This window comes from Dromaius novaehollandiae, chromosome 4 (assembly GCF_036370855.1).
Source record: "Dromaius novaehollandiae isolate bDroNov1 chromosome 4, bDroNov1.hap1, whole genome shotgun sequence".
NCBI classification, from domain to species: domain Eukaryota; kingdom Metazoa; phylum Chordata; class Aves; order Casuariiformes; family Dromaiidae; genus Dromaius; species Dromaius novaehollandiae.
In genome coordinates this window covers 60,396,595-60,540,773 of record NC_088101.1, presented here as the reverse complement: position 1 = coordinate 60,540,773, position 144,179 = coordinate 60,396,595, and the positions used below count along the sequence as shown (strand labels likewise).

Genomic DNA, 144,179 nt, shown 5'->3' with positions numbered 1-144,179 from the left:
CAAAAGAGGGCATATGATTAACATTGCAGTGCTTTTGGAGTATGTGTAAATGAACTAATAAGTATTTTTAATTATAAGTACTCTCATAAAATGTTAAGGAAGTTAACCGGTGTTGATACCAACACGAAAACATCTGTAAGGTCAGACTATGATAATAATACATACAGTCATGCTAATTCCGCTAATAGTATTGAAGTGATGTAAATGTACTACTTAACTAAGAGAATGCAGTTCCCTAATTATATTATGAGCTACGCAAACATACTCAGCTCACAAATGAATACAGAAATTGGATGATTTTCAGGAATAAAGGGCAAGTTGGAGGATTTTGTTGAGAGAGTTGTTTTCCCCAAAGAAAATCTTTGATGCTTGTCATTCATCTTGTTCCTACAAAGCCAAAATAGTCTTAAGCATAATGAAAACATGCTGGAGCTTTTGCTTTGTTAGACTTTTATGACATTTTATCAGTAAGGAATGTCCAGGCTACATTTTCCTTGTTCTACTTGTCTGAGCAATGCAATACTTTTATTTGGAAAAAAAAAGTCTTTAAAAGCAATCAGCTGTTAATTTAGCAGAATGTACTTCATGAGGGATAAGTGTTTAACTGGCCTGTCTTTATATGATGTTCAACAAAATAAATAAGGAGGTTGGACAGCAGTGCGAGAAGGTGATAACAGACATATAATTATGTACAGCCAGCCATAATGTCTGGGTAAGCAAGGGGACTCCACTCCCATCTGTTCTTGATATCTTTTATTATTTCATCTTTAATACTGCTTGGTTCTTATTTGCAGCTCATCTGAGGATGCATTTCTGTCTCTCAGCTTTCTATAGCTGGTGGCTTCTAGTTATATCCTCTGAAGAGCCCCCTGCTTTCATTGCTTCCATTGCTTTTCATTAAAGGTTGCTTCCATTTTCTCTCTCTCATACTCCTTTTTTTCTCACTTCCCCATTCTCTGATAGTCTTTTTCCAGCTTTCTTACTCTCTTCCTCCTCATCAAGAATCCAGCTGTTTCCATCTAGAATAGTGGAATCAAGCAAAAAGATTCTGGGGCTTGATGAGATATCAAAGGGTAATTCTCCTTCATTTCTACAGTACAAATTTCCATTGATAAACTGTTGCCTTAACATACATCTATTGCTAAACCTTCAAGCTACTGTAGCCAGAGAATTATTTTTAAAGCACAAAGTGGCTGGCTGTCTTAGCCTAGGGTTGTATTATTATTTTATTGAGCTCATGTAGGAAAGATAAGCAGAAACTGACCTTCCATATTCACCGTAATGTGGCTTTATATCTTAAATGAGATTCTTTTTCTCAAATAGATCTTTTCTGCTGTTTTTGTGAATTATTCAATCACTTCATCCCCTAAGCACAAATGCCTAAGAGGCCATTTCATATGAAGCCAGTTACCTTCTTCTCCAGGTTCATAGAGCAGCCATTAGTAGCAGCAGCTATTTGTTTTATTTTATCTCCTCTGTATTGCAACCATTCTACTCAGTGAATTTAAAAAATAAACATATTTTATCCCCTTGATCAATCCACAATATGCAGCTGAACTGAATAATATGCTGTTGGTAACATGTTATACATGTGCCATTTTAAATTTTCAGGAAGAAAAAAAGCTCAGGGACATCTAGGGTTAGATGTCCATGTATCTTGCAATGAGATATAATGAGATTTATTTTTGGTTCTGAATCATTGTAAGAAAAAGATGTGCAGTTACCAGTGAGCATGCTTGCTTCTAGAATACTGCATTTCTACATGCTCAGAATAATTTTATATTCATTTTGATTAGAGCAAACCACTTACTCTCCAGAGGTTGACAAACGTTAAAGATTTCCACTTTAGTGGTTTACAATGACATCAAAGTAGCCTTACATCTTTGCAAAGATCTGTTTCCTTGGTAACATGAAGCAAGCTGTTCATTTCAGAGGTGTCTGTAGAGAGCAAGTGAGATTTTATTTTCATGTTTAATATCAGAACTTAATGTGGATAATGACATTGTACAAAATATACTACTGAGTTTAAAAGATGTTAAGTCTTCAAGTAAACCATGCAGATAGTCACTCTGGAATATCAATAACTTCTAATTACAATATAGATAATATTATTTGTTTGAAACCCAAGTATAAGATGCTATTATGCCTATGAAACGTAGTTTAACTGAATGTAATTAAATAAAAATCAGGGTTTTTTTTAAATCAGAATAACACCTGATAAATAAAAAAAGGCCTAATCTGATAAAATATTTCATGGAAAAATATTCCCCAAGAACTAAATTTTAAAGAGTTTGAAAGTACTGTTTAGCTAACGATGAATGATATGACTGTCAGGAGCATCTTTTTCTGCTAGACACAAGCTTTATGCATGCTGTACCACAATGAAAAATAGCTTAAATTTTGTACAATCAATAAATGATTAAAACTCCTCATCTTTGCTCCATTTATTTATCACACACTTTTGTTACATCTTAATTAAGGCCTTGAACTGGAAAAATGTCTAAGCATGAGTTTAGCTATAAAGTGGCAAACATGCTCACAGAAGTCAGTTGAGCTTTGGGAAGATTTGGGGAACACACACAAAACCTATGAATTCTCATGAAGTTGTTATAGCTGAAATTACTGTGTCATGCATGTCTATATGTAAATGCAGCATCATTTTTTGACAAAGCATCTTAACATCTGTCCATCAGAACATCTCTGCAAGTTAAATTTAACACCCAATTATGACCAAAAATCACTGGGCTAAGGGGCTCATTAGACATGGGAGAATAATCTTCCTGTTTCTTCTTTCCTGAGGGCAGGGGGAGGCAGGGAGAAACATGAGGAGTGGAAAAATCTTTGGATGGGAGACGGAGAGGGAGACAGGGAGCCAGAGAGGGAGATGTGACAAAGTTGTTCAACAGGACCCAGATGGAGAAACATAATGGAGGGACACAGGGAGAAGACAGGGATGTGCTTCCATAATCAGTGAGGTGGTAGATTATGAAGGCAGAATGCAAGTTACGGCTGCTGAATAAAAATCCTGCAAAAGATTCAGCCTCCACCACCTTATTATACACCCCTCCCCCAAATTATTGTAAGAAATAGTTGTGTTATTTAACAACTGAACATCTCTCACAGTACCTGTGATTATCTTAACAAGTCCATTTGTAATGGCCATGTAATGCCAGCTTTCATTTAGCATTCCCCACAAGTCAAGCTGTAAGTGCACACAACAGCCTCATGCCTCAGTTTTCATTTTCCATTATTATAGGAGCTAGTACAATACTCTTCTACAAGCTGACAGGCACAAGGGGGATAGAAAACATTATTTCCAGTTGGGCATTAGAGAACAATCACTTCCCCCACCACCACTGTCTACTAGTTTCCATGACAGTATTTTAGATAAAGTTAAGGAGTTTTTTGAGAACCGAAGCTCTTCTCTGTGGAGTATTGTGCTGGGAGTAGATGTTGTTTGAAAATGCAATATAAAGTTTCCTCAATTTTCCTTAAAACAGGAACTTCCAGATTTACTAAAAGGCAAAGAATCTTGTTTTGATCTTTTTGAAAGAAAGATTTCCAAAGATCTGACGTATGATCACATATGCTTCAGAACAGAGCCATCCAAGTTCATCCCTTATTTTAGATGCAGACTTGCATCATCTTTTGAGGACATTTTTTGCTTGAGATGAAAGTTGTGCAAATAGATTTATTTTCCTTGATGATTCATGTTAACACACACATACATAACAAAAAGAAATAAGAGGCTCAGCCTGGATTTACATTATTTTCACTCATGTTATTGGCAGCTTCTAATTGGGATCCACCTTAACCCTGAGTGATAATATTTGCCTTTCTATACTTCAGATGAAAGATATATAAACGAGTAATGAATGCTGTCCATTCTGGCCCCATAGTTATAAAATAGAGAGAGCTATTTAAGCTGCTAGCAGTTCCCATTCTAAGGTCTCGTTTGCAACTGATTCATTTTGCCAGACTTTATTTGGTTTTGAGGGGGTAAGTTAATTTAGTAACACATTTATCATCTGGCCAAAATAGCTACCAGCCTCCTCTTTTCTCAGCTTTTAACCCTAAAAACTATAGCAGCAGAAACTATAATTAAGCACTGCAGCCATGAACAACAATCATCAGCACCAAAAGACAAAATGTTATTTAACATCCCAAAAAGTATGGAGCATGAATACAATGAACATAGTACGTCCCTAACAATCAAACAGAAAGAACTAACACTTTTAGAGAAGAGTTACCTCACAGAACAGGTGATGCATGCTGCCAAGAGAAATCATCAAGACATAATTTCACATGCTAGGGACAGCATGGACGTAAGGACAACTACCTAGTCTCATAGCTATTTCTGAGATAATGGCTCTGAAATGCATTAAATGTAACATAATACCAGCCTCAGGCCTAGAAGACCAGTGGGAAAACCTGCACTAGAAAGTATTTGTGTTTCATCACGACTCTTCACCTGGCAGAAGGCATTTGAGGTAGTGAAGTAAGGCTGCTTTTAACAAATATTTGCATTTGTTACCATTTTCTCTTTCTTGAGTTCTGAAAAAAACAGCATGTGACTAGCTGCAAGCTACAAAGACTCTTGGCAATTTTGCCCGCTTCAGAAACCTCAGTGAGGAACAATCAAGATAAGTTATTTACATGTGGTACCAACGTTATCAGCTTGTTTAGCTATAGTAGAGGGGCGAAGATCCCAGAAACTTCTGTGGCGTGAAACTTGGCACATCACATGGGCTTCACACAACTGCTCAGGCATTGCAATTCAAACATTTCTTTCCATGAGGTTTTTGTCTAGCAAGTGACAAATTAATATTATTTTCCTGCTAGTATGATAGGTAATTCAGCAGCCAAAACTGTAATAATGCCTGTATAATGCTTCCAGACTACTAGGGAGAGAAAGGGGAAAATTTCAGGCTCTAAGCTTGAATGAGTTGAGTCAAGAGGAGAGACTTTCCCAACGAGCTGAACAAAGACAGCGCAAACCCTGTGCAGTGGCACGAGTAGTTTACTGACAGCATTTGGGAACATGACCTGATTTAGCAGTGGTCTCTATCACTGCAAAATAAAGTGTCTCCGGCAGAGACCTTGCTTGCCAGGCACAATAAGAAAAATGAACTTGCCATCTTGAGAACTTACAGTTTTGAGCATCCAGCAGAAAAGGAATATTTTATAGGGCATGACTATAGTAATGATGATCAAAATGAAAACACCACCCATAAAAAGTAGAAAGTTAATGTTCCAGAATTGTGCCTTTCAAATATGTTTTCATTCCAAGTAGCCCGAATATCAGCAAGATGCTGCAATACGTTTTCCTCTCTGTAAGTAAACACAGCTTTTGGTGAATGGCTTTTTAGTGTGAGATAAACAGGAAAATGAGAGCAAGATGAAGAAATTTTAAGGAATGAGTTTGGAGGAGTGCTAGATTTTGCAAACTTTTAACAAATGATTACAGTAAGTATAGACAAAAATTGCAAAACTAGGGTTTAAAGTTCATCGGTGTAGTCCAAATTAAAAAAAGCTTTAAGATCTTGTATGCATTGAATAACAGTTAAATGCAGAAAACTTTAAAAAAAATCCATGATTAATGCAGATATATTTTTTACTGATCAGTGAAGGAAAAATAATTTAGTCCAAAAGAGGTAACAGAATTAAATAATAATGAAATGTAATAGAGCATTAAAAGACAGAACTATTCAATTATGGAGGAACAGATGGGTATTCACAAACCCTCCATAAACAGAATAATGTGTTTAAGAACCTTGACTCATGTTAATTCTTCTATTTGTTTTTGGTTTCTTTCTTTTTTTTTCTTCTTTTTTAACTGGCAATCATAGCTGAATAGAATTCAAGGGAAAGGTTTAATTGTATGATTTCTGCAAGTTCTTTCATTCTGTTACACCAGCTTATATTCACTTCAAGTACTTTAATTTTACTAATGAGTACATTTACTCTAGTTTTAAAGTTTCCTTTTACTCCTGTATGATCTGTCCCTTACTTTTATGTAATATAGGTTTATTAAAGAAAAATAAATTAGAAAAAAATGCATATCTAAAATAAATGCCTCATGTAGTTATTTTTGCCCTTCAAACACCACTAAGAAACCTGCCATCTGACAGCAGAAAAGACACAGCAAGTAGTGATGGAATGATTTACTAGAAGTAAAATCCATAAGATGTGACTATGAGGCCTTTGAGCCTTAAATCTTTAGTGGCATGCAGTCAATTCACATTCAGCCACCTACCTGCTCATGCAAGTTTATTTTATTCTACTTTGGCTCTTGCTGCAGTTGCAATATATTTCATTTTATTATTGAGAAACATAATAATACAACTCAACATTAATCTCGAGACATATATATTATTTTCTGAGTAGCCTATAACACATGTATCTATGTTCGCATGATATTGTCAACAGGAAGTTTTAGAGCTTTCACAGTAACCCCAGATCAATTCTGGGTCATACGACTGTCTGCTAACTAGGCTATTGTCCAGCTTTAATTTTTTTCCGTGAGGAAAATATTAGTTCCCTTGTAGGGATGCTATGAAAATAAAAATGTATATGCTTTGAAAACCATATGAGTGTTTTACAAATGCCTCATTCCTACTTGCCATTTTGTCTTTTCCTTTTAGTATATAAGGCTGTTCTTCACAGCTAGTCATTTGAACCTATGCAGCACTTTTTGAAAGTGTAACATGAGGAATACAGTACCTCTTTGCAGACATATATTTCAATGGCAGAAGAGAAGTACTGCCACCAACCCCCAAATCCTTCTTTTTTTCTAGATATTGCCTCTGATTTATCTTTGCTCTACTAGTGTTAAAATACTTTTGATCCTTCATCTTTTAATAAAAAGTCAGCAAGTTGTTTTCTTGCTTTGGTACAATTGCCTGCTCTCACTGCTAATTTGATGGCATTTGTGCTGAAATGTTAAATCTAGTGACATTTCCTCTCACCTGAACTTACTCTACTTGTTTCCTCAGCGCCTCTTCTCCTATTCCCCTGAGTGGTGTCAGATATAAATTGCTGCTGCCAAATTCCAGAAAGCTTTGTAGAAGTTTGACCACGTCACTGCCTCTCAAACAGCAATTTCCAGCCCGCCTCCACTCTTAGGTGGGTTCAAAACCCGCCAGACAATTCAGGAACTGGAAACCTGCTTTTACTCTCCTTCTTGCTCTTCCTGCTTTTGTGCCCTCTCTACATCTCCTTGCTACAATATAACCACCATCTCTCTGGCAGTTCCTGACTTCTCTTACAAGCCTGCACAGCTCCATGAGTGCATCATAGAGAAGTGTCTGTATTTGCAGTGCAAAAGATCTTTTTTGAGTCAGCAGGCTTGTCCAGGTTTACTGAAGAACATTCAACAAGTCACAATTTCATTCATCTCCAGTTCCCATCTACTAATTCAAGAAAAACCCCTTTCTCCTCATCAATGGGATTCTTGTGCATTAAAGGTCTAAGTTCCTAGTGGTAAAAACAGTTACCTTAAACTATGACACTGCATGCATATATAAACAGTCTTATATAGACACAAACACTCAGAAAGATGCAAACAAAAACTAATAGAGTTTCCAATTTCAGTTTCCGAATATAACCAAACAAAATTGAGTAAAAACATCTAGACAAAGCACACATTTATCTTCTTCAGACTTTCAATTTATCTAGGCATGTAATGTTTTAACACTATAATGGTAAAACTCAGCATTATACAATATTCCTAATGCAATTTATATAGAAGATGCTCTACATATTGAATGCATACATTGCTGCTGATAAAGCAATACCCTGGAGTTACTAATGAAAACCTAATTAATCCTTAGATAAACAGATTATGGTTATGATGTGTGACGAAGAGCAGTGATGAAGAAAATTAAGCAGCCTCCTACCTCCAGAAACTGTATCAAAACTTCTTATTTTCAAGGGGAAAAAAGTAATCCTGGCTCTGTGAATGTCACGGCTGCGTACAGAATTAGTCCCTTACCAACAAATCAAGAAAAGTGAAAAGTGTATGTCTGCATCTTAAGTTATGATATTTTACCACTCGGCTTACTAAATGATTTATAACAGGGTACAAATTAATTATATGAATTTAGAAAAAGATTTCCATGATGTAAAATAATTAAGATCTTTCAACAAATATGGATATTTTCGAAGAAAAAAATCATTATACCAATAAGTAAATCAGACAAATTATAATATGATGTTGTAGTAGTAGAGCAAGAAGAATCACTTCCCTCTAAGATTGCAAGTTCAAAAAAAAGAAGAAAAAGAAGAAACTGATTGTGAAACCTGTAGAGAGAAAAGACCTCTGTTTTCAGGAGTCAGGGACACCGACAGCTAGTTTTCAGCCGAGGCGGTACAGACCCGTGCCTCTCCAAGGCCAAAGCAGCGGTGAGGGGAGACCGGCCGGCAGGAGGCTGCCTCCGGGAGCTGCTGCTCACCCACCGCGGGAGCCAGATCTCTCCTCGCCGCGTCCGATCCCATCTTGACCACGAACAGCGCAGCAAGGAGAGCTTCTCTAGCCTGTGAAGACAACAAATACCAAGGTCTTATTCGTCCGTTTTCCAGAAGGTCACAATTTAATCTTTGAACACAGAAGATAACCAGAATAGAGTAAGTCGGATGACCACAGCTCAACAGCCCCGCTAGGATGCGCCGCCACCACTAGGAGGAAGAGTATCTTTTCATCCTCTCCTTGAACACAACTTCCCCTTCCTCAGGATCCTATCCCAGCATGTCACAATCTTAAACCTTTCCAGGCTGTCGTTTTACCACAAATTAAAGTGGAAAAGAAAATAGTAAAATGAAATACACAGTATTTAATAGCAAATAAGACAATACTAAATAGAAAATAGTTTGGACACACATAACAAGGCAGATTGGACAAAGGGACAGTGCATCTCTCAGTGGACTAAAAAGATTAATAATATGTATTTCTTTTTCTGTAGCAAAATTAGTCACTAAAGAAACCACAGAGGCAGAGGGTGTGATAGCACAGAAAGCTACAAAATCTGAAGATGCTTCCGCCTGCACAGGGAAACAAAAGCAGTAAGATAAAAATAATTCTTGAAGTTTTTTTAATTGAAGCATCAGATAAAGATGTAAGTCAACACTCATTTAAAACAGAGCACCGTTAATTTAAAGCAACAATCAACATTGATTTAAAACTGCGCCGTTTCGTATTAATTGTTAAATCATTTTTTAAGTCTATGCTGCCTTGACAATTCACTGGATAAACTTTAAGCCATATGTTTTTTTTTTTAAAAAAAAAAGCCACAATCGTGCATTTAATCCTTGTCATATTATCTAGAATTTGATATACAATATTGAAGGGTTTAGGATTGTATTTCCAATCCTACGCATACAAACATGTCCTAATGAGAAAAGATAGCAGCAAACTTCGCTGAAGAGAGACCTCTAAGCAGTAGGGCAGGATTTCATGATTTGGGATCTGCTTCCTCGGGGCAGGACAAGGACAGGGAAAACTCAACCACAGTCTGAAATTACTCCTGTCCTGGCTAGCTGTAATTTACAACAGGCAGTGAAGAGAACATCTATTCCATTGAAAGCTCCCTTGAAGACCATTTCTTATTTTCTAGTGAGAATTTCTGTTTTGAACTAATCCTTAATGCAGTTGCAGTTCTCTTTCCTGATTTAGGTTTGGAAACTCTTTAAACTTAGTGGAGAACTCCCAGATAAAGATGTAGGATCCTTGGGCAAGATCCTTGCTCCCAGGCAGAGACCTTTTTTCATTCCTCCCAAACTCCAGGTATCTCTTATTTAAAACTTTTTCTGTAAAATTCTTAATATTCTTTTCAGAAGCACAGTAACAGTAAAAATCCACTCCACAGAAAAGCATATTCCAGACACATAATAAAACTCTGTAGTTAGAACTATGAGCACATGACATTATAATGTAATTTAAATGAAGTTGATCAGAGATGCTATTTTCTCTTATTGAAAGGGGACAGAAAGCTCAATCCCACTCATCCCAGTCTTCTGGCCAGAGGACTCGCACACTTGCAGGTTTCAACGGATGAGACAGTTTGTGGTAAAAATGTCTGCTTCTAAGGGCAGACTTCAAAATCAGACAGTTAAGCATCCAGGCAAGACAATTAGGCATTCCTAAATGACATGCGCTGCATATATGCAAATCTACAACGGCTAGAAGTGCTCTGGCTGTCCAAAGGTCACAGACAGGCAGGAGTTTTCAAATGTTGGCATTATATCCAGCAAAGTACAGAGACATCTTGGTATCTTTCCCATCCATGGCAACGCTCTTCTTTCCTCTTCAGAAAAGAGTTTTGATATAGAAAGACACTACAGAAAAGAAGGCCACAGGCGAGCCCATGGAAGAGATGTAGGAGCAGACTGTGGTCTGAGCCCAGACCCCCCTGTATAAGTGGAATGAAGGTCTGAGACTTTACTTCTGTACCTCTTTGAGCTATTAGCAAGAATGGCACAAAGAAATTAAAGACCTTTTAAAGTAGAAGGAAATTCTCAGCATTAATAACCTCAAGCCTGTTGTTACTCTGAAGAGGTTGCCTACCATCATGTCTGTTTTTAATTAAAAGCCATTAATGAGCTACATCCATTCACCCACTTAGATTTTCATGTCAAGTATTTTTGTTAAAATACAGGTTACTACAAAATGTAACAGAAAAGACACTTTACACTGAAAGATTTATCTTGTGTTATCAGGAAAGGGGACTTATCCATCCTGAGACAGAAGGCTGTTAAAAAAGAATTTAAAAAGTTTCACGGAGAAAGGTTGAACTTACCTGAACAGATTTCCAAAATGAGGATTTGGGGGGTTTTTTCTTTGTTTGTTTTTTAAACAAGAGCTGGTATGCTTCAGGGATGTCATTTAACAGATGCTGACCAAGACCTGAAGCCTGCAGAAAGACAGAATTCCTGATCAAATAGGTGTCAGAAAAGTCTTTAGGAAGTCATGTGCATAAAGGAGTGAAAATTTTCTGGTGTAACCTTAGAAGTGGATTAAGCTGAGGTTTTGCTTTCATTTCATCACCTATGACTTTTATAAACACTTGTAGCAAGTCGGTCTATTCAGCTATTGTGAGCAAGTGCTTTTTAGATGCATTTTACCTCAAATCAGCTTGAGTTAAGAGTGATATCAAGATAACTGAATAATGGCAAGGCATTCCCCTCTTGCGGAGGTGGGGGAGGAGGGAAAGATGACAAATCGATACGTTAGTACACTAGAAAAATCTTAAAAAAAGAAAAAAATCCCAAACACAGTTTGTAAAGAGCCCAAAAGAAAACGGAGTGTGCACTCCAAGCACTGAATGGCCAGCTGACAGCCACACATTTCCAAAAGGAAGGGAGGTATTTTACACATCTACTGGTAACTGGGAAAGCTTTCTCTATTCCAGAGAGATACTGGGAAAAGCACAGTTAAAATCAGCTGTCACAGGTCACCAGAATATCCAGTCCTGAAGGATTAGGGCCACTGAAGAGGAATGGGATACAAATCCTACCTGCTGCCAGGGCATCCCCTTCCCTGGGATCAACAGCTCCTGCAGCTGCAGAAAGAAAAGACATTATATTAGCCAGGAAATCCAGGCTCTTGACTCACTTGCAGCCTGTTCCCTGGGTCAGGCAGAGAGACACTGCTGAAGAGAAGCCGGTGCACAGCCTATATCAGGCTTGGTACCACTACAGTTGCCGGCCATCTCCGCTCTTAGAGCTTCAGTGCTCAATCCCAGTGAGCCGTTCCTGCTGCTCAGCCCTTGTTTTCATTCATCTTATGCCACTGATGACGAGCAAATCCAAATTGCTAATCAATAGAAATCATGGAAAACTAGGCAAAACCTTAACTGTGAGCATCACATTTTTTTCCGTGTTAACATTGCATCTAATAGATACACCAGACTTCTCAAACAAGCATGATTCATTATCAGTGTGTGCTCCAGGGAAATTTGTGTTTGTAAAAATTTTCAGAAGGTCTTAGTTTCACCACAGACTGGGAAAAGTTTTGAAGTATCAAACATTTTCAGTAGTTGGTGAAAAACACCTTTCTCTTCACGGAATTTGAAGTCCAAATTGAAAATAGCCAATACATTGGTAAATTTTTGCTAGGCAAAAAGTCAGAGAGTTGCTCTAAGTATCTAATATTACATATTAAAAAAGAAAAAGGCTAAAACAGCTGAAGCATGAGCAACTTTTTTCATATATATATTGCTGATACAGTAATAAAAGATAGTTGTGGTTTTCCAGTTAATGGATAATGTTGCAACTGATGTTCTTAAGAGTGCAGTTGAAAGGGGAGGGATAGGATAATTTAACACCAGGTAAAAATATTTGTCTTGGAGTATTTTGGCTGAGGTACATGATGCTGCCTATAACTCCACTGGGTTCCAGTAACGTCTGGACTGGCTCCAGCCTGCTTTTGTTCAGGCCTCTATGAGCAATGAAAATGTTGAATGATAAATTACTGCTGTACTAATCAAATTATAGAACTTAATATGAATGCAAACAAACCTTGTCATATGTTCCAATAATTAGTTAATGGAATATCAAGGAGCAAATGAAAGAGACATAGCTGCAACACCCTTAAGAGCAGATTAGCCAACTCATTATGACTCAGACAGCTTCACCCCTTCCTCTCCATTCTTTAGAGACGGAAATATTAGGCGCTGTTTATATGTGTTCAAAAACACATATAGAAGATAAAAGATAGAGGTGGCAAAAGCTACCAAAGCCCTAGATTATCCACCCCTACTCAGCTGCTGCCTAATTCTAGAAATAGCTATACTATACTGCTCCTGAGTGAGGGGTGGGGAGCCAGGTCCAGCCACAAGCCCAGATCATCAGGCACCTCCATGGTGATGAGACAGGTCCAAGGTCAGCCCGGGAAGTTGGTCCACAGGTCTGGTTCAGCGGGACTCGTGGCCAGGCAGAGGCACAGCTGTAGCCAAGCTGGAGACCAGCACTTCTACGTCATGGCTCAGGCCCAGGCTGAGCTGAAATGGGCGCCTGGGCCTGGGCAGGGGCCAGAGGGAGGCCCCAGATGAGGCCAGTCAGGGCCATTAAGGCCTGTTAGCACACTCAATGCCCTGATATCTAGAGAGGAAAGCAATGTTGCTACCTGTCTTTCATAACAGTAGCTTAGCACTGAGACTATTCACATAAGAAACGGGAGATCTAGGTTCAGCATCCTCCTCATCCAAGAGAGTTCAAATCCATAATTCTGTATGAACATATTCTGTTGAAATCCATAATTCAGACTTTGCTGGATTTGGCTGCAGAGATTTTTCCAGCGCTCTGTGAAAATCATGCTACTGAATAGCAGAGAGTGCATGAGGCACAGGGTGAGGCGGAAAGCCTGAAGAAGGCAGTCATCTCTGTAACCGATCCATCAGAGCTCTCACCTGGGCAAGGCAAAGGAGCCTTGGATTGCAATGCCTCCTGACACAGCTCTCTGTGTTTTACATTCAAAAACTATTGACTAAAATGCCAAAACTTAAAATAGATATCCCAGGGTTAATCTCTTCCAGCTGTGTGCCTAATCTTGGTTTCATGGCATTGATTGCTATTGTTCTTCTGGCTGTATTTGGAAGCAAAGTAGAGCTGCCTGCTCCGTTCTTTCAAATAGCTGGCGGAGGGTCTCTGTGTAAGGATTTGCTGGCTTTGGTCCTGAATCCCCATCTGTAACTCGGAATACAGCACCTAAAAATTGACACGGATGAGGTCGCTTATGGACTAGCTCAGCCTGAAGTCTGTTTTCTGCCCTATTTATTTTATAGGAACTTAAATCTTTTCTCCAATGCAACTCTAAAACTACTTAACCTGTTTTAGAGTGGTTCACTCTCCAGACAGCATAGTCTGGCACATCTGTATCTAACAAAGGTTGGGAAACAGACCTTCCCTCTCTTTTCCCTCTTCACTCCCTCCTCAGCCATACATGCAAAATACAAAACATCTAGCAATTAACATTTTCTGTCCTCAGCACATCTATTATCTTAATCCAAGGGCTTGTCTGCACAGAGAAATGAGCATGCCCCGAGCTATAGTGTAAAATTACGATAGGCTTGCCACTCTGAACTACGTTCCTTTGTGGATACTTCTAGTACATACTGAAGTTGTATTTGCATGGTGCAAGTCAACACCACACAGTTACCTGAGCCAGAGAAAGTGCTGTGTGGAATAAGGCAATAGCGCAGCTATAATGTTTTCTATTTCAGAAATGTCTCACTGAAATCCATCTCGGATACGCCTGCACAGTATTCCTCTGTGCAGTGCATGCGTGCCCTTAGTGTGCATAGGCAGCATCCATGGAGAGTATCACGCTCAGATGTTTTTTCTGCTGTGAGTTGCTGAGGTAGCTAGGCAAGCTGCCAAGAGAAACTCAGTTCCGTGGAGAATATTTCCTTGCATGCCGGCTCTTAACGATTATAAAATACCAAGCAGTCCAAAACTGAACTCATTCTAACTGGCTAACTGTTCTAGGTACATAGTTATTAATGGGGTTTAACCTAATTCTGGCTTTGGAAAAACTACTTTGTAGAAAAGAAAGATAAAAGCTAACTAAGAAAAAGGCAAAAATAACTCTGTGCAGAGGCAAGGACTGAATGCAAAGCCATTATGAATAGATATAATAATATAACTATTAAATATATAATGATGCTGGAGGAATAGACACAATTTGTTTTTTATTTTGGAATGGAATGATACATCAGAAGCTTTACCTGTTAAACTGAAAAATTCTTTCCTGATATTTTTTCTAAAAAGGAAACTATGTAAAAGACTGTATACAATTGTAATGATTTTAATCTGAGAGACCTTTTATATGTTCCTGATCAATCTGCCATCAGGATGAAAAAGGACTTTCATATTAAGGGTATAATGTATTTTAATCAATGGAATGGATCCCAACAGATTTAGAATTGTTTTCCCCAGATTTCATAAGAGTTTCACTAATATATGATTATATTAGTGAATATAATCTTATAAAGATACATATGAGTTCCTGATGTTTGAGTTCCATTTGGACTTCATATTTCTTTCAGACATTTTTTGGATATTGTCTTGCAGACAAATCATTTAGCATATGATTTGGCATAGCACCATATTTGTCCAGCAAATTAATCCCCAGAGGCACTGAGTCTTTCCTGAGTATCCAGGACTTGCAGAGGGACATTCACAGGCTTACTACCTCGAAGCACTGATCATAATGGAAGTTTGCCAGTGCAGTGCTTGGACCTGAATTTTAAGCAAAGTTTGGTTAATTGAGCTGTGTGAAACATTGTGTCATAAATCCACTGAGAACACAACTCCTTGTGACACTTCCAATCAAGTGAAAAAGTGTTGAAGTACTTTCTTAAAGTTCCTGCATGTGATCTCACATGAAATTAAGAGTAGAATCTCGCAAAGATCGATACTTTAAAAGTTAAGATTTTTAAGCAGATTTTGATTGTGTTTTGTTGGGAAAATGAAGGCAAGAGTCAATGGGCAGGAAAGGCATGGACAGCAATCTTTTTTTATTTTTTTTTAATCTGCATTTTAACTTAGATTCCCCAATAAGCTGCTCTTGTTGTCTTGGATCTTTCCAAAGATTTTAATGTTTGAATATCATTGATTGCAAGTCATATCTACTTTAATGAGGGCAGGAGTTGAAAGATAAGAAGTACCAGCAAATGCTGCATGTATCCTCCTGCATGTAGACTCTGGAGTCTAATTTATGGCGTGTAACAAAGGGATTCAGTAAATACACTTGTAAATTCAGGTTCCAGAAAGCTATCAACAACTACAGTGTTAGTGGAATTAAGGAAAATGCTGAATGTACTTCAAGAGCCTACCCTAATATTTAAGAGCCTAATATTTAAAAGAGAGCACAGATGTGGTGTGAATTCTTTGCCCCCTTTCCCCGGTCTCAAATTGGCCATTTAGCTCTGATAATTTATATGAAACAAATCAATTAGCCAACAGGAATTATCTTCAAGGTATTTAATGATCTGAGCCCACAAAATCTAAAAGATGACTCAAGGATCCAGGATTACTTAAAGCTCTGGGGTTGCTTATCTCAGCAAAGCTATGAGGTTTCAAAAAATATCCATCTATAACTACGGGGACTTTCTCTTGTGTGAGACTTTCCAAGATTGTAGAACAAGCTCCCACATGAAATGGACCACAGCTTTTCCATTTTTCATTCAAAGACTGAAGCACACTGTTTTGACCTTGCCTCTAGTAATGAAGACACAAGAAACAGAAAACAGATAATTAAGAATAACAGTAAAAATCAACCCCCCAAGAAACAATCCTCTGCACACATTATTTCCTCTCTTCTAGAGAAGATGAGCAAAATGAAGAAAAAATGCTATGAGACAGATATTAGTCATGGGGAGAAATACACCACTGGAAAAATTATTAATTCTTTAAGTGATGTAAAGAATTTATTGAACAGAATAATCTTCTGGGAAAAGCAAATGTGCTCCAGAAAATTGCTTTGAAAAATATTTAGGTTCTGCAATGAATCGTAGTCCAGTTTCCATAGGAGATATGGCAACAGTGTCCATGAGTCAAATGACAATGTCATGGGGCCTGTTAAAAAAGATGGACCCAGTTCTGGCCTGAGGCCAGAAGTCTGAGGGGAAACTAGTCAAGATTCTCTCCTGCACCGCTAAAAATGTACTGCTCTGGGGAGTCTTGGTCTTCTGCACACCAATTTCGTGAAGTAATTAAAGTGAGATGGTGCTCAAAATACTTTCAGTATTGAGCAAAAGTCCAAATATCACTAGTAACTGATGAATGAGAGCCACAATACAACTTTTAACCAGCAAAAACGTACTGATGGCAAGAGTGATTCAAAGTCTCTTCCATCCTCCTCCTCATTAACAGAAGAGTTCCTTCAGGAACTGCTGTCCTCCAGCAAAAACCACCAGTGTGCTTAGCTGGAAACTTTTTATTAATACAAAATCTTTCCAAAAAGTGTATCTCTGGTTAAGTTAGAGATGGATGATTGCTAGTGAAGACACTAAAAATAGTAAAATGTCAACAAAAAAGGGAAGTATCTGCATGGATAAAGTGACTTGTGTATCTACTGAAAAATTAGGGTTTAATTGGACAATACTGAGATCCTCAAAAATCTGCTTACTGTGGGCTTGGCTATCTAACTATGTTTTGCACAAAAGGTAGCTGAATATAATAATCATTTGTGTGTGTGTGTGTGCACGCGCAACATTGTGTTAAACAAGTAGGACACTCCCTTGCAGAGGAAAGTCGTTTGTGAACATTCATTTTGAACTGTAGCCTGAGCATAAACTTGCTTCCCAAGAGAGTATAACTACTCCCACTTTTCAGTGAGCATGAGTGTTTCTTCCTATTGAAACCATTTCTCTTGGTATAAACAAATACATACTAACTGGAGCAGGGACTCTGCCTGACCATCTGTCATGTGAGGGGAGGCCCCTAACCAATGAAAAGTACAATCAGTTTATTCACCTATAATATCTCCTCCAAACAGTATTTGTACCTGGCAGATTTGGGGGATGAAATCTTACTGTACGGTCTCATCTGAAATATTACTCTGTGTAGTTTAAATTAATGAGGAATACACACTGTCTGAGAATCAACAGCCCTAGAAACACCACGTTCTCTACATCCTTAAAATATTAGCAGACACTCACCAATACTTTTTCCTACATTTTAACAAAAAATCTATGCATAGTATTTCTGAGCAATTCCAAGAAGAAGCTTGAAAAGAAAGATTTAACTAACTCCAGGCTCCACCTGCCCAACAAGGAGTATCATTAATAACATGTTTAGCAGCTATGAACCAGCTCTTCCAGGCTTTCAAATCCAGTTGGAAAGCTGATCAGAAATATTTCAGCTGACAGTCTTTCCAGTAAAAATGTTCACGGAATTTGACATCTTTGATTGGAAAATTACAATTTCAGTGAAAATCCTACCAGAAACTAGGCCTGTTGCATGAATATTGAGCCTTTTCTGATATAATTCAGTGGGATGTCACAGAACACACAAAACCAGAGCTGCTGTGCTACTGGCAGTTTGGCTCCTGCTTGGTATAGGACACAGGATCAGATTTTTTTTTTTTTTCTCCTCAACATCTGAAAATACCTATATTTTGGCTATATATTTTGAAACTGTCCTTCCAGAAAGGAATGTTGGGTGTCTGGCATACTGATACAGATTTATGTTTCAGAATGTCAAATCTTCTACAGAAAAGATTTTTTTTCTCCCCCTAAACTTTTACGTAGAAGTTATTCCAAACTTGAATGCAATCACGTCATCTCTGCTCAGGACAATAAAATATCTGCATTCCTAAAACTACTCCGGATCCTTATGACAGGCCAAGAGAATCCACTGACCTCCACTGAAATAATAACGTTTCTAAAGAGTCATTCAGGCTATTAAACCAATTCAGCATTCCTATGTGCCTATAAACTGCATCAGAACCAAGGAAGTATTATAAAACTTGCTCACTTTTACTTCCAGCATTTAGTAGAAGTTGTAATTCTAAAACAACCTGGTTTATGCAAAAACAGGAGTGCTTGATGAGCACTTCACTTCAGTAGGGTTTTAGAATCACACTCCTTTACAGTCCCTAATGAATCTTGAGTCCTTTCGTGCAGAGTTGCACAGCTTAAGCAGGAAAGATAGGAAATGAGCCCACTTTGACCAAACTGTAGCCTAGCAATTCAGGGTCTCTGTGAGTAGCTAGCTGACATGAATTTGAACACCTTCAAGTAGAAGAAAAAGCTGTATCAGCACTGTTGACAAGTGTTCTAACCACTATAATACACAAACGGGTCCTTCTCACCCCGTATTTTTAAAGCAGTCATCTTTTATTGTTTTAATCATATTTTAATCTTACTGATGACCTAGAGCAGCTATTCCAAATTTATTTTATACGGCCATTCCACACTTCATTCACTCACCGTTAAGTAACAGAACTTTTCACCAAGTTTTACCATTGGCATAGATTTCAGCTTGAAAAATTGGGCTTCATTCAGGGTAAGATTTGGAAACGTGGTCACAGCCCAAATCATTATGGGAAGGCTTGAAAGTTATGGACAGAGCTCACTGAAAATGCTCAGTGAGAATCAGCAGTGTATAAACAGCAGAGGATTGCTTAAGTGGCCCCGTAGTGCTGTGCTACCAATACCCTGAGAGAACTGTACACCTCATATATTTATCACCAGTTCAGTGCTGGATGCACAGGACAGTACTGAGGGTCTGCTGCTCTAAGTATAGAAAGAGAAGAATAGAGAAAGCAAAAGCCAACTGGTAGTTTAACTATTGCTTGGATTGCAATTGCGACAACAAAGGCAATCAGTCAAGAAGTAAAGAAACATCTCCTTTCTTCAGTGAGAGGAGAAATGATTTTGCATAGGTTCAGTAAAGACAGAAATCATTGCCACAACAATTGAGCTTATCAACATATAAAATTGAGCAGATTACAAAAGCAAACCTAGACAAGCTTTACAGAACAAAATTCCTGAACTCTTTTTTGTTGTTGTTCATATAAAACATGTGCATACAGAAAAGGCTCAGATGGCTGTTGCAGAAGAAACAACAAGTTACCCCAGGATTATCTGTAGTCATTCGTGCACACCATTTGATAGTGACTGCAAATTAAATGCTGTTTTCTAAAATATCTTCTAAAATATTACAATATACCAAGACAAAGTTTCATTTATTCCTTTGAGTATAGTAGCTTCCTTCTCATTTGGGAAAACAATTAAAAATAAGTTAGAAAATGCATTTCTTGTGGTTGTTGTCTTAAGCCACAAAGAATTAAAATATTTCCAAGGTATGTTATTGAAAATACAATTGAAAGAACAATAATGTGCTGCCTGCTTGATTATGTTAAAAACAGCAACATAACAGTCATATTAATAAAATGAAAATGCATATTAAAAACAAATGGCTTGAACTTTGACAAAGTGTCATTGGTTGCAAATGAGGCGGACATGCCCTTCTATCTATGAATCAATGCCAAAGGAGGATGAATTTGTTGCTAATTGTCAAACTAATGATCTGCTTAAGACAGCAGAGTGTATTGTACATAAGTTTTCATTTGACCTTGAAGATTGAATCTTTTGTTACCCAATCACTTTTTCTCACTCATCCAGAGACTTTCAAAATTCCAGGAAATATTTCTTTTTTGCCAACATGGAATGGACAGTCTGGCTTGCTAACACTTTGTAATTAAAGGATATTAAAATGTTTTACAGGTATCAGAAATCACTTTGAACATCAAGTGAGTCCACTTAGAATCTTGTAAATTTTTTAGGAAAGATGAGTCTGAGAGAGAGGGACTTTCAGTTTCTGAAAGCAAGTATTTTTTACGATGCAGTCTCGTAATTATGACAATCTGATCTTGTTCATTATGAAATTTAGGACAAGAATGCATTCATAAAATGGCAAATTACAGCTTGGAAATGAAAGGACATTCTCTGGCCATATCATCTTAAAATGAATTGTGATAAAGTAGAAAAAAATCAAAAGGGATTTCTTTCAGTGATGTATATTAGCTCTCAAGTACCTGACTTAATATTTTGATTTCAGGAAACAAAATTACTTTCACCAGATTCAGCCATGAACTTTGACAAGAAAATTCACTTTTCAAGAAATTTTAAGTCTTATAACTTGACAAAAGGCTGAATATGGATTCTTTTATATGAGGAATATTGTACACCCAGAGTTTTACTAAAATGTTGGTACATGCTCAAAGAATTCTATATTAGTGGTCTAATATTATCTTAAGACTTGGGTTTCTCAAATGTCTTAAAACATCTGGAATATATTAGGTCCAAAACTACCTCAAATGCAGTATCATAAAGAATATTTCTTTGTTTAAACAGCAGTAGAAAGATTGCTAAATACTGATTCTGCTAAGGCAAAGCTTTTTTTACAATGTATGAGTGATGTATTTACTTTTTAAAAACTAAAAGGCTTTAAAGCTAATAAGAAATAACATTTTAAATGATAAACTGAAACTTAAGATAATTGAATTCAGTATTTGAGGCAAATCTATACTTGAAAGAAAACTAAATGATCTGCTAAGCACTTACTTAAACTGAGGTTCAGAAAGAACTCGCTGTCAATTATCTTCATGCTGTTTTCCCTTTTTCCCAGCAGACAGAAATGGTCACTTATTTCTCAGAGAAAGCCAAGAGGATGAAAGCCAGTCCTCTGTCAAAATTGAGGACTGCTGGGAATACACAGAAGAACTCTCAGGCATCAAGGTAAAGCCTGCACAGGTAAAGGGCATGGAAAGGCACTTCTGGGGTTTCCTGGCAGGTGCCTGAGGCTTCAGGATTGTACTGTGGATGAAATCACAAAAACTCAGTCTAAGTTTCCTATTAAGCACCTAATCCCTGTTGATAGAACTACTGCTTTTAATTATGATGGACTGTAAAAGCCAACATTGGCTTTTAATTAATTTTTGTATGTATGTTCAAATGACTCAAATGATTCATAGGCAGCTGGAGATTAGTTTAAATGCATCTTATATAGCCATATAAGCAAAACTACCAGAATTGCTCCTGCCTGGCTATAGGAATCTTTATTTGGTCCAGAGAAAGACTCTCTTACCTTACTGATTAAAAAAAAAGAAAAAAAAATCAACCTTTATATTTCTGCCACAGTTGTTTGTTTGAATGATATGTTTATTAATTCAATTAAAGTTAACTAGGTCCATGGTGTCCTGGGGTAAGGTCACAAAGAACTCACTGAAATAAAAGTATTATCTTAGCAATACTACCACATCAAACACACTAATGAAAATCATAAATCAATGTATGATTCTAAAGCAACTACACAGTCCTCCAGGATTAAAGAAATTCAGAGGAAATTTCTCTAACAGGATTAAAGAAATTCAGAAGTTCAGATAGCGAGTATAAGCTGGATTCTAACATCAGTTGCACAAATCTTCCTCTAATTTAATACCATGAAGTGCAATTCTTGTTTGCCTCAGCCAGAGTGAGATCAGAACCGAGCTCCATACCAAGCTAAGGAAGTCGCTGACTGTCTCGCGTAAGTGAAGGAAAGCAGTTCAGAGAGAAATGCAGAGAAAGACATGCAATGAACAGCAGACACAGAAAACACATTTATATGCGTGCTTCCTTCTAAAATAAAAAGAATTTTTCAAAGGAGACATGTCTCAGAAACAGAGATGAAGAGGAAAGAAGTGGGGAGCACTCCCTGTGCCAGGAAAAAAACATACTTTTTAGGTTTGATAGTTTGAGTTTGGTTTTTTACCCTTTCTAAGTGGAAAGATAATCTAAAAGATAACTATGTGAAGGCTGATAAAATAAGCATTAAACAAACCCCCAAACCAACAAGAATTTCTGAATTTGTCTAGATCTGTCTTCCCTTCCTTTCTAACTTTAACTTCAATCAGTCCTGCATTTGCTGATCCCTGGACTTACCAAACACTCTGCTCCCTCCTTCTCCTCCCACTCTAGCTTTCCCAAGCTGAAAAAGAAAAGAATTAGCTGAACGGAAGGGCAGCAAAGAAGGAAGGAGAGCAGTTACATGTCAGAATCCATCTTTTTCAGTGCTTACACAGACAGACATGCCAGCATAGCAAAAACTGTGCTTTTCCTCTACTGAAGCCCTCCAAGACCACTACAGTAAACCAGTCCATCTCACATTAGTGAGCAAGAGCATTTAAGAAGCAGCTTGGAGCTTGGTAGCAATAGTTCAGTCATTGATTACATTGATCACAGATTCCTCCCACCTAAAAGGCTTTACCCCATCTCTTCCGTCTCGCTAAAAAGGAAATCCTGACTAATTAGTGGAGGTTGGTGGGGGGGGGGGGGGGGTGCATTACTCAATGAGGGTTTTTTTTCCCTGGTAGAGAAATTCAAGAGGAAATCATTGTGAGGAACAGTAAATGCATGGAGACAGGGAGCAAAACCTACTGCAGATCCTGGTAGAGAAAGCATTTATGTCAAACCTACCAGGGATTCAAACGAAACAGAAGAGGGATAATGGGAGACATTAGAAGAAGGAAGATGATCAGAGAGCTGTTGAAAAAAACAGATTTAGAGTTCAGGGGAAGTAGCTTAAGAAGGAAGAGAGCAGCAGCCTTTGAAGCTCATGAAAAGGACAAGGGTGTGTTGGGGACAGCCTCAGGACAGAGAGGGAGCGAAGGACTTGTATGACACAGGTGCCACAGGGCCCATCTCTCTCTAAACCTGGTCTTACAAGAAAGCAAGTGTGATTAGCACAGGCTTACTAATGGAAAACAGAGCCTCTTTTCTTTAGGTCATTAGGTACAAAATAAGCCCAACTAGCAGGATGGAAGAGCACTTGTATCTGACAGTAGTGGGATGGCTCTTATGAAGCTGGGGACATTACTATGGAAGTATGGCCATGGGAGCTTTTGTTGGCAGGGTCAGTGAAAAGATGGACAGGGTGGAAGAGGAAAGCATGGCTCAGAGAGTTAGGTCAGCAGGGAAAGGGAAAGACTGGCCATGAGAACACAAACACCTCAAAAATAAATTCTTGAACTTTCTTGCCTGCTATGAATGGTCCACATTCTTTAAAACATGAGGCTTATCACTTAATGTATCAACTAAAACATCAGTGCCACACACTACTGAGAGAGCACATCTGATGACTGAGAGATGTGTACCTGACAGCTGTTGAGAAGTATTCCTTAAAAGCAAGGCAGGAGTGCATAACCTGAAGGTATTCTACAGGGATTGATACTGTGTTTGAAGGCTGTTCAACACTTCAGTGAATGAACTGAACAGTTAATACAGCTAAACTGTGTAGGTAACACAAAGGGTAGTAGCGAAGTCAGTGTCAATAGAGACAATGCAAAAGACTGGGTAATACTGCTACGAACAGGGCTCATTCACACAGAACGCTTTTTTTTTAGCTACAGACAAAACTACACATATGCAATGTGAAATATGGGGGTTTTTGAAATAATTTAAAATGTTTTTGAAAGCAGAAATAAAATGGGATTACTGAGTAAAAACAGGGAAGTGATTTTCACTTCTCCTATGGCATGATGAGATGGACACAAGCATAATGAGTAGCAATAGGAGCCCATGTTACACAAAAACGTAACTGAGAAATCACAAAGGGTGCAGAAAAATATTCAAAGGCTGGAGAAAATGCCTTCATGTGAGAGATTTAAAAAATTCAATCACTAGCATTTATGCAAAAGAAAGTTAATGACAGTGGCTTCACACTCCTAGGGAGAAAATTTCTGTTATTAAAGCAGTTGGTGAGCTTTAAGAGAAAAGAAAAGCAAAAACCAATGTCTGGAAGCTGAAGCCAGACAAAGCCAATATGAAAAGGCACAAAGTTTTAATAGTGATTAATGAGTGGAAAAACAATTATCAAAGGAAGTGATAGATTTTCTTTCTCTCTTGATTTCTTCCTATCAAGATTTGGGTGGCTTTCTTCAAGTTAAGCTTTAGCTAAACTCAGTTAATGGCTCAAAAAAGGGATAACTGGAGATTGGCTGCATAATCACTTACTGATCCTTTCCAGACTCAGACATCCTAAGTCCCCGAATACATCTCTAATTTGGGAGATTAGCAAAGCACTCTTAGAGGCCCTTCACAAGTCCTTGCATCACTGCCCTTTTTTCCTTCTGGGGTTTAACTGGCCCCACGAACTGGCAAGGGATCTTCCCTAATGAACTGCTGCTGCCCAACAGTGTATTTCAAATGGCAGCAAGCTATAATGCTCTTATGCTTGACAGGCAGAAGATAACATCCAGACTGAAAATACTGTCAATTTGGGGAAAGCTATTGTATTTACCTAGATGATCAGTGTTTTAGATGCAGAGGTCACCACTTGACTTGACAGAGGTCACCACTTGACTGTGGAGGGAGAAGCCTGTTTCTTGCAGACCTGAACCTTATATGGCTGTAACAGAAGCAGAAACTGGCCCTGCGTATCTTTCTTCTAGAGTTAGCGCAGACCAAAATGTCCTTTAGTCTGAACAAGGGTTTATGTGGCCATGGAACATCTGCACTATAAAATGTGTATATATTTTGGGGGTAATGTATCTCTCCAGCATGAGCCATCTCCAGGTCCTTCTCCCTCAAGAAATCTAGCACGTAGGTAGCCAAAGGATAATTAAGGACAAAAGTTGCTTTAACTTTGAAAGCCTTTGCTTTATCCGTCTTAGAAAAACAGTTCTAACATGCTGTCAAATATTTGTTAGGAAGTCTCTCTCAGTGTCAATTCTTAGTGGACACTTGCTGTTAGAACCTCTAATCACTTAGCGGTAGCTTTTTCATTCAGGAGGCAGATAGCAATATTTTGTATCTCTGGTTACATACCTGGATTACCAGAGTGATAACTGCCATATAGGTTGGGCTTACCTGGGATACAAGCTGCTGTAGGCCTGTTTCTCAGGATGACCTTCTTTTTAGAAGAAGAGGTAAGTGACTGGTGAGTTTGCCACCATTTTTCTTCACATTATCTATAAATGTAGCTGCAGCCATTTATACTGTCAGAAGGAGCAGAATACACAGAAGGATCATAATACATTGTTTTCTAATCATGCAACTTATTGTGCACTACAGAACTGTATTGACTGACAATTTCAAAGGAAGAAAAAAGAAACTCTCATTGGAGAATTGATCATAGAAGGCATCTGCCCTTATAACGGGCTTCGTTGGTTTGAAAAGTTAATTTTTAACAATCTATTTAACCCCAAAACATAAAAATGAAGCCTTTTAACAGCTGCTGTATATTTTATTACTGATTTAATTGACTATGTTATTTGAGATATGAATGATATTTTAGCTGACGAAGTTCACAATAATTTCAGCTGCTGGCAATATAATTATCCCCAGTCATTGATTCGTCTGTATGTTTCCAGGTGGCAAGGAGATTTCTGTGTTTGTACAGATGTGATAGCTACCTGTGTCTCTTATTTACAGGATGGTAGCTATTCTTTTCATCTGTTTATTCATTTTATTTCAGGTAATGTACTGTGTGATGATTGAACTTGACATGATAGGAAGAGACTTTCTAGGAAGGTCTTTCTAGAATCAAAGATGCAGTACTAAAGAGTGGAAACTGGACCAAACAGCTCTTTAAAATAATGCAGTGATATCCAAGGAGCAAAGAAGAAAACTGAGTATTATCTGACAGAGTTTCTCAACAAAAAAAGAGAGAGAGAAATCTATGGCATAATAATGAAAAATATATCAATTCCAATTTGAAGAGATAGACTTAAATACAAATTTGCATTTTTGAGTGAAAAGATAACACAGGCTCATAAATGCTTGTGTGCCTGGAATAGTTAGTGCAGAGTAATTACACTGCAGTGATTTCTTCACACCAGCTCCCTGCCTGGATAATCTCACTGTATGCTAAGGGATCCTGCTCTGAACCGCTCTCTAGAGAAGAAAGGTACCTCCTTTCTGTGAGTATAGGGGAGCCTTGGGAGATTAACCCTACTGGGTTAAAGATAGTTTTTGTGATTTTAATCTACAGCTGTTTGTGTGCTATAATTTAGCCACCGTCCAGGAAGAAAGCAGTGCCACAAATGAATTCCCTCATTTACTCTGCATTAACTGGTCTGTGCACACAAACCTTAAGTCACTTGAGTACCTTCGAAATTTATGCTCCCACCTTTTAGTTTCACAGAACAACTGCTTTATCATCATACTCACACATAACTGTCAAAGACTTGACCTTGACCAGGGCCTAGGAAGCAGCAGTTGCTCAAAATCAATCAAAGGCAGAAAATCAGGTGTTGGAGAGCACAGCTTAGCTTTCTGGAAACCTCTGTAGCTTCCTGGCTGATTTTCAGTGCTGGCTACAGAGGCAGTAATTGCAAAAAGATACCAGATAGATAGGATATTGTTACAATGCTAGACAATACTACATTATACCAGACTTTTTTACTATCCAGCTAAATTTAATGTGGATAAGCAAGGTTCCTGGGTTTAAATATGTGTACATAAATTGTTTCTGTTCTGATATATATGAGCAAAGAGGACTTTACAGGACACTGTTTAATAGGGAAAATGGGCATCTAATAGATACTTCATGCAGCTGATATTGATTCTCAGGACATCCTTTGACTAAAGAAAATAAAAGAACTATATCTTTTTCTATTTTCTATTTTCATTTTGTGCCTTCCCCTGGTATAGGTAAATAGTTCTACTTCCTTTCATTGAAAGCATTGCCAGGTGAAGATTTCATCTTCAATTTTTTTTCCCCTAAAAATGTGCAGAGTGTTTTACAAATTCTATTAGAACTTTATCGAAGAAAAAGATATTAGATAATAATGGATTTTGTAAATAAACATGCTTCCTTCTATAGAATAAGAAAATTGTAAGTTTTATTATCTCTTGGAACTAACACATACTACAGATTATTATCAAGCTAAGAATTTCATACAGCATATGGTTTCCCTCTAGGAATGTTAAGGTACCAAAATTTTTTGTTATGAGTTTTGAATCTTAGCCTCCAGATTTTTACAACTTATTTAAATTATTACTAATTTTTAGAAATTTTTATAAACAAGAAATTGTATGTGTAATAAGGTATGTTACCAAAAATCAGTAAACTCCAGCATTTTATTTTTAATATTGTTTCAGGGTTGCTTTCCAGGCTAAGGCAAAAGTGAATGTAATTCTAATATTTTGTACGTAATGCTTCTGGTCTAAGTACAGACTCTTCATAGAGAAGGGCAGAGATACTTTATTTGAATTACATAGCTGGTATTCAGTGTACACAGATTACAGATTTGTTATGTGATAATTGTATGTGCACTGGCCCTATAAAACCTTTCCATGAAATCTGATGATTGGTAGTGGGGTAGAAGAGGGAGAAGGCAGAAGAATATAAGATGGCTCACCATCAGGCGTAGTATGTGGCAGGTAGTTTAATTTTTTCAAACTCACAGTTCCAGGTCTGATGCTTAGAAAACTTCATAAGCCTAGAGACATCCCCACTGAAATGTGAATTAGTGTGTGTAAGATAAAAGGAAATGCAATTATTAAACCATTACCATAGCAACATTATTAATGTTACGTTAGTTAAGACTTCAGCAATGTTTCTGTTTTACAAAACAACAGTGCTTCCTCCTCTTTAGTAATTTATATAAAATGGAAAGAATACAGAAATATTTACTTCACGTCTGTTTCTCAATGACAGATTATTAACCCAGATGGGTAATGTTCCAGCACCCCTGAAATGATGTAAAATCTTTGGTGATTGATGCATTGTATTAAAAATTTAGCATCCTAGTATAATAGATCTAAATATTTAATTTAAAAGTGATTCACAGTCAATACTGAAAATTCCAACAAATGTCCTTATTTGGAGAGTAAAGCCAATATAGCTTCTACCCATTGCAGCAGCCTCTATATCTGTACATACCTTCATGTACATATGCACACTGAATAAGCTAGGCAGAATTTTCGCTACTATTTGCCACAAATTACTTCAGCTCATAATTTAGGTACATCAGTATCTGCTGCCTTTCCCAGCAACAGGACTCACGTGACAGCATTCTTCAGTTAATACTTGCATTTGCTCAGAAGTAACCAATGTAATCCTATTTCTCTGTATGCTATCTGTAGCAAGCAGGACACTTACATTTGTTCTTTATTTTAGTTTACCAGAATCTTTTTGCAATTTGCTTAGATGCCCCTGAATAATTGATTACTATTTCCTTTCCTTGGTGATTCTACCCTAAATATAAATGTATATTTTTGTAAATATGAAAAGAGCAAGAGATGGAAAATATTATTCAGGAGATTGCTGGGGGAAAAAAAGATTTACACAGTCTTCTGAACTCTTCTCCCTTTCAAGATTATGTCACCATTTTAACGGGTGAAAAATTAATTACCTTAGAATAATATGCTAAAGGATAGTTAAAAAGCTATTTCTTAGTGGAAATGCACACAAAGCTCACAGTGAACTAGAATCACATTTCTCTCTGATACTCTCATTTCCACTGTGCCTGCATAATTTTCTGCTGCTATTTGAGGTACCTGCCATGAAGACAACAGTGGGAGAAGTAAGTTCCATAAAGCTGCTGTGTCAGCCAGAATGACTGGCGCATCCTGCGCTCTGCCGTTCCTCTTGCACGTGCCTACTTCATCCCGGAATGTAGGGTGGGCTGCAAGAGGGTGGGAAACAAGGTATCACTCAAAATCAGCCAAGGATCCCAGGAGTGATCAGTTTTTGCCTTCAGGCAGCTTTAAACTCCTTTTGTTTTATGGGGGTTTTTTTGTTTGCTTGTTTTTTGCTGCTGTGTGTCTTCAGGAGCATCAGCCCAGTCTTTACAAAAAATAAATGTGAAGGAAAAATTAAAAAAAAGAAAAAGAAATATAAAGGAAAGCAGCTTCTATTCCCAACAGTAATAATAAATAATAAATTTCCATCCTGAACCGATTTGTTGTAGTCAGCCTGAAATGAATAGCTTTCTCTTACTGCCAAAATCTTCATTTCTGAAATGGGGTCCACATTCTCAAGAAGAGATCTTTTTAACTATAGGGAGGTGCTGATCTGCACACTATTATTTGAAATGACACTACCTCTAGATGGGTCCAAATTTTCAGAATTTGGAAAAATACCCAAAGTGAATTTTGTTCTTGTTGTTCTAAGCTAACCAGATGTCAGCTTGATAGAAGGGCACTAGTCCAGAAAAATAGGTATCTGTGAAGGGAAAACACCAGCAGGGAGGAGTGATGAACTGTAGCAAGGGTAAAACTCATCATTAGCAACGGACTAGTTGAAATTTGCAAAGAGAAGAATGAATTAGGCTCTAAGTCCCAGAATGCTGTGAAGCTTTCAAAGGAAAAAACTTCTTTCAGAATATTATTCAGGCTGCTCAAGCCACCTAGCAGGCCACCTCTGAGTCGGAGAGCATTCGGTACGCACTGACCTTCTGAAAAGGAAATTTGTCCTTTAAACTCTCAATGGCTGTATTTGGAAGAGGTGCAAGAAAAGTGTCTGGCAGCTACATGACATGGAGGTTTTGGTTCTTTGACAATAATGAAAAGATGACTTTCATCACCAGTACTTTTTTCCAGTGATGTTCCTAAGTTGACATCTCAGAGAGCAATGCTGTATTTTTAGTCTTACACATTTGATTAAAACGTGTTCCTCACTACCAAAAAGCCACCAGAAATTGTGTGACACTGTGACTCAATTGACAGTCCTATAATTTACCTGAAGCAGTAAATTATCAATAATTGTTCCTCTATTGTAGTTAGGAATATAAGAGAGCTGTTGGATTACTATTTCTAGTCAGCTGGCCTATTCTCTCTTTCCTTTCACAAGTGCAAATGTCTCTGTCAGTAGCCAATGAAGCATGGAATAACTTGGCATCCTTGCAGGGATACTGAGGCAATATTCCCAAGAGTCCTGTTATCCTGAATTTTTTAATTTTCTTTTCTCAAAAGTTGTCTCACAATGGGAATAACCTCTTTACAGAAGAATGGCTGTCCTCGGTCAGAACAAAAGTCTCTTTACTTAAATTGTCTTGTCATCAGTGGTGGTTAAGAGCAGATGCTGAGGGAAGAGTATCAGGTCAGGACAAACACATGGCAACCCTTTCCCAGAATACTCTCCCAGCCTCTAGTATTTTACAGCTCAAGGATTTCTTCTGCCAAAAGCAATATGCTTATATTTAATAGTCCTTGTGGATTTATCTTCCACTGATTTGCTTAATTGCTTTTTGAACCCATGTAAACTTTTAGCAACCACACGTCCTGGTATGGAGTGCCACAGCTCAACGTTGCGTATCATGAGAAGTCATACTTCCTCTCGTTTCTTTTGCATAGGCCTCTTGATAGCAGCATCTGGCCCTTTGTTCTTGCACTGGAAGAAACAGTGAACCAGCCTCTGCATCACTGATCAGCATGGTTGCCCTTCTCTGAACTTTTTCTAGCTTTACCATAGTCTTTTGGAGAAAGTAGGAGGGGGAGGGGAGGGAGGGGCTCAGAACTACGCACATCACCCACATGCATATCAGTCTGTATAGGAATACCCTGGATTTAAATGGCAGCATAAGGTATTCTCTGTCTTGTTCCTTTCCAAATTATTCTTAACACTGTTTGCTTTCTTGAGCACTGTTGCGAGCTGAACAATATTTTCCTTGAAAGCCTAAGATTTCATTTCAGAGTACTTGTAGCCAGTTTAGAGCCCAGTAGGTTTTAAACTTGCAGCTCATTACCTTGCCAGCAATGAAATTTAAATTCTGTTTGCTTACTCCAGTGGAGCACTATGGCAATCAAGTCCTCCCACGTGCTTCTGGAATCCTATCTGAAGAGAATAAAATCAGTATCTTTTGCTGCCTTTAGTAATATTTCCCTGAGGTTTGTGCCACCTACCGCTCAGTCAAGATGAAAGAATAACTGTTCCAGATGTTCACAAGTCAATGTTATCAGTGGTGTAATGGCACTGAAACCAAGTGATACGATAAGTTGCATTTAAAGGAAATGCTGGTTTCTCATGGGGAAAATGAAGCTTCTGCTCAGAATTTAAAGACTTTCAGATTATTTCAGCTTTATTTCATTTTGTAAAGTGTACAAGGCCCCTGATTATTAGCAGCATTTTCTGCTTAATTTAACTTGCTTTTATCACACAGTGCTATTGGTTTTAAAAATTCCAAGTTCTGAACTGACATACCCCTAACAACGAAATGTTTGTTTGTAGTTATTTTGGTGCAACAAATTTTAATGATGATAAATCATGGTTTCTGGGAGATTTTACATTTCTGCCTTAAATCTTAAGCTGCCAGTAGCCGGAGCTTATATACTGATTCACTGTCATTCCTAATGATATTCTAGGTCTACAAATTATCCTTTTCCTCGGATCAGCCAACAGGCACACATAAGCTCAATGAGAGCTGTTAAGCTTAACAAATAACCTTTCCTTTCTCTCCAAGAGATGTTCAAAAATCAAACCTGGATGAGACTGTAGCCCAAAACTACTTGTAGCTTTAACCACAGAAGCAGCACACAGTTCTTCTATTATCTTATCAAACTAGCTACTTCAAATTGTTTCCTGAGGTGATTGATAGCGTTCACAGTCTGTTTGTCATAGTATGCTGAGGACAACTTTGTTTTTTTTAATTGAATGTGAATGCAACAAGTTCAAAATGGCTTTCAAAATGACATTCTGCTGTTCCATATTCATCATCTCTCAATGCCTTCCAGCTTAATTTCTTCAATTGCAATGTAGACATAATTTCCCTTGACTAGAAGTCCTGTAAACACATGCAAAGATATGTGAGTCACTGCATAGCCAGGTACTTGGAAACACTGGTGGTAGAACTGAGCAGGACCAGTGGTAACCCTTTTGAACTGCCTTCATATCTTTAAAGAACTTTATGATTACTTATCCCTTTATTAAAATTAAATTGAGTCCCTTACTTTGAATAATAATATGTCATTTTCAACAGTGTGACATACTGGAAGGAGACATTTTGAATAAAAATACCTTTTCTCTTAGTTTAAATTATAATTTGAAAATACTTCTGTAGAGAACCCCAAAGCTGAACACTGGTACCTTACTGCACAATTTATGTCTTTTGGCCTAAGATTTTGGTTGGGGTCAGAAGCAATTAAAATGCTACAGAAGAAAAGACATTTTAAGAATAAATACTGTAACTCTGGGCAATAAGTTTCCATTAGGTTCAGTAAGTTAAGGAAACTTCTTTTCACCTTGCAGACTGCTATAAGTCAACAATACTCAAACCGTGAGGCAGCCTCTGCTGTGGAATTGAAAAGGAGAAGCCCCTGGCCACAAGCATTTCCATGGGGAGAGCTATTGTGTAATTTTCATCCAAAACATTTTTTTCCCATATAATCTACCAAATGAGCCTAAAGTAAAGTAAACTAATAGAGAATAAGCCATAAAATCACCTGGTTTATTCCAAAAGAGCCACGATGGGAGAGAAGATTAGCTAGCTGAATGTGTCAGAGAAGTGACAGAGCTTTTACACCTCCTACCATTTTCCTCTTTCAGACTCAAAGATGTACAGAAATGGAATAATGTTCGTGAGCAGAACAAAGAAAAGATGATAAAAGTAAAATCAGTAATGCTACTGAATTGTAAGAGTGTTCATTAGCACCTTTAATATCCTTTAGAGATTTACTAATGCCAGAGATTACACAATAAGATTATATACCTTTTCAACTCAGTTGACAGGCAACACATTAATAAATGAACATTCAAGTCCAGTGGTTTGTCCATCAAAGAGTAAAATTATGCGATATTTCATGTAGTGTGCAAAAATACAGATGCATTATGAGAAAAGGGCTGTGAAGTGACCCTCCTAAAATGCTTCAGCTGCCAAAATGGTGACTGTGCAATTTGCCTGAAGCTGAATTCATTCTGAGTTCATCCTTCAGCTGTCTAATAGAAGAGATAATGCATTGTACTATGGCTTAATCTGCCTAATATATAGCTTTCTTTACCGTCTCTAAGCCTTGAGAACAAATGATGAAGGTCAATGTATATCTGTTATAAGATTTATTTTTTTCCGAGAAACAAGACTAAAAAATCTTAATTGATGAGAATAAAGACTTAAAAAAATCTTGCTCCATTATGGACATTCTTTGAGAATTAGATAAAGTATTCATCATAGAAAGATAAGCAGAAAGCCCTTTCATAATAGTATGAGATACAGACCTCTTAGGTGAACAGAAGTTGAGAAGTCCTAACATTTAGCCTGCCATTTAGGCTAGAAATAACCATACTCTTCCCTTTAGAGAGGCACTTATTCTCAGGATCTCAGGATCCTGGCAAACTCTCAATTGTGAAGCCTGAGGCTGTGGAGAGGGAAGGCTGTGAGGAAGGAGCAACAAGGAAAGGGGTAGTTTTTGCACTGTACAGGACTCAGCCAAGTTAGACAAGGGTTGTTATTCCATGATATCAGGAAGTCTAAGTCTCATACACTGCAAACTGGCAAAACTGAGCACCTGTTTGAAACCTATTTGATTCTAATGAAATAGTAGGTAGGAAACAAGAATCTGTTTGTGTAGATCAGATACAGTAAATGAGCTTAAATTTGGATGTGCCAGTTCTGAGTAGATGGTAAAGCAGCAGCCACATTTTTGCTGATTTACCACAGATTAGTTCTAATTAATCAATGCTTGCTGATTCTGCTCCTAGAATGTTGGTGTTAGACATTGTGAATTAGTCCTTTGTTATTTAAAGGAAGTATCAGATTCCTTCTGGATTTCAATTACTCTCTTGATAAGCAAGCTTTTTCCTAATTTACCTCTTCATTCCTCTAATCTACTTTAACAACCAAAATGATCACTCAGATAGTCAGGAAAGAGATACAACTTTCATAAAATGATTAAAATTACCCACATCATGGCCTTTTCAGCTTTTATGAAAGGTGTTTTATTATATAAATTATGGGTTCATGCCTGCCTGCCTTGAATGAAAGAGGAGGAAAGCAAAATAGAGCCTGAAGTCACTAAGGGGAATTGACAATTATTCTACCAGTGGAAAGTAGATGTTGTGGTTTGCCCTAAGAAAGAGAGTAATTTATTCTTCTTGAAAGAAGACAAGTCTTTAAGAACTAGCCTCCACTTTCCCTGGACCATTTCCAAGTGTTGCTCACTGACATACATGCTTTGTTTTTTGTTTTTTTAATAGTGGGAAACAATACTGTTACTGAGGTAAAAGTAAGCTACTAATTTTTTCTAAGATATTAATATTGTGTCTATTATAGTGAACAGTCCAGAGAATGGTTTTCCCAGCATACCACATACTGATGAACAAGCATGATATTCAACTCCCAGTAGATTAAATTTCTGTTTCTGCAGTAAATATCAGTCAGGAGCAAACCATGTTTGCATGTCAGACAGCACACTGGAGGACAGTATATCACCTCTTCCTTATCTTTCAGTGGAACAGAAGTTTTGGTCACTCATAACCTTACTTAAGAGCAAGCAGATGAATAATCCTGCCAGTGCTGACAACCATTTCTTATCATTCCACATGCCCCCCTACCCTCCACCCCCCCCCCCAAAAAAAAAAGTTAAGTGTACGAAGCAATTATGGAGTCAGCATCGGATTCAGTTCTTCACATTAAAAGGTGCAAGAAGCTATTATGCCTACTACATTGCATGATTTTCAGTGCTGAACATTGTACAGAAGCCTATCCACCAGCTGAGGAAGTTTCAGAAGAATGACTTTGCATTCTCTTCTAAGAAAAGATATTTTATGACAAAATAACAAATAATGAGTTCTTGCAGCATGCTGAATGCATAGGTGTCATCACATTAACAATGGGACTGCCATGAGCTGGACAGAGGGATTGGAGCAATGCTGTATAAGTGTAGAAATTTATCCTATTTGGTGAACTTGAATGTGGAAGAAGAAAGCATGGTTGCTCAAGAAAACAGTTTAAGGGCATGCTAGAGAAGCACATAAATGCAACTTAAGAGTAAATCTTTTGACATCTTCCTCATTGGCAGCAAAGAAACTCTAAGGACAGGAGACTGGGAAAAGAAACAGACATCACTCCCCTGGTGTTAAGCAACACTGATAACTGGATACGGTCTTTAAATATTCAGTCCCTCCTCCTTCCTTTTCAAATAGAAAAGTCAAGCTCCATGTATGGAGAAAGCATAGGACACACCCAGTCTGTTAAAAGAGGCCCCGAATAGGAGAAGTGCGCAAGGCAAAGAACGTGGCAGCTCCCACAGACCGGATAGTGCATGAGGCAGTACTGTGTGCTTTGCGATAGTGATGCTCACGCCAAAAAAGTCAGTAGAGCTGTCTGCACAGCAACCAGACAGGGTTTCCTTCCTCTTCCCACCAAAATGATTGAGGATGACAGCACCATAAGAGACTTCTGACATGGAAGTATCCTAGCAACAATTCAGTACAATGCTATGTTTTATCTCCATTCAGTGTATTCAATTTTAGGATGTTATATCAACCTTGTCTATACAGCCTCAAAACAACAATGCTTTGGAGTGAACAGTTAGCCTGTGCACCAGACCCACTTCAGTATCAAGAAAAGACTTCAGACATACCTCTGCACATCGGTTGTGACCATCACAGAGCAATGGAAGCAGCACATTTCTCACTGCTGGAAAGGCAGTCACTTTTGCTACTAAAGATGTAAGGTTGGTGCTAGAGCTGGCAGCTACAGCATCTTGGCAAGGTGTGTAAGAGAGACACCACCTCCCAGCAAATGCTGATTTCCTGAACATTCAAAATAGAGCAAATAGAGCAAAATAGGCTACACCCAACATCTTGCCACTTTGAGGCAAAGCAGCCCTAATTCCTGCAGTGTTTCCAGCAGCACATTTTGGGAAAGGAGTTGTCTCATGCTGTATTACCTTTGCTGAGTTCTCCACAGAGAGACCGACAAGTACAAACTGAACAGACAACATTCAAAATTGGTGGGAAGGGGAGGTTTTTTTGTTCACAAAGATCACTGACATTCTTTCAGAGGTGATTGAAGACCAAGTTTTAAGGACAAATTGTAACAGAAGGAATCTAAAAATAATGAGATATCAAGACTCCTGACAGGAATTTAAAGTCCACTGGAAGAAATGTGAAGGAGTGTAGGTGAGTAGGTTTAAAAAAAAAAAAAAAAAAAAAAGAGAGAGAGAGAGAGAGAGAGAGAGAGAGAGAGAGAGAGAGAGAGAGAGAAAGGACAAGCAAAGCAGTCTCACTCCAGCAACAGAAAAGTGAGGTAGTGATAAAGTACTTACTGTTAGTCCAGGAAAGCTTGATAGATCAGATTAACTGTAACTGTGAAAGACTGCAAAGTGAGATTCCTCATCTAATTCCTCTTTGACAGTGAAACAAAATATCATAAAATTTGGACTATGCTGATCTTCAGCAGTTGTAAATACTTGTTAAAGCTTTGCATATACAGCCTGTGTTGTGTTCTGAAATGTTCATAAAGAACCAAACTAATTCATTTTAAATTTGTAAAAAGTTTTAGAATTCAATGCAAGCAAATGTTAATATAGTAGTGGAGTAGAATCTATTCAACACTAATTTCATAGCTCAGGAATTTAACCTAGTGCATGACAATAAATCTGAACTACCATTTTCCAAAGCATTACAGAAAGTAAAAAAAAAGAAAAAAAAGAAGAGCTGAAGAGCTGAAATAATGTCTTTCCCACAAGTCTGAGAAGACTTTTATCATTAAAATAAGATTTTCATCAAGAATTCTTTTGTTTTCCTGGTTCCCATTTGTCTTTTCAGAAGAGATGAAATTCAAGAACTCCTACAAGAGTGTTTTAAATGATGGAAAAAAACCTCAACGATTCTTAAAAGGCCAACAAAAGACATAAGGCAATTTAAAATAAGATAAATTGAAAGATATTTTTATAATATTTTTCCAGGTCCTGGTTACAAAGAAGTTTTAAAGACAATATAGACTCTCATGAAAAGATACTTAGAGTGAAAGACCTGATGAAGGAACTCTTCAAAAAGGAAACTTCTATGTCTTTTAAAAGAAAAGTTTTAAGAAAAATTTTATCAGCATGCCATGCCGTGACCTGTAAGAACTCAGAACAGTCCAAGCGCGTGTCAAATCTGCACAAAGTTCAAGAGCTCAGGCAGCAGCAAAGCTTCCAGCTGATGTTTCTGTATTTCCACATATTATGTTGTATGCATCGATGAGATTCTACTGCATCAAATGTGCCAATATGGCAGCCCTTGGCCATATTTATGTGCAACAGGAGCATCTCCTACATTGTCTAGCACTGACTTCTTAACTCCAGAGTGTATGTGTAGCCCTGGATTCTGAGGAGGGGATTACGCAGAAGGTACTTAGCAACTAACATCCGAGACAGGAAGACGACAAGCATTGATCACGTCTCACTGAATGTCAGACTCCCTGGCTGAAAGGCTTCCTCTTCACAATCTATGTTTGAGCTAACAGGAGGCACTCTGCATTAGCAAAAGCAGTTTTAAAGTTATGCAAATAGCAAAGTGTCATTTCACAGACTGTAGACTACTCCTGAAATTCCCGCGGTACTATCAGAGTATTTCTAAATCGGTTAGATAGTAAAACTGCTGCAGCAAAAGCACACTGCTCTGAGCCTCGCTGTGGAATCTTTATTTTTTCATAGGATTCAAAGAAAAAATTTGGTTTTGGGGGTGAGGGGGCAAGGTGGCAGGAAAAGTCTTACTTTGACTGAGACAATGAAGGGTGAATAATTCAAGCTTACCTGGTGAAATTTCAAGTGCAAATATCTGAGGGAATCATACACTGACCCCTCCACAGAAGTCTATGTAAAAGTATACCCTCTAATGTAGATGTAAAATTCTTATTTGTCTCTAGTTCACCACAGACACTAAGCTTAGTATGCTTCATTATTCATTTCAGAATTTCATTCTGCACATTATTGGAATGAAAAATGCAATAGAAGCCCCAACTTATGAAATTAGAAGATAAATTCCATATTTATTTAATTACCCAGAAATGTAGAGTTTCAAATTAGTACTCAGTCAGGGTATTTGAATGACAATTTCATACCTAGAGGTCAAAAATAGGACCATGGAAATTTTCATTTTTCTTCTCTGACTTCATTTCAAGACTTTGTCTGTTTGTGCTTATAAATGCAGTGTAACAGAGCTTCAGACAGTTTGAACAAATACATGTCTTCACTGAAGTCAGTCAGCTCTGTCCACGTATACTAGCTGCAGATCTGGCCCATGATTCACTGTATCACTGAAATGTTCTATACAAGGACATGAGTAAATAAAATTTATACTTTTGTATTTACAACACACGCTTTGGACAACAAGCAAGAATAGAATCCACGTCAAGCCATCTGCAGATCACAGAAATGCAGTTCAGACCCTGCACATCTGCTCTTCCAGAATATGAACTGGAATATTTGCCACTGTGTCTCTTAAGCTTCTACATAACTAATACAGAATGTACAAAAATTAAGCTTGCACTCAAACACAGGAGTAATGCACCCAGTAGAGACTAATCGGCGCAGTCTACCTTATTGTTAGAACAATAAATATAGACTTAAGATTAACTGTCAGCCTTTTTCCCAAGACAGTTGTTGCTTGATTTTCTCCATTTTGACAGGTGACAGTGGGAAAAAGTTTGTCCAGGCATTAATTAGGTGAAGGAAAATCCAACCTGTGGACATTAAAAAAAGCCCTTTTCTCATCAGTATTTCTAGTCTTCAAAGGGAAACATAAAAACAAATGCATTAATTTCCCCATATCTTCCTTTGTTACCTACTTTTTCTCCCTAATTTTAGCTAAAACATTAGATTTGGATGTTATTTATACCAATGAAGTAAGTGTAATATGTTTAAACTTTCAGACCTATAAAGAAAAACAGACATGGTTTAAGAGTGCACAACGCAGTGAATTTTTCACAAACAAGGAGAAGCACGCCAGCAGGCTTAGTCCTTGTGTCCTGCTGGGGATACGATGAAGAGCAGGTTTTTTGTGCTGTCTGTTGTAGAAGGGCGATTTTTTCCAGATGGAAACAGGACAAGATCACTCTTCGTGGCTTGGGTTGGCTTCTGCCTTCTCCTCGGTCTTGCTGTTCTCACTGGTGTCAGTGGATCCCACATCACCTGGCTTTTGGGAGGTGTCAGAAAATGACTGCAGGAGGAGCCGTATGACATCATTCAGCTGCAAGTTCTGGACTGTCGGTTCGTTTTCATTGTTGTATGACATTAAGATGCAGCTGCCATTCAGCTGTTTACAAGTGAAAACATAACTTTGCTCATCTGGACTGATGTCTTCCAGGGAATCATCTCCAGTATCCCATGCATTGCCACTAGGATCCACTTTCAGTGAGATGCCAGTGAATATCTGGTTTTTCCGAGAGATCTTCATGTACTTTATAAATGAAAACCAGTGAGCTTAAGTTAATAAAGTCTATGGTCTTAATGAAAAACAGGTTGGCCTTAGGTAATAGTATTCTTGTAATGATCCAGGAGAAGAGCATTTACATGTGCTAGCGAAATTCAATATTCACTTACACCATATAGTCACATTTACAGTTCTAATCAAAAGGAAATATTAGTAACAAATCCTGGACAATTGCCTGATAACTACTTGTAATAGTATTTATATTCCTCATTACAAATAATTTCACCTAAAGAATGTCAGGCTGATCACTAGTTCATATAGCTCCTATTGACTGCAATTATTACTGTGCTAGAACTTCAAAATCCAGTTCACAATTAGACTTTTATCATATCTGGTTTTGCACACACAAACAACATAAAGGCCAGAAAGAGCTCTTGCAGGCTCTGCAGAGTTCTCAGCCTAAGATTTAGAAGGTTGTAGTGGGTAAACAAAAACACTTCATGACCTACTCCTACTTCATTCTACCATGCCAGGTTATTTTCCCCTTTTTCCTTTTATCTGCTCAGTCCTCTGCAATAGAAGCAACAAGGAAAAGTCAGATTACTTTGCAAATTTTCCACCTAGTTTTGCAGATTTTTTCTCTCCTATTCATTTTCCTAATATACTGAGCAGCTTTAAATGGGCCAGAAGCAGTATTTCTATTATTTATCTGAGAGACTTGTATCACCGCTAATGGTTCTAAAAGTGGAGACAGTTAACTTCATCATTATCTTTTAAAATGAATTATTATAGAAATCATCAACACCTACAAATGATAGCTATTCAAAGTTTGCACACTGCAAGACCTTTGAGGTAAGACAGTGTTGTTACGCATGCAGAGTGCAACTACCGTCTCTGGAACCCAGTATGAAATAGGGGCTTCTGTGTGATAAGCAAAAACAGTTAGCACATCCTCAATCAGTAGATAGATGCTAAAAAAAAGAAAAAAAAAAAAAAAAAAAGAAAAGAAAGAAATACAAATGGAAACATGCAGATACATTCAATGGACAAAATCTGATTTTACAGGTTTCCCAGTGGAAGAAATAGTCTATTACTTTCTCCTTTTGGTAAAAGAGAATCAGCTTTATTGACAGTTACTGTAATATGAGCAAGCTTTGTGAGAAACACTCTGTGCTTGGGTTTGCTCATTGTATTTGTTTTGAGTTGAATGCTTTGGCATCATTAGATTAAAAAGATTATCTGTTAACTCGTTCTCTTGTACTCAGCCTTACTAAGGTTTTAGTAACTATTAGATACATTAGACAGAGCCATTTGTTTCATCTTACAGATGCTAATTAAGAAACCGTACAAACTTGTTCTAAATTTTCTGAAACTCTCTCAAGATGAGTTGTGTCCTTGTTATTGAGTTTTACCAGCCAAACTACACTACCAAAAGAGATTAAAAATAAAAGTTAAAATTAGTCTTTATATGTATACATATTTGCATTCTTTCCCAATCTGAAACTCTAAGCAAGGAAGACTCAGATGATCAGATGAATTAAAATGACTTAACTGTAGGCCAGATGGATCAAGTCAAACTAAATTTATACTACACAAGAGCTGGAGGCCTCCTTTTATCTTTTCCATAAACATAAATAAAAGTGTTGACAATACATTTTTTTCAGAAACTAGCAACATATAGAGAACAACAAAAATAAAAGGAAGAAAACTACAGCAGACTTGTAGAAGGATGATTAGATGAAGCAGAAAAACATCTTTTTTTGTAAGAACTGAAATAGAGCAAATATTTCTATAGTCAAATTGAAGAGGGCAGACGAGCCTATCATCTAAAAAAGCTCTATTCCAAGACATATATACACATATACATACGCACATACAGATACATATATAAATAACAAGATTAGCATATAGTAATTTTAGCCATTAAAAGTACATTGTACCTTTAACTATAGAAACTGACTCTGCTTTTTCAGGGCCTCCTCCATATTCAGACATAGAAATACCAAGTTTAAATTCAAATTCCACAGTTCCAAGAATCCTCTGCAATGTGCAGGGGAGCCCTCAGCTTCTCTTGATTGCAGTAGGAGTAACAGGAACTCACTCACAGCTCACAAACAAAACAATGTTGTCTTGTTTGCAGAGAGAAATCTTTTCTAAACTTCAGCAAAGGCAGAAATACTGATAATGAAATGAGCCATTCCTATGAAGCTGTGTAGTTTTCAACTCAGCAAATGCCTGCAGAATACCTCTGACCTCCTATTTTATTTCTATTTATAGAGTCATAAAATATTCTGTTGATTTAAAAAATACTTTACACCACTCTGATAACACAATATTCTTGTTTTACCACCCTTAACACTGCCGGGTTTCCATAAAACAGCTTTTATATAATGTACAACTGAGCTGACTAATGTCCTGTTCAGATAACTGAAACCTTTGGATTCTCTTTCCTTAAAGTCAGTGAACTAGTTGCATTTGCTCGATCTTTAATCAATATTTGATATTTTAAACACTTCTAGACCTCAGCTTATAATTGTTACAAACCTCTCATATTAAGTAATATTCTGAATTTCCATTGCATTCAGCAGAGCTACCCCATTGTCGTACCTATCAAGATGTATTAAAAAGGAGTTAAATTCCATTTTAAGTTGACTATGAAATAACAACAACAATAATAATAATGATAAAAATAATAAGAAGAAGAACAATAATTTTCTGGTACCCACCACACTGTAATTAGGAGCAATCTCCTTGGCCATCTTGGCTAGTAAATCAGCTTTATCAAATTCAATGTCTACCTGAGCCGCATGTGGCTTGGTGACCGGATTATAGATATAATATTCAGTCACCATCCCTGCTCTATCGAACATGGTGACCATCTTGGTTTCACCAAGAGTAAGAGTAAGCCTGGTGCTGAAGAGCAGGATGCAGAAGAGTACAATCAAGCCAAAAATGAGAATCATTCCCGCCAACAGGGCAAACAGCAAAGACAGGAGAGTGTTTATGATGTTCATGATTTCAGGTGTCCTGATGTGGTAAGAGCAGAATTATGCCCTTCGGAGAGCAGTGCTTCTCAGCGCTGTCATTTTAGTGGCCCTTCTGTGAGCCAGAGGCGGCTGCCCCTGCCTCAGCACGCGAGAAATTCGGCTGCATCACAATCAGTGATATCCGAGCCGCCCCGCGCAAAGGGGCCTGCAGCCCCATCAGCCTCCTTGGAGCTTTTCGCATTTATAGCATGCTTTTACAGCCTTCCTCTTAACCAACACGAGACTTTCCACTTTTCACATAAACGTGCTCTTATCGTTGTCACAGTACCAGACTTTCTCAGAAAATGACAGTGCCTCCCAGTAGTTACCAGGGGAAATAACAACATTACCTGAAGTGTATTTGATACCTCTCTGTAGCTGTTACCTATCCATCATATACCTAGTCATGCACAGGAAAGCAAAGATTACATAAGTCTTACAGTTTCCACATCATACAAAGCAACCAAGCCAGGTTAGCTAGCTTGATGGAACCTAGTGTAAATTGGAAATGCACCCAATTTAGCTTTCTTCAGAGGAAATGCCGAGTTCATCAAAACAATGTTAAGCCTAACTTTTAACACATTTAGTAGTCTTGGTTTTAATTTTGTCCATGGAAAACAATAAAAAGAGTACATACTAATATTGCTATTTATATTGCAATACCACACCAAGATTTCACATAAATATTTATGAACTTCTTATTTGGTATTTCTTGAGAATATTTTAGCAACTTATTAACTGGTAACAAGGAAAGTATATCACTTCTGTAGATACAATACTATACATCTGTGGACTAGTGCTTGAAATGGGTGAATATCGCTCATTAACATACCTTTGATTAAGTCCACTTGACAAGACAGCCTTTGTGAAAAAAGAAAGTTCAAAAAAGTTTCCAAGTAGAAAGTTGAGTTTATATATAACCACTTTCATACTCTGGGTAACAGAAAGTGCATATTTCTAATTTGGTTTGTTTTTTTGTTTGTTTGCTTTTAATTGCTAGTTGACCATTCCGGGTATAGATGAGGCCTCTGGAGGCACCACAGTAAATGAGACTGGCACTGACTCAAGTGTGCTGAGCCCAAGTTTTATATTAAATTTGGAAAGACCCAGCTCTTTCCAAAAAAATCTGAATCTGAAGACTTTCATTTATTAAATGTCTTTGTTCATAATCCCACACCAAAAAACAGCTTTTGGCATTGGCCTGAGGCTTTAAGAAAACATCCCATTTTGCCTAGAGCCAAGCAGAAAATTCAGGAAAACATATATATATTTGTAGATACATATATTTGTAAATATATATAATAGGAGAAAAGATATGCAAACTAAATTCAGCCTTAGAAATGAAGAGGCCTGTCTCTTATCCGTAGAAGAGCTTTGTGAGCTTTATAATGTTCTGAGAGTTCAGAGGCCTAAGCATATCTAAGTTTACATTTTAGTGAACTGGAAGCTAATGAAGCTCTGCTACAGATTTTAACTTAAAGGCCACATCTGCATATAGTAAAAATGCTCTGGGGGTTGATCAATCCTTTTTTCTTTGTATCATAGCAGGAGGAGATCTCTTCATGCATTACTCGTTGGTGTGCATATATGTGGCCATACCTTACAGCCATATGGTGGTCAGTATCCATTACTATCAGTGCTATGTTTTAGTATCCATATTAAAAATGCCAGCTGAACAAAGTGAGGCATTGCAAGATGACCCCACAATACAGTCATACCCGCAATACCTATTGCTTTTGTTATTTTGCTGTGTATATAAAGCGTGAAAACTTGACCCACTGACTTTATGAGGTCCGGGAGAGATGCCATGCAGAAAATATGCTGAAAGAAGGTAAATTCTCAGATACAGTCTTATGTGTTGAACAGCCATAGCATCTATTCTGAAAGATATTAGTATCATAACCAGAGTGTAGGATTCATTCACATCCTTTTCTCTGGGCCCTTAGACCCTAATTAGATCCACAGGGATAGACAAAGCCCTGAACAACTACATACTGAAATTAAATAAATAAAACTAAAGATAGTCAAAGTTCAAGATAATTCTTTTGTAGCATAGTTCATTTCTTCAGCTTATTTTATGTTCTTGGCAGTTACCCAATAAAGTCACCTTTGCTAATGAAGAAAAAATCAGCCTTAAACTTTCTTGGGCTTTCTTTGTCTTTTCAGACCTTCTCATAAAATCATAAGAGAATTAGCAGCTTCTTCTGGTAAATTAACAGCTATGTGTCCCAATTTATAGCATCAGCAGACAGATCCAGCCAGCATACTCTGCAAACTGAAACAGAGGGTGTATCTATATTAGCATTTTAGTGACGATCAGGACCGCACTTCTGAAGCAAACCTCCTACTCATCACCACTCCCTGTACTTCTGTTGGCATTGCGGACTGGTCTGAAAGTGCCAAAACTGCTTTTGTATGAAGCTAAACTGGGAGATGCAGGCCGAGAGCACACCAGACTAGAGCTATTCCACAGTGAAACATCTAAAATGATTATAATATGGCTGTCAGGTCCCCAGGGCCAACTGTTTCTCTCTACAGACCACTTCTATTAGGCTGCACCACCTGCTAATGGAGACATAACCTTATAGAACCTTTTTCCCTATACACATTCTTTTATCGCAGGCAGAGAACTCTTACTATCATCGCTTCTTTGAAGTGAATTGTCACCTGTCCTGCCTGATATTAAGATCTACAGCAGCTATTAAAGTACTTGTCAGATCTTAGTTAACAGTGTCTCTGATACTACAATAGCCTGTAAAAACCTGAAGACAAAAATTGCATTGACATGGATGCTTGCTTAGCTGGCTTTGCAACTGTTTCTTCATTTTACCAATAATTACAAATTTAGGTAAAGATGCATCTAAAATTTTTGCAAGTTGAATTCTAGTCATTAGCTACCAGGTACAAAACTATTCTATTCCATTGTCCTGTCTCTTCTCAAAGAGTAGCACAACCTCAAAACTAATTTTGAAACTTCATATCAAAAGAGTAAAATGGGAATATCTATCTTAATCACAGAATATGCTTTCACACAGCAAAAATTTAAAAAATATTAAAGGAAAAAATACTGATGCATTTTCTTTGAATTCACAACTGAAAACAATTTTCTTTCTTTCTTTCTGTCATTTTCTTTCCTGCACTGTTTCTTTAAATGAATAGGTATATAGACACGCATATTTAAAAAAAATCACATTGACTATCCATTGTATTTTTACAGTCTTCTGGACAAAACAACATCAAAACTCTAATGAAATTCAGATAAATGGATCTATCATAATAAAATGGTGCAATTAATTATTGTACACCAGCATGGATGTTCTAACAGTATTATAAGCTGACATTTAAAATGTATAGCTGCTTTTTGATTATAAATAGTCTAAATAACATATGCATAGACCTAAATGTAGGCTTCCATATCAGTACCACACAGGGTAGTCATAAAGATGCTCAGCTACACTGACAGCAATAATCAGCAATTACCAGGTGACCAACCAGTTTTCAAATACTTTAAAAAACAGCATTGTTCCCTTCCTACCAGAATGATTGATGATTTTTCTTTATTTCGTTTTTCAGGCCTTCCTCCTCTTGGTGCCATCTTGAATCCTGGATCCCAATGAATTATTCCTGCTGAGAGAAGAGTATATAGCCACTGTAACATCAGGGTACCTGAGAAATGAACTGGACCAAGCTTTCTGGGGACAGCTGCTTTCTGGCAAATTAGGTAATCAATATTACTATGGGAGGGAACAAGGAATATGGCATGTTTTTCCCTTCATAATGAACAAAACGAGATAACATGTATGTTTACCTAGAATAGCCCATATTTTAGTTGCTTTTAAGCAAAATACTGATTGTTTGGGAAAGACCTACATTTCTAGAGTGAAATAAGTGGAAACTATTAAGTAGCTGCTATAATTTTTCTTCAAGGGAAAGTGTACAGCTTCTACCTCACAAGTGAAAAGTAAACTATGGCTCTATGAAGATTAGCTCTAACATGAAGAATCTGAATGAATCAGTCTTATCTTAGGTTTCAAATCCCCATTGCAGAAGTTCATAAAGAAAAGGTCATTTTGTATTCACAGGCCTCATATCTTTCAACAAGAGAAGAACATTCTCCAGTATTGTGAAGAAAAATTTGCATTCCCTTTTACAAAGAGGTTTTGCTTTATCTGTGATTTCCATTCTTTTCAAGACAACATCTATTGAAAATATCCTGTGAATGCATAATGTTTAAGCATATATATTTGTGAAGGGAGAGGATAAGAATGAAAAAGTACTTCATATTTTGTATATAATGACAATACATGCTCTCACTAGGATAAACTGAACAATACAGTTCAGCCTCTCTGCAGGTACCAAACAGTAAGAATTGAGAAGTTCTTGGTTTCTCCCTATGGTGGGATCAAAAGAGGTCTGAATTTATTAACTGGATGTCTCCCATCCTTTACAAGCCTTGAAGAGAGAGCAGCAGGAAACAACTCCTCCAATATTTTGAAAAGACACATATAGCTATCCAGACCAAAATTAAGAATGGTTTAAAGCTGCACTCAGTCCATCTTATCACAGGCTGTGAAGTACTCTCTGGCACAGACACACTTTAAGCACTTATGGCCATTTTTTCCTGGATCAATATAATGAAATAGTTTAAATCTACCTAGTTTAATTATCCCTGCTTGCATTACACAACTGTTAGTGTGTAATCAATGGGAAATGCTGACTTAACCAAGGCAAATTATCTCACTTGAAATTCTTCTTGCCATATAAGGCTAAACTACACCTCTGGACAGTCTGTGACCCATACTTAGGAGGATAATATTAAAGATTAAAACAATACATATTTTTAAATGGCTTTTTATCCTTGAAAAATACAGAAAAATAAGAACTGTCCTCAATTTATCACTTAGAGTAACCTTAATGAAATGTTTACACTCAAGAGGTCTATTCGTCTGGGTGTGATGTGCACTGACTGATGCTGGCTTCTCATGCAGATTCAGTGAGATCAACATCGCCTCGTGGGCATTTAAAGGATCACAGCTAGGATGAGTAAAATCAACTGCCTAAAGTGTTCCAGTGACCTCTGTTATTAGATGTATCCAAGCACCCAGAAGTACCTGAATCAGTATCAGTCCTCACCAGAGCACTAAGTGTTCATACCAATATTGCTAGAAGGAGGAATGCAGACAGAAAAAGACAAATTGAATGTGCTCTATCCAAAATCTACATAGGAAAACAATAACAAAGTGGGTAAGCTGAAGGTAAACATCAAATTTTCAAGCTAATAACCCATCCACTGGACTAGTCTAATCTCACATACAAAATGAATTTTAAAAGGTGCACATTCTCATTTAATTTAAGACTGTGATGAACAAGGGAGGATGCAACTTATAAGGTAGCCATGCAACCTCAAAAGGCATTAGAGAAATGCTGAAGAAATGATCTCTAGTGTACAATCCAGTCAACTGGATTATTCCACCTTCAGAAAAGCTGCCCACTCCCAGAGTCTGTTACAACAGAAGTCTGATTTCACTTTTACTGGGTCATTCCTGACCTTTTCATAGCTAAGACACCAATCATATTTACATTTATGTTGATTATAATAATTGCTAGTGTAGTTGAAAGCTAATTGCCAATAGCTTTCATGTCAGCCAAAACATGAAAAGTCGTCATATTCACAATAATAAAAAATGGAATTCCTAAATTATAGGGAAACACAGGAGAATTAACAAGCATGAAGAAAGCCAGAGATTATGCAGCACTACCTAAAAGTACTGTATTTGAGGGATTTAAAATTTACTTTTTCCCTCCGAATTCATGGCATACAGAATGGCTTAACGCAACCTGAGTCAGAGACAAATGTGTTGCAGCACCCTCCTAGGCCTTACATAGGTCTTGGCATGCCTCTGCCTATGTGGCTGCTAGCAAGCTGACTTCAATCAGGCTAATATTTCTTTACTACTTTAATTAGGCATTTCATGCAATGGGCAGCATGTAATTGGCATGAATATACCATCTGCTGAGCAGCCTGATTAGTCATAAATAAGCAGTGCAGTAGTACTGCTGAGGGTAATAGACGAATACTGTGTTTTACTGGTACCAAGGCTTATTGACTTGAATTGATCGTGATGGTAACATTGTTTTAATGAACTGGATCTGCCAAGGCAAAGTAGAGGACAGCATATACCACAAAGCTATACAGCCAGTATTTTTGATAACAAGCACAGATTAATTGAAGATGACAGAAAACACCTGACTGCAACAAGTCATTTGCAATTGGGCAAATAGATGTATATATATACACTTGTGTTGGGCTAACTAGAGCTCAACACTTACCAGTTTGCAGAATAATCACAGTCACACCCAGATCCGATTCGCCACACTGTCCCAAGGGAAGGCTATTCCACTGTATTGCCAAACTGACTGTATAGTTTATAGTGTCATCTGACAGGCAAAAAATTGGAAGTCAAATGTTTCTCACTCCATGGGAGTATGGTTTGCTCAATATGAAGAACTATATAATAAAGAGTTTGAGTTTAATAAGCATTTGTTGTAAAGGGTTGAAGCCATAGCTTCTTTGTTTCATAATTACATATATACATATACATTTACACAGATGAGTATGAAGCTATTATATATATATATATAAAAGTATATATTAATAGTATAATAATTATGTAACTACATGTGTGTGTAGTAACACACGTAGTTACATTATAGTAGCCCATACTTTCAATATTCCACAATACATTTTTAATTCTTGAGAACTTTTGAACATTAGGTTACAAACTTTTATATAATAAAGGCAACAGTTACAATCTTTAAGCTTCTTTAGAACTCTGACTCAAATCTTGCTATGACACACTGGTTCGATCTGAAAAAGGCTATGGGAGAACTAGAGTGGAAAACAGGGAATTCTAGATAGAAAACGATACCACTTATAGCTAATACGAAAATTTTAATGAAAAAGAGATTCAAATAATTAACAAGTGTATGTAGGATTCAACAGTAAGCAAGGTTGGGAGTACCACTTGTAGTCACTTTAACGCAGTTGGCTGCTAACGAACTATCACTATCAACAACTAATATGATTAAAATCTTTGTTATAGATGTAACAGAAAGGAAAAAAAACAGATTAAGTTGAACATTACTTTTACCTTTATCTGTAGCGTTTTCTCTTCAAAACTCTTGTCCTAGGAATGACTAGAGCACATTTTGAGCTTTTTCTGGTGGAGTCTAATCCTCTTTTCCTGAAGATGAAACAAGACAAAAATACCCAAGAGGGGACAGAAAAGAACAGCAGAGGCAAAAAAAAATCCAGTGTCTGTTTCTGGTGTGCAGTCTTTTTAACAACCTCTCTGCTGGATAACGAGGTATTGGACATGTGGATATTCTTATGCAATCCAGAGGACTATTGGAAAGCATTATTTTCAGTTTTCTTTAACTGTGGACAAGGAAAAGAAGGCTTGCTGTATTGTTTTTCTCCTTAGTTTCTGAAAAAGTAGTTTCTGTCATCTTGCTATTGCTGGTTTGTTCATTTTTCTAAACTTCAGAGAATTACTTCTTCTAATTTTATGAACTTCCATGTTTAAGTGACATTTTAGAAAAAGTAGTTGTAAAGATTATTCACACCAAAAATGTGGATTCTTAATGAATATTGGCAGACTATAAACTGAATGAGATTTGCCCATTTGCAACTTTGTTTTGATCACAAAACTTATCCTGGATTCAAAATTTTGTATTTTCATGCTCTCTGCATTTGTCCACTCCTTTCTAAAGAGCCTTCCAGTAGAGGAATGCTCCTTTTTCCTCTGTTCCACCACTTCTAAGAAGTGTCTGTCTCCTTGCAAAGAAACTAGATTTGACATTGGTCTTTGCAACTGAGAAAAAGCCTTGCACAGAGAAGCACAGGAAGTATTATAGAAAAATAGCCTAGGTCTTTGATTTCTGAGAATATTCATGACAGTGTTCTGTACTAGAGTTTTGTGAGCAGACAAGGCTTCAGTTATGGCTCAATGCCATAGTCTAACCAGTAGGAGTCAAATGTGTAAAGGATTTCTTTCCTGGTAAGCTGAAAGAAAATTGATCATTCCTCAAGTATTTGCTTTGGGAAAGCTTAGCACTGATGAAGAGTCCAAAGAAAAACACAGAACTAGGGTGTGGATTCATAATAGATTCAAGTTCACCTGGGTTTAGCTCTAGCCAGCTATCGTTCACCCATGCTCTAAGGAATTTTACTAGTAAATGTGGAGCACATGACACATGGTGAAGGCTAAGAGTTACAGCGTGCCACCTGGAGATGACTGGCTTCTCGAAGGGTGCAGTCTGCCCTTCTCAGGCAGTGGCGATATAAGAACTTTTAAAAGGACCAGAGAGAACAGATACTGATTCCGCAGCTGGGAGACTGTGCACCAGAAGTACAGTATCTGACCACTGCTCTTCGTTCACCTTTCTCCAAGAAGGACTTCAACAATAGACCTGCCCCTCCCTGATCCACAGCACTTCAGGCAATGCATCAGTAATTTCATGGGCAGTAGTATTTTGGAATGACCTTGACAACAAACGTTTAGTTGGTATAAGCCACTGATGCAGACTTAAGTAATCAAAAGCAACAGAGTTGAGTGTGCAGGGAGCAAATTAAAATGTGTGACAGGAATTTTAAAAACCCTTCCTTTTATCAGCTATTTGACTTTTTCCCCCACTATTTCAAAATGTGAATATACTCACTGTAAAAGAACATTGTGCAGTGACCATAATTATTTTGGAAAGAACATGAAATTTTCCTCTTGAACCTCCCTGTTGAATTTCAACTCCTGAAAGGGATTACCTTTGCTCTGTAGGGCTGATGAGCCTGCCCTACAAACTCATCAGCGTAACCACACTGTTCCCAATATTTGCATACTTACACCAGTTGTCACCCATGACACCAGTTTACCAGTGCAGAAGGAGAGCATTTTCCATCCAATAGTCCACTTCATGAGTTGCTGTAAGAACATTTTAAGACATCTTTTAGTTTCACTGATCTTTCAGTAAAATGTATAGAGCTTAAATGCATCCTATACAGTGGTATTTCTGAAGGATGTAGTTTTACTTTACTGCTCACTCAGCTGCCAAATAACCACTGTTTATGGTTTATGGAACACGCATGGAATGACAGATATTAGCCTGTGCTACTGCATTTCTCCTCATAATCTTGCTAAGTATCTGAATTTCAAGTAGGATGATGTAGGAGAATAAGACCTGATTTAATTTCACAATATAATACCACAGCACAATACTTGCCACATACCAAATGCATCTTGATCATTCCTTTTTTTCAACTATTTCTTCAGTAGGATGTTATAAAAATACTAAAAAGCTTTCCTAGCACGATAGTGTTACTAGGTTTATTAACGTAGAGGTGTTAAATCATGTAATTTCAACTATCATAAATTATTAGAGCTTATTACTAAGTCTACCATCTGCTCTTTGCAAATGTCATGGGGGGAAAAAAAAAGTACTGAACCTAGGGAACATTTGCAGGCAAAGTCCACTTTACTAGAAAGCAAAATCCCTATTCTCATTTTAAAGTAAATTCACCTTACCAGAAAGCAAAATCCCTGTTCTCATTTTAAAGTAAATTTTAAAGGCATCTTTATATACCAACTAGTAGTTAATAAAAGTCCCAAATTCATCTTCCTACAAGTTTATTTCTTCATTCTACAGAAACCAGTGAGGTGTACACAATTTTACACCTGTTTGTTTTTTCTTCAAGGCCCCCTTTTTTCTCAGGTTATTCATGTACAAAGTACAGAGGAGGAGATCTAAATAAGTAGCAATATAGAAGCACTTATTAGAAAGAAGTCAAAGCTGTAGTGTCAAAGTCAAAGTCCAGACCTCTCTGAGGAAGATGTTCCAAAAGGAACTGCTGACATTCACATGGAACAATGATAAATCTCATTATTCACTATGGGACAGAGTCAACTGGGCAAATCCCTGCTCAGTTTTGAACATAGTCTGGTTCCACGTTATCGGACAGAGTGAACAGGCAACATTTACCACCTAGTCACTGATTCTAACCTCATCATTTCGTTAAGGGTCTGAAATTATGGCCCTATTGGTGAAAATTTGCTTTCACTTATGACACAGTTTGCTTAGAGAATGAGTTTCTCTGCAGGAAATGCAAGTCTATTTTAAAAAGTTCAATTTATTTCCTTTAATCTGAACTTTAATACAGGATTTACATTTTTTCTCTATTGCTCTTCCAAATTTTTGAATTCTTAGAGAGTTTAAATGTTTTAATTAGCACTTTACCATTTTCTAATTCTATTTTGAACTGCTGGCACTAGTTTGCCAGATTATTTGAAATCAAGGTCCAACTTTTGACTGCAGTTTCTTATTTTAATGACAAGTAATTCTTTTCTACTGTGATTTACCAAGTTAACTTTCTCATTGCTCCTTGACTCATACGTTATTTCCTGTGGGCTAACAGTGTCTAAGAAGGAATTATTTTATTTGTATCATGTTGTTGAATATTCTTCTTTTCCATTTCTTCAGGGTACCTAATCAGCATGAGAGGGACTTTACTGCCATAAAATCACTGATAGTATTATTTATCAATATCATTGTTATTCCAGCAATTATCGTATTCTAATTATTATTTATAATCATTAAAAGCAGACAGACAAATAGAAATGTGCCTTTAAATGGTGCCTGTTTTCTTTTTTCTAAAAAAATCTGTCTTTATCTGTATGCTGGTACATAGAAGCTTATAAATGAGTTTGTGTGGAAGCAATTGGTCTTTGACTAGTTTTGCTCAGATACAGCAAAGATAGGCTTGTATAATAAGAGAGAGAGAAAATGCTTTTGTGCTCCTAAACTTGGGACAGGCAAAGCAAATTCACATCTGAGAGAAGCTAAATACAGTTCTTATTGGCTCAGTCAGAAATACTCTCATCTAAATTGCCTGACTGAGCTTCTACAATTGATCTGAATGTCCTCTCCTCAGACCAGTAAGTCTCAGGTGACTTTAGCCCAGAATAAAAGCTCAGTTATTCCAGCTGCATATTGAAGACTTGCTATTCAATCCCCCAGTCAGCAACACAGTAGCCACTATAGGGATGACAGAAATAATTGGAGCAAAAAAATCCAAGAAAAATAGCCCAGGCTTCAAGCCCAGTATGCTGACCTCAATCAGGGCATTTCAATGGGCTGAGGAGAACACTTTCATCACTATTTTTCAGAGTCCTTGCTCTATTCTTGCTCTCTTTAATCCCTAAAACTCTCAGACCAGCATAAATAATACCTCCTGAGAGAGAGGGGTACTTTAGGGAGTCTACAGTATTGCCAAGCCTCCTCTAGCACCCATTTATTCAATAGCAGTGGCGTATATTATCCAGTGGCATCTCACAGACTGGTCAGATCAACACTATCAGAGGTGAAAAACAGAAATGACACCTTTCTACTGTGCTGAAATACTGTGGTCTTCTGCTATTATGGTTTTTGAAACCATATCTAGGAACAAGATTTGTGGAGATACATATGTACATCATCAGTCCAAGAACTGATTTTGTACTGAGAAAAATTAAGCCTCGGTGATTTCATGCAGTTTGAAGATTAAGGAACTATAATTTGGGATCGTAGTTTTGGATTTCAGCACCAGGTGTCTGCATGAGTCCAGCTTCAGGAATCTTAACTCTTTACAAGGTCTGGCCTATGATCCCGTTAGCCTTGCCAAAACTTGGCAAAGTTGTACTGGTGTAGGGCTGAGACAGTTCTTTTAGCCACCTTTTTAATCCGAAAAATCAAAGCAATTTTTGCTAAAGAAAGTCCATCTTAGTCTGCCAACCAGATAGTCAGCAAAATGTAAATGGAGACAAAAATAGAAAATAAATATGGCCAGAAAATGAAAAGGAGATACAAGAAGGGAACAGGGAAAGAAGGAATCCATGTTGCACGTTTGAACATAATGTTGCTAAAGCCAACAGCTGAAATTCCTCTCTTTGACTTATGTTTGCCAGGACATCTCTCAGAATGAGGCTGATGAAGGTCTAGAGGTGCTGCGATGATCAGAGATGGTGGGAGTGGCAGCTATCAAGGCATAACTCACTCTTTCAGTTCACCCATCCCTGTAGCACCCCCAACAAACAAAGGACTACAAAAGCTAGAAAGCTTATTATTTTGTTCATCAGTTTGCCACAAAACTTCTGATACATTTATTTCCAGTACTTCCTCTTGCATGTCTGACATAATCCTCAATACAGTTTGTCCAAATGGACAAACTTAGCCCATCTTTAAATGGCTTCTGAATTTTAACTTCACTCTGTCAAGATGAGCTGTATTTTTGTTACCTAGCACGACACACTGAGCATCCAAGCATGTTTCTACCACTGAGTAACATGAGCTGCCACACAGCATTACACTGGATTCCACATAGCTCATGACAGAGCTTCTTAAAGATCTTTCCAAGAGTGAACAGAGGGACGAATCAACAAGGTGACCTGTCCCATTAGAAAGACAGCTGGAAAGTGACACGTATCCTTAGACAGAAAAGAACAAGACACTGGAGGAAAAAATAGATTTTCATCTTCCAGTATATTGTCGAGAATAAAGGAAAGCAGAATAGCGAAGTCTGGACAGTGGCTCAGCTGAGAGCATTGTGGGTGGTATTTTTGTTTTAGACCAGTTTTATGGCTGAGAAAAAGCCATAAATGTAACAAACTATAAAAACAGGTGGTGATTCATTTAAGACTCTTTCTTAGAACTGCAGTGACAGGGTGTTTTATGAAATGGCCATTTTGCATGCATGCAAAAAGCTCTCAGGCAGATTTAATCAACTTAAGCACATCAGGAAGTAGCTTTAGGCCCTGGTTACATTGATGAGATCACTTACCTTTCTGAAATGGTGTATTTCAGTCTTTATAGACTGAATTCTCTTCATCTTTCCTGCAGCAGCTGTGCTAAATCTCAAAGGCCTTTTCTAAGCCATGTCTCTCACTTGGAGTTCCTATTTTAAACTGCCTTGTCTACCTAGATAGCTTCATTTTCCTCCAAATCATAACACTGCTTAAGGTAATGTGATGTGATTTAAATGTCAGCTTGAATCACTGCTAAAAACAAATGACACTTTTTGGGGTAGCCTAGGAATTAGAAATGGTAAACAATATTCTGTCAGCATGTCTGTGCATCAGGCTGATCAACAGTGTGGCCTTTCCCTTCTAGTATATTCTGAATTGCAGCAACTTTGCCTTCATGTTTTAATAATACTAGCAAACATTATCAAGGGGGGTTGAGATTTTGAAATGGTGAATAATCAGCCTCATGAAAGACGTTATCCTCAGATGAAAAGAGGACAACTACCAGGCATCTGCAAGGACAAATCAAAATAATGCTGTCTGAAAAATTACTTGGCAGTATAAACAGTATTCTTCCGGGGGGGGGGGGGGGGGGCGAGAGGGAAGAGGTAATAATTCAACTCTATTGCAATGTTTTGTCAGCAGTAGCTTTACTTTATGATGGCCATTCTTAACCTGACTCAAGCAGTTAGCATAATTTAATACTATGAATAACAGATAAATTGACCAGAGGGATATAGCTGACTGTCAGAAACCGATTCTAAACTTTGAGGTTTACTTGCAGAATCCGTATTTCATTGCTGATTGAGGCTCAGTGAAGATGAATTGTATTGTGATCAATTGACTTGTGGGACAGCTCACTTGAGAAAAATCTGCACAACCAAGTTTTTAGACTGCAACTCTTGTTCATGAAGATGAATGACTGAATTTAAACCTCCTGTCAAAAGCAATGGATGTCTCTTGCACCCAAAAGATCTGTCTTGTGTCCTGGAGTACTTAAAGATGGAGGAATGTTTGCTTTGGAAGATGTTCCTCCCAGTACAATCATGCCATATTATATCCCTCCCACTACTGTTTCATATTACAAGATGAAATAGTCAAAGTTTCAAAATGCTTTCACACATTTCTCAAAGTCAGTTTCAGTCATAGCTTGAAATTCATGCAGACTGCACACTTCCCCTGGAAAAAGCACAACGGGTCTGCTGAGTTCTACCAATACATTCACAGGGCAAGATCTTTCATTGTTTAGACAGCAAAAAAATAATAGTAAGAAAAAAACTGTATGCAAAGAATATAAATTAATATTTGCTTCAAAAGAAAGAAGTAAGTTTATGGCAATAGATGCTTGAAATGTGAGACACAACCATTTTGCAGAGGCAACAGAAACAGATGTGGGCATTGCCCCTCCATCGAAGAAATAACCAGCTACTTCACTACAGCAAAAGAAAAACACTTCAAAAAGATTTACTTACTAGCATTTCCACAACCCCTGTCCAGAAATATCATGTCAAGAAGTCTGTTCTGAAGATCAATAACAGAGCCTGGCCATGCTGCAGTGATAAGACATTCTAAATGAATATATTCACAGCTTGATTCACTTGTGTAAATGTCACCAACCAGGCCTAAATTTTTGTGTTTTGTTTTGTTTCCTTGCTTCAGTCTCACAAAAAAATCCTGACTGAGACGTGGGAACAGCCTGAGACCTCATAGCATTACAGCAGTTCTCTGAAGTTCCAGTCTCCAGATGTACAGAATGTTCTTCTTTCTACCTCATAAGGAGCAAGATGGTTGCTCTAGCACAGCACAAAGAACAGGGTACCTCTGGATAGCACTCTGGTTTAGAAATATCTCTTGCTGACCACAGAGTGATTCAGTAAAATTGTAACACAGCTGTCCTGGTTACTGAGTAGAAGTAGTCCAACCTAGCTGTAATTTGCTTCATCTCAGACAAGTAGATCTTCTTCTGTTAGAATTAAAAAATCATTTGTTAAGAAGCTGCCTCAGTAGGACTTCTTAAAACTGTCTTGCTAAAGAATAGCCTCAGCAGTGGCTGACAGCCTTTCCCTGCGGTAGTCTGTCTTTAATGAAATTCTTTATTTTCCCTAAGGTTTAAACACTCACTTCATAAAAACATCTATAATTTGATTAAGATTCAGCTCAAACCGCTTGGTAATATCCAGCAAAGCTGTGTACAAGATTATCCAAATCCCATGGTTTCAATTGTAAAGCAAGGATCACTTGTTTAATATTTCCATTTTTGTCCTTAATCTGGGAAATGCATAATTTCAAAAACTCATTTAGCGCCTTCAAAGAGGCTGTGATTCAATTGAAGTTCAGAGTAAAGTCTGTAAGATCTGAACCAGTTATCCCTGATTATTTATCATCTTCCATTCAAGACAAAGGCATGACCTAGCTGATGTTTTAATTCAGGTCCAAAACAATGACTCTTGGCTTCTAATTAGTTCTGCAGATGTTCCTGTATCAGTATTAGGCTAAATTAGTGCCTGAAACCACAGTTCCAAACATGATCTGGCAACTCCAAGCAAGCTAAGCTCTCCACAGAGGCACAGGCATTTCTGAATTTACTTTCCCAAAGCTCAAACTGACAAAGCTGACTCAGCTCAAACCACTTGGTAATATCTGTGTAGAAGATGGCAGGGCTTTGGTGTTTGGAGATGAGATATGGGGGATAATAGGTTGTCATTTTAAAGCTGATTGAACTAAATCACCTCCAGCTCATCCCTGGTGTAAATTTTACAACAGGATCCATGGGGACTGCTCCCTGGACTCACTGCAGTTCCCTGAAAAGTCTGTGAAAATCTGTGTGAAAAGCCTATATTCCGTTTCTCAGTACAGAACCGTAACTAACGGATGTTACCTATTAGCTGTTAGCTACCTATGCAGCAGGAAGATGTTTTCAGGCCTCAGTAACTTCCTGCTAAGGAGAAATTTCCTATAAGTTTGTGATTTGTCCCTTTCTCATCTACCCCTAGAAGGGAGATCCACACACACAACAATGCAAGAAGAGCTGTGTTTCAGGGTCGAGCATCAGTATTCATCTCCAGCCAGTAGTTCTGTCTGAAAAATGGATTATAAGCAAAGACAAATCACTGGCAACCTTGTCCAGCTATTCACCACAGATGTTCCTACAAATCAAAACAAGAAATGCAGCATTATGTCAAAGATAAAAAGTCGTATGCTGAGAAAAAGTGCTTTCTGGACTATGGGCAGAACCATCGATAACCTCTTTCACAGAATAAAGTGAGTTTATAAGTTACTACAAGTTATAAAAAAATTGAAATGTGATCAGTCCTTTTTAGATGGCAAATTCCCCATTCACATCAAGGAAATATTGACCACTGAGATGCAAAGTTAAAAATAAGAGATCATTAAAACTATGGCTCAGAGCAGGACAATTGTTAGGGTCCAACAGAACAGTATGGAAAACAATTCAAGACGGACAGCTGTAAGAGACACAAAAAAGTAAGTGGGAGCTCCAGGTAGCCTCCTGTCAGAAAGTCTTCTTTCTTTCAAAAGCTTTCAGTGCTAAAAAGAAGAAAAAAAGGATGTGTTTAATGGTTGTTGGGTTACTGAAAAGCCTTAGACATTCTGCAGAAAATCCTAGTGGGTTACTGAAAAGCCTTAGACATTCTGCAGAAAATCCTAGTGGAGTCAAAGCATTTTCATTCTCCCTTGAGGCTGACCACAGAAACAGATACAGTGTTCCCTTCACAGGAAAATATATGCCACAGTATTTCCACCAGACTTTAAGAATAGAAAAAATATATATATATAAAAACACAATGGAAACAGTGACAAGACAGTCACTCTGCATTGCATGGATATATAGATAAGTTTCACATACACATATACTCACTGTATTTGTCAATTATATTTCATTTTTCTCTTGTGTATCTAGGTAACTTTGAACTTTCTAGATCTAAAGTTCTTCCCTTCATCATTAATCCCTCCCATTTCTGTCTCGTCTTTAGCAATTACACAATCAGCTTCAGAAGTGTCTGTTTGTGTGTGATGAACCAGTGAAGGAAACTGCATGGGAACAATCTGTGCATTGTGTTTTTAAATTAGTTGTTCCTTCGGCATTCTATTCTGCCATATGAATCTGCTCCCTAACATATGTCCAGTGTTTGAGCATTGGCTCCTTCTTATACACATGCAAATTCTCCTCCTTGGTGATGGTTTCACTGTGTCTAAGGAATAAAGTTGTTCTGGAAGAAAACATCTTTAGCAGAAAGCCCATGTAGAACTTAAAATCTGAGAATGGCATCCAGTAGTGGAAAGAGAATTCCAGGAAATTAACACTGGCATCAAGATGATAGACATTGTTTCCAATATTTGCTAAGTAAACTGGTTTTTTCTCATATCACAGCTTTTTCCAAACCATGTGGTTTCATTCCTGTGTATTATTGCCATGCAAAAATAATTCTAACTTCAAATTCTTCTAAAATTCTCTGCTGCTTTTTTCAATAAAACAAGAAAAAATTGTTGGAATATCAAGGATTTCTTTGGAAAGTTGGCAAGAGTGGAAAATCTCCCTCTGGGCTTCAGCTAGTCTGTAGTTTTCCTCACAAAAACCAACTCTGTGCTACACTCCTCATTCTGCAATTCAAACGACCAACACAACAAATGAGAAAGATGAAACATAGAATTCAAAATAATCTATCCTCAGGGGAAAACCACAACTGCTATTGGACTTACAAGAGTACATAAGGGAGCTGGATGCCCACTGTTCACTGCTCTGAGGAAGTGTTTGTAGGCACGTTGAAGGATGTGCAATTAATAAGCATTCTGGTATCACAAACCAAAGTAGACTGCCCCTTGGCAACATCCCTAGAAAAGGAGTGTTTTCTTGCCCAGTTCCAAGTTTTGGTAGTGCTCAAGTGCAACTTAAGAAATCTGAAGATGAAAGTGTAACACAAACAGGATTTTTAAAAGGATTCAGAGGCAACTGAGAAAGAAACAATTGGACCCATGTGAATATACAAGTTTTGTTAAAATACTGGAACTAGACTTTTTCTTTCACATACACCACTGGTTAAGCTAATAAAAGAGTATTGTGCTCACCCTAAGCATTGAAGAGTTCTCAGAGATCAAGAAGAGCTCCAAATACATTAAATGCCTAAATAAAGCTGTCTCTGAAAAGGCAAGTATTCTTTAGTTTATCAAAAAGAGGATTGGATTATGTAATGGAGTAATGTATTAAGTTCCCTCCCGGGTAGAACATATTGGTTACGCACAGGTTCATTAATTCTTTAGACACAAACATAACAATTACACTTTGTACTTTGTACTGTATGCATTCACATGAAATAATGAAAAAGAAATAATGGCAATTGACCACTTGACTACATTATCAAGGTAAATGGTAGCATCCCTATTTTTCTGAGTTTTCAAATCAACAACAAACAATTTTTTTCAAAATCCGATGAAGGCAGACTTATGTTTTTTACTTTCATTTAGTTATCTTTATGAACTATATGAAATGTACCACTTTACGATATACAGTAGATTACATCAGACAATCTATTGGATTCTCCTCAGTATCTGCAGACTGCAATAAGAGCAACATCTGTATGTTCTGGAAAAATACACCTAAAACAATATCAGCCTTTTAGGTGTTATTTCAGTCTCAAATGAAACTCCTCACCACTTGCCCATGGTTATACGCTGATTATGGATTTTCTCTCCTCAGTGCATCCTTCTTAAGCAAGTTCCTTCTTCATTAGTGAAAGTGATTTGTCCATCTGTCCTCGACACAGTCAGTATAGCTTTAAGGCACTGCTACCAAAAAAAAAAAAAAAAAGTTCTTTGTAAAAAGAAAAATAGAGGATGCAGACTGTCTTTGGACAGTTAAGCAGTCCATTTCACAAACAAGTTACGGAATTAGTCTTTTCTTCCAAATGGAATCAGCAGAAATAAATGTACAAACCCCTTCGCACCACAGCTTAAATCTCTCTCTGCTTCAGGTCAGGCCAGAATTAATTTGTACAAGACTCTTCAGAGCTTTGAGCTAGCATATACCCAATATGGCTCCTGATTTCTGAGGCCTGAGTTTGTGTTATTTGACAGTCATTTAACTCCATTACTTTCAGAAAGAGACTACTATGAAGTTTCTTGATAAATAGGACTTTGTGGGCCATAAAAATATATACATCTTTTGAATAGAAGAAAATCTAATAACTTTTTAAACAAAATGTATGAGATGATAGTTCATATTCTAGTGTATTTCTTCTTTATTAAGAAAACTGGTATCAATTTTACACTCTAATTACAGGCCCTGAACACACATACACACAAACACAGCAGTTTGTCTGTATTTAGAGGCTGTTGCCTATTCTCCTATGTATACCATAAAACACTGTTCTTTTAAACTATCATGAAACTTCAGTCTCTCAGCCCAAAATAAGAGAATTCAGCCTGTATCATGACCGATGCTTGGTCAATGGTCACTGCCAGCTCCTACCCCTTCATTAATAAAGGACTGATTCCTCAGTTTATGTCTCAGATAGGAAAATTTTCCCACTAGCCCAAGATACTGTAACTGGTATTTTCAAGTAAGTTCAGTTCTTGGCCCTGTGTCACTTTGTTCAGTTGAACCTTTTCAGGGGACTCTCTGTGTCTTCACACAGTGCACCAGGTTATAGGAGTAGGGATCCCTCGGCCGACTTTGCGTAAGCTGGTACCGCTTCCCTAGGCAGAGCAAAGTGAAAAGCTGTGGTCCCAGGAACATCACAATCACATTGCTACAGTGCTACGCACAATATAATTAGCTCTAATGCAGAGCAACCTACCTCTGGTTTTGGTGTTTGCTGTGTCAGCCGTAGGCTGGAGATCCTTGTGGTGTGTAGACATACTAGCACCACCTATAACTGAAGTTAGTCAGATTCTTATTAAACACTGAGATCAAAACTGGCCAACGAAAAGTCCTTTTTGACAGTGTTTTCTGACTTCATATGAAATTTCTAAACAAAATTGAAAGCCAGAACTATTTTCAAAACATCAAGACTTCATCAGCAATGAAATTTTTAAGTCTATTAAATTTTTTAATCAGTTCTGAAGATAATTTGACTTCTTCCTTCCTTTTCCTTCCCTAATAGTTGAAAGCAAATATTTGAAATTTTTCCCATTAAAGTTTTTCTCTACAAAACGCTTCACTTCTCCCCGAAGAAAATCTGAACAATTCATCTGTCAGGCTTAGATTATACCCTGTATTGCTCATCTGACAATTCAAAGCAACTACTCAGTCACTTATGGTATAGCAAACCTCTTCTGTTAGTCCCAACATTTGGATCCTGAAATAATACTCATTCTCTCCTCCTCTGACCTATTCTTCATTTCACTCTCAACATATTTCTCTATACTCTGCTCCTCAGCATAGTCTCAGAAAACCTTGGCCATACAGATCACTAAGGGGTCAACATAAAAATCTAAGCGCAATGTTCAGAACACAGTTTTCTGATAACAAAGTTTCCACGATAGAGATATTTCAGCATTTCATATGATTTGGGTTTCATCCTAACCCAAAACAAGAAAAGGGTCATCAATTGTAACTCCTTTTTCATATTTAATATTGTCAAGATGTAGTTTACCCCAGACATGTTGAATGGGCTTCAACCAGTAATTCCCTCGATCCTATTGCCCTTTGACATTAGTCCCTTTTTTGACAGACTCCCCACCAGCTGATCATATTGCTCTCAAAGTCTTTTCCCTTGAGGAGCCAAACATCTTGCAATGCACTGAAAGCTATAGTGTCTACCACTGACATTTCAAGATTTCATGCAACTCCTTCACTGCTTGGCTCTTTCTGCTTTCCATCACTTCCTCTTTCTACAGAAATCCTCCTGTAGAGATTATTCTTTGAAGGCTTTATCCGGGCATTGAAAGGAGCAATGAGACTTCCTCTGTCTCCATTTCTCAGTGAGGCTGTCTCCAGGTAAAACGTTGCCCTCATACGGCCCTCCCCAAGGGGATAATGGCTAGCAGCCTTGGTATACTGCACACAGAAAGCTGTCATTTCCCAGACTGACAATGAATCATAAAATAGTGCTTTAGTTTCAGTCTAAATTATCAGCTAATAATTATTTCTCAGGCATGCAATAATCCTTTTCATGAGACAGGGCGTTCAAAATGGAATATTTTTAACTGAGAGCACAGAGAGATTAGAAATAGAAAACAAAGAAAGGTTAATCTTGGCTTGATGCAAGCCTTCTCCCTTCTCTAAGTAGTCCAGAGACTCAGGTGGTTGGAAAGGCGTCAGATAAAGAGATTTTCATTTATCATTCTTCCATAATCCATTTAAAATGTACAGTTGTAAACCTGACTGATTTGTATTTAAAGTGGGGAAATCTGAAAGTGAAATGATGACATGCAAGACAAAGCAGAAAGACAGAGAAACAGCAGTGCCAGCAGAACTGAGGTAAAGTCCTGGGCAAGAACAGAGCTTGCCCAGACAAACAAAGGACAGTAAAATACAAAATTTGGGTGCAGCTGATAGCATTAGTCAGGCAATATTCTGCAGAACTAATTCTAAAAATAAAGTAAGGGTAGTATTTTTCACCAAGTAAAGCAGCTATCCATATTCTCTCAGATACTTATTTTCAGTTTCACTCTAAAGTACAGCACGAACTTGCCCTGGAAAAATATGCATATGGACTGCTGGGTTTGTGTGCAGGAAGAAAGAGAGGGCAGTTTCCCTCCTTTCCCCTGAGCCAGTAGAGGCTCTGTGCGGAGGCACCTTTGCCTTTCTTGCAGCAGTGACTGCAGTAATGCCAGGAAGCCAGGCTGTTGCATTTTGAAGCTTCTCGTTTCCCTGTTGTTAAGCAAAGAAGCTAAAAAAAATAAATGATAGGTAAGAGGCGTTGATCGCTAAGGCTACGACCCTAATGCCGGGCAGATGAGTCCGTAGCACACCACCAAGCTCTGGACACTGACACTCCTGGGTGTCCTTCCCACAGGAGTCACAGCACGAGAAAAGGGGTTATTTGCATCCCTTCTCTTGCCTGCCCAGTCCCACCACTGAGGCAGGCTGCAATTACACCCTGCTCTGGGAAAGAGAAAGTATTAACACAGCGATACCAGCCACTGCTGAGCACAGGAGAGCAGAGTCTCAGCAGAGGACGGCATAGCATCTTTACCATGGCCAGGGGTCCTCAGAAACACAAATCAGTTTCTCTCTCCGCTCCCATATTTTCTTTTAAACTCAACCTTCCTGTCCTTCATTGTCACGCTATGCCAAGCAACGTTCACAGCAAATTGTGCAACTGTCTTTTCAGCCTGTTACACAACAAGTAGTCCAGGATTTTAATTTGATTTTAGTGGTAGGTCATAACTTCTCATTCCAGTTCATTCTGTTCTTCTACCTTTGAACTTTATTTTTATGCCTGAAGTGTTAAGCTGTTCATCTGCTTGACTGATAACTCAAATACCACGCAAGCATCACTTTGTAGTTTGATGGCTTTTGGGAATATTAGCTCAACTGAAGCAGCTGATTTTCCTGAGAGGGTAGGAGGAGGGGAGACAAGAAAACACAAACTCATAAAAATCTCTAATGGAAGTGAGATGGGAAACTATGGTGTCATCAGATGCTAGACCTCGATGGCATAAGGATACAAAGGGAATGTTGAGATGTGAGAAAAACATTTACAAAATACAAACTATGGAAAAAACATTCAAAAGAATTTTAAAACATTACGAGATTTTCCTCAGTTTTAAATGAAGATTAGAAATCAGCTGAATTGCAACAGATGCCATTAATCTCTGAGGTGTTGTGTTTTAGCCATACAGGCGAGTCTACAATAGTTGCAATTTTTGTTCATTTCCATCTTTTTAAAACTAATTATTGCATGGCTTCTCGTTGTTTAAAATAGTACTCCCTAGCTGACATCAAAGCTTGTTTGTAAAAAGGTTGTTGTTTCAGAGGATAAAGACAATCCATGCTAGTTCTTCACAATGGCATATGCCATATGCCTCCAGTGCACAGTTCATTGCCAAGTATGTATTCAGCATTACCAAACCTGTCTTGAAATCTAAGGGACATAGCTAAGGATATTTTTGTTGTGTGCAGTTAGATTGACAAAATTTCCAATCTTAGTGGAATTTATAGTGATGCTTTTGATGAAGTTCTGAGAATAGTGTCTGGCAAAATGGTTCCTGCCCTCTTTCCTAAGGCGGGTATTGTGAGCCATAGCACTGTACTGATTCTGTGCTAACAGAGATATTAAAAGGTCTAATCCTGGAGAGACAACTGAGATACTTCAGGACACAAAGGCAGCAGAGTGTACAGAATGCTGATAGATTTTAGAGGCAATCATACACTGAGGAATTAATAATTCGCACTGATTGAATCAAGTAATAGATGGTCAACATAGTCAAATACTTCTAAAAACCATTTATTTCTACATATCTTCACATCATCATCAACGTTCCTGCAAGTTCCTGAGTGCTAGCTATGTCACAGGATGCTCTGCCTGGTAGCAAGTGCACCATTAATGGTTCTGCACACTCCTGAATCTGCTGCCCAGTTATTAACCACTAATCCCAGGTAGTCTGGAGGACAAATCAGTTTTGATTTATAACTTCGCTTAATGTTTTTTGGAATTCCATATCGATAACACATACACATTTATCTTCATTGTTGCTGCTGGGAAATGTGAAGGTTGTCTGTAACAAGATTTTCCCATTTACTTGAATAATCAGATTAGGATTTAAAAGTAGTCTGTCATCAGAAGGCAGCAACAAATCTCTAACCCAACAAATGGTATGTGAATGAAGAACGTACTTTAGCAAATTAACATTTCAAAGCCCTTCTACTGCACATAGCTGTATATTTCCATAGAGAATCAAGCCCAGTTCTCAGATGACTCTTCTGTTAAATCACAAACATACTGAATGGAACTGGTTGCACAGATTAAGTACCAGCCACTGATGAGATGAGTGCTGAACATTAATTGACTGTCTGAAAGATGACTGTGCTACTTCACAACTGGTTTACTATATGCTGAGGAAGCTCTAACTCCAACCCCCCTATCTCTTTTGATGAAAAACACTTGTGCTACTTCTCACCCATGTCAGAACGTACAGCTCTTAGTGATAAAATTATTTTGGCCTTGCAGCTGCAGCTATAGATCAGCGTAATTCTATTGATTTCAGTGGAGCAATACTGACTTATACTGAGATTCTGGCCCTGTCAACTTTTAAAAAAAAATTAGATCAGTAATTGGGATTTCTCATTTCATAGACTAAACTTTGCTAATAAGTTTATTTATTCTCTGACATGGTTTTTTTAGATCATTCTGACGTTAGCAGTGCTGAGCTGCATTTGTGACTACAATTCAAGCGACTAACTATGAAAGTCTTAGAATCTTCCAATACTGCCTGCAGGACAAACTACAAATAAAGCCCGTATTAAGATAGAGTGCTTTGGTATCAGTAACAGACCTGAAAGAGGCAACAGATAAGCAGGATAAAATTGTTTCTATGTATTATCATTAACAAGAGCAAAAAATATATAACTTTACCTGGTTTCACACCTTTTTCCAGACAGCTTTCACATTCTGAGGATATTGGCCAGGTAATTCTGCTCCTGTTTCTTGAGGTGAGTCCAGATTGCTAAGCTATTCTGAGGATCTAACTTCATTAAAGACTGTTTTATTTACCTTTTTATACTTATGTTAAAAATATTCCTCTCAATAGGGAAGAATCAACCTCCTGCAGCTTCAGGCACCTATCACCATCTCCTTAATGAATCACTATAGTTTCCGCTAAAGACTTGCATACACTTTCCTTTTCAGAATTGAAGGACCATGACATCAACTGTTCTAGCCATCTATAAGCCCTTTGATAACCATAAAATCTGAATCTTTGTGTTCATTAATTCAGTGTTAATTTGAATATCTCCATGAGACAAAGTAGCATTATTCACATCTTATGGATAATAACTGAGGCACAGAGAAACTACTCATCTCATCTAAAATGGAGAAAACATTGAATCATATGGATTCAGTGGTAGAATAGGAAGGAGAACCTTAAATGCCCAAGTCTTAGGCTCATATCTGATCACTGATTCATCATCTGAGCATAATCCCCAGCATCAGGCTTAAGATAAGGCTTCTAGTAGTGGATAATATTTGGGAGCAGAGAAATACAGTCAGTACTAGAGATATCAGTGTCTCTGCTTGTTTATCAGTTGCTGGTAGGAAGCTCGGTAAAGCATCTGATTATCCATCTTAACATACCTTTCTAATGTGGAAAGATAAATTCAGCAACGCAGCCAGCCTGGAGTAATCTACTACTGAGAGTTTGCTAATTTCAGCAGCGCTGCCATGTAAGAAGATCCCCAATAAAAATCATTCTCAAGAACATTTTGTCCCTTCTGTCTTATGAAGTCTTTAAGAAAGTGCTAGGAAAGAGCTGCCGCTTTTTTACCATTTCTTATCAGATGTCTTCACACCAGACTGAAGTCTCCAGCAGGATACTTCAGAGAGCAGGAGGGTGACATACAGCATATTCAGACTTCTGGTGGTATGTGGGGAGGAAAGGTCCTTTTTCTCACATCTGCTTCGCTTTCATACCTGTGTCCCTCATCTTCCATAACTCTTTTTTGTAAATGGGTGAGTTAACACAAAACTGAACAGAAAATGAGAAAACAAAGGTGCAGAAGCTGGAAAATAGATGGACAATACAGTGGAGGTTGAGGAAGGCAGGCTGATTTCTAGTGCAAGGAAGAGAAGTTGCAGAGAGAGTCAGATTTGCAGAGGGAAGTATATGATAGGTAGACTCAAGAAGATGGTAGATGATAGGTCTAAACAAGAAAAACAGATTAAAAAAAAAAAAACCTAAGGTAGCATGTCTTGCAGAAGAAAGCAAAAGAGCTGCAGCTGACCTGACCCTGTGTTCCAGGGACTGTTAATGCATTATGCAAACTCTCAATTACTAATAGCTATTTAATGTTAGCTAGTCAGATCTGAAAGCTGTTACGATATGCTGGCTGCTCACTGGCCTGCATGAAATGAGTTCAGTTTTCACGGTCCCATTCCCAACAGAGAGGTGACAACATCCCAAAAAAATCACCCTTACCAAAGCTAACTCAGTGGTAGTCCCAGCTACTGCTCAGGGCCTGCAGACTGAGTCACTCTCTCACAACAAGCAATACTGCATGTCCTTAAGAGCAAGAGAGGAAGCACAGAGACAGTATTACCTGGTAGCCTGGAAAGTAGCTGCTGCTTATTTTTATCTATCCACAAGTATCATTTGGGTATATATTGTTCCAAATCCACAGCATTTTAAGAGCTCTTTAATAGTATAACAATCTCTACTGTAGATATCATTCAAAGAAAATAATCTTAGGTCAAATATTGGATATTAAAAACAAATATTTATTACTTATTTGTATTACTACTAATTACTTGTGATTTTAATTATTTATTACTTTCTATACTATACTTTCTATACTATAATATAATAATAATATATATTACTAAAAGAAAGTAGTTGGGAAGGAACTCTCTTAAATATTTACTGTCTCATTTTGATTATGCACTGACATTTAGTAACTTAAGTCAGCAAGGCTGGTTGCCACCCGAAGTTTTAGCAGCTTCAATTTGTAGAAAATAATATACTTCAGCCTGTCAACGAGAAGTGAATTCATTTTAGCCCCTTCTAGGCACCTATTGTTGAAATTCACCCTACTGACAGTAATAATAAAAAATGTTTACCTTAAAAATGTAGACGGCAGAATTTACTTTAAAGTTGGTACATAAGGGCTTTGTCTAATTACCTCATTCATCAGCTACTTCAATACTGTGAAAGCGAGAGATTTGATTCTTTTGAGCTAAAAAGCCATTCAAAACACAGTGCTATTATACCTTAAGTAACCTTAATAATTTAAGTAACACCTTGCAAGACATAATACTGTGGGTACTTCCTGGAGAAAGAGAACACAGGATGTTAAAGGGAATTTAGGTTTTGCTGGACTGATGGATTGCCCTGTCCTTAATCCAAGAAGGATGTAGAAGGGGCTGCAGAAATCTGTGATGTCTTCCAGAACTCAGAGACCACAGTAGCTTAAAACATCCTTTGACTCCTTTCCCAGAGTTTTTGTTTACCTCTCTCTCATCACCTTTCCATACTCTATTTAGAACGAGTTAAAAATTTTCCCTGGACTGACCACAAGAGGAAGATAGTGTTTATAGTCAGCTGGGCCATCAAGATTTGAAAAGAGCAAAAATTATTTGAGGAAAATAACGAGGAGCAATTCTTCCCAGACACTCCCTTTCAGTGCAACTGTTGCTCCTTGCCCCCACATTACGATCTTTTCTAAAATACAAAGCAAGCCAAAGAAGAGGGAGCCACACATCATGGCCATGAGGGATCTTGGGGAACAAGAGAAGAATTAGCCAAGCACCAGTGCTGGCAGAAGTGCAGGGGTGTGAAGGGGAGAGCAGGACCACTCCTCTTTGCAATAAGTAGAAGGAGATTTGCTCATTACTTCTGAATTGCAAAGACATAGCCAAACAAAACGTTTGATAAGGGTGGATTCTGGGGCTCCAGAGCTTTGTTTCTGCCAGATGACCAACAAATGTTGATTTCAGGAAGGAGAAAAAGAAAAAAAAATCTCAAGGAAACTTTCTTGCTTTTTGTTTTTTAATTACTGCTGGTTAGTTAACCATTATAGACCACAGTCCTCATCTCAGAGCAAATTTTGATCCTTATGTGGGAAATCAATCAGAGCTGCAGAAATTTTCCAGCACCCAGGCTCAGAGACAAAAGAGCCAGAACGCAAACCAGAGGCTAGTTCTGAGGGATATCCAAGAACGCACTGCTCAGGACACTGAGCACAACACTTCCTGGACATTATATGAAATAACACTTCATCACAAACCCAGAACATCTCCATCCTGTCACTGAGCTGTACAAGCAAATGGCTCAGTGAAGGATTCCAGCCTTGCCTTACTCTTCCTACAGCTGTATGAAGCAGCTTCAAATTAAGTTTAATGTACTTGTAAGCATGTAAAGGCTACTTTTCTCTCTCCTATCCTTTTTTTTTCTTCTTCTTGGTCAGAGCAGTGTGAGTGTACGAGACCATTTTCACCAGGATGATATGCTCTGTATTCAGTTCTGAAAAGAAGAGAATGCATGCCATGCAGAAAATAAAAAACATCAGAAAGTATACAGCCAGGCACTATTTAATTTTTCACAGTGTAACCAATGAACTTCACAGCACATACAGTAAAAACAGAATGCATTACAACTGCTTTACAAAGTTCAGTGCTTGATTCTTATCAGTTTAAGAGACATCAGAGCACAAACAACTAATCTGTTCAGTTTGCACAGAAGACATGTTATTCAATTTTTTTTTTTTTTTATACTATGGCTTTCAAAGTTTTTACATTTAGGAGATTACAGGCTACATCTCAGACATCGGTACAAACCAGGCACCAGGGTGCAAGCACATTTCCATTTGATTCACAAGGACCAGTGCAACATTTATATGAAAATTCAATAGACATTAACATTCACAGTACAGTCATGAGCTGTAAAATCTACTCTTCAAAATATTATCAGTCTGCTCTTGGCAAGAGATTTCTGAGATTATTGTTCTTCTAGAAGTAGGAGTCCTTATAACCCAGCTTTCTCCTACAAACTTTGGCAATTCTGTTTTCAAAGCCTTGAGCGGCAAAGCACCCTCCCATAATGAGAGCCACAAGCACCTCCATTCTGAGCTTGTTAATATTATTTTCGTCATAAGTCTCAACGGAGCATTCGACTAAAATCAGCTTTTAGGACATGCTGTACTACTCTACATGAGGTATACTGTTGTCAGAAAACACAGGGTGAAATCCCTCCATTTGCCTTTATCTCTCCCCAGATCTAAAAAAAAAAAAGAAAAAAAGAAAAAAAAAAGGCAAGAAAGAGAAAGAACGCTAGAAAAGTCTAGTCTTGAACCTTATTTGAACTTCCCACAATATTCTACAGTAGTCTAAACTTTCTACTTATTTAAAGCGTTATCAGTGACACCTAGTTAGTTTGTTTGGTTTTGGTGTACTTTAAATGCAGAAAGCTTAAGGGATGCTTTTCAGAAAGGGTTAAACACTCACCTTCTGAAAAACAGGTCTTTCTCAGATGTCTTAAACTGAACACTAACAAATGAAGCACCCCAAAAATAATGGTATGCTTAAAAATTTAAACCTCTGAGTCAATCTTTTACCATGGTAGCAATAGAGTTGTGACAATAAAGAATGTATCCACTCTGTGAAAGCAATCACAGCAATTTCCTCAGCACTGAGGAAATTCACTCCTATTTATATATTAACTTTTCACGAAAGAGCAAATTTTCATGTTTACCTTCAGTAATATCAATGCTTATCTTCAACCAGACCATTTGTGTTCTCTCTTTTTTCTTTAATAAAAAGGAAACGAAATTGAAAACGTATCCACAAAACCCATCAATGAAGCCATAACTATTTCAAAGCTTCTGAACCACTTCTGCATTCTAACAGTGCAAATGTTAGTCCTGTTTTCCTAGACCTTTCTTGTCACATAGAGAACTTAGATTTTCTGGAAAAAATATTCTAGCACACAGTGAAGTAAGAAAGAACATTCTAAAGCATATTAAAATGACAATCAGATTGACGTATATGTAACAATTTTAAGATCTTGCTGTCTGGTCTACATATGGAAATCTATATGCATGTCCTTGCTATCACCAATTTCCCTTCTACCACACTCCCAAAGTTTCAGGTGTCTGGGGTTTAGCTTAGAGCATCACCAGTTTACCAGCTCTGAAGTCTTCTAGCTCAGCCATGTTCATTATTAATGCTGTCAAATATTAAAATGGAATGATATCAGTGTTTCACTCTAACCTGGCAGACATACTCTATCAAAATGGAGAATCAAATCATATTCAATTTGATACCTGCAAATGCTGTAGTTTTGGCATTGTATACAAGAGATTATGATTTTTTGAGAGGCTGAAGAAGTCATGGCTTAATCATATTAAAAGCTTGCTAGGATACCTTGACATTTCCATGTAATCGAATGTAATAATGGATGAGTGCATACCAAGGCTATTGGAAAAGTACCAAATAACTGAGTAGAACTGTAAATATCAGCACACTTATAACAAGATTAGCCTAACTAAGGAGGCTTCTGGGAGGAAAACTAATAAAGGAAAAATAAATTTGCATTGCTTGTGTATTTTATATGTTAAAAAATGACAAATCAACATATATCTTGTATAACAAGGTAAATTTTCAGCAGGTATAAAAAGTACCACTCCAGTGATACAGAAGAGATCTCCCTAGCAGGTACTATAGGTCAAAACAGAATTCACATCTGTTCCCAAAATTTCCACTGTCCAAAGCTGCTATGTTTACATCTAACCCTGTATTATTCTATTGTCTAATATGTTTAGACAATAAAAGTATCCATCCATAAAGGATGAGGAAACCTTTTTGTGAGCCCACTGAACTGATGGTGATAAAAATAAAATTACTGAATTTTATTTTCTCTGTACAGTGCAGAGGGTTTGTTTTTTTATTATTATTTAAAAATGTTAAATTTGTTGCAACACACATAGTAATGTAACATCTTACCATTTTCTTCGAACTACATATGAACACTTCTTAGAAGCAACTCTGAAAATTACACAATCTACTGAATATCCTGTATTTTTTTTATTACTAATTAGTTATCCAAAAGGGCTTTCATGTAATCTGTTAAAAGGAAGAATGATGCTCAATGTTGCAACATTATCCACTGGTGCCAAAACACTATCAAATTAAAGGCACTATAAGAATGTTTGCTTAAGTAGTTAGCAAATACAGCATTTTTAAAAACAGAATGAAAAGAAAAAAGGATGCATTGGTAAGGGACAAATACAGTAAGTGTATCAGTGAAACAATATGTGAAACATAGATGCTGAGACAAACTTTCATTAAGCGTACATGTGCATTTGAAGCAGCTAGAATAATGAAACCTCAATACAATAAATATTGAGACCTAAAATATAATAAATTAACAAGTACTATCTTTGAAGGAATTTTGTGTAAATGTAGTCATTAGACCATAACCTGTAATTGTTTATAAAACTTCAGGAATGAGGAATACAGACTATAGCATTATTATTTATTTGGAAACAGCAATTATAGGATAAGTAGATACTAGAATTTTTTCAAAGTAGGAATCACAATCTACCTATGCCAGATTCTAATGTCTTAGTTTCATTTAAGGAAATATTTACATTTTATAATAATTTAATCCATAATTACAGGTATCATAACACAGCCTTCACGTTCACACAAAAATTCTAAGCATTCATGGTGGGCAGTGTGGCAAAACAGATGATGCTGTGAAGACAAACACACGTGCAAACCATTATGATTTTGCCAGTGACTAATGTGTGAACAGAGATTGTGTTTTTACACTGGACTTATGAATATGCAAACATCTGCATTTACCTAACTTGGAAAATCTGACCCATGGCACCAGTCCCTTCATTACTGCTGCTCCTATACAGTCAGCAGGGCAGAGGGACAAACACGACCTTACCTGGTTAAAACGACTGTGACCTGCTTTCTGTAGGTTTCACAAATGAAAGACTACCTTCTTCCTAAGGAGAAAAACCTGCTCAAGGGGAAATATATTTCCTCAGTGAAATGACAACTCAATCTTCACTTCCCACATCTAATACACTCACAGCAGCTGTTTTTGATTTTTGTTTTTAAATAGTGAATTGACAGTGATACGCTCTCTAAAGTGGCAGCAGGATTGATCACTGCTTTAACAGCCCTTAACCTTCTCAAGTCCAAATCACAAAGCAATCTTAATGCTACCTAATGGAGCCAGTCTGCCTCCTCCACTCGATCAACTAAAAATCACTTTTTCAAAGTTTGGTGGCAAGACATGGCGCACATGCAAGGCCTGGCCAGGCAAACTAGAAGAGGTTTGAATTCAGTAATGCTCAAAGCATGATGACAAAGATCATTCTGAGAAGCCAGAAATACAGGCGAATTACCTCCAACCTGAATTATCTCACAGTTTCAGGTAGGCATGCAGAAATGAATAGAAAAGCAACTACTAGGAGCTGGAAAAGGAATTACAAAGGAGAAGCCTTATTACTGAAAGCAGACTTCTGTCTCTATCAATCCTATCAGTTAGTGGGATCTGAGCCCTGTTGTCAGGTAGGAAAATTGTGCTCATTTTCACATGCCACACACCTTTTATAGTTCTGAAACTCTTGACTAAGAAAAGGGAGGGAGAGAAAAAACAATCTGGAACAGTCTATAGGTCTCCTGTCTTACATCCCTTGTGGGGCTATTACAAAACACAAGTTATCTTGGTCTACCATAGCAGAGATTCGCTGGGTGAAGCAATATTTGTCACTGTGAAGGGGAATGAGATTGTTTGGGGAATTTTATGGATTTTTTTTTCTTAAAATGCCATATAAGTTTAGGTTTTTTAGAAACAAGATACTGCTGACTTTCTGCCTGGCACCAAGACTTGAGGCCTGCATCCTTCAGTCTATCAGTTTTAGCTCATCTTCTGCCTCAACTAGCTATCTGAAATTTCCTCTAAAGCCTTTGTAGTGCTCTGGTTTTCTCTCTGAGATTTACTAGTAAATCCCCTGGAAAGTTCAGTACTCACTGCCTTTCAACATACTACTAACTTTTCACTAACATCATATCAGATCTGAATCAGGACTTTGAATCCACAACACTGAGCACTGGGTTTTGCTCAGGCACCTTGCCCAAGAGTGCAATCAAAACTCTCCCACTATCTCATATGGGGAATACTTAGGTGCCTCACAGGAGGACAGCCAAGTCCATGAACCTGCATCTACACATAGATAAGCATTCAAGAGAGGGATGATTTTCCCTTCATGTAGAAGTCTCAGCTCAGTCTTCTGAAGGAAAGCAGGGACACTGTTTCAAATCAATCCAGCAGGCAGAAAACACCCTTCCTTTTAACCAGCAACTGTTACCAACATCCTTGGAGGATGTCGGACACCCAAGTTCATGCCCGAAATGGTCATATCCACCTTCCCCACTCCCTTAATGATTGCCCTAGTCATTAGCATTAGGTTTTCTGAACTGGGCACAACCCACACAAGACACATCTGGGTGAAGACGGGAGGGAGTCAGTGAAAGAATGCAGAATGGGCCAGATTCCATTCCCAAATGTTGTAGCACTCATGGGGTGCTACAGACATGCAGAGACCTGGGTACTAGCTCTTTCTCAGTGTCTATTTTACTCGTTTATACGCTTAGATAATTTTTTAAAGTTTTATCATTAATAATTAAAGTAAAAAAAAAGAGAACTTTTTCTGATTTAATTTTGATTTAAACCCTTGGTAGCAGTAAGGATTTTCCTCCTTGAAGAAGGAAATTTCACCAGAATAATGACCTTTCAAGATAATGGCCTGTTGCTCATTCAGTCTGTAATTAATAGGAAATGCCTGGTATTTTATTTCTTTTTTTCTTTTTCTTTCTAAGACTAATTCAATTATGTTGCAGGGAAATCAAAAGAATTATCACAAATGCCATTGAGAAACCCAGTGACTAAGTAAAAGTCATTCAAATCAGTGTAATCATATGCTGGGATCAGTTCCCCAGGTGATTTTTCTTCCCCCATCTTTCCCCCTCCCTCATACTAGCTTTAGGTGCAGATTCTCAGCTGAATGAAGTATGTTCATCAGAAGCCAGCCTTCTGGCTCCAGCTGCAAGCTCCCATCACATATCTTGGACCAGAACCAATGGTCATACTGCTGCATGGCCAATCAGATTAGCCGACCCATTTGGCTGAAACCTTAGCTTACAAAACATAATAATAAATGATAAATTTTCAGGGTTTGATTCAGCTGGCCACATGGCCTCAAAACTGCTATAGCTGGCACAAATGAAGCAGTAGCAAGGGATCACTGAAAAGGGAAGGACAGAACCATACCTTCCTTCCTAGACTAAACAACTTTTGTAACAAGTCTATAATGTGGACCAGCACAGAGGCCTTTTCTATAGCCTGGAGAATCTTCCACCTCTCCCCACAAGTCAATCTCCCCTGTGATATACTCACTGGGACATGTGGACATCGAGGTTTTTCAGAAATAGAAGCAAAGCAGTCCTTTCTAATTTCTGGTTTTGTATTCTAGTAAACTGTAGTTTAGCTGTAGACTTCTATTTTAACTTTACTGTATCAATTATAATCACTACAAATTACAGTTTTAAAGGGTATTTCAAAAACAAAAGATTGCATTTAGTGTATAACTAAGCTGAGGAGAATTACAATGAATTGAAAGAATAGTTAAAAGAATTAAATTAACAATGATTTTAGAAATGTAAATTAGACTTATTTGCATGAATTCTCAGGTTTGTGGAAACAAAGTAAACTGAGATGATGACTGATACAGTTAAACTGAATTTATCTTACTTTATGCAGATATATACATTTAAACCCAGACTCCTTCTGTTGGGCTTTTCAACTAAAACAGCAAAGGCGCTCACAAATTACAAAACACATTTCCTATACCAGGTGCAAACAAATATTTTACTATCATATCAAATAAGCAACAGATAATTATAAAAACCCTGTTGGAGGTGATTCTCCTTCAAAATCTTACACAGTCCTATGTCTCTGAATGTCAGAAAGCTGGATAAGGTTAAAGCCTTTGAAGCACATCAACACACGTATAAAAAACACATTACTTAGAATTCATGCTATGGATTCTGCCACTACACGAAACAGATGTGGAAGATATGCACTGAAGCTTAGTAAGGTACAATCACAGACAAAACCTTACTGAAAAAAATAGCACACTGAGCTGTACTCACTACTAAAACAGACAAATGGTCACCACAAACACAAAAATATCTAGGAAAAGGTGTCTGTTTTGGAAAATACATTTCAGGAGACCCCCAAGATAGGTAGTTCAAAGCAATTTTTCCAGACCTGTTTCTCACCTCCCCACCTCTATGGCAACTTCTCATCCTATGTGCCTTTCTTTCAATGCAAAAACTTTTTACTGAATAGGCTTTGGCTCACATCCTTAGTGCTCAATAATTTGAGCTACTGAACACTCATTATTGAAATTAGTGCAAATTAAGCATGAGTTAATGGCACCAATTCAGCATAGCATCACTCTTTATGACAGTACATAAGCACATGCTTTCCTGAATTCTGGCCTAATTACAGTACTGATTAGGAATAGGTTTAAGCATGTGCTTAAGCACTAATGGCCAGAATAATATGACTCCAAATACCGTGATCCCAGCTATCAGTAAATGAAATCTTCTATCAACATACATTTGAAAAATAATTGCAGCATTTAAGCCTAGGTAACCAGAGTATCTGTTTCTTGCCTTTTTTTTTTTTTTTTTTCCCATGAATATCACTAAGATTTCTTGGAATCAAGTGTCTACATGCAGATTAGGAAGAAAACACATAGGGCTAAAATAATACATTTATTACATGCCAAGTTACAGTTTGCTGCATTCTCATTTGTATTTGCACTTACAGTACTATGGGAAACTGAAATGATTCCATCAAAAACAAATGACATACACAGAAAAGTTTGTCAACAGACAGAAGCAAGCATATTCGTAAGCCAAAGAGCCATAAAATTCAATAGCTTTAATATTCCATTACATTGTTTCATAGAAATCAGAGATGAAAGACTTCTTATCCATCCCTTGCCAATTCAGGATGTTTTCTGTTCTTCAGTTCAGTCACTGGAGGCTGATTGGCAGCTGACAACCAAATGAATAGAAAAGGCTAACTAGATGTGCCAGAGGAGAGCAGGCTGTGAAATCTGTGTTTCCCCTTGTGAAGTGCCAAGTTCTTTCAAGTTCCATTTGCTTAAAGGTGAGCTAATGAAGCTCAGGAGCTCATACAATTGGGCCTTGCATCATAGAGCAAGTAGACTTGCTCTTCAAAAACACACCCAACATACTACTGAAGACACTTTCATGCCTCCTACTGAGAAATGTGTTTAGTGCGCTGTCAAAAAGCATCGAACTACACTATGGAATTAAAACTGACACATTTCTATGGTACGGAATATTTTCTGAAAATGAGACTCTAAAGAAACAATAAAGTATAGTACAGCAGTGCTGTTAGGGATGCCTTCCTTTTACCCTCAGTCTAACAATCAGAAGTTGTAGCTCAGAAAGGTCACACAACAGATACCGTCTGCCAGCCTCAACAGCAGATTTTCAAATTCTCTCGACCACTTTCATATTTTATCAGCTAAATACTGAAATAAAGTTTGCATTAAAATGGGATCTTCTTCATCACACTGTCTTCCAGAATCACTGCATATAGTCTTGCATACTTTATTAAACTGTGGGGCTGAATGCTGTAGTAGAAATTCACCTGAAATTTGTATTGCATATCAAATCTAATTGTGTCTGGTACCAACTAGCATATGAAGATACATTAATCTTTTCTGAGACAAATTCAGAGGAGAGAGTACATGCAGCAGAAACACTGCAGGAGGGAAGGGTCTTTCACATATCATTTTCTGTTATTAGCCATTAATCATGTCTTTATCTCCAGTACTGAGCATCCTCACCTAGAGCCAAATGCTAATCCCATTAATCCCCTTTAAAGATCTGTAAGGTCTTCTCTGTAGTTCTGACTTTTACTTAATGCATATCTTAATTTTACAGTGATTTTTGCAAGCTCACTTGAGACCAGTTTCTTTCTGAGAAAGGAGGAGTGACTGCACTTTCCCATAATGAAGACAATGGATTTAAAAATAGAAATGAGATACTAAATACTGCCAGCCAGCAACAGTCAACACATAGAGAAGTCAATCGAGAAAGACTACTACTGAAGAATAGCTACCAAAATGAACAGAAGCTCTGACTATACAGAGGCTGGAGAACTGGTCCTATGGATTTTTGGGACTACATCCCATTTTGGATAATGATCTGCAATACATAATGATTTTTTTTCCTCTGTAACAGGGATTTGCTATTAAAAACAAACAAATATGAAGGAATTATTACAAATCAATCCATAACACAGGTTCAGTAAATTCATACCACTTGGATTTGGCTAAGTGGCATACGCAGAAACAAGCAGAATCTGCAAAAATCATACTGTATGCAAAGCGGAGCAGGCCATACACTTTTTACCCTGAAGGTTGGAGATCCAACCTGCTGGGTTTGAATATAATGATTATAACATTGTCAGAGTTTTTCCAAACTCCAGTGACACAAATTCTACTGAACAAAATGTTTTCTATGACCCTGAGTATGAATCAGACTAAGGAGAGGAGAACGGGGAGGAGGTGAAAAAGCATTGTGCTCAACCTCAGTTAGCCAACATCAGTCTGGTTTCCATGAAATTAGCAGAGCTGTGCCAGGCCACAGCAGCTAGTTAGGAGCTTGGAAGGTTGTAGCCCTATTGGAGAACTTTGGTGAACTCACAACAGTGAAGTAATTGCAGATGGCGCACAGACATAAATGTAATCTAAGGCTGAAAGCCAAAAGCCTACATAAATGGTCAGGATAAGACAAGCTCAGAATTGCCCGTGTGTTTTTGTGATATACCCATTTCTTGCTGCTCTCATCTCATGACTTTGTATAAATCTGAATGGGATTAACTGTGACTTAATCACGCTTTAACATACTGCAGAGGACAAATGGCTAGCTGAAAAATAGAAACATTTCATTTTGACTTTTTAATATCAGGAATTCATAAAAATCGTCACCTTATAGAAGAAACGGATGAGAATAACTAATCCCATTTTACTAAGGCTTTCTTTGTTAAGGTGTAAGAGATGCTACAAAATTTATCTGCTTTATCATTTAGGAATAAAATTGAAAGGTTATGTGGAACTGTCCATTTCAAAAATGTAGCCTCTTGTCTCTGCATTTTGTTAGAACTGGACGAAAATGGGTGTCTGTTCAGATAAGTTGAATCTTACAGGCATTTATTTTAAAATTTTCTCTTCAAAACTAAAAAGATCAGTTCTATAATTGATAACAAGAGGGATCACCATATTTCCCCCCTTTGTTTCAAATTTTTAATGCATCCAGACAATTTTAGTGACTTGGGACCAGCTCTATCGTTGACTGTTCAATAAGTTGTAAGAATCGATGATGAGTTAGCCTTTTTCTGAGTTTGTCAAACCTCTGAAATTTATAGATAAAGATAGCCAATCCAATAAACAAGATTGAACAATGCAAAGGCAGTTGGAAAGAAGATTCGAGAATAGGAGTCAATTTTTGCAATACGGATGTGTATCCTTCCTTCTCTCCAAGATCCTGTGCGGCAGTCTTCAAAACAACAGAAGAAGCTAGCACAGTCTTTCCCTTCTAGGCACTCATATCCATAATCATCATCACGTTCAGGTAGATGATTAATGTTATTAATTGGAATTAGTGTTGATCCGGGTCGAACAGCAATTGCAGGTGGTTTCTTAAAAGAAAAAAAAAAGGAAAGAAAAAGAAAGAAAAGTATAGGTTTTCTCTTTCCCCTCAGACTACAAACATTGCATGGACTTCCCACAGGAAAGGCCAGTATAAATACATTCAGTTCAATATACAGAATTTCAAATTTTAAAGAAAACAGTCTGGGGAGCACTGTGAATTATGAACTGCTGTATATAATCAGCTCAGGCAGGCAACAGTTCATGAATGCTTTTCACCTGCCACAGTAAAATCTGGGTTGTGCTGGGATTTGGGAATACTGGATAATTAGTTACACAGACAGGGTTAGCTGATCTCATCTACACAACACAAAAGAACATTCTGAAGTCAGTCACAGCTTGGCAACTGTGTCACAAACAAGTCCACAAGCAGGGTTAAGTATCACCACCACGGGAATGCTTGTTTCCCATCATTTGCAGTCTTTAGAAGACGACTGGATACGTTTCTGGAAGCTACATTTTAGCCAAAACAAGCTAGTGGGATGAGTACAACATCACTGGTGGAGTTTAAGAGACTGTGACGCACACATGGCCAGACTAAGTCATCTAATATCCCTCTGATGTTGTATCCCTAAACAATACACCCAGCGCCTAGAAACTAAGACATAGGCTCCTGTGGAGAATGCCATTCCAATCAATAAACTAATTAATGTAGCTATTAACTCTTACTTCTACCTTCAGATAGCATAACTCAACCCTCTTGCAGTTTGGTAATAATTCAGCGTAAAAGCTGTTAAGATTCATAAATAATTTTAATAGAAAAAATCTGAGTGCTTTATTGCCTTATACATAGAATATTTGCTGTTCCCTTCCTTGTGATTTTTGTTCTTTTTACCTTTCTTTCACTTGCACTACTATAATCCATCGTTCCTCCTCTATTATTTTTCCACACAGTTCTTCATTTTTTTCCTTCTTTTTCCAAATATTTTAAAACAATCTCCCTTTCCCCATCTGTTCTTGTTCCTTTTCCTAAATCTCATAGCCTTTCTAGACTACTCCATAGTCCTCTTGTTCACTCTTTCTTCTTTCAACCCCCCCAGTATTGCACCGCTTCTAAAATTTTCAGACTGAAGATAACTCTTAACATTTACATTAATATTGCTTTTATATTTTCTTCTATTTCTTTTACTATCTCCATATTTTTTAACATAAGGAATAAAAACGATAGGAAAGGATGTAGTCAGAGGAACTAAGGAAGTGAGTTTACAATGAAGTAATTAACATCTTTGGACTTCAAAGCATACAGAGGAACCTCTCTAAGCAATTTCACGATAGGCAATGATAATATATAGAAAGCAGGAAGCCGCATCATTTAGATTCGTGTGTTTTTGACTCCAGTTGTCCAAATTCCAGAGAATTACGGGGTCAGCACACAGATCTCTATACTCTTTTAAGGGGCACCTGGTAGCATAACGTCTCTTCAGCAATAAAGTTCCAAGGGGATAACGCTGAAGGAGTCCAGTGCCTATCATGTCTTCCTATCCTCTACATAAATTTATTAAGTAAGTGCCTTTACCAAAGCAGGTTTTGTACACACTGCTGCTTCAACAGTTCTTAGACATGATGACCTAGGGAGCTAATTATCACCCTAAAAGACCTCATTATTCTTTTCAGTCATGATAAAATACTGACTACATTAACGAACAGCAGTTAGATGCTTCTACCCTAATAAGTATTACAAACAAAGCTTATTTTTACATAAGAAAGAACTTAAATTAACTTTTAATGGTAATCATGATTTTGTTGAAGATACATAGGGAAAGATACCTATTTCTGATTCACTACTTTTACTCTGGCTTTACATGAATTTTTTGACTGCTGCTTCTACCAATCTAAAATTCATGAGGTGATTCATTTCTACTAGTGGGATAAAACAGGAATCCCCGAACTCAATAACACCACATAGAGGAAGAAGAAGAGAGGTAGAGTGTTTCACTGCTTGTCAAACAAAAGCTCCATAATTCTCTTACTTCCTGAGAATTCATAGCTAATTCTAATCTATGCCTAATCTGGAAAGCATCTACTATATCTATCCCCAGGACAGATACAATTTATAAAAACATTTTTAACAATCAAAAGTGCTCACTATGCATCACACAGGATTAAGACAACCATGCATAGTAAAGAACATAATGTGGCTTCATAACCAATGCGAGCACCATCTGCTTTCACCCTGAATGGGAGCAGAATGCTTCACATTACAAGGGTACATCACTGAAGGTCGCAAGACCTAAGCTACCACTTGGATTGCTACAGTAGTCACCTGCTCATGAGAAGAATTACTGGCATATCCCAGAAAAAAAATTCAGGGAAGGGAAACAAGCAACCACAGCATCCCACAGCAGAACAGCAGAGGAGGGAAGACAGAAAACAAAACAGTCCCATGAGAAGTGCAGCCAAAGAAATCAGGGTTCTTCAGTGGTTTGTGCCTTGTGGCTGAACTACCAAGAGGATTCTCTAGTGGCCAGTAAGGACTGTTGGCTCTTGAGTTTCTTCTATTATTCATTTTACTTGTGTGTCCCTCCTCTACTCCACAGTCTGTTTAACAAAGGCCAGAGTAGACTGAAACTGGCTACTGAATTAAAAATTTTTAGGAGTTGCCCAAGAGGAAGAAAGACAGTGCTATTTTATATGCCTGATTTCTTACAGGAAATATATAAAGAGTGTGTAGGAAAGAGACAATGTGAAGAAAAGGGGAGAAAAGATTTGGAAAAATTATGAAGATAATGTTTTAAAAAGAAGATCAAAGGAAACTCTAAAGGTAAATCTAGAGGTCAGGAAAGGACAGAGGTAAAAGAAAAAATCCTTAGCTACTTTGCCTGCTGAGCCCAACATGGATCTGCATCAAAGAAAGAAACTATATCTAGAATCTCTAAAATATGAACTAGGAGATTAGTGAGAACTGAGGTCTTCAGAAAGGTCCTACTCCAGAAAGCATGAGGAAACTGTAAATGAAAACTGATAACTAAAAAATCTCCCAAAATCATCTTATTTAAAAAAAGGATGTTTTTTCAAGCACTCAGAGTCACTTTTTGGAGCAAAAGTAGGCTTACAGTGCACAGCAAAGTAGAATTCAATATCTCACAATAACATGACCTTATATCAACTGGCAGCAACTTAAAAAAAATCTTTTAATAGGTTGATACAATAGTACATGTTGATTGTACATGTAGATGGTTGATCATATTGTAGCTACATATAGTGAGGAGCATTTATAATACACTCTGGTAAGATCAAAACCAAATTATTCTGCACAAAACACTAACACATGTAAAAAAGCCATCATGCATGCACTTTTTGAGCTCAGAACACAGGTAATGCATTCACTTCAGGTGAAATGATGATCAGAAGAAGATCCACAACTAATTAAGTTTAATGTTTCCAGCCCAAACTCCTTACCCTTACTAATGCGGCTTTGCGTAAGTCAATTCATACTGCCTTACTTGAATGATGCTAGCACACATTTTGTAAAATAAAACTGCTGTAATCATTCACAAACTCTCACCATTTCTTCACAAGATATTTTACAGCACCTTCTTGGCATCAATTCCTGGAATAATAAGCTTTTATTGCATTTTGTAATAGAAATAGAAGACCTACACAAGGCAAGTTTTCCAAGAAAAAAAAACAAACTGTGAATGAGATCTTTTCATACAGAATTAAACTGACTATTTTAATTAAATTGGGTTCTTTTGAGTTACACATCCATAAACACAAGAAAAAAAGAATGAAGTCTTTGACAGAGATAGTAAAAAAAGAAAAAAAAAAGAAAGAAAAAGAAATCTGTAACTGTACAACTTCCCTTTAATTAAATCAGATGGCTTGTTTGATTGTTCCATTTGAAACAACAAATTTAACAGCATTCCATAAAACTTCACCAAACAAAAACTATTTTGATCAAATTAGAATCCTTTGCATCTAAGTACATTAAATTTCAAAGACTTTCTTTAGAGTAATCTCTTATTGAATATGTTCTTATAGCCATGTTTGGGTTTGCTGAAACATGTTAAGGAAGTCTGGGTGAACAGACCGTTTTTTTTCCCCCCAAATGCTTACAAGAAAAAAGCATACTTTAAGAATAAAATAAAACATAAATAAATAGTGTTTCATATTTTATTGCTAATTTTATTCTTAGTTCTATCTCCAACTATTTAGTCAATAAGTGCCATAGTTTCTAGTTCACCATTATTCCACATTTTATATTGTTATATGCACTGAAAAATCTCAAACCATTTAGCAGATTATTGCACAAATGGTTGATATTGGAAGACACATTCTGGGAAGTCCGAGCACTCCATTCCATTTAATTTTTGCTGATTTGCCACCCACTGATCTTTAATTTCTCCCTGGCTTGGAGAAATTGTCTCCCTTTTCCTTGTCATGTGTGCTGAGAGCAAACCTATTTCTGCTCCATGGGCCCTGTCTGACCATCAAGGCCACAGGTAAGTGTTGCTGGTATCTTATTGCAACAATAACCTAAAACTGAAACTGCTACATTAACACCAAAAGGTCCCCCAAGTTTTGCAGCCTCTGTATCTTTTACCCCCATAGCTCAGCTGTGCCCCTTGCCAAAGCGTGCTTCCTTCCCTGACCACCTAACACTAACACTAGGTGGGGGTTGAGATTTCCATTTTCCCAGCAACTTCCAGTTCCCTCAGCTGACCCAGTCTCCCTGAGGATCTCAGTGATGCCCAAGGCAGGATAAAGCAGTATTAGCCTTTCACCATTCTAGTTGTGTCCTAAACACACAGCTGACCCACTTAGCTCAGCTCCCCAAGGGCTCTCATTTCCCTAGTATTTAGCCATAGTGGTCCCAAAGGGCCCATAAAAGACAGTCCATCCCTGCGGCACTTCTGAAAAGGTGAAAACCAGTGCTCTTCCAACATGAGTCACAGAACGGATGTGGTTTGCGCCAGGGTTTCTACATTTCTGTGTCTGGGCTTCTCTAATTTCAATTCAACTTCTGTTTGACCTTATACAAGCAGCATTCAGCCTTCCCCCAGGAAAGACAACTAACATTATGATTCAGCTGTGCTCTAGCTTCCTCTAATGAAACGATCTGGAAGTGGGCTTTATAACATTGTCTGTCCTCTTATTATCCTCTCCCAAAGGAGGTTATGATCAAGCCTCAGCTATTAAGACTTGTGTTCTGAAGAATAAAACACTTAATGCCTTTCCCTCAATGTTTCATTAATTTAAAGATTAGCTTTTTAATATTTTACTGGCTTCCAACAACAGATTCTTCAGAAATTCCAGTATTCATGCTAAAGGAACAGGAAGTTTTTTTTAAACTGAGTAATATTTGTTCCTAGAGTACATGGGGATTCACATCACACCAATCTCAACTTGTAACAGCAAGAGGTTCATTTTGCTAGAAAGAAACAAGCAAGTAAATTTAAAAAAGACTTAAAGTAGAATTTGCGAAGTTGAAGAGATTTAGAATTCTGGCTAATAATACGTATATTTTCCTTTGAAATGTTAGCGAAGTTAGACTCAAGTGAGGTTAAGGGACGCAGACCGAAACAAATCCTCATATCTTCAGTCCATTTACATTATTCTCTACTGCTACAATCTTACCTACGGCTCTTTGCCAGGTGCTGTTATCAAAAGAACTGTGCCCAAACAGAACTGTCAGGGGGGCTTTACAAGCATCTCTAAAAGCAGAGGGGTTGTGCACAAAATGGAAAATTATATTAAACTATTTTCTAGCTTGGCCTCATATGTTCTCACTCATATGTGATTAAGATGATCCAAAAGTTCTCTTCGTTCATTAGTAGTATTTAGAGAAAATGAATACAAGCCCCCAACTGTAAAAAAACTGGTGGGTTAATTCTCTTTGAAAATTAGCCTTTCTGCTTGGGAACCAGTCCCTCAGAATTAATTTTACAATAAACAGCATTCTATAATTTTCTTCTAAATTGCTTGACTGAACTTACTGATGGCTTGGATTTTGCCTTCTTCTCTTTTCCTTTGTCCCCTTTTCTGTTGCTGGTAAAGTAATGCAAAGTGCCATATTCCATCAAGGCAGCAAACACAAAAATGAAGCAAACTGAAACAAAGAGGTCCATTGCTGTCACATAAGAAACCTTTGGGAGCGACTTCCTAGCAATTGTACTCAGCGTCGTCATGGTCAACACTGTCGTAATACCTGTTTGCAGAAGACAGAAAAGGAAGTGCATAAATAAATAATCCACTCATCTTGTCACAAAAATTCCTCAGATTACCTCTTAATTCATTGGTGAGGCACACAAGAACTGACCCGCAGCAAGGTTGGCCTCAGATGACACCCACACGCACCCACACACACCAGTGCTATCACAAGAAGCCATCCATATGGATCCAGTGGCCACAGTGGGATCGTACAGAAGGAAGATTTCAGCTTTACTTTAAATCCCTCCTGTTTTCAACACACACTGAAGACACAAAAACACTAAGAAAGTTTACAAGATAAACAGAAAAAATAAAATAAATACAATAAACAAAAATAAACAGATACAAATAAACACACATTATACACACTGACAAAGGCCCTTTGGCTCTTGAAAAATTAAAATATCCAAAATAATCATTTTGTAAGTAAGCAAAAGGTGAGTTATCTATCAACAATTTAAAAACTTTCACAGGATGATGATGATTTACAACTTTCAGAAAACACTGGAAAAAAGAATAATGTTTTAAATTGCTTTTGATGTATAATAGGTCAAACTAGATAATCTACAGGGCCTTTCTGGTTTTAATCTCCATCTTACTAGGTATTTTCTCAACACTGTCTCTTAGGTAATAGAAAATGTTTCACTCGACTCACTTATATACAAGTTAATTACACAAACAAGGTGGCCTTAGTAGCTGTATGTTTAGAATCTCAACTAAAACGCTCTTCAGTGGTTTAATACTTTCTTCTTATATTTGATGCTTCAGGGAGATGCAAAGCTTTTTTGATAGTAGTCCAAAATTCAGATGTGACCTTTCCTTTGGATAGCAATACTTGAAGACATAAAGAATTTCTGTTATTTACATAAGCAGGTTTATTACACAAAAAAATGTTACACCAATCTAAGACTATCTATGGCTTTTAAATCAGAGCATGGAATCAGAGGTTGCTACTGACTGATCCTGCAGCAGGAAAACAGTGGTGATTTTGCAGCAGATTTCTCAGAAGAATTAAATGCCTAAAATGGCATATAGGTAACCACAGAGTTTTGAAAAAGTGCTTAGCTCCCACTAGATGCTTTTGAAAATCAATTAGGCACTTCACTGCGTAATTAAATGCCTGAATACCTTTAATAATCTGGATCATTTTGCTTTGGGAAATCACAATCTGTCAGGGTCTTTCAACACAGATGCAAGAAAAAGGCCTGGGCTTTTGCAGTGTACCAGGCCACAGCACAACTGCCAGGTGGAAGGTGATTCCCACCATTTTCCCTACTGACTTCTGCTCAGAGGACAAAAGCAGACACAGGCTTTTCCATCCCTCTGCTGCAAAAGGCATATGAAGGGCTGCCTCAGTGAGCAAACCTTCCACAGCATCACCGCTGCTAGCCACGATGGACCCTAGTTTGGGCTTTATTGTTTTAATTTCTCATTCTCTATAAAACTTTGTTTATTTCACTGGTAACCTCTTTTCTTCTTCACCAGGATCCCTGTCTATGAGAAAAATAATCCTACAATCTGCCAGTCAAGCAGGCTTCTGCATGCTCATGCAAAAGTCACCAAAGGTAACTCAGAGTTAACTGGATGGAGCTGTAAACATGATACTGCAAACATGATACTGCAGTACATCTCAAGTAGATGAAGGTTAGTATTGCTGAAATGGGAGTGTGACAACTCTGGCTTCATCAGTTGATCCAAGGTGAATTTGCTAGGTTAGTGGTATGGAAAGATTATTCTGTAAAAAGAACAAACTGGATATAGAACAAGAAGGATATGACAGCTTTTCTGGTTAAAGCTAGCATCTTTCCAGACTGTACCCACAATGAGATTTATGTGCAATGTTTGAAAAGTCAATGAAATTTTATAGTTTCTAAATATTAGAGACATTTCCATTCACTTATTCAGGCTTTTAGGCTCTCTTCATTAAGCTTTGCAAAACTTTTAAATAGTACAAAGTTAATGTCCAAGACTCAAACTTTATTTCGCTTACCTTTTCATTATGCTACTGAGCCATGTTCATTTTTGCTTACTTTCTTTCTTGACTCATTAACCTTGCAGATTTAACAGCACAGTGGTCCAGTTTCAGTGAGAAATGCAGAGAGTTAAAGCCTGGACTCACTCTTCTGTTAGGAAATGCTCCTATAATGTGAGAATGGTGTGTCCACGATCCTATCAACTGATGAGGATAATTAATTCATCTCTCTCACTTCCCAAGATGTACTCTCAACCTTTGCTCTTTTCCACAAAGTAGATCATAGTGCCACCACCAGTTTTACTAAAAACATCTATCAGTGCTAAGCTCAAAGTTGCTAGTGTGCATCCCACGTGCTCCAGAGAGCCCTATATATTGTGTGTCTCTAGGGTATAAGGCACTTCTCCAAGGCAGGACACAAATCCCAAGTGGTCAAAGGGAGGAGATGCCATGCCAAGTAGCTCAGCCAAGGTGGCACTGCCACAGAATAATCTCTGTAGCAAAACTTGCAACACTTCAGTAATGTCTGTGGTAAAAACAAAATTCCTAAGGACAGTGAGTCAGGCTTTTGTCAGTTATGCACCTAACAGTTTGAAGTGTATTTATGTGAACAGCAGCAGATCCAATAGGTTTGAATCACAATTTCCAGAAGATTTTCATTCTCAACACACTCTCCTTAAGCCCTACTGTGAAACCACAGCAGGATCCTCCTCCTCTTAATCTTGAAGTTCAAGAGGAAGGGTGACCAGTGGTCACAGTCTGAAGGGGAATAAACTGGTTAATTTACTGCCCTCTGCAGATTTGTATTCCTGGGGAGTACTGGACCCTCCAAGGTTAAGAATAGACATACATACCCAGAGATGTCCTTGCAGGAACCGCATCTTTATTGATCCAAAATGACACCCATGAAAGAACAACTGTCAGTATACAAGGAATGTATGTCTGGATAGTAAAATATCCCATACGTCTGCTCAGATCAAAGAAGATTGTCATAATAATGTAATCACCTGTAAGTTAAAAAAAAAAAAAATCTCAGTAGACATTGTAAATGGTTTTCAGTTGTATATTTATCTGTTACTGCTGCTCAGTATTGTTGTTATATGCAGTTAAACACTACATTTTGCCTTACCAGACAGGGTATGAGAAATTTCAGTTGTGTTTCGTAAGCCAACAAACGCAAACTGATATAATCTCCAGTATTTTGGATCTGCTACTTCAACAGAGGTTTTCTTCCATTTGTATTCAATTTCATTTCTAGGATATCCATCTAAAATAAAACAGAGCAAATCAAGTGTTCAGTTGCAGTATATACCAAAGCATGTTTTCACTTGTGATCTTTGAAATTATTTATAAACTAAACCAGGGCTGTATATAAACTGGATCACAGAGCAAGCTACTCTAGAATCTACCTGATACACTGTTAAAATTTGACCAGAAAATATCTAACCTCAGTTTTAAGCCTAGCTAAATGTATGATCAGCCAACAACTATGTAAATACAAATGTCTAGGGAATATGTACACAATATTGCTATACTCAGACATGAACAACTGGCTCCAAATCATCACTAAACATTAATCTATAAATGTAATAGACACGAATACAGCTTTAAAAGAACATAAAAGGCTTAAAAATACAGATATATTTTAATACATAATTTGACGAAAGTCCTATAGATGTTTTTTGAAAATTTCTTTTCTCTACTGTTCCCAGACTGGATTTTTGTGGCCTGATTCATTGTCCAGTATTTCAATTCTCAGGGAGTACAATACTCGAATTTCATGGTGTTGCCCCACATGATCCTGCACAAAGACAGAAATGAAATTAATGAAGGCTCCCTTGCAGGGCACAACTGTTTAGTGGACGGAGCTGCAAAGCTCATTTAGTTGGCGGCATTCAAGAAGGAAATCTTAAATGAAAATATTTGTTTAGGAAGAATCACTGAAGCTTGATTGCCTGTTAGGTTTCACATTTAGGAATTTTTATAGTTTATATTGAAGAATCCAAACCTGAAAGTTGGTGTTTCTTGCTCACATAAATAAGTCTCATTGAAAGGAGGGGGACTCATTATACTGATTAAATACCTGCAGGAAGAGTTTGAAGAGGCTAGCTCTTATTTTTCCTCTTAAGTATACCCCATGTAACCAATTCAAAGCTAGCAAGTCTGGCAGGCATAAAAGCAAAAAAAAATCCTCTTCTCTTAGGACAACAGATTCCCATTAACTTGAATGGGTATTGCATCAAACTTCTAAGTAATATGATTATTTTTAAAGTTGCAATTAAATTAAATGCATGTAATTGCATTCATTCGTTACTGCATTTAATAATGCAATAAACAATGCAATAAATCCAAGTAAAATATAGAGTGGTCAGTTCTTTCCTTCTCTATACAACTTTGAAATGTAATCACTTGCTTTCTTGCAGGCAGAACTCAAAGAAATTAAAAGCCTAAATGTAGAGAAAAAGGGAAAAAAACAAAAAACAACCAAAGCAAAGTATTTTACCACCTACAGCTTGAAAACTCCAGTGGACAGGAATGTTCATCCATGGGAAAGTTATGAAGCTGAAGATAACATTCAGCATTAATTGTCAGCCTAATTAGAAGGTGAAAAAAAAGGCAGGAAAGTTATATTCAAGCATCCAGACACTTCAGACTAGATAGTAAAGAACATGAACAGAAATCAGTTTTGCCAATTAATGCACGCTATGCATAGCCAGCTTTGTACCTGCAAAAAACACTCAGCATCACCTCTAAAGAATGAGAACTGTCAGCAAATGCAATCTGAGGACCTGCATGGTTTATCAGTATATCTAGTAATTCCAAGAGTGTCAGTTGATCTGGGGGAATCTCTCAGCTCTTCACCAGAAAAAGGGGGTAAAAGGGGTGGATAAAAGGGTGGGATTGAAGGCAGGGCAGGGAGGGGAGCTCACGATGGCAAATAAAGGAAGCAACTGAAGAATGCATTCATCAAGTCAAATGGCATTCGGTATCATATCTGATGGCAATATACTGTACAGTGAAGGTGGGGCCACAGGCCTCCTCTCTAACTTTCACTAGGAGGCTGCAGTAAGGGGCTGGACACCTAACTGCCATCTTTGCATTTAGAATAGCTCCTCCTCTGTTGACAGCATGGTGAAGAAGTCAGAATTTCTTCTAAATTCAGTTTTGAAAAATAACATCATGCTTACATACTACACTGAGATGAAGGGATGACAAAAAGAGGACTCTGCCATGCAATGCCAGAAAGCCCTGACAGTCTGTGAACAAAGTGATTTTATACAAAAAGTCATTAGGACCTTCCTGGAAATCTGACCTGACCAAGAGAGAGGCAGATGTAATTTATATGAGAAACTAAATTAAAGGACATTTCCTGACATATCCTGGAAAAGAATATGCCATATTTCAAACTGAAAGACTTGCATTCTTCTGGTGAGGCTTTTCAAATGTGCCAATCATGATAAATGCCTTTATTGCCTTTGGTTTCTATTTTCGCTCTTTGGATAACTCAATCCTAAAAAAAAGCAGACCTAAAGCAATACAACTAGATCTGGAATCACTGGTGGGTTTAACAGAAAGACCAACAACTTTAGGCCAGTGGTGGCACAAGGGAGCCAGGGAACCTGCAGCACAGTCAGGTCCTCCTAGCAATTCCTTCAGTCACCAGCAGATGAACTTCTCTTCTCCGTGTTATTCCACCCTAGGCCAAATTCAGGCCATCTCCTTGTTTTATACAGATGTTTGCACATGGCAGTGCCGGGTGAATATCCAGTTCTACTGTTTTATTAGCAGCCCATTACACTTCATAGCTCACATATTAGCACTGTAATTCTACCCACTCACTCTGGGAGTGCTCACATAAACGTTTTTCACTTAGACCTTGTTTTAAAAAAAAGTATACCTTTGAAACTGAACAGACGATGGAAAGGTAAAGTCCAAGTACGACCCTGGAATTGCTCAGCACAATAAACAAACATGGAAATATGTATTAGCATGTTAACAGAAGAGACTACCTAGTGATTTTTATAAACCTCAGCAGGATAAACTGTTTAATAAGTGCTCTTAAAAAGTTGTATGTTTCAAAGTAAGGCATATTAAGAAACAATTAAGTGAACAGAAATCTTTTAAAACAGTCTAATTCTTATTACTTCTGACATAGAATGCTTTTATAAATTGCTCATACAACATCACTAGCCTACATATGAAAACTATGTAAATGACTAAAAAGAAAATAATTTTAAAAGATGTTCTTAAAAAAAAAAAAATAAAAGCTTAATCCTGTAAGTACAGAACCAGACTTATTGGACAATATGGCCATATCTTTTGAAAGGATATTAAATACATTCTCAATCCTAAGAAAATATATAATTTAGTATACTTTTTAGTACTCTGCATCATCTTACTGTAAACGCTCGTGTTTAACAATCAGGGCTCTGGCTGATAAGTAGAAACTTTGCAGAGGTGGCTGAACGAAGCTCTTCCTGAGCCTGTCACTATTCTCCTCTGTATGGATGCCTGAACTACTTGGCAATCAACTACTAATTTACAGCATGATTTTGTAGATAAACTTTAAAAAATAAATAATTAAAAGAGAGATCACACTAAAATGCTTTCTATAGACTACAGCCTTTCAAGAACTGTTTGATAAGCAACTCAGACATCAGTACAGATAGCCTACATGTTGCCTTTAAAATCATCACAAGCATCCCCCATTCACCAAGCAAAATTTTTGCAAATATGTTTGCCTATGCCTGATTTGGAGTTAAAGAATAGCTTTGTTGATTTTAATAGCACAATGTAAAGGTTGCAAAGGTAAGCACGTGAGGAAGTATATGCAGAACTGGAGCCTGATCGTTAGTCAAACTACCTATGATTTTTACTGCATGAAGCATTTCATCTTTTACTTCACGAACATAATGTGGTGGAAATTAGATACTGAACTACTCTGTAGAATAGAAGTCTCTGAAAAAATAACCTATGGCTAGATCAGTGATATTTTAGGGACGGACCACCACTATGCTACTGGCTACATAATTTTTATTTTTCTTTCTTGCCTGTACCTAAATGAGATAAAGATCTGCTTCCTCTCCAATTGTATTTACCCTATTAACTGGACAATGTAATTCAATATTATGCATTTCACATTTTTCATGATCAAATCATCATTTTTTTTCTCCCTAGTAAATTCTCTACAAACTCCCGTAGTCCACAACAAAAAAGGGCCAGATATTTTCTTCATACTCTATTTTCATATTCCTGGGCATAAAAATGCTATCTCTTTATCCAATTAATAAATACCCACCTCAAAGTGTATAATACCCGTCCATCACTCCAGATCCGAAGCAAACGATTTGGAGTTGTAATCCAGTGAGCATCAGATTTTCTTGAGTTCCGGAAGAAGGTGTCTGGAATCCAAATTTTTCCAACCATATTGCTATTAAGCATAAGCACTTTCATTGAGCTGTTAAATTTTAGACGACTGTCATACCAAGTCTGGGCAAAAATTATATCTATGGTGTATTCCTAAAAATAGAGAAACAACCATATCTATGTATCCATGCACCAAAGCCTGCAAGCCAAGAATTTTTAATTCAAATATAAATCTAGGGCCACCTCTTCTCTTTTGTATCATTGGAGTAGCACTTGGCAGCCAAAAATCCCAGGCTGAGGAGTTACAGACTGATGAGTGGCACACAGATACTTCTGCCCCCACCTTTTCTTTTCTAACATAAATTGATAATTTAAGAAAAAGGAGACCTTATAGGACCTTCCTGTAACATGGAGGTCACAACACAGCAGAACCACCTCTAGTGGACCGAGACAGAAGTTAAACAGCAACTTTAATACTTTTTCTGGGCTAGACTAAGTTTGTTAAGACAGAGGTTCTATATCTCTTGAAAATCAAACCAAACAAATTTTCTATATTTTTTCAGAACTTTACAACAAGTAATTTCAGATCTTTTTAAGAAAGTAAGAAAGCTACAATTATCTTCAACATTCCTGACTCATATTTTGACAAAAATTCATCCACTGGCCAAATTCCATCTTTTGAAAAATTCAAGGGGAATGCAGCAAGTAAACATCACAGCTTGTGGAGGTAACTGTTACTGTTTGCCATATATATTTACCTACCTACATACAAAAGGGTATATAATCATAATCAGGAAGGAAATTTCCTTAAAGAAATCCCACTTTACTTATTAAAGCTTCAAGAAAACACCTGTTCTGATAGAAAGCCAGTTTCCTCAGTAGACTTCTATAGCCAGAAAAGAAAGGTGACAAAATAAAACTAAAAACGCAGCCTTTTAATGAGAGAATTCTTGACACAGTTACAGAAGGTAAAACTCGAGGGAGAGAAACATTATGGATACCCTGGAATTGTTTTGCAAAGAACCCAGCCAGTGGCTTTTGCACTCCAGACAGAGGAGCGATGCCACCCCTTGCTTCTCTGCTGTGTTTGTCACAGCTCCAGGTCATGACTATGACGAACACAGCAATGATCTCTCTACTCAGTGGCAGATGAAATCTTTCCTGTGTGGTTGTCCTATGAAAGCTCCTACAAACAACTTAGCAGCTCTTCTCACAGTTCAGTCTGCAGGGAAAAGCACTGCAGACCAGACTCGGACAGCTTCACATTACCCACTGATCTGACACTTGTGGTGGGGAAAGAGAGAGGAAAACAGCATTTCAGACTCCTGCTGCCTGTCTGGAGCCAAAGGAGTCACCACTAGTTTACTTGGCTAAAAAAATACACAATGCAGATAATCAATTCCCTCTTTAAATATACTGAAAAGCACAGCAGCAACCTCCTCACTCATGTCTGCAACTGATACTATGCATCTTGCAGGAAAGTTTGTGAAACTTGGCACTTAATACTTTGGAAGTGCAAAGACAGATATTCCAGGACTGCCTAAATCTCCCTCAATTTTCCTACCCCTCCAGGGGGAAGAACAGGTTCAGGAAATAGATATGCAAGAGGGAGGCTTGCCCCTTTTCTCTCCTGTATCACAGCAGAATTACCACATGGACTATTCTGTTCTGCCCTTTGACTCTCAAAGATTATGAATAACTAGTGTCTGAGGCAAGCAGTGGAGGGGACAGAGGAAAAAAAAGGACTAATCAAAATTGCATTTTTGAGATGACTTGGCTCTAAAATTCTGCTTGTATTCCTTGAAAGGCACTGTCTTCAACAGAAGAAGGTTCTTCAGGTCAAAATAAATCCTTGATTATTTTATTTCTGTAAAAAATCTTCAAGACGCCTGTGAAAACTCAGGGCCTTTTTATCCTTAAAAAACTGCTTCCTCTGCTCATTTACAGTAGCTCCATCCAGAAAGGAAACTTACTTTTCTCTAGTGTAAATGAGTAAACAAGACAGTGCAAAGGAGACATGCTTTAATGGCTTAAACGGAACAGAATGAATAATGGTTGCCTTTACAGTACAAATAGGAGAAAAAAATAAATCAGTGAGTGAAATCAACAGACATGACAATGTATGAAAAGAACAGACTGTCTGAGTTTGAAGGTGCTACTCTAAGCAGCCACTTTACAGTATCTCTGCACTGTATGAGAAAAAGAAGTATATCAAAGTGTCATTACAGTCAAAACCATCCAGGGTAATAAAAACTCAGGTTGCCATAGAACACATCCACCCTAACAAATTAAGATAAGAAAGGAAGAGGTGCTCATAGATGATTGTGAAGGCAAAGAGCAAGGGGACAGGCTCAGCAGGCCCACATGCTTCCATTCTCTTACCTTTCAGGATTAAATGCACAAGGTCTTATCATGACTGCATTACAGATTTCTTTAAACAACTTCTTGGGCAAAAAAATAGGAAACTTTGTTAACATCCTTCTTTAAACACTTGCCACTGTTCAAGCAGAAACTATATGCATAATAATTCAATATCACAAAATTAATAATAATTTATTTCCAAGCATCTTGTTGAACGTATGCAAAAAGATATCCAAGTGCCAGCCTCTTCTCATGTATCTACTTAGGGTGGCCCTTCATTTCTGAGCTGACATTTCAGTACCTGGACGTCTCCCTCTACCGTCATTCATCCAACCAAAGGCACAATCCTACTCATTCATCCCATCTGAAAGATGTGGGCTTGCAGCCTCTTTGTGGGTGGCAGCAGCAGTTCATCCCTCTCTTAAGCAGGGGCCCAGAGTCAGTACGTCTCTATTCCCTCCCAAGAGGGCTTATTCCACTTGTAATTTCTGCCTTGGTGGACATTACCATCCCTCCAGCATTCTTATTTGCCCTGTGCTTCACTGAGACCTCTCCATCTTAGAAGATCCTTCATACATCCCTAGGCCACATATATTCTTCATACAACCCATCTCACATGAGACCACATTTTCAGCACATTATACCTATACTGTCTTTCACCAACATGCACTTTGATGCAACGACCAAGCACATACATTTTGTGTTCACACTGTAGGGGCGTAGCACATGTGAAAATGGGACACAAACATCAGCTTCCTTTCTGAACTCAGGTGCCCTCACAAAACAGGCCAGGTAGCACAGGTCCAGACAGATCCCTAGCATTCACCTCTATATAGACAAACATACAGGATGATCAAACAACTGAAACTCAAGTGAGAGTTTGCTAGCATGCAGCTGTGACAGGATAGATACCCGAGAGCAATAACCTGAAAGGGAAACTATGCTAAAGGATTATCACGAAAGATGGATCTATCCTGAAGATCTAGTTTGAAATGGACCTGAAATCTGCACAGATTTTACAGATTCATACACTGAATTCCCCCAAATTTCCAGCTCCTGAAAAAGAATCCGTATGTCCTAATAAGAGGAGAAAATCTGGGTCTCTAGAATTTGCTGAAAATGGGGTAGAAAATCATCATACTGAAGCAGTCAAGTACCTTGTCTAGAAGTACTTTATTTCCAAAACTAGACGAATAAAAGCCCTATTTCATTTTCAAAACCATATTAGCAAGCACAGCAGCACACCAGATTTCTAAAATGTTCTTTTAGTGCAACAAATTTCTGAGGAGCTACTTTGGTTTTCCTTGTTTTCTGACAAAAGTTAAATTTAATAATCTTATCACCTTCTAGTCTTTCATAAAACTGCTCAAAATTCAGTGCCACTGTGTAACCATAAAAATTGGTTTACTGCTGTCTTTCAAATGAAACTAATGATAAAATAGCTATGCAGAATAAAATAGAATCAATCTATGGCCACATTAGTCACAGCCATAGGAAAATGCATGCTTATTCATATTTAGCCTCACAGGGTTCAATAACCATTGCACATGTTAGCTCATACTTGGCATTTGATTAGAGCACTGAACTCTTCCGCACAGCTGGCGTAAGGAGCCCACCTGCCTCATTATTTACAGATAAATGCAATCCTCCTCCATCTCCTTCCACTCTAAAAGATCATAACAAACTCCAAAGGCTGGGAATACAGTGACTAAGCCTGGATTACCATTAAAGGGTCAGGCAGTGAACTAACTGTGAATTTTGACGAGCAGACATATAGTCCCACAAAAAAATCATTCAATAAATAAAAGCTATGACTTCAAATAAAGTAGGAACAGTCACTGTGTGAGAATAAACTGAATTCTCAAGATTGGTTTCATTGTCAAGAAGAACAAGTGTAGTTCAATCACAGTCAGACATGAAAATGGGCCACTAGACTTTTTTTTTTTATTGCAAAGCTGTGAAAAAAGGGGAGGCAGATACCACTCTACAAGATTATAGTTACACTGAGAAATAACATGCCAATTGCAATGTAACATCAATAGGGATGAAAAAAAAATCACACAAAGCAGAAAACTATTTGTTCTTGGATATTTTGTCTGGCAGTCTCACAACTGATTTGATATTTCACAGTAAAAAGTGTGGAGAAGTCAAGTAATGAGTAGCTAAATTGCTGGCTGAACCATGTTAGCTGCAACACATTTTGTGTTATAAAACACAAGAGGTTAAAGCAGACTTGTTTTCTGAGGTGGGGGGGGGAGGGGGCAAACAAATACAATGACAGGTCCTAAAATCAAAATCCAAAATAATAGCTGAAAGCTTGTGTTAGTCAACTACAGGCCTGCAATACAGTTCAGTACAAGTGTGTTTCAGAGACAAAGGAGAAAAAATACCCTCATCTCATTTCATCTTTGCTCAGAGACCTGCCCTAGCTTTTTTACCAGATTTTAAATTTCACCTGAAGTGCACCTGAAGTTTTCGGGAATGCAACATGCTAATTCAGGAATCTGTTTCATAGCAAGCCCCTGAACTTCATTCATTTTCTGAGTGTGACATGAATTCATCTCATTTAGCCATGAGAGGTCCATAACATTTTTTCCCAAGTTTCTTCAATTTCTTCAGTTTTCTGTTCCATTCCTTAAACTGGAACTTAATGGGAAGGAATTTTTCAGAAAAAAAAATTGAAGGGAAAGCTTCTTTTCTGCCACACTCTCCTTTCTTCAAGGGAAATTAAACAAAATATTCTACCAACCTGTATGTTTCAACATGAAGAGATGTGATTTAATTTCAGACTCTGTTTAGTATGATGATTAAGAGGTTTAGGAGATTAAGACAGTCATAGACGAAACTGGTAACAGCACAGTCTCCTAAGAGATAAGCACAGAATAAAGCAACATGCACTGGCTGATTAATCAGCATCTTCCCAGCGTGACCTTTTCCTTCTCCCTCCCCAAAACCTTTGGACATCAATAAAGTGCTTGTAAGTATTAAAATGCTCTGCAATCTTTGATGTATAACTGCTCTAACAAAACTTCTAAAATGTGATTGCTCTCCTTGGTGGGCTACCTTCAAAGCCCTTAAAAAAGGCTTTTGAGCTGCTTCAGGCTCAACTACGGTTTCACCAAGGGTTGATTCACACGGCTGGGACTGAAGCAAAAGTTAAATTTCTTGTTTTAGCAAGCCATTTTAGTTTGCTCACTCACAGATTCAGGAGTGACATCTAAAAGAGCCAACAAATCAAAATGACTCTGACATCTACATCTAATATTAGACTAATGATACCACAGCTGTAGAAGAGGTGGGGGTTGCAGGAAATACACTGAACAGAAGTGCACAGCATCTGCTCCCACTGTCTTTTAACCAGTCAGATTGTTATAATTGTACAGATAATCACACTGGAGTATCCTAGGAGAACATATGCACAGGATAAGAGGAAATACAGCAAATTGTCTACAGAAGGTGAGGCAGTACAGAGACACCTACTTTGTCACAATACAGAAGAAATCTATCACTCTTCCTATCACAATTTGGCATCTGGGCTTATGCAGTCCTTATTTTGAACATGCAAAGGGACAGATGCAAACAACAATATGAATAAAAGGCAAGATTTATTTGAAAGCTTTGTAGATTAGAAACTATAATAAAAATCTTGCCAACTAGTCAAAAGATTATCCAGAAAAGTAACTAAAGCACTTCTGCAAAATCTCTGCTTTCATTTAATCAGCTTAGATGTTGGCCTTCTGAAGAGAGATAAGCATGAGGAGAGAAAGTAGATGGTATATATCTATAAGCATCTAATCCATATTCATTCCCACACTGTAAACAACACAAAAGTCTTGTTTTGTTTTTTAAATTAAAGCTTTAATATTTCAGTCACTGTCACTCCTAAACAAACATTAAATTAAAGAAAGAACCAGAGAAGACAAGTCAGACCAATAAATAAATACATACATACATACATACTAAAAACTCAGGAGTGAATTTTGATAAGGATTGAGGGTTCAGTTTCTTTGAAGCTGAGAACAGTCATTTTTGAACTCCATTAGCTATACTTTCTAAATTCTGTAGCTACATCTACCTTTATGTAACTAGAGATGCTCAAGGAGCCAAAAGTGATCCCACAAACAACTTTAGAGACAAAACTGTACATCACTTGAGCAAATATGGTTTTCTACAATTTCCTTTTATAAATAAGTTACAAGGTCTCAAACATGATGTTTCACCTTTCAATATGGTGCAATTGCTTTTAAAGCAAGATTACATGCACAGTTCCTCTTTGGTCTTTTATTTCCATGATTTTCCTGCCATGTGCCAAAACCCTAACATTGATGGCCAGGAGATTCATCTGGGTTTGTTTTCTACCCTGCAATCTCTGTGAGACACGCGCTCCTATGAGGAATATAGCTCTCTTCCCAGTCTAGCTTTCCGATTGCTGAGGCAGTCATGCAACTGTGCATGTCAATGTGCAACACTGAAGCATAAGCGCAGGGACAGGTTTTAAAAACTTCCTAAAAGCACTTCTATTTATTTATTGGCCCCTAGGAAGGAACAGAGAAAATAACATAATATCACACTTTGTGACATATCAGTATTAGTACTTGAATATATAAATGAAGGCATGAATACATGGCTTTCTGAATAAAGCAGCTATGGACAGTTGAGTTCACAATAGTATTGACCACTGATAGTTAATATCTGTTTTACATGCCAGATGCTGTGGGAAAAAACATTACAATAGAGACACTGTTTTTCAGAAAACTAAAACCTCATGCAGCAATTACTGTACGTCAGTGAATGACAAACCCCAGACTAGTCAAAAAAATAATGCTTCAGACATGCACTTTCAACAGCAGGTGAAATAACCAGCAAGAATACATAAGATTTAATGAAAATTAAGAACATACCACAACAGAATAAAAGTAATGAAAGCCAAAATCAATGGGCAAAGAAGTTACATTCACTCACTAGAAAAAGCACACGGCATTTCCTAATAGCTATTTTGCCAGCACGTTCACCCCTAGTAATAGGGGATTAGAGCAAACACTCTTTCCAAAAGTGGGTCTGCTTCCTTGGTAAGCAACATGGAGACGCAGCTGCAGGAAAGGACATCCAGACCCTAGCCCTGCTTTGTAAAGTGAACTTCCCATAGCATACACTGTGAAGAAAAACTCCCCTTTCTCTAGCTGCCCAGCCTCTATCAAAAGATGAGATTTGCAGCACAAATCCTGGCATCAACCATTGAGGGGTCAGTGAACGACAGCAGCTCTCCCCTGGAGCGCAGCAGTGAAGGAGCCAGTGGTGACTTGCTTTGACTACCGCCAAGCCCAGTTCCTAGATGAGCTCAAGCTCAAGCACTCAAAGCACATCCCTTATATTTCTTCCTGTAAACCCAGGGCAGATCTAGACCAGCAGAATTGTTCCCACAACTGGAATACAGCAGCACAAATTTTACAGGTGCCAGGTTAGGAATTAATAACAAGGAACAGGTATGTAACATTCTCCGAAACATTTATAAACTATTTGACACAAAGGCAGATAAGAGCTACAAGACAAAGAATTAAAAGTAGCTTGTCTCAGCTGCAGACACCAGACAATCACAGCAGAAGCATACAGAAAGTATCTGGAGCAGACATTAAGGCATTGTACGTAACAAGAACCTGTACTACCGGGTGGTCAAGCAGTCTGTATGGTTTGGGAGAAAAGTATTAGCAAAGCACTGTTTGGTTTAGCTTCAGCACTAGTCAGTATCTTTCCCCTCACAGTGAAGTGCTATGTGGTATATTAATTTGGTATTTATATGAGCATTATTCTTGGTTTAGATAATCTCAGATCACAGCTGAACTATGCAGGCACTCAATGATACATACATAGAAGACAAGCCTTCTGCGAAGCACCTGCAGTTTAAATTTTTTAAAAAAAGACAAGCTCTAGACAGACAGTGAGGGGGTAAGCAATGGGAAACAGAGAATCCAATACCAGCCAGAATTACCCAATACCAGCCAGAATTGCAGGTAGTGATTTTAGCACAGCAAAAGCCTAGTCATTTGCAGTAACCTCCACAGAAAAAGAAAGGTTAAATGGGAATATGATGAGAAACAATAAAGGAGCTTTGTAGACATTTACAGAATGTTTCTTTCAAGCATGAAGAGGAAGGTTGGGAGAAAACACTTGGTTTGAAAAGTTGAAAGAAAGGGAACAGAAGCTAGTGAGATCTGAGGTAGAAACTAGTCTCTTGCTAATAACTGGGGGAAAAATGGCTGGGGATAGGCTTTGAAGTGCCTTGAAAGTGGAGGGAAGCAGTTTATGTCTGAAGTCCAGTTTGAATGAGGAGCCAGAGGAGGGGCATGGGCAACAAAACATCTGGTAGAAACAGCGGAAAATTCTCTTTGTAGGAATTCTCTACATGATATGAGTGGAGCAAGACTACAGTTGGAAAGGCTACGGAAAATATGTTATTATAACAATGGGTGTCCGGACAAGACATTCAGCTTGATGGATAGATTAAAAAAATAAAAATAATTTTAAAAAAATCTCAAAGTTGCTTTGCAATAACTTGCAAGATTCCAACTGAGACCTTGCTCCTGGTCCTATAATCCTGCACATCAGAACATTTTTAGGTTCCAAGACTGAATGACAAACAGAATAATGATTATCCAAAGCAACTGGGAGAGCAGAAGGGGCTGCAGGTGGGAAGATTTAAAGCTCTGACTTGGGCACATTGTGCTAACTAAACATACATGTGGAGATACCGGGGACAAAAGCCAATATTTCAGATTGGAGAAAAAGAGATGCACAGAACAGCAGGCCACTGGTATGCAGTGGTAGCTGAAGTTGTGGATGAGACTGCCAAGAAAGAAGCAAGAGCAGGAAAAAGAAGGTGACGATGGCAGACACCCTGCATAGCAGTGCCACAGAAAGAGCTTTAAGAAGTACATTCACACCAACACTGAAATAGATAAAGTATTGGAAACACAGGAAATCAGTGCACTTGCTCACAACACCCTGCCAGACTGACCATAGATAAGGAGGAAGCAATGTCTCCTAGCACCAGCCATGTCTCTAACTCAGTACTGCTGCATTTTCCTTTAACAAATTACCTTATGTAAATACAGAACACTTCGACATCTTAAGACACAAAGTGCCTTAAACGCTTTGAAGACAGTTTGGCTATTGCCATCACTGTAGAAAATCTAAAAATCTCTAAAAATCTGAGACGATATAAACTGGATTTTCAAACAGTACACACTGGCACACTACTGAAGTCAGGGAAGTTAAGTCAAAGTAAATTTCATATATTTTATTTATTTATATTGAAACTATGCCAACTGTGGCTAAGATGACACAATGGTACTATAAAAAACAGTATTTCTCTACCATGAACTAGTCTTGTATACAAGATTTAAAAACGCACCACAGCATAAATATGCCTAGGTGCAAACTATTAGAAAAGACTGCAGCTTTAGCTTACAGCACTCCTAAACAGTGCACACAAATTAGGGCATATTTTATAACGCAGAGCATAGATTTTCTGCTGCCACATATGTGGATCCCTAACTATCTCTATTCTGACTTCATGTCTATTAAGAGACAACCAGTAAACTGCAGCTGCAATGCAACAAATACTGAGTGCTGCTTAAAAAGTGGGCTGAAAAGATTATTTTTCTCTGGTTTGGTTTCAGAAAGCTACTGCAATATTGTCCTGCTGCCCAAAGGCTGCCTCTTCCCTCAAGCCTCAACATTCCCTTCAAAATCATAACAGAAATTGGGAGTGACATAGGAACCACTATGCTGAGCCAGTATGAGCAGAGTATACCTTGTACTTGGCTGGCTCCCCTGTAGCTGGATGGGGTAAGTTTAGAGCGCATTGCAATAGCATTAGGCAGGCTAGCTGCCCTGAAAGAGATAGACTAATCTATTTAAGCTATTTTTTCAGGAAAAACACAGGGAACACTTGTGAAATTGTATTTGTACAGTATGATTCAAGTTCACAGAGCTGGCAGAATGCTAACAGATGTGGGTTTTGACACTTAATTATATTTCATAACAAAGAAAAAACAAGGCTTCAGCTTACTGAAGTAATATTTACTCAGCTGCTGTAAATGAACATTGTGACCATCAATCTCAAATACTCATCTGATACTAACCAATTAGATCTGATTACTTTCAGTACTGATAGGCACCAAAATGATTGGAATCTCTCTTTTCCAATAAAAATAAAAGAGTAAGTTGAAAAAAAGAACATATTAGTCCAGCTCAATCCAGAAAAGACTTTGTACAGTAAGAAACAGGTAATATACAGGAACTGGTTGGTTCTTCCGTCCTCATTTAAGAACAAGTATTCCTGCCATGTGAAAACGACTGGAACCAATCTGCGTAAAATACACACACTGGACTCTCCAAAAACGTGCAGTGCTTGCATGAGGGAACCATACAACCTTAGGAAACCTCACAAATTCTCAAACATGAGCAGAAGTGCATCATGCTCTTCCTCTCACCTCTGTCACCTAAGCTCATACAGGCAATGGTATTGTCTTCTTCAAAAATGAAAGGAATTCCAGCCCCCAGGAAAAGCTTCAAATGCAGTTCACAAACCGTGATGAGCCCTGTCAAGCAGCGTTCTCCCAGTCCTGAAATACTACTATACACTGCAGCATTTGAATAGCATTGTGATTTGTTACATTTGTGTGTCTTATACAGAACTAGATTGTGTTCACTTAAAAACACAGCTTTCTAAAACAGAAAAGTTTCCTTTGAGTATGTTCATTTTTCCTTTTATGCATTTCTTGTTCTGGATTTTTGTTTGTTAAATCCTTAAGTCAGTGGAACACAACACACACATAGACTGAAGTACATGCCTCAGTGTGTGCAGGATCACAGCCTTCTCCCTAACTCCAATATCTATTTCTGTGTCTTTCTAAGCCTCATCTTTAATTTACACTAGTTACTATTCCTTCATTAGTAGGACACAACATCATTCAAGAACAGAGTGATAAATACAGTGATTTACAAAATACTGGAGTTTGCATCTTTCAGCACTGGATTTCAGGCTACCTTCAGATAATATAACTTTGGGTGATGATTATTTATATTCTGGTGTGTCCAGTGTAAATTATCTGGTACTGTAAAGTACAAGTACAGAACCTTTCCGGTACAAACTTAGTGACTAGGAGGATATAAGTGCAGTGATGCACCTGACCACAAAGCATCATCCACAAGGAGGAAGAAAACACCACCACTTCATTTGTAACAGGACATTGAACACGTTGATATTTGGATACCAAAACAAAAACAAAAATCTGCTGCTAGTTACTGCAATTTGAGAATAAAATGGAATTTAAAAGTCAAGGCTTACTTAAAATTGACCATCAGCACATTCCATTCAAAGTCATAAATGGTAGAGTATGACAGGAAAAATTGTACGCCAACAGTGTCCAGGTCATGCAGTATGCGTACTGAAGTAGCACGTCGTGTATTCTGTGAATGTCTGATCTACTCAGTGGTTTGGCTACCTTATTAAAAATAATAGTGCTAGGCTTCAAAGTATGGCCTTCAGCTTGCTGTCACAGTAGCCTTCAATGGATAACTAGCAAAGATCATCCGACAAAAGCTACATCTGCAGAGGAAACAGAAACGTTGGAAATAACAGGGGAACCAAACTGCTTCAGTGAAGTGCAATCATAGAAATTTCTCCTAGAAATTTCAGCCTGGAGTTCCATTAATAAATACAAAAGCTGAATAAAAAGCATCACTGGCATACACAGCCAGGGAATAAAAACACATGTACCCCTCCCCAGACACACTCAAATGGCAATGATACCATAAGGTTCCAAAATGTTAAATCATTATTTAGAAATACACAAATCAGCAAACGAATTTTAAAACATACGTTTCTTTCCCCTCTCTCTCTCTCTCTCTGTAAACATATATATATGCATACCTCTACAAATATAGATAGACAGATATGGACAGAGAAAGAAACAGACTGACAGGTAGAGCACTTTCATTTAACTATTTTTTAATCTATCTGTCTACCAGCCATGATGCCCATGTATCTTCATTGAAATGATCTGCCTCTTTAACTCTTTCCTCATTCCCTGTTATTTGAGTACTTCACTGTTTACCATATGAAACTTGATTAAATAGACTTTAAGGGCAGAAAAAGTATAAACTTTTCTCTTTGTTCTTCATTTTTGACACAATAACACACTACTATTTCTTACTTAAACAATTGCTCCAGTATTCTTTCTCCACAGATTTCCCCTATTTGGAGCAGCAGTCTTTCATTGTAATGAGACCTTTGATCAAATAGAGATTACAAGATCGGGTATTCTGTTAGTTTTACAAGATCAGGTATTCTCTTAGTTAAAGGAAGGTATAAAAGTTTTGGCAGGCTGTCATGCCTCTCTCAACCCACTGAATTACCCATTTGCGTGGTCTTGTCAAACCACAAAAGCCAAGGCACTGACACAGTCCTGCTACAGACGGGGAAATCTGCATCCCTTGGACACCTTAGGACACTGATAACACAAAACATTATTCTTTGAAGGAACAAATGCAAGGCAGAGAAAGCTAATGAGGCCCACAGACAACATGGATCAACATACAACATTTCTACATGGGGAGAGACATCAGACTGTGCTACTCATACTACCAGCAGAGTGCCTTTTTTACCTTGGTCCTAGGCTGGAAGGAAAGAGAAAGGTAGTGTAGATGGGCTGGGCTCTTCCTAAGTGCTCAACTGAATGAGCTTCCACAGAGAGGAAAATCAGGCTCCAACATTCATCACAGCTCTGAATTCCACTAAGAGAACCCTACACCCCTCCAGAGCTCTTGGGGATCAGGCTTTGGCCATGAAAATGCACTTAGCCATGCTTTATAGGACTGTTGTATGATGCATAACACAGGCTAGCTCTAAAAGACAGACTCAAAAATGTGTAGGCTTAACGAGCATTCAAAGTCTAAGTACTTTGCTGATCCGGACACTTGTTAAAATTGTTTACTCAGGCACCTGGTAATTGTGTGTACACAGAGAAAGCACACGCTGTAGGAAAACATCTTTTATGCATGAGATGTCTATATCTTTTAGAATATTATGTAGATCTTTGTTAAATTAAATACCAAAAGCCAAAACTCAAAAGCCTTCAAAGGCAAATTCTAATGAATGTCACACACACACTTTCATAAAAGTATGAAAGACTCCATCAGGTAGCAAGAGGAAAATAGACTGAAATTATAAAATAAATCAGTTTTCTCTCCTGGTGAGTGTCCTCTGAAGCTCCTCTGAGCTTCAACATCAAATTGTATCCCCCGCTCCCCCGCTCCCCCCCCCCCCCCCCCGAAAAAAGAAACTCTCTACGTCATGCCATTGGAGCAAACTAAACAATAAAAGGACATCATATGCCAGAGTGAATTAAAATATTTCGCAAATGAATAATCCAATGGGGAATCATATATGTGTTCTCACACAAAGTGATAAAGTGAAAGGCTGAGGACAGCCCTGAAGATGAAAGTAATTTTTGGAATTTTGGTTAACGACCTCAAACAGTACTGACTCCAGGGAAAATGCATGCACAAGGAAACAGACAGCTCACATAAGCAGAGCTTACAGGCCCAAATCCGTAATTATTTTTTGCTGAGAATGCTGTTTCCTAGATTAAAAACATCTTTGTTGGAAGCCTTAATAAAATTATTTGCATATATATGGCTGTATTTATTTTCACAAAATTATGACTTTTCTAGCGATATTAGATGCACATATGATCCAAGTTCCTGGTGTCCAAGCCCAGTGAAAGCCATTGCTCTTTTTCGGAGGCCACAGCGCCCTTAGACTATAATTTAAATTGCTAAGTAGTTCTCTGCCCATTTTTAAAAAACATAGAATACTTCTTAAAGTCCCACGTGTCAGTGGGATTCACCTTATTGCCCTTTGGTGACATGCTTTATTGTTACTATTTAATTTTACAGAAATCAGAAGCTCTAAGCATTTCCCATTTTCAGTCCCAGCGCATGCAGTACCTAGCAGGTACTACGCTGATCCACTGGCTTGGGAAGCTTTCTGCCATGTGCTACTTGCTCCTTACAGGTCATTGCCTCTCCACATATTTTGCTCCCACAATAAATCCCTTCAGAAGAGGAGAGGATGGACAGAAAGAGAAAGACTGCAATAGGAGGACAGATGGAACCAGAGAAACCATTTTTACTGGACGTGGAAATGGGAAGTTTCCCTGACTGTACTGCTCTTCTGCTCTTTCTTTCAGTTCTTGACATGCAGCCCTGGCTAGAGCCGCAGACTCACCTGCCATAGCCTCCGTTAATGACAACCCCAGGCTCATTAGACTGTTACACTGGAATGAACATCCCTTGCCACAGATCAGTATCATCTACTTTTGGCACCGTTATCCCTAGTATCTAAGTGCCACAGGCCTTTTCTGCTTGGTTTCACATCAAGAAGTTTATATTCACAGTGAGCACGATGACATATTACATGCAAAACACAAGATCCTTAATAATCACTTAGAATTAACGTGGTTTTGCCAAATGCTCAGAAGCTACCTACTCTGTCATATTTCAGCATCTGATTTGACAGAAATCCAAATTTGCCACACATGCAAAAATCTGTGAGCACTCCTGGAAGGAGGTGGAAAAGGAAAAAGGCAGGAGGGAGCTGAGCTCAAGCTTGCTTGAGGGCCAGGCACAGGCTCAGTCCTTCGGCTCATGCTCGACCTGCCTGCAGGTGCTGCAGTCAATGCTGGGCATCCCTTGTCAGAAGTCATGCAACGAGGCATTTTTAAAGCCTTCAACACCACTGTTTCAGACAATGCACTTTGTGACAGAAAATAATTTAAGTAATTCAAGGAAATGCCAGAGACTCAACTTCTTTGTAAGTGCTGTTATTTCAGTATTTGTACCAAATAGATGGATCAGATTCCAACTGCTGTATATTAACGTGCCTACCCTGAAACCAGATGAGATGCACTACTTCACTGCTGAAGAAACCAGCTGAGGTACACACATGCACACAACACACATGCACACACATGCACAACACACTCAGAAGAGGACCCCTAAGACTAAATATGAGAGGGAAAAAGGAGACCAAAAGTGCTAATTTCAAATTTTGTTTCCTATAAACTAATAAAAGAATGACTGCATCGAAAATAGCTTCTCTCACAAATACGAGGTCAATTGTTATTTTTCTTAGTCTCTGAAAAGCAGCTCTAGGAAATACTATATAGTGGGCCAGAAATAAACCAAATGTAAACAAGCATAGTGACAATGTTCAACATGAACCAAAATAAGGACCTGATACAATGCACTCACAGTGGTGACATTTTTTCAAAGAAATACAAAGAAAAAAATTACAATTTCAAGTAGAGAGTCTAAAATGTTTCTGTAATGCTCATATTCAACAGTACAGGTATACACAGTAACAAATTATTAAAGCAGCTTATCTGAGCGAGAGTAGAATTCTCTCATAATATTAACCCACAGCATTTTCAGACAATGTTTTCAGTCAATAATCAGAACTTACCATATTGATTGGGTCAACCGGGCCAATGCTGTTAACATAGACATCTGTTTCAATTACCGTAGTTCTCACTAAACAAAACAGTAACCATAATAATTACATATTTAATCAACTCTTTACGTTGTTAGGGTTATTTACCCTATCTATTAAAAACAACAATAAACCTGATTTTTTAAATTAAATTCAGAAAAATTAAGTCGCTGGTCTGTTGTCTGTTCATTAGGCAAAGAATCATGTATCACTTGCCGCCTTCATTCCATACAGACTAATTTACAATTATCAAGATAAATTTTTTACTTCTTAATGAAACCGCCATCTATGTTTTGTGAACACAAAGACACAGAAAATACAAAAGGTAAAGGAAGGAAAGCAAAAAAAAATCTTCCAACATAAAAAATGATTTATAAGTAGAACAAAGAAAATATCTGGAAAATGTTGGTTATATAACAAACCATGGGGCCTGGAAGCAGAAGTATTTATCAACTGCAAAGGATCAATATGCTGTGCTTTCTGTTGATTCCTATTTGAAGATGTGTAGCAAAAATAAAATAACTTTTAGCCACAGATTTCTTCAATTCATGCAATTATACCACACTTAAGGATTATTAATGCCTTTCATCAGCTTGATCAATACACTGCTTCACACACCAAATTAAAAGCTCATCAAATGAAAGCTATTTAAAAGTTAAATATTTCCATTTTTTTTTTTAAACAGAAATGAAACTACTCTCAAATGGCTGACAAAAATTATTTTTTTTAAAGATGATATCTTCTTATAATGCAGGACATTTAGAGAAAGGCACAAGTAAGTGACTTCTCATGAATGTCACATGCAACGTACGTGTGTCACTAATAATTCAGTTGCTTCCTCCTAACTGTTTTCTAGGGGAAAAAAGGTGCAAAAGAAAGAGGTCAGGACTTCATGCAGGAAAGGTCTGCATTTAAAAATCATCAATATACCAAGCAAGTTTTCTTTAGCTTGTACTGGAAAGTGAACAGGAATAGATGTGGACACAAGAGAATGCATCATGTTGCAGCACCCAGTGGCATAAAGCTCTGCTGGTCTTTCTCCCACGATTTAATGTGTTAAAATGAAGCATCTCTATCCATCTGTAGATGGAAAAGGGAAGAAATACGAGCAAAAAGGTACTACTTTGATTTCATAGGAGGGGGACTCTAGGTAATCAGATTTGATGTCTTTATACAATAAACAATCACAAATCACCCAAGTGTTCTTTAACAAACCTAAAGTCTTAAGTAACACAGGCTTTTTCAAATCTCAAAAATCTAAAACTCTGTGCCAGAAACAGGCATACAGGAAAAAAAAGGGGGGAGGGGTGAAAGGGGGAGTACAATTAACATCCCTGCCAGCTATAGTGACATACAAGATATGTTTCCTACATATCCTACAAAATCTTTTCCCTGCCATTGTCACTTGAGAGGAAATTCTTCCCGATTCCAAATCCGATTACTGCTGACCCTGAGCCTGAGAGCAAGACGCGCCAGTCCGGCTGCACAAAGGACTTTCCGTGTGCTCGTTTACCATCCTGTCCCTGGCATGCTTCACACAAAGTTTAAAAAGACTCTGGAAACCAATTTCTTTTCTGGGGGGAAAAATAAACATTTCCTGAGCTGCAAATGCTCTAAACATCTGCAGGGCTTGGAAAGGAAAGGAAAGAACACAAGATCCACAAACTGAAATACCAGACAAAAAGAATATATATGTGTGTGTGTGCATGTGTATGTGTGCGTGTGTATAAATATATATATCTACACATACACATATATATGATATATATCTGTATATCATATAGCTAGATATGTCACATAAACACATACCTTCTTTCTTTGATTTTGCAACCCTATGTGTCTGTGTAACAACAAAACTCTTTAACTTAACCAGTGCCAGATTGGAACGCAAGGGAGTAGGTCAAAGCTATCTTGTCTCTGCTCAAGCAATGCTGAATCCAGTGTTTCTCCTATGTTAATAGGAAATATTTAATCCTCCTTAGTTCTAGGAATCTTGTTTTTTTCCTGAGGTTCAATTATTTAACACCAACTTTCAGCGCTGTCTAGCACCCTATCAAGCCCCTTCTTTGGACACGAGTATCTACACAGGCTTTACAGTCACTTCTCAGACTTGCCTTCAGTACGCTGAACAGTTTAAACCTCATACTGCAAGTGGAACTCACAGATAGTCTGTTCAGCATTAACTTCTGAATTCACTCTGTTGTTTCCAGATCCATCTTGACATGTGGACACCAGAACTGGAAATTTTAGAAACAGTGTTATCAGTGCTGCATGAATACTCCCAGATTTCTACCCGCTGTGTGTGTCCCTCTCCAAATGCATACAATTTATCTCAGGACAATGCTCTGGGGGAAAAATGCCTAAGAACTCATACTACACAAAAAAACTAAGTTTTCCTCTAAATCTCTGCTTTTCTGAGCAGAATCTCCTACCTTGAAATACAGCTCACAGGCTTTCTTCCCACTTCTTTTTGGTTTTATCAATTAGCTCTCGTATTTACGCGTCTCTGGCTTTACCAAAGGTACATGTTACTCTAGCAATACGACCTCTCCCTTTCCAAGAGTCTTTGAGTCATCTGCCAATTTTACTACAGAAAATCATTGCTGCAATCATTAAATACATTGTTATTCTTGATCAAGACTATTTCCTGTGAGATCCCAGTAAAGGCAGCCCTACCACTGATATTTCATTATTAACAACTACATTTTGAGGTCTGTCAGTGAGCCAGCTTCTAATGTGGGCTGTGTCAGTTTTATACAGTTCCAGCTTGCAGTGAACAGTACTTGATCTGCCACAAGGGCTCTCCTGCAATGTCCCGCAGAGCTCAATTTGTCTTTTTTACACTGCTAAGAATAAGACTATTACGGCTATTAAGAGTTGGTGAAGAGTGTGAAAAAGCTGGCTTTGTCAAAATTGTTATTTTAATTAACCCAAATGATCTAAAGAAACAAATCTTAAGATTGGATGGAGCTGGTGTCTTACTTTAGCTCTTCTGTAGAGTGCAGACCCTAATACTTGTGTGAATGACAAGAAAGAATTGATTCTACTTGTGTTCTTCAACTAGAACTTATTCCAGTCCATGGAAATGACAAAAGGTGGAGGAAATATATCCTTCATACTGATACGGCATCCATATAATTACTATTCCTCATTTACTGTCCACAAAGAGCTAACAATGAAAGACAGTCTGAGAGGATGTTTCTACAGTGAATGCTTCTTATTTCATATTTAAAGTATTAGTAACAGCCTTGAAAACACTAAGTAGGAGAAAGGCTGTTTAACACGAGCTGAGTAAAGCACAAAACAGTACTGTAAACTTATAGAAACTTCTAAGGAAGAAGGGGAGAAAGGCATAGCACACTTCAAATACTTACACTGAGAGACAACATGAGCCAGCCTAGAGTAAAGCAGGAGGGTGAGAGGACGGCAGATTGCATACTGAACGGGGAGAGAGAGAGAGAGAAGAGCTCTGAGGAGCAGCTGGCCGCAAGGGACAGTTCAGCAGCTCCTGCAGTGGCTGAAACACCAGGGTGACAGAGGGACCCTGTTTGCTAAGTGCAATCTAGAAAAAAAACATTGGCACTTTTTGGTTTCCTGCTTTGCCTCCGTTTAGCCTCTTGCTAGACTAAGCTCTTCTTCTTTAAAAAGTTCAGCTGGTATAATGCATGACCGACCTAACACAAGCACATAGATAAAGAGCAGCTAGTCTCAACCTAGCCAACCTCAATCCTGTAAATAAGTGAGTCTTGTGCCTGGAATTCAAGAGCAAGACTGAACTTCCCACCAAGCAACAAGATGCGGAAAGAAGTCTCCCCTGGCAGCCATGAACAGGCAGCCTTCTAGCAAGGGATGAGGGGTGGACAGGTAGCAATGATGCTGGGTAACCCCCAGTCACTCATACTCTGGGCATATTTTGAACCACTATTTCATGTTCAAAACCTGTATTTTGAAAAACGTTAACTCTAGATTAGAAAAAAAATCATAGTGATAAAAATCCAGCTGTCATTGACAAATTATTTTAGGAATTGCTGTCGCTACCAAAAGTGCTTTTTTTTAAGCCTGTATTTATCTAAACCTAATTTTCAGCTTTTGATCTTTGAAATATTCCTGCCTGCTAGGCTGAAGAGCTCTCCTCATCTATTTATTTTCAATTCATAAGCACCCATCTCCTGACAGAAACTATTATTATTAGTTCAAAAGTGAAGAACATTGCACTTTTTAATCGCTGAATATTGTTCCATTTCCATTACGCCAGTCCTCAGATTATCCAATAGCCTGTTAATCCATTTAAGCTCACCAACTAGTTCCCTTAGTTTACTAATATTCTCCATTTTGGAATAGGAGGTTTAAGACATAACACCTATTTTTATTTATCATGTTGTTTAATTTAAACTAAAACCACCTCTGATAATTTAATCCAAGCTTATTTTCTTTGAATAAATATTCTATAAATCCTCATTACTTGCCAAAAGAAGCCTAAAGGTGTGTTTCTCCTGGTTGATAAAGCAGCTATTCAGCAAATATTAGGCGACTACCCCGTTCAGAAATAACAGGGACCACTTGTAATAACAGCTAATGTAATAATACAGTTTCCACAACCAGTTACCTAACAGTATTACCTACATATCGAAATATGCAAGTATCAAAGTAAAATGAAAATTCAGCCTCAACTGTCTACAAGCTTCCAGCTCCATCCCCACAGAACTTTTGAAAAAGTGATTTTGATGGAAACAGAGCCATGTTCTCCACTTTTCTTCTCTTACCCTTCTATTTAAAAGAAATCAATCTTTAGCAAATACTCCAACCCCACCACTTTTTATTTCTGTCTTTTCCTATGTAGTGCACACACCCCACTACCTCTAACATTCACTACACAGACTCTTAGACATGTTGCTCTTGTATTTCAATTTCCTTCATTTCTTGTGAAATATTCTTTAATAATACATACACCTATCTACCTGATATTTTCCTGTTTGCCTAGGAAACAAATCATCCTTCTATTGACAGCATTGCCTAAGAGCACCTGTTCAACAGAATATCCTCTAACATCCTTACCTTTTCAGTGTCAGCTCTTCCATTAATCTCTTGAAAGGTCACTTTTTATTAATATTACCTGTACATCCCTGGGCACATGACTTTTCACATTAGTGCACTGAGATGCAATTATTTACCTATGCCCTGCTTAGAGGGCCATTACAATTATCCAAACTTCTCTAGGTAGAAATTTCTCTATGTCCAGGAGTTTCATCTTCATTATTTAATATCCTCTCCTCCAAATTCTTAAAAATTCTATCACTGATGATTTTCCTCAAATTGTTGACTGAAAAAAACCTGAGAAATTCTTTGTATACTCCATTAGAAGTATGGATATGTCATGATTATTCCCTATTTCTAATTAAAATTTCAGATTAATCAGTTGTGTTTTCACCTATATAATACACAAAATTGGACATGAGATCTGTCTGGACAGAATGTGTGCTGTAAACGGATAGTCTGGTATTAATTATATTAGCAGTCCTAAGTTGTGAGGGAAACAATCAGAATTATTTTCTTTAAAATGGAAAGTTTAAAAATTGCAACTAGCTTGATCCAAGACTGAAGTTAAAACAGTGTGGCCCTTATAAACTTAAGAAGCCTAAAGGTAACCTTACAGTGACAATAATACTGTTTTATTAATATATCAACACTCCACAAGGTTATATCTGTAATTAAAGCGATTTATACTACAGATAAGAGACTTCAGATGGTAACTACCAATACTTTGTATGAAGCAGAATGTACTTTAATAATACTGCCTTTATGCTCCAAGCACCTCAAAGTACATTACAGATAATGAGCTAAAGACTAACAAGTTTAATGAACATAGCAAGGGGTAGCAATTAACGAATCAGTAAAACATGGATATTTGAATGAGACATAGAAAATGACACAATGTGGTTTTCTCCTTTAGATTTCAGTACTGCCACTGACTTCTCAACTTTCACTTGGCCAGCTATCAGAAAAAGAGGAAAGGAGACCCCTTTATCAGCTCCTTCAAATCACAGCCTGTTTAACAATGACACACCTATTCTTATTTTGAGGAGCTGAAATTCTGTGTCAACATCAGGAAGAGAACAAATTCTGCTCTGGTATTCAAACCCATCAAGTCCAGACTCAGAAACAAAAACATTGCTATTATAACTGAGCTTTGTAATTCAATAGCAAAAATACATTCTGTGGGATATTATTACTTTGAAAGATAATTATAATCCTAGTTTAATAATCTTGTTGTACAAGTACTGACATATACTGGAAAGAGACATGGAAAATGACACCGGATTTTATCCATATAATTGAAGCAGACTAAGATGAATGCACTATGGCCTGATACTGTTTCTCTATCTGTAATATCTGCTGCATTTCCTGAGCAGCTGGACTGAATGTGACACCTGAATTTGAAGCTGGAAAGTTACTCTTCTGTGGTCCAAAATTTCTGCCCTGTGGAACCCATGTCTGCAACTTCCCCTCCACCCAGCAGAGGGTCAGTCTTAATAACTGTTCTCCTAGTCATAAAGTGAATATCCCTAAATGTCTCCTGTTCTCATTGCACGGGACGATACTCACACACCTTATGTTCTAATATGTTGGATGGAGGCAGGACCCAGATAGCAAAGGCCAGATGAGTGAAAAGTGTAAGGCATGAGGGGAGTGAAGGGCAGGGGGGCGGCAGAGGGGAAGGGCTCTGCTTTCAGAAACTGATCCTTGAACCCCAGAATCTAAAAAGCTGTACATTGAGTTACTCACAAAAAGGCAGAGGTCTTCAACTACCAAGACTCAGTGCATAAAATACAGATGGAATTTCTAACAAACCAGAAAAATAAGGTAAAATTCTTTGGTGCCCATCTAATCCATTTTGTGTGTCAGAAGGAACTCCTCTTCCTCTGTTTTCCCTTTCTTTATTTCTAAGTTTTACAGTGAGAGAAGAGAAACAGAATTCTCTTTTCTTTCATCCCCACCTATCAGCTAATCATTAGAAGGACTCCTAGCGGAGCCAGTTTATTCCCTCATAATCCCGTTGCTATCTGCTGTATCAGGCAGCCTGAAAAACAGGAATGGTATACATCTGTCACGTACTGAGATTTTAAGGAAAAATATGCTGAAAGACCTTTTTTGTTGTCTAAATGTTCACAATAATTCAGCTAAATGAATCTGAAGGCAAAGACTCACAACAAACTCCATGGGATTCACATGTGATTCTGTTATGACAGGGAGAGCAAAATTGCCATTCAAAATCTTCAAAGTGGGGGGGGGGAACAATTTGTCAGAAGCTTTGAAAAGAAAATACTTAGTTTGAGATTGCATCTCTCTGTGCTCCTACATAAATGAAACACAAGTGTAGACTGTAGTATCGTTTATCGTATAAGCAGCTTATGGACTTGCACTGCATTTCTTTGATAGAGAATGCCAAGTATTTAACAAACAATCATGTCCTCCACCTCTCCCTTGACAGTTCAGAAAACAAACTGAGAGAGAATAAATTATTTTTCCTAGTTTGATCCATCATGCATGTGGTACTCAAGAGTTTGGCAAGTTTTCATGAACTCCATGCTTTCGAAGCAAGATTCTTCCAAATAACACTTACATTTAATAGTTATATTCAGAGTGATGCTTTCGCTATTGAAAGACAAAACTGCCTTCCTACTAGCTGAAACATCTGAGCTATGGTAACACAGTCTCCCTTCCTATATTCCTCTAGAATAGATATAGTCCTAAGCTATCCTTTTAAATTTTTACTTACATAGTTTTTCAAAATCTGAGGTAAGGGAAGAATAGTACTGGATGGAGCTAAATCTGCTCATAATACACACTCAATTTATTTTTTACAATAGGAATAAAAATGTCTAGGGGTAATATTTTAATAAATATCTACAGATTCAGGATCAATTTTTTGACTGACCTTGACTCTTTTATATCTAGAATTATTTCTGTCAGAAGATCTTAGAGTAACAAAGCAAAGTATAATTGCTTTCAATGATTTATTATATATTTCTCATCTCTCCAAAAAAGGCAACACTTCACATAGCATAAAGAGATTGCAAGTACAACAAAGAAACATTCATTCACAGAACATTATTTTTTACCAGTTCTAGAAAACTGTTGCATTTTATTTCTATCTAGCTTGACTTACTCATTTTTTAAAATGGCACTAAACAGAATTCCTCCACTTCTGATGAAACCCGGACAATCTCTGGTTCATGCCTTCTGTTTACTGAATTATTTTAAGGACTTACCCCCAATATCTGGGCGAAGCTTATTGTCATATCCTTGAAGTAATGAGTCCAGTATGTGAGTCACATCCCCACCATGAATCTTTGGTGCAAGGACCCATGTTTTATTCACAGTTAGATCTTCATCATCTTCATCGTCTGCTTTATCAGCTCTAATTGTGATTGAATAAAATAAATCAAGGTTAGAATTAAACAGTGAAACAGATACGTGAAGATGAAACTGATAAAATATTGAGCACAATATTTAAGGTATTTCATAAATATCCAAATGTATTCTGGTGCCAACAGAAGGAGGTAGGCCCTTATTTAAAACACCAACATTTTGTTTTATGGCAGTAGAGAGTGTAAGCTAATAAACACATCAAGAGAAGCATTAACCCATCCCACGTACAGAAGAATTCATATCATGAGTCAAACTCATAAAAGCAGCAGTATAGATCGTCTTACTGTGAGCCTTTTCCTTTTGAAACACTAAATGGAATTCCCAGACCTTTCATCTATTTTTCAAAACATGGTACTAATATTTCTAAGAGATGTTTAATTATGGTAATAGATATCTCCTGGTGTCAAAAACATTAAGAGCATTTCCCTCCTCATAGCCTCTGTCATAACTATTCTATAAATGATATCTCACCTTTACTCACTTAATTCAAATTTTAAGAAAACAAACATTACTTTCCTACACTATGAGTAAACATTCACAGCTGGGAGATGAAGTTGGGTTTCAATAATGTATCTGCATGTATACATGATATATCTGCATGTATACTTTTTATCAAGATAGAACAAATGCACAAGGAAAACAATTACATCCATTTATTGCCTACCTTTTAATTGGGTAAGCAGCAAAACACAGTTTACTTACTATTTATTATTTATTTATACTAAGTCATTTGAAAAATGGCAATAGGTTGGTTGTGTCTGTGGATTCACTCACATGATCACCAAAAGGTCAAAGAATGCCTGGAAGCAGTTTTCTCTCTATTTGAATCAAATGAGTGTGGACTTAAATGTTCCTCCAGTGCTAAAGTTTGCAATCTATATTACTCATCCGGCATAATTTAGGGAACTGCTATGGGCTTCAAGTCAAGCAAAGGCCATCAGACTGATAGCAGTAACTGACAGCCATATGACGTATCTCCACAAATGGAGACTAGCTAGCAATTATTACAGAGCATATGGAATTCATATAAATCAGTTTCAAAGTTAGCATAAGCACAGATATTCCAGGAAAAGAAAGAAATTAAAATTACTATCCTTATACCAACTCACACTGCACACCGAAACGAAAAATGTTATACTATTAGAAAGAGATTTTCAAGAGCTTCTAAATTATACACACGTATACAGCCCTCAAGACTAAGGGTGGAATTTTTCAGTAAATTTCTTACAGGAATGAACACCACAAGGGAGTCCCACACAGAGACAACATTTTGTCTGCACGGGAAAAGGACAGAAAAAGTCAGGAAATGACAGAGAAGGAACAGGTATGCCTAATTTTTATTCTGATCCTTTGTGCAAATGCACTAAAACAGTCTGTATGCATAAGATTTGCATCACTTTTCAAATAACACTAGTAAGTCTCACTGAAGCTCACGGCTAGCATAGCCGTGGAGACTGTTCAGGGGTTTTGGTACGCCTGCTTAATTTGGGAGCCTAACAGGTGACTCCCCACAGTTCAAGAGGTTTCCAAAGGAAACCAGGACTTTCATACTCAGCTTGCTGCAAACAAGTCACAGGAGTCTATCAGAGCTGAACGTAACATGCAATCTAAATATAAGGTTCGCTGCCAGCTTCCCCTGGAACAGTTGGAAAAGTGCTTTCATGCTTTTAGATGGAAATGCACTGTATAATAGTTAATATCTCTGCAGCACTACTCAGACATTATAGGAATGTCAGGCACTAAATATTTAATATTTCCCATATAGCTGGATTCCACTAATGGAAGCACTAAAAGAAGCAGGAAGTGAAGTTTTGTAAATGTACACTCTTTCCTTCAAAGTTACCTATCGCCCTCTCTTTCATGTTTTGTTACCACGCTGCTTCTTTTCTTTTCTTTTCTTTTTTTTTTTTGGCCCACTTGTAATTATAGAGCCTAATTATTACAGAAGTTATCCCAAGGTTGTTAAGAATGCAGAGGCTCTCCCAGCCCTTCCCTGGGAGGTTAAGATAATGAGGACTAAAACTGAATGCATAAACAAACCTCTACGAAAAGAGACATGACCACAACAAAATTGACCTCTTCTTCTTCCCCTTTTAGGCCTGCATGCTGTAAACAGCAGAAAGCACACCAAAACTACCAAAGCACTGTACAGACCCAGGGCACCCGAATCTCAGGATAAGCACAATTATTTGTGGAGAATTTGAAGGGAGGAGGGCACAACTGTGTGCCCTGTCAGTGTCCTTTTCACATCATTATTAAGAGCTGTCTAGATCTAGCCAGCAATGAAAATGACACAAGGTCATGTCAAAGGTCCACACCCACCTCAACCCCAAAGGAGGTGCAACCATGCTACCTCCACATAGTCACTAGCATATTCTGCCAGCTTAAACAGTTCTTCATCAATTTATTTGTAGTAAATTCACAGGATAATTCAGATTGGAAGGGACTCTAGTCCAACCTCCTGCTCAAGCAGGGCCAGCTGTGAGATCAGACCTGGTCATTCTTTATCCAGTAAGGTCTTGAGAACATCCAAGGATGGAGCCTGCACAACCTCTCTGGGTAACCTGCTTCACTGCTTGAATGTCCTCATGGTAAAAACATTTTTACTGATCACCCCTTTCCAAATGCTCACCATATTTTGATGCCAATTTTTTTTCTCTATAATGCCCCTCTCCACTTCTCTCTCTTCCGTTATTTAGTATATTCAAATATACCTATAATTAAAAAAAAAAAAATACAAGTACATTCCAGATTTTCACTTCTTGTCCCATTTCATGGGAAACCTCTGGTCCTCCAGCTTTAAAACTCTGAACTACAGATAGGTACACAGCTTTCTGTAAGCGCTGTAAGCTGTTAATGTCCTCATCTATCAATAATGCAGTACCAGGGAGGTTGGGGTGGACAAAGGGGAGAGGTAAAAATTTCATCCTATAGCTTTTCCAGTCACTACTAAATAAATTCAGTGATTGAGGGTTTTTTGTTTTGTTTTTTGTTTTTAGAAAGCATCTGACAAGGGACTAGGCTTAAAATGTGTCTTTGCGACTACTTACAAGGAACTACTCAATTTTATCTAGAAAATTTTACATGCCAAAAACAGTGCCAGCAGTTAAAAAAAGAAATACGGAGACATGAATTTAGAGGACGTATCTAAATCCATACCAGTACACTTGGTTAACAAAATCTTGTGACTCAGTAATTCCTCAGTTAAACCAGCAGAGGAACCGATACAAACTGGAAATCAATATAAGCAAATTTGAAGGAACTGGAATATCGTGCTCTCACTGCGGAAGGGGCTATTCTCAGTTCTTTCTATTCCTATCTTACTGGCTTTTTCAGAGATGACTGACTGTGGTTAACCCATCCTGCTACCCCAGAGTACCATCTTCTTAACTCTTGCGTAAAAAGTGCACAAGACCACTGAGCAATTAATAAAAAGTATTATGTATTCACAGTGCTAATGGTACCCAGTTCTGCATTTTTTATTTGTAAGTCATGGCAAGTAACATTCAGTCACACAATCAAGATGAGACAGAAATGATGCTGGTTGGAAAAAGGAAGAGAGCAGACTATATAGAAAGCCTTCTACATGCCCTCCAATGAAGCAGTGCACACATCTGTCAACTTGAATTCTTAATCCAGAGGTGTTGGTGGAATTTATAACGACAGGAAACGAAGCGACAGTATCAGGTAGAGCAACTTACTCACCAAACACAGAGCACCTAGACATGAATGCAATAGGACAGACAGTGGATACACATTCATTTCTAGGAATCCAGAGCTGACTTTTGTCATTCTGAGCAGGTTTGAGCCACTCTGTTTCAAAGGCAGAAATCCCACTAGAATTGTATAGTCTGTCAGTAGGATTAGTTGATGTGGTATTACCAGGATCTAACTGAGGTTGCTAGCCTATATTCTTTAAAGAAACATTCAGTTTGGAAAACAGGATGGTCCAAAATCATTCACCTTTAACCTGAGTCTCTGTTCCCCTCAAGTCACATTGCAAAGTCCAGCTTTTTCCCCCTTGACTTTGGAACAGGACAGAAGAAAAGAGAGAACACAACATTTTATGTTCTGGCTCAGAATGAAATTTGTTAGGTTCAGATCTGCATTTCAAATGTTTAGCAGAGGCAGTAACTTGGGCTGAGCACCTTTGTACTTCTTTACAGTTGAAATAAAACTTGCAAACCTGTGGAGATTAATGCCAACTAACTCCACCCTCACTTTCTTTAACATCAGTACTTTCCCCTCTCACAACCCCAAGAAGAAAGGCACACTTACTGCAAGGGAGGATTCTTTTCCTTTCCGAGTTCATCTAAAAGTTATTTCACTATACACAGGACATAATACTTGATTCTCTCTCCATTTTCTGTAAGATATAATTTTTTTCAACAAAATTCACTCTGTAGATATTTTTCAGAATGTCTGGAGAGAGAATGATTCAGAGCAAAAATATGATATCAAACATTAAAAAATCTCTGCTCCATGGCACAGTGCTATTATTGCAGATGTTAATCCTAATTTCAATGATTTTACAAGCAAGAAAGAGAGACTTCATTTCTTAACACGCTTGTTGTTATAAGGCTTCAGCTAACCTCAAAGTCAACAGTAACTCCATGTATACAGTTAACAGTAATTAGGCAAAAAGTGCCCTAATTATGCTCTCTGTCCTTGAACTAATTGGAGACATTACCATGACCAATAAATCGCTGAGCCCAAGTGACTAATGACTGAGTAAGTCTTTTCAACATCAGGCAACATGTTCATCTTCAGACATTAATATCATAGGTCTTTGTTCTACTTTAAATATGAAAAAAACAATCAGATGAGCTTGCAGTTGCAATTAACATCTGTCAGGTTATGTAACGAAGTGAAAAAAAATGGATATAGTGGGAGTGCTCCTAGTGCCATTTGCAGCATGCGTATCATTAAATATTAAATGGGGAATTCCACGCAGTTTAAATAGGAGAATTTCAACAGAACTAAGAATCAATTCAGTTGCCCACTCTCTGGCTCCTATTCCCACCCAATGCGTCCTGGTGTGCCCAACACTGCCAAGGGGCATCGGCCCATGGGAATGGCACAGTGACACTTCTCTGGCATATTCTCTCAGCTCCCAGTAATTCCATGGGTCAGATGCATCTCCTGAATAAAATCAGCACAATCCTATTTTACTCTAGAAACAATGCTAACTCTTCTCTTTGTCTGTTGATAAGTTATGGAAACAACAGCCTTACGTAGAGCATCTCTCTCATTTCACCTCCTGAGAGGGGTTAGGAGATGAACAGCAGTCAAAGGTGAAGACGAAAATGACTCTGCTTAAGGGACAGGTATGAGAATACTCCCCTTTCCAAGAGACCAATCTCAGTTCTGTTGTTCTGTGAGTGAAGTGGTTTATCAGCTAAAATACATGCAGACTCTGGCAAAAGAAAAGAAGACATGGGAAGGGAGTCAGTGCTTCATATGCCACAGCCAAGTAACGCAGGGCAGGCATTAGCCATACCGAACGGGACCCGAGAGAGAAAGCATAACCAAGACATCTTCTCCCAGCACACACGGCCTTCGGAAGATTGCACAGTGACAGAGCACTACACAAAACTGAAAGTGGTCATGACATGATCTTTACAAGAATAAGGTTCACAAGAGAAAGTTAAAAAATAAAAATAAAAAAAAAGAAATAAAGACTTAACAATCAATAACTGCACTCTCTTGCTTCTTACACCTAAGGTTCCAGCAGCCCATACGCTTTTGCCACATGATACACAAGAAGCTAATGAAACACAAAGCATGCCTTAGGACAGCGCTTAGTTACTGCCTGGGCTTCCCAGCATATTACATTTAGGTAGTATAATACAATTTAACTTCTGTTTTCTAGGTTTTTATTTTTAAGCACTAGTTTTTCAAATTTTGGACAAAGTGACAAGGTTTCCCAAATTGTAAACATGGAAGAATATTTTGTTAGTAATGATACAACTTGAAAAGTTTTTTCAAGTACTTCATTTAATGAGACAATGCTTCATAACTCAGTCCAGACAACATTTTCAGGGAAGCAACTGCTTCCAAGTAGTCAGGCACCTAACTAGACATTACCTTACTCCAGAACACTGAATATGATATGATTGTACGCAACTCAAAAAGTATATTTTGTGGCCTGCCAGTCAGAGCTCAGATGTCAGATGACCTAGCCAAATTGCACACATTAAAAAAAGACCAAAGCATTGCTAAAAAATCAAAATATGAGCACTAACACCCCAACATCCAGCATCAGCTATTTTTACAGAAGCTGGTGATGACTGTAATTCTGAAGCTAAAAAGGAAGTTCTTAGACACGTGTCATGTGAATGACTAGGCAAAGGACTAGGTACAGATGAAACTCTGAACTCTAGAAGGATGGCAAGCTTAAGCAGTGCCTGAGACAGAAGAGACCATTACACAAAGAGCAAAATGTGACTTCAGCGTGGTAAGATTGAGCAGTAATTCTTATGTGACCTATTTAAAATACATATTTAAATATTTTATTGGACCACCCTAAAGTAAAACAAGGACCCCAAACAGACTGGCAGTATACTTCAGGATCTGAAAAAGGATTGGAAGTCCTAAACATACACAAATATTACTTCTTTTCAGAAGCAGCAATAGCAGCAGGTCCACATAGTCATGACTGTTAGAATAGGATACAGAGTGAAATTTTTCTCCAAAGATTTTCTTGAAGGCTTTCTTCCACTACTAACTATCAATACTGGATGGTTTAGACATCTCTCAAGATTCATCTTCCAAACTTGATGACTGACTTCACGCATATTTTCCTTGAACATCAGTTCTATCGAATTTCTGAAGAAGTGAACTCTCTTTTGCTTTCATCATCAGCTTCTTCACTGGTAAACTTTATTCATCCCAGAAAATTTCTGGAAAAATACTGTAACTGCAAGCAAAGAATGGGCCCATACTTTAAAAAATGGTTAAAAAGAGATGCTTAAAAAGTACACAGTGAGGGTCCAATTAAAAGGAATTATGTTATGATGAGTCTAGTGATATTGTGTTGCTTTTGTCATAATCTCCCACTGCTCCATTTACAGTGCTGAGAAGATGCAAGTCAAGTGCCTCCATTCTGCTTAGTTCAGAATCGGATTTCATGGACAAACCCATGCTAAAAAACAGTTGGTTGAGTCCACCTTTTGCCTTCAATATTTTATCAGGTATTTGTTGGCCCTCAACCTGCATGAAATTGTCTTCAGTTTAAAATTCACCTTTAAATGCAGCTACTGAAAATATATCTCTAGAAAGTGTCACTTGCCCTCTCTAATCATGTGGGATATACAGTTGCTGACATAGTATTCCTCATCTTCATCCTTCCTAAACTGGTTACACACTCATGACAAACCCCAAAAATCCAAAAATTAAAAACAAAAATGTTTCCCCCACCCCCTTTTTATCTCTGGTGCTTTTATTAATCTATTTTCCCTCTTTCTGCCTTGACAGAGTCTTTAGCATATTCTTCTGTGTGCCAATATGCATCTCTTTGCCCACTGAAGTATCTGGGGTTTTTTTATTCCCTACACCTTTTTTTTTCAATATACCTACCACATACCCTTAGGCTGATTCATTTTCTGGATGTACATATTTTCTTGTCCTCTTCTCATTCTCCTACCTTAATCTCTTATTTCTTTGGCTATCCATAATTGCCTGCGCTATTTCCCCTTTCCCCTCTCCTTCCACAGTTTCTGCTGAAGGGATGAATCTGGACCTTAAGTCAGCAGCAAAATGATCAGGGAAGAATGTGAAAAAATCCAGAGATATCTTTACTGTATAGAAAGAAACATGAGATTTTTAGGATAAGCTACATTAAAAAGTTCATTTACTATTAAATAAGCAAAGCATTGTTTAAAAAATGAACAATCATAGCCCTAGCAGAACAAAAGCTGGCATCTCAACTATTCAGTCCCTGTAATGAAAAGTGTTGCCTACATATTTTAATGTTTAGGCTATCAGACTTGTGGTATCTAAATGCATATCACAAGCATCAGGTGATCAAGCTCTTTTGAGTCATTGCAGCTTTGAAGTACATCTCTAAAAGATATGAAACATTTTCTCCCACATACAATAAGTTCAGTACAATTAATTTTAGTCACAGCAAGACCTTCACTTGAAAGCATTACCATATTGCTAATAAAATGATCTTCAATATGTCTGTGATACTAATATAACAAATACTAATCTGATCAGAAATTACTGAACAATACAATCAGACTTAACTTCAAGCACTTAACAAAAGCACAACCTGACTGCAAAGAACAGTTACAGAAATGTGAATTTTTGAACTTAGAACAACAGGTATTATTAAAGCTAAGATATGTCACAGAAGAACAATTTTGTTCTGAGATGAACACAAATTGTTCTTCTCCCATGTCAGCTTTCAGATGATACTATATATTATTTGAAATGACACCAGGTCAAATTTGTTCTTATTAATTCAAATGGCCTGAAAGATCTCATGAAAATTATCATTTGGACTCAAAGCACTGCAGCTATCGCTTATCAATTTCCACCAGTCCTCTCATATAATACACAGTTAATTTCTCTCCTTGAAAGTTCATCCAAATATTGATATGCTCAAACTAGTTTAATAGCTGCCTCTGCTCCTACCAACTTAACAGTCCAAAAATCAATTGAAAATTTTCCTCACATCTGTCCATCCATGTACAGGTAATTCTCTATGCCTGTTCAGAACTGCTCAATTCTCAAGCACATTCAGCTTCCATAATAGAGTGACCTCACCTTGACCACCTTAATAAAAATATCTCTTTACAACCACATGTGGTAGTAAAAAACCTTTATTCCCAGTTTCGTTGATCTGCTAGGGACAATTACTTGTTTCTGCTCCCACCTCTTCTATACTGTGCAATAGGGAGCAAGAACCCTGCATGAATAAGAGAGCAAACCATACTGGAAAAGAGTTAACTCCTACCTTTTTCACAGAAGCATGTACTTTACAAGGGACCTTGGAAATTCAATTTCTACCCAAAGCAGGGCCAATACTGAATTCAGACCAGGGTGCTTAGAGCTTAGTCCAGTTGAGCTTTAGTAATCTCCAAGGACAAAGAACCCACAAGCACACTCGAAAACTGGCTCCACAGCTTAATTACCAATGCAATGATTTTTTTTCCCCTTAAACCTAGCTGGGACTTCGTTTCCATTCATGACCATTCTCTTCCACCTTGCACCTCAGTAAAGAGCCTGGCCCTGTCTTTCCAATCACCTCCCCATAAGTACGGCGGGGGGGGGGGGGGGAGGGGGGGAGGGGGGAGCACTGCAGTTAGGTCTCCCCAAAGTCATCCCTTCTCCAGCCTGGACAAGTCCAGCTCCTTCAGCCAGTCCTCTGAGCAAGTGCTCCAGGCCCAATCATCTTGGTGACCCTCCACTGAGCTCACTCCAGTAGACCCAAAACTTAATGCAATATTCTAGATGTGGTCTCATGAGTACCGAGCAGAGGGGAGATAAATCACTTCCCTCGAGCTACTGGCTGTGCTTCTGTTGATGCAACCCAGGAGGCTGTTGGCCCTCTTTGCCACCACGGCACACATCTGGCCCATGCTCAGCCACTTCCCACCCCAAACCACAGGCTCTTTTCAGTAGAGCTGCTCACCAGCCAGCCCGTTCCCACCCTGTACTGTTGCAGGGGTTCTTCCTTCCCAGGTGCAGGACTTTACATTCATTCTTGTTGAAATTCATAATGTTCCTGTCTGCCCATTCCCCAGCCTGTCTAGGTCCCTCTGAATGGCAGCCCTGCCCTCAAGTATATCAGCTTCGCAAAAACAGTCTTTCAGCAGGGGAAAAAAAAATGCCTTCAGCAAAGGCTACGTTAAGATCATTATTCTTGACGCTACATGCATCTCTTGTTCCATCCCAGAGAACAGAGGAAATAGGACACATTTCTCACTTCTACTCATCACTCACACCAACTATTCCATGTGCTGATTACAGACTTGCAGATCGTTGTGTGTGTTTTGTTTTGACTAACAAAAACTGTGTAGCTTATTGATCATAACACCCACATTTGCAGTGCAAGTAGACCTCTTCCTTTGTTTTGAGAAAATCTTTACTACAGTATCTTAAAGCAGTCCTTTGCCTAGAAAGGTATTTGAAAGTACCCATTATCTTCAGCAAATAGGACCTTCCTTTCTTCTAGTACAAATATTTCTAATGCTATTTGAAAAATTAGTAGGGACCCTTATGCCAACTAGATTTTAGTCTTAAAGTTCAAGAGAATTTTGCAATTGTGAAATTCTTTAGAAAAACATACATTGATTTTCCTTCACAAAGTGTCTTCTAAGGAAAGCTTTCCAGCTATTACATGCAACAGAAAATAAATCTTATCAGGAACATAAAGCAGACATTAAAAGGAAATATTTCTAACCTGCACTGCCTTGACTGAAATTGAAGTGTATGCCCACTCAAATTCCTGTTGGAGACTTGTTTCAGATAGATTTGAATGAAACTTAGCAATGTAGATTGGCAAGTGTCCTAACAGTTTAACTTCCTTCTGAAGCTCTCATCAGCCACACAGAAATAACACCACTTTCTGAAATCTTACCTTGGTTTTGGCCAGACTTTGCAATCAAGTAATTAAAATGTGAACAGCGACATTCTGCTGCTCATCTAGACCAAACAGGAGATTCAGAGAATGGAAGATAAAAGTGTCACCATACTAATTACAGAGCCTAAGTAGATATAACTGAAAAGGGACAAATGGTATTAAATGAGGTGCAAAATATCTCAAAACTACTAAGGACATGGAAGATGAAGAGACATCACTGCTTCGGGTATCTGAAACATGTACTATCTACAACACTCTCAGATCTCCTGGAAGTTTCAAACTAAGATCATCACATGAAGACGTACACACACAAATCCATGTGACACATGTCAGTGTCCAGTTCAAGAGACTGCAGATTTGTATCTACACTTGACTGATGAATGGTTAATCATCTTTGAGTTCAGAGTGAACTGATATACTGTTGGTAGGTTAAGTGCCTGGAATCAAAAAACACTTTACTGAGTAGAACTAGACCTAAAACAAACCTAAAATAAAAAAAATAGTTACCCTAATTAAATGCCACCTCAGAATCACTACAGTATTCATCAAATTGCAAAATGACTTAGTTAGATTTCAACATTAAAATGTCACCAGGGCCTCAAGAAATACATGAAATGAACTATCCTTTATGGGGTGCTTTCAGTTATTTCAGCCACGGGTATTCCAATATACTTGTGTGAACTTTCGTACTAACATAACTCATTGCATATTTCCTGCAAAATCTCAAGATAACTAGAAATCTACTACAGCCCTTAACAAAAACACTTTTTTCCAAAATAATTCCATATTCAGGTACTCACCTGAGCAGTCTAAAATTCTTCTCTCACAGGAGGCAAAGAAATAGGTATAGACAAAAACGTAGCAACAGAATATAAGACTTTCACTGCACCATGCACCACAATTGCAGCATATAGGTGAATTCTGCTCAAAATCATCAAAAAAAAAACATACAGCTACAATAACTAGGCAATGACAACCTGTCCCAAGAAAAATATGGTGAATAGGTTCTACTGAAATTGTAGTGTAATTGCTGTAAGACAATTATAGACTAATCCAAAAGTCAATGACATTAATGAATAACTTTACAAAGAGACAGATGTACTCTGTAAGGGCTAATGATGATACGTAAACCATGTAATAAAAATCTCTCTCTCTGCAAGCAAAATTCTCTCTCCTTCAACGTAATTTATTGTGTAGCAAATACCACATGCATCTTTTACAATGGAAGCATCTTTTTACAAAAGTATCTATAACAGAAGTATCTTTTTCCACCTTTTGTCAGAGGGTGAATGAGATTTATGGCAGACAGAGTTGCCTCCTGTTGGATGTAACCTGCAGGCCATCAGTTAGATGGCTTTAATTGAAAAAGCAAGATCCTGAGATACAGGTCCTTAGCTTACTTGAAGGAGCTCTGGAAAGAATCCTGTAGCTATTCTTATGTTGGTGAGATCAAGTATCTTTCTCCCCCAAGAAAAATATTGGGGGTATTTTATTTTTAAAAACATCTACATAATTTATTCTGCCATGTAAACATGGTACTAGTCAACAAAGAAAAAAAAAGTCATGATTTATATTGACAGATTTAGCAATCTAAATTAATACTTAATACTACAACTCTTCCTAATATAAACTCCACTCAGCTGAATTTTATTCTGAAAGATAAATTGGACTATAATATTAAATTAATAAGAAGGAGACTTAATCTCTCATGATACGCTGCCTTAAGTAAGAATAGAACTACATCATATCAAAGGAATAACAATCAGGTACTTTTTAGAACTCAAATAATTTAATTCAGTGGAAATGTGTCTCGTGTTATCTATTTATCAGTATGCTTTTCTGTCTTCCTGAAAACCAGAAAAATAAAAAAAAGCATAAAAATTTAGGAACAAAGAAAGCCATTCACACCTTACTAGAGATCAGGAATGCTGTGACACCAAACAGGATTTGAGGATCAAGGCAGAAAGCAAAAAAAAAAAAACAAAAACAAAAACAAACAAAAAAAAAACATGAGGAACACTGGAGCAGTACTGGAGCTAATTCTGGAATATATTATTTGAGCAGTATTAAGCAAGAGTAGGGAAGTAATATTCTGAGTGTACATGCCATTAGTGGGGCTAACATTTGTATAATCTGTCCATTTTCGAGGTCTGACTTCAAAGAGAATGCTGAAAATTTTGAAAAGGTTTACAAAATGGCTAAACAAATAATTCAGTATTTGCTGAAGAAATTTAAGTAGCTCAGTTACCTAAGAGAAAATGTAAGTTATGATCTAGTTGCCTCTTAAACTACGTATACCAAGGAAACATTTCTAACAGTAGATGGTACAACAGTACAGGGTGAATCCCACACAACGGAAAATTCTAGTCTGCATGGAGTATCTCAGATTGTGACACACTTGTATAAAACTTTTGCTTTGGACTAGAACATCCCTTCTGCAGCAACTGCTAGGCATATAACTGAATAGCAGCTTCTCTTTTTTGGGAGGTGAAGAGGCTTCTCTGAGCAAAGAGCTAATCTACATCGTATCACAAAAAGACTAGACTGGGAAGAGAAAGACAGTAGAACACTTTCTGACTGAAACGCTGATTTCTTTAAGAATTTTCAGGATTAATTTGAAGTGCTCTGGGTTTTATTCCAGGAAAAACTCGATGGAGGCATACTGGACAAGGAAGAGCTTTGATGACTGGTTTCCCTATCGAAGACCAGCTGACTACAGTAGGCTGATGTCTACCCGGAGAGGTGGTACTGGGAAAAATTTTGGCTTTTTCTGCTAGCAAAAAGACACTTCCAATGGCTGGAAGCTAAAAACTCAGGCTAAAAATAAGGCAAAATAATTAACTATAGAAGCAGCTTTGGATTCCTCCTCAGCAAATCTTTACGGAGGCACTTACAACAGCTACACTGAATGAACCCGAAGTTCTGCAGCTTTCTTTATTTTGGTGTCAGACTGGATTATCACAACAGATACTACAGACTTGAAGATCTACAAATGAAAGCCTATTTTAGAAACTACTACTTTTCATCTTTGCCATATCACTGATATTACCCTCTCTTTCAAAGCAAGATCCCTTCTCATCAACTCCTGACGACATTTCTAGGCTCTTGAGTCCTCTGTACTGCTTCAGTGGTGTCACATGACTTACTCGCTTAAGTTTAGTTTAGATAGATTCAGGATTCTGCAAAGGTCAGTAGGCTACTGGACTCATGACACTATTTTCAGACTTATTAAAAGCATGTGTGTGTAAAACTGCAGAATCAGGACTTCCATGTCATCTCCTGAACAGTTCCATTGCATCTGAATTTCTCCTCCTTACAAATTGTTACTATTAACTGAAATTGTTAAGAAAGAAAACTTAGAACTGCTGTCATCCACCACCCTTTGAAAGGTGCCGTTCAGCACTACAAACTGCCATTTCTCATTATCAGTTCTCTCTGTCACTCGTTACTAAGTATTTAAGATTTTTTTTTTTTTTTTTAACTAAGCACATGCTCAATTTAGTATGCAAGGCAAGAGACAACTATGCAGGTAATTAAAAAAACCCGCGTACTCCTCTTTCGTAGGTCATGCTACGAAAACAGCTCTTTGCTCATCTTGGGAGAGATGTTTCTTTTGCTCTTCTATGAATTCAACATGCATGACTTTTTCTATATATAACAGCACAAATTAGGGTCAATTCACTTTCCAGGCAACAGTGCGGGTGCCAAGGTACACAATTCTCTCCATCAAGTAGTCCCACCTCCTGAACATGGAAATTAGGTGTTGTATTATATTCAGACAATTACATATCCTCTACAGCTTCAGACAGAAACCACCGGCCCCCACCCTGGGTAACTTACACTGTGGACAGACTTGTGCATCCATGAGAAAGTTTGACCCAAGTCAGTGAGTGCTTACCTGCACCTTTTCTGTCTAGCTCAGAGAGACTGGAACTGGTAGCAAGGGTGCTCTTTTTATCAAGAGATACTTTTAACAAACAGAAAGTTAGAAGTAATTCAAAATGTAGTGTAATTTGCTACAAGCGCCTTTGCTTTAAGTTTGCTATAATTTTAAAATTTCCTCTAAATCCATTTTAAGAAAAGTAAAGAGAAATACAAACAATAGAAGTACCTTTCAATATTTAACTATGTCTAGCTAAACTGTATACTAACGACACAAAATATTAATCAGCTGTTAATAAAATAAGCTTTTAAAACAATTGGAGCTGTTAAAATAACAGAGATTCTTCACTGCCACATCATGAACAAAGCACATGAGAGAGATGATAAAAAATGTAAAAAAAATCACAAATGTTCACATGAAACACTAAATCACTATTATCAAGCATTAAGAAACCCATGTTGCTATGATAGGCTTAACTTTGATCCAGGAATTTATGAGAGACGAAAACGTAGGCCGTATTATGTAAGTAATTTCCTAAGAGATACTTTGAAATAGAAAATATGAGTTCGCATTTGTATCTGCTGATAGTTACATTTTGAAAGAACATTTATAACTGCTTTTTAAAACATCAGGCTAAAAACTAACGAGAACATACCATAAAATTAAGTTAAGTTTTCAATATATTGTTAGGAAGGCTGACCAACATATCATTTAAAGGTAGTATAAATTAACAGAAATACTACAGTTGTGTTATACCTGTGTCTTTAGATTACTGATAAATAATATTAATTATATTGTCAACTGTTATGGTCTCCCTATGAAGTATCTATTTATTCCAGCTCAATAAGAATAATGAGTCTGCTGAACATTTAGGACTCCAGTGATGGTTGGGTAACTATTCTTTCCCTCCAGGATCAGCACGTACCCTATGGAAACCCTCATAGCCTTAATTCTGTCACAGATGAGATGCCAGCAATGGAACGTATCCTCCTTCAAAATACACATTTGTAAAGTTCCAACAAGTACATAGGGAATTATGGTCTGTTTGTGATCTGTGAGTGCAGAATTCGGGGAAAACAAGTGTTTTATGGATTTTTATGCAGTTTAAAACTGCACCAAGTTCCCTTTGCTGCAAGAAGTCTGGGCTAACGTTACGCAACGGCTTTTGGGGCAGTACACTAAAAGGGATGAACTCTTGGTTGGAGTCAACTTTTAATTTCCTTATTTAGCTTCAGTTCCACTTTTTACATCCAAGGTAACTTTTACTCACACTCAAGACAAAACAATTCCTGTGTAAATGCATACTAGAAGTTGTGCAATTTGCAACCTTTTAGTTGTGTTGTAAGTGTGTTAATCACACAACAAGTGTGTGTTGTAAGAAGAGTTAGCTCCTACAGGACATTTTTGGAAAAACAACTAGAATTGGTGCAGTCTGGTCCATTCTTGAAAAGAGCATTACTTCCCTGTGTTTTCATATGAACTTCAAGGGAAAGTTCATATTCCTGTACTTTGGCTGAAAGTACAGAAAAGAATGCTAAGAGGCAGAAAAATAACGTTTCTCTCCTACTTGGTGGCAGGCTGCTAAAGGGCTCTAGAGCGCCAGAGTTCCAGGGCTCTCTGCGAACATCACTGAGATGTAATGAATTACACACCAGAGATTCAGGATCCAAAAAACATGTCCATTTGTGGTCACTTAAAAAAAAAAAAAAAAGAAAGAGAGAGAGACAGAGAGAGAGAGAGAGAGAGAGAGAGAGAGAGAGAGACAGAATTTCAACAACCACCATTTTCCCATGTAGTGTCGGCAAGCCTGAAAATAGTTGATTCAGATACACTGAAGGCTCCATTTTATCTGAGATGTTCTGAAGCATAAAACAAAAAAAATGCATAAAAGTTACCCCTTTCTCCCACTGAAGACTTCTTATCAACTTTTTTATAAATGCTGCCATTAATAACATCTATACATAATAAAGAAATCTATATCTACTCCTGTAATCACAACCATACTTTGACAAATGAAAAAGTACTTCATTTGTAACTTTTTTAGGTTATTCCTCCTCCCTTGTAACTAAGTCTTTGACTGATGAATTAGCATACATATTCTTTCCTCTTAAAACACTTGATAATTTCTTTCATACCTGAGGTACAATATGTTCATTAAGAAACATTCTGAAGATGCACAGCTGCACTGGTATAATTTCCATCAATGCTTTTGAAAAATATTACCATAATATGCCAAGATTTTAAAAGACACAGATTGAGACAAGTATAATCAGTAGTGTTTCTAACTGGGATAGCACAGCAGCCCTCTGAAGATGAGAGATGAGCTGAGATCAACACACTTCACACAGACTGATAAATGATCATTCAGTGTGTGTGTGGGGGGGGGTCCTATATTCAAATGGATTTTTTTGTTATGCTTAATGGGATTTTTACCACTTTCCATACTACACATCTGCTATATCCTCTTGGAATGATAATTTAGTTTATTGTTAGAAAGAAAGATACACTAGGCAACAGCCAGTTCCCCTTTCAACACTGCCTTGTGAATTTTATGAAAGTATAACCTGTGGAATGATGCATATTACCTCTGAATTATTAAAAGAGATGAATGACCAGATTGCTTTTCGTTAAATGTTTATGGCTACTAAAAACATGCTTACATGACAGGAGCAAACTGCTTGTTCAGAGCCCTTAGGATCACTTATGTAACTTCCTTAAAATGCACATTTTCATCTTTATGGACTTCAGCAGCTCCTTGGCTCTATCCCCCACGTGGGCCCAATCCTGCTCCTGAGGGCAGGAGAGCCACCGACTTCAGCAGTGCAGGATGAGGCTCCCCAGCTGCACATGCAGGGCAAGGCAGCATGGCGAAAAAGTAAAAACACAACAAGCAGCGCCAAGATGGTCAGAGTAACTCTTTGAGCCTAAGACTTCCCTCGAGCAAACGATGAGCTTATAAACCGGCTGCCAAACCAGCTGTTTTTGAACCCGAGTCTTCTCTTTCAGCAACAGGAGAGCAGGCTGGTACTTGCCAGAGCGCGGAGATGCGCTTACACCGGAGGGAACCGCGCCAGCAAACGCAGGAGAGCTTGTTGCGCCTCGGAGGCAGCCGCCAGCCCGACACGCGGCCGCCGAGTCCCGCAGCGCCGCGCCGAGCCCTCCGCGGAGCCCGCGCAAGCCGCCGGCCGCCCCCGCGCAAGCCGCGCGCGGAGAGGAGCGCGCTCCCGAGCGCCAAGCCGCCGCGGGACTGCGCGGCTGCGGCGAGCAAGTGAGCGGCACGAAGTTTGACTTCGCCGGGGCCGGCAGCACCTGCGGAGCGCCGAGGCGGCGACAATTTTTTTTTAAGTTTCGCAGGGCGCAGCCCGCCGCGCTCGCCGTCCCCAGCCCGCGGCCGGGAGCCCCCGCCGGGGCGCGGGGCGGCGCGCAGGCAGCCGGGGCGCGGGGCCGCCCGCCGTACTCACCCGCTGCCCAGGCGCACGGTCAGCAGCAGCAGCAGCAGCCGGGCCCCGCGGCGGCGGCCCCACAGGGGCGCGGGGCCCCCCCACGGGTCCATGGCGGGGAAGCGGCGCTCTCTCCCCCGAGTTTCCTCCGGCGAAGCTGGGTATTAGAGACCCTGCCAACCCCACCGTCCCCCCGGCACGCGAGAGGCAGAGGGAGGGGAGGGGAGGGGAAAATAGATAAATAAATAAATAAAACACCCGAACAGGTAGGAACCCGCTCTACAAGGACCCAGCAACTCGGCCAATGGGCTCATCAGGTTGCTCCATAAATTATCCTAAAAACTGCCGGGCGAATCAACCCCTAGCGGAGGAGGAGCCTCTCTTACTAGAAGGGAAACATGCTTGGGAGAAAGGGTGGCATTTATTTGTTTTCTGGGTTTTTTTCTTCCAAAGAGGAAAATAAAATGGATCTTATACATATAAATATATATATATATATATTTAAAGCTATTCATAGATATAAAATACATATTTAAAGCCACTCAGAAGGCAGCTTGAGAAGAGCACCTCGGCCCAACCTGCGGAGACCCTTAGCGGGCAGGAGAAGCGCCGGGGGCCGCGCTTGTAATGCGCGGGGCTGCGCGGCCCCGCGCCGAGCCGCCCGCGCGCGGCGCCACTGCGCAGGCGGCCGGTTTGGGGAGGCGACAGCAGCCCCTCGCCCCCCCCCCCCCCCCCCGGGAGGACACCCGCCATCCCGCGGCCCCTGAAGCTGTGCTGGAGGAAGATACTTGCTTTGCGCGCAAGTGCCGCCGCGGGGACTCCGCGCCCCCGTGAAACGAGAGCCGCGCAAGCCCGGCAGCTGCGGGCAGCTCTGCGCGGCCGCGGAGGGCGCCGGCGGCGGGGGAGGAGCGGGCGGTGTGCGGCGCTGCAGTGCCTCGCCCGCTCCCGCCCCCCGGCGGCGCGCACCGCGGCCGCGCAAGCGAGGAGCGGGCGGGCGCCGGGGCTCGCCCCAAAACGCAAAAAATCCCCCCGCGTTCTTCCCTGCTGCTTGCTCCTGCCGCCCCCTCGGGAGGGCTGCGGGGAGAAGTGGCCCAAGGAGAACCCGAGGCAGCGAACAGCCGCCGCGGCGCCGGTGGTCGGAGGGCCTGGCCCGACGGCGCGGACAGGTGGCCGGGCCCCGGCGGGGCTGACGCTCGAGTGAAGGTTATTTCCTCGCATGGCTTCAGGGGCCGTGGGATAAACGTGAACCTCTCCCAAAATAGGTCCCTGGCGCTGGAGAGGGCCCAGCTGGCTGCTCTCTCTGGGGCACTCCTGGAGCGACCTGCGCCGCTAGATGGTCAGTGCGAGGAGTAAGCCATTTCATCACCATCGTTATCCTTTGAGACGAAGCTAACTGTATTGCAATACTCTCCCATTCTGTGGTTATTTTGATGAAAGACTGTTTTGGGTTCTCCTGCTCCTTTACATGTCAACATTTGATTATTTAACATATACAGCTTACAGCTGCTTTAATGGTTAAAAAAATTCACCACGCTTCAGAGAGCTGCAGTACATTAAGTGAAAATTCAACAATTTGAAAATTAATAGCCAGTCCTAGGGGTACTGGCAGAAGGTAAAGGCACATATTACTGTATGACCTGAGGTCTCTTTATTGGTGGATTAACACAGCAGGCAGTGCGCTAACATGATGACAGAGGCACGAGCTCAGAGGAAAGAATATTCATTTATTATAAACAAGTACAGAAGCAGCTCTGCTGCTGCATCTGGTAGCACCGACTCCAAGAGGCAGGTTTGGTGTCCCCCTTCAGCAACAAGCAAACAGCCCATCTCCAAGTCCCTTTCTCTCTGGGAGGTCCTTTTGCCCTGGAAATACCCATGCTCCTTAAGGTCACTATGGATCAATCTATCAAATTCACTGCATTTTGCAAAATATGCAAGAAAGTCATCTTATGCCTTTGCATTTTGATGTTTATGGAACCGTTAAGACTCTTGCTATTACATAAAATTTTATCCTTGTCATTAAAATATATCATATAATGTGACTATTGAGAAAGTTTGACATAAGAAGTTTAAGGGTACTTACAGCATTGCAAGACAACTTCTTCCTACCTGAGCAGTCTGGAACATCAATTTAAAACAGTAATAATTTCACCCCTATATAGGATGTCCAGCAGCTTGCTAGCACTGAATAAGGTGGAGGATTACAGCTAAAATAGCACATATCATAAACAATGAGAACACAAAATGAACATAGGTTTGTAAGAGGTTTCATTTTCATCTGATTTCTGGGCTTGGAATGCTGAGGTGCATAAAGGCACCATTAAAAATAATTGAACATAAAATCAACGCCAATGATATTACTCAAATGATACAAAACCAAATGATGATATCTTCTATATCTGCCACCAGGACAAGGTGGTTTGAGATAGCACTAAATCTGGGTTTTTTTCCTCATACTTTAATTTAACCAGCAGAAATTCATCTTAGAGGAAGAAAAGAATATTCCATGGTAAGTAAAATATTTTATGAAATTAGGTACAAAAAATTTGAAGAGCAAGCAAAAACAATAATGCAACTTCTTAAAGTTTATCAGAAAAAGAAACCTGCAGAAAAAAAAGTCTTTTCAGGTTTTCTGGAAACCTAGGGAACAAAAGAAGCAGTAAAGAAAAACTGCAAAATGGGAGAGAGGATATTGAAGGAAAGCTGGGGAAGTTACCTTAGCCCAGATGAGCGTCAAAAGAAGGAGATGCTGAAGCTGAATAATAAACTAAAGAACAGTGAGTTATCAAAGCCAACTGATATTCATCAGCCACTTGATATTGGAGCAGCTGACCTAAAAACAATATTTAAATTCTCAGTAACATCATCATCTCCAGCTGAGAGTGGGAGGGCCATGCACTTACCTTTACAAAAAGAACAGAGTTGGAGAAAGGGGTCAACAGTGGAATTTCAGGCCTAATAGGCATTACTTCAGAAAAAGCAAAATGAACAGTGTTCATATACAAGTAAAATTGTAGGATTCAGATCATTATTATTAAAGAGACACCATCCAGGAAGGATTCTGCAAAGGAAACCCAGTGTCTCTCTAATCTAACTCCTTCAGTCATATTTAATGAATCTGTGAATAGAAGAATAGGGCTGCATAATTTACAATCTTTCAAGAACTTTTTAAGTCTATCGGTTAATTGTTAAAGGAGCTGTATAGTTATAGGGCAAGTAGGACACTAATGCCATCTTTTAGAAACTGCTTAAGACTGCTGTCAGAAGGGTCAACTTTCCATGTTACTACCGTGAATGGGGGTTGTCACAAATCTGCTCTTGGGGTGATTTTATTTAATTGATTTCTCATTGAAGCAATTGTTTTAGAGACATGGATTAGCAAAATCTGCAAATTAAAGTTTTAGTTAAGTAGAGACTCCGTAAAAAATAAAAGATACTGATAAATTCATCCGAACTAAGAAAATGAACTGTAAAATGGGAAGTGATGGCATGTTGGCAAATAGCATGTAGTCTATTGCTTTTCCAGAGAAAGAAAGCTGCCTCAAGGGCCGAATTTGGTAAAGATTTTATGTACCTAAGTATGAAATTGCAACCCAGCTCTCCACTTTGCTGCTACTTAATACCAGAAGGTCCAGAGGAAGCGTATATTTTTAACTCTTAAATTTCTCCAGGATTGTAGAGCAGCAGCCTTATAGACATCCAGAAGAGCACATGCATCTGAGCAGCTCAGCAGCTAGATCCTGCCTAAGCTCATCTGATATCTTTCTCCACCCTCAGTCTTTGCAGAGTGCAATATAACAGGATAAGGCAGATGCTCACAATGCAATGTAAAAGTCCTTTAAAACCACAGTCAAAGTGGCCCCTTTCCTAACTTCTTCAAAGAATAAGAATTGATTTGGATTCCATGCAAAGACACCTAACTCTCTGGCATTGTAAAAGGAGTAAAGACACTTTGCACAAGCTTGTAATTTCCAGTGTGCGTGCCAGTTATTCAACTTTTAGGTACTTACAATCTGTAATGCTTTTAAAAAGATATGAGAAAATTTTTCATGCTTAAAGCCCAAGTCAAAATAGAAAGAGGAAAATAAAAAAAGTAGTTAACACCACTGTATTTTGCACATGGAAGCCTTCACCCCTTGAACTGAAAAACATTTTGGTCCTTTGAAATTAATTGTCGAAGATCACAGAGGAACCTAAAAACACCCATATGTAACCTTCTGTAGTTGACATCACACATCTGTAGTATTTCTCTGGGACTTTCCTAATGGGAACATGTGAAACTTGCTGGCAGGTTTGAGCGCGTACATGCCACTTTCAGTACATAAAGAGTTTTGAAAATCTAGCCCTAATGAGCTGGCATCTTCATTCACTGTGCTCGAGGGAAGTTAGTGGTCCTTATTCCTGCAGTATATGTAAGGAGCAATTATCCTCCTGAGAGCAAAGTTCTTTAGTGCCAAGAGAGGGAAGAGAAAAGATTACTGTGTTACATTCTCCACACAAAAAAATACATATATATATATATATATGTACACACACACAAAATAGCAAAAGCTCAAAGACTATTGCAGCCATGTCAGAAGGGTATATTCAAATTTACTTAACACATTCCTGGTGAAGTTACATATGCAAATCCTAATTGTGAATGCACAGAGCAATTTCATATGTGTACCCTTAGATAGCAAAGAGTATGCACACATGATTTATACAACTTAAGTACGCCTTCTCAAACTTAGGTAAGCACAAATGCAAGTGCACTGTCACATACGTTGTATTTCGAAACTGCAGCCCATAGATAAAAATAGAACAAATGAAGAGTTAGGTTCTTCTTAATTAAATTCAGAAAAAAGTGGGTTTAAATATGCAATAAAACTTTCCTGCTTTATCCTACCTGAATGTTTACTCTTTAATAAAGTTCAAGGTAGATATTTAAAACAGCACAGTAGCCTACTGTTACAATAGCTATACAAAACATCTAAAGGAAGAAAAAAAATAAATACAAACATTTTGGCACTGGCCTTTTAAAATGTACCTTTAAAGATGAGGACGGTGGATCTCCAAGAAAGGGGAATGGAAAGATGCAGAAATATCACTTCAGTGCAGCTTTCATATTGTGATTAAAACTGCAAAATAATTGTGTTCAGCGAAACAGTCAACATCTTAATAGAAAATAAATTATGAAACTCTCACTTCCCATAGCTAAATACCATTTTAATTAAGATTTCATCTCTGATACATTGATTTAACTGCTCACTCACTTATGTTATTCATTAAAATGATTACTAATGGTATGACTTTAGCAGTACTTAAAAATTAAATGAGAGAAGTAATCTCAAGTAGAGAATGATGGATGCGGGAAGGAGAAAACTAAACCCATCTTCACATCCAGGGGAGAGGGGAAGGGTTAGAGCATATAAGACAATATTCCTTTTTATCCGTAAAGGCACATGTTACCTTTCTTCTCCTTTTATGCTATGATGAAATGAAAAACAAATTGAAGTGTAGGCAGACATAGGATAAGTAGGTTGACGTGCTTAAGAACAGAAAGATAACTTCAAATCACAAACATTTCCCTGGCCTATGATTATTGTCATTGCCTTTCAGTATACTTCAGACTATTTTCAATGCGAGTCAGAAAATGGAAAGCAAATACCTTCTCACCCCAACCTCTTCTTCAGGGCATAAATCCACAGTCTCTCCCTCTTATTCTCCCTAAGACCACAAATTGTCCTTCACCTCTCCCTCACCTTTCAGGCTGTATCACAGAAAATGCAAGCCAGGGTCCTGGATTTCTCAGGACCCCGTATTTCTCATCTCCCATGATGGGATGGACACCCACCTTCCAAGACATAATTCTTTGCTAGGGAACATGGTGACCAACAAGAAAAGGGCTGTTTGGCACTTGTAAGTGTGAAGCATGTGAGTGTCAAGGCAAGGCAAGGAGTCTTACAGAGGACTGCGGCACCAAGATACCTGTAGCACAGTAGTTGTCTTAGAAAGGTAAGTCCAGCTTGGACTACCTCAGTATCATATGCAGGAGATGAACAGTGGTTCAGATTCTTCTCCAGTCTATGCTCTATTTCCCCTGGCAAGGAAATGACATAGTTCATCCCAGTGAACCACAGTTGTATGAATTTACAGACAGCACACCTACACTATCACTTCAGTTCAGGTGGGGACCACACTTTCAAAGTGAGCATCCCAATCATCCCCACCTACTGCACCTTCGTTGTCAACACAGAGAGGCCTTGGAGCACATCAAGATGCTTTCAGCATCTTTTTGGAGGTAACTAAACCAGAAGATGCATGTCAGGAGTGCTCCAAGCACTAGTGGATGCTCAGTCTATAGAACCAGACTGGTGCTAGTCTAAAGGAACACTCCCCCCAACACACATGCTGTAGATGTTGGGTCCTCATTACCAATTGTTTCTCTCTGAGGATCTGCTTCTATTGCACCACCCTATTCTTTTGGGTGGTGCCAATGTAGGCAAAGCCACACTGAATTGTTAAAGAACTAGGACCTTGGCATGAATCATGGCAAATCACCTTGCCAATATAGGTGCTATCATACAGTGAAATTAGGTAGCAAAGAGCTTGTTTTTGCTGATTTTTCTTGTCTCCAGACAGGATGGAATTTCCGTGAAAATGGTAAGAGTAAGAACTGTTTCACGGCTTATAGGATGCTCTCAGGAGAATAACATTTGATTATCTGTCTAGTCTTATTTTGTTAGAGGCTAACAGGGCAGCTGTTCTATCTGACTACTGTGAGCACTTACTGTTCCAGCCAGATCAGGAAGAACAAAGACATGTGAAAATGAAAAATAATGGGGCAGGTAAAAGACTGTGGTCTGTAGTTTTTCAAGTTTTAAAAAGATTCAGTTAATACTTGGTTCAGCCTTTGTTAAAAGTTAAAGTGGCTTTTCAGTATACCTTATCCTGACCAATCTTCCTTAGAGTACAAGTTTTTTAACCTATGCACCAGAAGACATAAAAAGGTGGATCCTCTTGATAAAACTGGTCTGTCGCTTAATTGAAAAAACATTCTCTCCAGAATGCTGATTTAAACTCTTAGTAACAGAATCTCTTAGCAAATCTGAATGAAGGGTAATATAATTGCTGTCCAGAACATTAGCACTCTCTCTGCAATATATTATGTCACTTGCTGAACTTTTCCAATAATTGTTATTAACTGACCTCTAGACCTCTCAATTGTAACAGAAGCTTGAGATATTTAGGAAGCTGCTTTCTGGTGTATTAGATTGCATTTCCCTGTCTATTACAGAGGGAATACATTCCCTGAGGTTACAATAAGTTTTTCCATTTCTTTTCTACCTCTGTTTTTCTTCTTAA

The 144,179-nt window shown here is 38.1% G+C and overlaps 1 protein-coding gene and 1 long non-coding RNA gene across 2 annotated transcripts; both read right to left on the bottom strand.

Moving 5' to 3' along the window:
* Positions 1-39,307: 39,307 nt before the first annotated feature.
* On the bottom strand, positions 39,308-51,810 carry LOC135328272 (uncharacterized). Its single transcript, XR_010389081.1, has 4 exons — positions 49,961-51,810; positions 49,140-49,317; positions 46,345-46,436; positions 39,308-45,084 (listed from the first exon to the last, which is right to left on the bottom strand). It is a non-coding gene; the product is annotated as an uncharacterized LOC135328272 (long non-coding RNA).
* A 19,011-nt stretch (positions 51,811-70,821) lies between these two features.
* On the bottom strand, positions 70,822-137,025 carry GABRG1 (gamma-aminobutyric acid type A receptor subunit gamma1). The gene is made up of 9 exons (XM_026093787.2): positions 136,854-137,025; positions 118,759-118,907; positions 110,462-110,529; positions 94,505-94,725; positions 91,716-91,798; positions 90,335-90,472; positions 90,060-90,212; positions 87,020-87,231; positions 70,822-81,073 (listed from the first exon to the last, which is right to left on the bottom strand). Exons 1-9 carry the CDS (start codon positions 136,943-136,945, stop codon positions 80,795-80,797), a joined length of 1,395 nt encoding a protein of 464 aa, XP_025949572.1. The 5' UTR covers positions 136,946-137,025; the 3' UTR covers positions 70,822-80,794.
* Between the last annotated feature and the right edge of the window lie 7,154 nt (positions 137,026-144,179).

Excerpts from the sequence above, each read along its gene's own strand:
- GABRG1 (XM_026093787.2), bottom strand. The coding sequence starts at position 136,945 with ATGGACCCGTGGGGGGGCCCCGCGCCCCTGTGGGGCCGCCGCCGCGGG. Across the intron at positions 118,908-136,853 it reads ACCGTGCGCCTGGGCAGCGG|AGCTGATAAAGCAGACGATG; the intron begins GTGAGTACGGCG and ends AATCACAATTAG. Across the intron at positions 94,726-110,461 it reads CGGTTGACCCAATCAATATG|GAATACACCATAGATATAAT; the intron begins GTAAGTTCTGAT and ends CTCTATTTTTAG.